The 109,329-nt window shown below is 43.9% G+C and overlaps 2 protein-coding genes across 4 annotated transcripts; one reads left to right on the forward strand and one right to left on the reverse strand.

Moving 5' to 3' along the window:
• The first annotated feature begins 24,467 nt into the window (after positions 1-24,467).
• Positions 24,468-100,529, forward strand: LOC139477900 (uncharacterized). 2 transcript variants are annotated; one of them, XM_071260334.1, is made up of 10 exons: positions 24,468-24,558; positions 38,652-38,701; positions 39,524-39,829; positions 42,730-42,763; positions 42,880-43,124; positions 48,645-48,732; positions 49,096-49,146; positions 49,563-49,576; positions 99,388-99,456; positions 99,841-100,529. In XM_071260334.1, the coding sequence occupies exons 2-10, from the start codon at positions 38,674-38,676 to the stop codon at positions 100,425-100,427; spliced, it is 1,422 nt and encodes a 473-aa protein (XP_071116435.1). In that variant the 5' UTR covers positions 24,468-24,558; positions 38,652-38,673; the 3' UTR covers positions 100,428-100,529. The 2 variants fall into 2 exon arrangements, with proteins under 2 accessions (XP_071116435.1, XP_071116434.1); XM_071260333.1 differs by lacking the exon at positions 42,730-42,763 and having other exon boundaries at positions 42,846-43,124.
• LOC139477906 (uncharacterized) lies at positions 29,860-31,219 on the reverse strand. Of its 2 annotated transcripts, XM_071260345.1 has the most exons (3): positions 30,650-31,219; positions 30,319-30,551; positions 29,860-29,970 (listed from the first exon to the last, which is right to left on the reverse strand). In XM_071260345.1, exons 1-3 carry the CDS (start codon positions 31,111-31,113, stop codon positions 29,960-29,962), a joined length of 708 nt encoding a protein of 235 aa, XP_071116446.1. In that variant the 5' UTR covers positions 31,114-31,219; the 3' UTR covers positions 29,860-29,959. The 2 variants fall into 2 exon arrangements, with proteins under 2 accessions (XP_071116446.1, XP_071116445.1); XM_071260344.1 differs by having other exon boundaries at positions 29,860-30,551.
• Positions 100,530-109,329: the final 8,800 nt, after the last annotated feature.

Consider the following 109,329-nt stretch of genomic DNA (forward strand, 5'->3'; position numbering starts at 1 on the left):
CCAAGACCACAAATAAAATAACACTCCTGAGTGATTGTACCAGACAGTTTATGAGCGGGATTCACAAGGTAAACATTGTCCAACTAATCCACAGTGATTTGCATAAATTACAAGTCATACCGAACGTGTTGGAAAACCTTAGACTGGCGGACATGTCCTGCATGCTGTTATTTCCTGGCGCAACGTCCGCCAATATGGTGAGGTGAGGTGAGGTGAGGTGAGGTGTGGTGAGGTGAGGTGAGGTGAGGTGAGGTGAGGTGAGGTGAGGTGAGGTGAGGTGAGGTGAGGTGATTTGAGTTGAGTTGATTTGATTTGATTTGAGGTGAGGTGATTTTGACTTGGGGTGAGTTGAGTTGAGGTGGGGTGAGGTGATTTAAGGTGTGGTGATTTGAGGTGAGGAGAGGTGAGGAGAGGTGATTTGAGGTGAGGAGAGGTGATTTGAGGTGAGGTGAGATGAGTTCAGGTAAGGTGAGTTGGGGTGAGGTTGAGGTTTTACGTCCCATCATAATCAAAATAGGGAACTGCAGACATCGTTCTAGTCATTGATGCGTCAAATTTGGAATGCCCTCCACAAATTTATCGCTGTTACATAGGTTGGGTGAGTGAGGAAATGCAGTTTAGATGAGTGAGTAAATGTAGTTTTGATGAGAGAGTAAATGTAGTTTGGATGAGTGAGTGAATATAGTTCAGATGGGTGAGTAAATGTAGTTTTAATGAGCGAGTGAATATTATTTAGATGAGTGAGTAAATTTAGTTTTGATGAGTGAGTGAATATAGTTAAGATTAGTGAGTAAATGTTGTTTAGATGAGTGAGTGAATGCAGGTTTGATGAGTGAGTGAATATAGTTCAGATGAGTGAGTGAATATATTTCAGATGAGTGAGTAAATGTAGTTGAGGTGACTCAGTAAATGTAGTTTAGATGAGTGAGTGAATATAGTTCAGCTGAGTGAGTAAATGTAGTTTAGATGAGGGAGTAAATGTAGTTTAGATGAGTGAGTAAATTTAGATTAAATGAGTGAGTGAATATATATCAGATGAGTGAGTAAATGTAGTTTAGATGAGTGAGTAAATATATTTCAGATGAGTGAGGAAATATAGTTTGATGAGTGAGTGAATATATCTCAGATGAGTGAGTAAATGTAGTTTAGATGAGTGAGTGAATATAGTTCAGGTGACTGAGTAAATGTAGTTTAGATGAGTGAGTAAATGTAGTTTAATGAGTGAGTGAATGTGGTTTAATAAGTGAGTGAATGAAGTTTAGATGAGGAAGTGAATATATCTCAGATGAGTGAGTAGATGTAGTTTAGATGAGTGAGTGAATATAGTTCAGGTGACTGAGTAAATGTAGTTTAGATGAGTGAGTAAATGTAGTTTAGATGAGTGAGTGAATATGGTTCAGCTGAGTGTGTGGATATTGTTCAGCTGAGTGAGTAATTGTTGTTGAGGTGACTGAGTAAATGTAGTTTAGATGAGTGAGTGAATATATTTCAGATGAGTGAGTGGATATAGTTCAGCTGAGCGAGTAAATGTAGTTTAGATGAGTGAGTAAATGTAGTTTAGATGAGTGAGTGAATATAGTTCAGCTGAGTGTGTTGATATTGTTCAGCTGAGTGAGTAATTGTTGTTGAGGTGACTGAGTAAATGTAGTTTAGATGAGCGAGTGAATATAGTTCAGATGATCGAGTGAATATAGTTCAGCTGAGTGAGTAAATGTAGTTTAGATGAGTGAGTGAATATAGTTCAGCTGAATGAGTAAATGTAGTTCAGCTGAATGAGTAAATGTAGTTCAGGTGACTCAGTAAATGTAGTTCAGCTGAGTGAGTAAATGTAGTTTAGATGAGTGAGTGAATGTAGTCGAGGTGACTCAGTAAATGTAGTTTAGATAATCGAGTGACTATAGTTCAGTTGATCGAGTGAATATAGTTCAGCTGTGTGAGTGGATATAGTTCAGCTGAGTGAGTAAATGTTGTTGAGGTGACTGAGTAAATGTAGTTTAGATGAGTGAGTGAATGTAGTTGAGGTGACTGAGTAAATGTAGTTTAGATGAGTGAGTAAATGTAGTTTAGATAATCGAGTGAATATAGTTCAGCTGACTGTGTGGATATTGTTCAGCTGAGTGAGTAATTGTTGTTGAGGTGACTGAGTAAATGTAGTTTAGCTGAGAGAGTAAATGTAGTTCAGGTGACTGAGTAAATGTAATTTAGATGAGCGAGTGAATATATTTCAGATGAGTGAGTGGATATAGTTCAGCTGAGCGAGTAAATGTAGTCTAGATGAGTGAGTAAATGTAGTTTAGATGAGTGAGTGAATATAGTTCAGCTGAGTTTGTTGATATTGTTCAGCTGAGTGAGTAATTGTTGTTGAGGTGACTGAGTAAATGTAGTTTAGATGAGCGAGTGAATATAGTTCAGATGATCGAGTGAATATAGTTCAGCTGAGTGAGTAAATGTAGTTCAGGTGACTCAGTAAATGTAGTTCAGCTGAGTGAGTAAATGTAGTTTAGATGAGTGTGTGAATGTAGTCGAGGTGACTCAGTAAATGTAGTTTAGATAATCGAATGAATATAGTTCAGTTGATCGAGTGAATATAGTTCAGCTGTGTGAGTGGATATAGTTCAGCTGAGTGAGTAAATGTTGTTGAGGTGACTGAGTAAATGTAGTTTAGATGAGCGAGTGAATGTAGTTGAGGTGACTGAGTGAATATAGTTCAGGTGACTGAGTTAATGTAGTTTAGATGAGTGAGTGAATATAGTTCAGCTGAGTGAGTGGATATAGTTCAGGTGACTCAGTAAATGTAGTTTAGATGATCGAGTGAATATAGTTCAGCTGAGTGAGTAAATGTAGTTTAGATGAGTGAGTAAATGTAGTTTAGATGAGTGAGTGAATATAGTTCAGCTGAGCGAGTAAATGTAATTTAGATGAGTGAGTAAATGTAGTTTAGATGAGTGAGTGAATATAGTTCAGCTGAGCGAGTAAATGTAGTTTAGATGAGTGAGTAAATGTAGTTTAGATGAGTGAGTGAATATAGTTCAGCTGAGTGTGTTGATATTGTTCAGCTGAGTGAGTAATTGTTGTTGAGGTGACTGAGTAAATGTAGTTTAGATGAGCGAGTGAATATAGTTCAGATGATCGAGTGAATATAGTTCAGCTGAGTGAGTAAATGTAGTTTAGATGAGTGAGTGAATATAGTTCAGCTGAATGAGTAAATGTAGTTCAGCTGAATGAGTAAATGTAGTTCAGGTGACTCAGTAAATGTAGTTCAGCTGAGTGAGTAAATGTAGTTTAGATGATCGAGTGAATATAGTTCAGCTGAGTGAGTAAATGCAGTTTAGATGAGTGAGTGAATGTAGTCGAGTTGACTCAGTAAATGTAGTTTAGATAATCGAATGAATATAGTTCAGTTGATCGAGTGAATATAGTTCAGCTGTATGAGTGGATATAGTTCAGCTGAGTGAGTAAATGTTGTTGAGGTGACTGAGTAAATGTAGTTTAGATGAGCGAGTGAATGTAGTTGAGGTGACTGAGTAAATGCAGTTTAGATGAGTGAGTAAATGTAGTTTAGATAATCCAGTGAATATGGTTCAGCTGAGTGTGTGGATATTGTTCAGCTGAGTGAGTAATTGTTGTTGAGGTGACTGAGTAAATGTAGTTTAGATGAGTGAGTGAATATATTTCAGATGAGTGAGTGGATATAGTTCAGCTGAGCGAGTAAATGTAGTTTAGATGAGTGAGTAAATGTAGTTTAGATGAGTGAGTGAATATAGTTCAGCTGAGTGTGTGGATATTGTTCAGCTGAGTGAGTAATTGTTGTTGAGGTGACTGAGTAAATGTAGTTTAGATGAGCGAGTGAATATAGTTCAGATGATCGAGTGAATATAGTTCAGGTGACTGAGTTAATGTAGTTTAGATGAGTGAGTGAATATAGTTCAGCTGAGTGAGTGGATATAGTTCAGGTGACTCAGGAAATGTAGTTTAGATGATCGAGTGAATATAGTTCAGCTGAGTGAGTAAATGTAGTTTAGATGAGTGAGTGAATGTAGTCGAGGTGACTCAGTAAATGTAGTTTAGATAACTGAGTGAATATAGTTCAGCTGATCGAGTGAAAATAGTTCAGCTGTGTGAGTGGATATAGTTCAGCTGAGTGAGTAAATGTTGTTGAGGTGACTGAGTAAATGTAGTTTAGATGAGCGAGTGAATATAGTTCAGATGAGTGAGTGGATATAGTTCAGCTGAGCGTATAAATGTAATTTAGATGAGTGAGTAAATGTAGTTTAGATGAGTGAGTGAATATAGTTCAGCTGAGTGTGTGGATATTGTTCAGCTGAGTGTGTAAATGTTGTTGAGGTGACTGAGTAAATGTAGTTTAGATGAGTGAGTGAATATATCTCAGATGAGTGAGTAAATGTAGTTTAGATGAGTGAGTAAATATATTTCAGATGAGTGAGGAAATGTAGTTTTGATGAGTGAGTGAACATATCTCAGATGAGTGAGTAAATGTAGTTTAGATGAGTGAGTGAATATAGTTCAGGTGACTGAGTAAATGTAGTTTAGATGAGTGAGTAAATGTAGTTTAGATGAGTGAGTGAATATGGTTCAGCTGAGTGTGTGGATATAGTTCAGCTGAGTGAGTAATTATTGTTGAGGTGACTGAGTAAATGTAGTTTAGATGAGCGAGTGAATACATTTCAGATGACTGAGTGGATATAGTTAAGCTGAGCGAGTAAATGTAGTTTAGATGAGTGAGTAAACGTAGTTTAGATGAGTGAGTGAATATAGTTCAGCTGAGTGTGTGGATATTGTTCAGCTGAGCGAGTAATTGTTGTTGAGGTGACTCAGTAAATGTAGTTTAGATGAGTGAGTGAATATAGTTCAGATGATCGAGTGGATATAGTTCAGCTGAGTGAGTAAATGTAGTTGAGATGAGTGAGTGAATATAGTTCAGCTGAATGAGTAAATGTAGTTCAGGTGACTCAGGAAATGTAGTTTAGATGATCGAGTGAATATAGTTCAGCTGAGTGAGTAAATGTAGTTTAGATGAGTGAGTGAATGTAGTCGAGGTGACTCAGTAAATGTAGTTTAGATAATCGAATGAATATAGTTCAGCTGATCGAGTTAATATAGTTCAGCTGAGTGAGTGGATATAGTTCAGCTGAGTGTGTAAATGTTGTTGAGGTGACTGAGTAAATGTAGTTTAGATGAGCGAGTGAATATAGTTCAGATGAGTGAGTGGATATAGTTCAGCTGAGCGAATAAATGTAGTTTAGATGAGTGAGTAAATGTAGTTTAGATGAGTGAGTGAATATAGTTCAGCTGAGTGTGTGTATATTGTTCAGCTGAGTTTGTAAATGTAGTTGAGGTGACTGAGTAAATGTAGTTTAGATGAGTGAGTGAATACAGTTGAGCAGAGTGAGTGAATATAGTTTAGCTTAATGAGTAAATGTAGTTTGGATGAGTGAGTGAATATAGTTCAGCTGAGTGAGTAAATGTAGTTCAGGTGAGTGAGTGAATATAGTTCAGCTGAGTGAGTAAATGTAGTTCAGCTGATTGAGTAAATGTAGTTCAGGTGACTGAGTAAATGTAGTTTAGATGAGCGAGTGAATATAGTTCAGATGAGTGAGTGAATATAGTTCAGCTGAGCGAGTAAATGTAGTTTAGATGAGTGAGTAAATGTAGTTTAGATGAGTGAGTGAATATAGTTCAGCTGAGTGTGTGGATATTGTTCAGCTGAGTGAGTAATTGTTGTTGAGGTGACTGAGTAAATGTAGTTTAGATGAGTGAGTGAATATAGTTCAGATGATCGAGTGGATATAGTTCAGCTGAGTGAGTAAATGTAGTTTAGATGAGTGAGTGAATATAGTTCAGCTGAATGAGTAAATGTAGTTCAGGTGACTCAGGAAATGTAGTTTAGATGATCGAGTGAATATAGTTCAGCTGAGTGAGTAAATGCAGTTTAGATGAGTGAGTGAATGTAGTCGAGGTGACTCAGTAAATGTAGTTTAGATAATCGAATGAATATAGTTCAGCTGATCGATTTAATATAGTTCAGCTGAGTGAGTGGATATAGTTCAGCTGAGTGTGTAAATGTTGTTGAGGTGACTGAGTAAATGTAGTTTAGATGAGCGAGTGAATATAGTTCAGATGAGTGAGTGGATATAGTTCAGCTGAGCGAATAAATGTAGTTTAGATGAGTGAGTAAATGTAGTTTAGATGAGTGAGTGAATATAGTTCAGCTGAGTGTGTGTATATTGTTCAGCTGAGTTTGTAAATGTAGTTGAGGTGACTGAGTAAATGTAGTTTAGATGAGTGAGTGAATACAGTTGAGCAGAGTGAGTGAATATAGTTTAGCTTAATGAGTAAATGTAGTTTGGATGAGTGAGTGAATATAGTTCAGCTGAGTGAGTAAATGTAGTTCAGGTGAGTGAGTGAATATAGTTCAGCTGAGTGAGTAAATGTAGTTCAGCTGAGTGAGTGAATATAGTTCAGCTGAGTGAGTAAATGTAGTTTAGATGAGCGAGTGAATATAGTTCAGATGAGTGAGTGGATATAGTTCAGCTGAGCGAGTAAATGTAGTTTAGATGAGTGAGTAAATGTAGTTTAGATGAGTGAGTGAATATAGTTCAGCTGAGTGTGTGGATATTGTTCAGCTGAGTGAGTAAATGTAGTTGAGGTGACTGAGTAAATGTAGTTTAGATGAGTGAGTGAATACAGTTCAGCAGAGTGAGTGAATATAGGTTTGCTTAGTGAGTAAATGTAGTTTGGATGAGTAAGTGAATATAGATCAGCTGAGTGAGTAAATGTAGTTCAGGTGAGCGAGTGAATATAGTTCAGCTGAGTGAGTAAATGTAGTTTACCTGAGAGAGTAAATGTAGTTCAGGTGACTGAGTAAATGTAGTTTAGATGAGCGAGTGAATATATTTCAGATGAGTGAGTGGATATAGTTCAGCTGAGCGAGTAAATGTAGTTTAGATGAGTGAGTAAATGTAGTTTAGATGAGTGAGTGAATATAGTTCAGCTGAGTGTGTGTATATTGTTCAGCTGAGTGAGTAAATGTAGTTGAGGTGACTGAGTAAATGTAGTTTAGATGAGTGAGTGAATACAGTTCAGCTGAGTGAGTGGATATAGTTCAGCTGAGTGAGTAAATGTAGTTTAGATGAGTGAGTGAATATAGTTCAGGTGACTGAGTAAATGTAGTTTAGATGAGCGAGTGAATATAGTTCAGCTGAGCGAGTGAATATAGTTCAGCTGAGCGAGTGAATATAGTTCAGCTGAGTGAGTAAATGTAGTTTAGACGACTGAGTGAATGTAGTTGAGGTGACTCAGTTAATGTAGTTTAGATGAGTGAATAAATGTAGTTCAGGTGAGTGAGTAAATATAGCTTTGATGAGTTGGTAAATGTAGCTTTGATGGGTGAGTGAATATAGTTTAGATGAGTGGTAAATGAAGTTTAGATGAGTGAGTGAATGAAGTTTTGATGACTGAGTAAATATAGTTTTGATGAGTGAGAGAATATAGTTCAGCTGATCGAGTGAGTAAATGTAGCTTTGATGAGTGAGTGAATATAGTTTAGTTGAGTGAGTAAATGTAGTTTAGATTAGTGAGTGAATATAGTTCAGCTGAGTGAGTAAATGTAGTTAAGATGAGCGAGTAAATGTAGTTTAGATGAGTGAGTAAATGTAGTTTAGATGAGTGAGTGAATATTGTTCAGCTGAGTGAGTGGATATAGTTCAGCTGAGTGAGTGGATATAGTTCAGCTGAGAGTGGATATAGTTCAGCTGAGCGAGAAAATGTAGTTTAGATGAGCGAGTAAATGTAGTTTAGATAAGTGAGTGAATGTATTTGAGGTGACTGAGTAAATGTAGTTTAGATGAGTGAGTGAATATAGTTCAGCTGAGTGAGTAAATGTTGTTGAGGTGACTGAGTAAATGTAGTTTAGATGAGTGAGTAAATGTAGTTTAGATGAGTGAGTGAATATAGTTTAGCTGAGTGAGTGGATATAGTTCAGCTGAGCGAGTAAATGTAGTTTAGATGAGCGAGTAAATGTAGTTTAGATGAGTGAGTGAATGTATTTGAGGTGCCTGAGTAAATGTAGTTTAGATGAGTGAGTGAATATAGTTCAGCTGAGTGAGTAAATGTAGTTCAGCTGATTGAGTAAATGTAGTTCAGGTGACTGAGTAAATGTAGTTTAGATGAGCGAGTGAATATATTTCAGATGAGTGAGTGGATATAGTTCAGCTGAGCGAGTAAATGTAGTTTAGATGAGTGAGTAAATGTAGTTTAGATGAGTGAGTGAATATAGTTCAGCTGAGTGTGTGTATATTGTTCAGCTGAGTGAGTAAATGTAGTTGAGGTGACTGAGTAAATGTAGTTTAGATGAGTGAGTGAATACAGTTCAGCTGAGTGAGTGGATATAGTTCAGCTGAGTGAGTAAATGTAGTTTAGATGAGTGAGTGAATATAGTTCAGGTGACTGAGTAAATGTAGTTTAGATGAGCGAGTGAATATAGTTCAGCTGAGCGAGTGAATATAGTTCAGCTGAGCGAGTGAATATAGTTCAGCTGAGTGAGTAAATGTAGTTTAGACGACTGAGTGAATGTAGTTGAGGTGACTCAGTTAATGTAGTTTAGATGAGTGAATAAATGTAGTTCAGGTGAGTGAGTAAATATAGCTTTGATGAGTTGGTAAATGTAGCTTTGATGGGTGAGTGAATATAGTTTAGATGAGTGGTAAATGAAGTTTAGATGAGTGAGTGAATGAAGTTTTGATGACTGAGTAAATATAGTTTTGATGAGTGAGAGAATATAGTTCAGCTGATCGAGTGAGTAAATGTAGCTTTGATGAGTGAGTGAATATAGTTTAGTTGAGTGAGTAAATGTAGTTTAGATTAGTGAGTGAATATAGTTCAGCTGAGTGAGTAAATGTAGTTAAGATGAGCGAGTAAATGTAGTTTAGATGAGTGAGTAAATGTAGTTTAGTTGAGTGAGTGAATACAGTTCAGCTGAGTGAGTGGATATAGTTCAGCTGAGTGAGTGGATATAGTTCAGCTGAGTGAGTGGATATAGTTCAGCTGAGCGAGAAAATGTAGTTTAGATGAGCGAGTAAATGTAGTTTAGATGAGTGAGTGAATGTATTTGAGGTGACTGAGTAAATGTAGTTTAGATGAGTGAGTGAATATAGTTCAGCTGAGTGAGTAAATGTTGTTGAGGTGACTGAGTAAATGTAGTTTAGATGAGTGAGTAAATGTAGTTTAGATGAGTGAGTGAATATAGTTTAGCTGAGTGAGTGGATATAGTTCAGCTGAGCGAGTAAATGTAGTTTAGATGAGCGAGTAAATGTAGTTTAGATGAGTGAGTGAATGTATTTGAGGTGCCTGAGTAAATGTAGTTTAGATGAGTGAGTGAATATAGTTCAGCTGAGTGAGTAAATGTAGTTCAGCTGATTGAGTAAATGTAGTTCAGGTGACTGAGTAAATGTAGTTTAGATGAGCGAGTGAATATAGTTCAGATGAGTGAGTGGATATAGTTCAGCTGAGCGAGTAAATGTAGTTTAGATGAGTGAGTAAATGTAGTTTAGATGAGTGAGTGAATATAGTTCAGCTGAGTGTGTGGATATTGTTCAGCTGAGTGAGTAATTGTTGTTGAGGTGACTGAGTAAATGTAGTTTAGATGAGTGAGTGAATATAGTTCAGATGATCGAGTGGATATAGTTCAGCTGAGTGAGTAAATGTAGTTTAGATGAGTGAGTGAATATAGTTCAGCTGAATGAGTAAATGTAGTTCAGGTGACTCAGGAAATGTAGTTTAGATGATCGAGTGAATATAGTTCAGCTGAGTGAGTAAATGCAGTTTAGATGAGTGAGTGAATGTAGTCGAGGTGACTCAGTAAATGTAGTTTAGATAATCGAATGAATATAGTTCAGCTGATCGAGTTAATATAGTTCAGCTGAGTGAGTGGATATAGTTCAGCTGAGTGTGTAAATGTTGTTGAGGTGACTGAGTAAATGTAGTTTAGATGAGCGAGAGAATATAGTTCAGATGAGTGAGTGGATATAGTTCAGCTGAGCGAATAAATGTAGTTTAGATGAGTGAGTAAATGTAGTTTAGATGAGTGAGTGAATATAGTTCAGCTGAGTGTGTGTATATTGTTCAGCTGAGTTTGTAAATGTAGTTGAGGTGACTGAGTAAATGTAGTTTAGATGAGTGAGTGAATACAGTTGAGCAGAGTGAGTGAATATAGTTTAGCTTAGTGAGTAAATGTAGTTTGGATGAGTGAGTGAATATAGTTCAGCTGAGAGAGTAAATGTAGTTCAGGTGAGTGAGTGAATATAGTTCAGCTGAGTGAGTAAATGTAGTTCAGCTGAGTGAGTGAATATAGTTCAGCTGAGTGAGTAAATGTAGTTTAGATGAGCGAGTGAATATAGTTCAGATGAGTGAGTGGATATAGTTCAGCTGAGCGAGTAAATGTAGTTTAGATGAGTGAGTAAATGTAGTTTAGATGAGTGAGTGAATATAGTTCAGCTGAGTGTGTGGATATTGTTCAGCTGAGTGAGTAAATGTAGTTGAGGTGACTGAGTAAATGTAGTTTAGATGAGTGAGTGAATACAGTTCAGCAGAGTGAGTGAATATAGGTTTGCTTAGTGAGTAAATGTAGTTTGGATGAGTAAGTGAATATAGATCAGCTCAGTGAGTAAATGTAGTTCAGGTGAGCGAGTGAATATAGTTCAGCTGAGTGAGTAAATGTAGTTTAGCTGAGAGAGTAAATGTAGTTCAGGTGACTGAGTAAATGTAGTTTAGATGAGCGAGTGAATATATTTCAGATGAGTGAGTGGATATAGTTCAGCTGAGCGAGTAAATGTAGTTTAGATGAGTGAGTAAATGTAGTTTAGATGAGTGAGTGAATATAGTTCAGCTGAGTGTGTGTATATTGTTCAGCTGAGTGAGTAGATGTAGTTGAGGTGATTGAGTAAATGTAGTTTAGATGAGTGAGTGAATACAGTTCAGGTGACTGAGTAAATGTAGTTTAGATGAGCGAGTGAATATAGTTCAGCTGAGCGAGTGAATATAGTTCAGCTGAGCGAGTGAATATAGTTCAGCTGAGTGAGTAAATGTAGTTTAGACGACTGAGTGAATGTAGTTGAGGTGACTCAGTTAATGTAGTTTAGATGAGTGAATAAATGTAGTTCAGGTGAGTGAGTAAATATAGCTTTGATGAGTTGATAAATGTAGCTTTGATGGGTGAGTGAATATAGTTTAGATGAGTGGTAAATGAAGTTTAGATGAGTGAGTGAATGAAGTTTTGATGACTGAGTAAATATAGTTTTGATGAGTGAGAGAATATAGTTCAGCTGATCGAGTGAGTAAATGTAGCTTTGATGAGTGAGTGAATATAGTTTAGTTGAGTGAGTAAATGTAGTTTAGATTAGTGAGTGAATATAGTTCAGCTGAGTGAGTAAATGTAGTTAAGATGAGCGAGTAAATGTAGTTTAGATGAGTGAGTAAATGTAGTTTAGATGAGTGAGTGAATGTATTTGAGGTGACTGAGTAAATGTAGTTTAGATGAGTGAGTGAATATAGTTTAGATGAGTGAGTAAATGTTGTTGAGGTGACTGAGTAAATGTAGTTTAGATGAGTGAGTAAATGTAGTTTAGATGAGTGAGTGAATATAGTTTAGCTGAGTGAGTGGATATAGTTCAGCTGAGCGAGTAAATGTAGTTTAGATGAGCGAGTAAATGTAGTTTAGATGAGTGAGTGAATGTATTTGAGGTGCCTGAGTAAATGTAGTTTAGATGAGTGAGTGAATATAGTTCAGCTGAGTGAGTAAATGTTGTTGAGGTGACTGAGTAAATGTAGTTTAGATGAGTGAGTAAATGTAGTTTATATGAGTGAGTGAATATAGTTCAGCTGAGTGAGTGGATATAGTTCAGCTGAGCGAGTAGATGTAGTTTAGATGAGCGAGTAAATGTAGTTTAGATGAGTGAGTGAATATAGTTCAGCTGAGTGAGTGGATATAGTTCAGCTGAGTGAGTAAATGTAGTTGAGGTGACTGAGTAAATGTAGTTTAGATGAGTGAGTGAATACAGTTCAGCAGAGTGAGTGAATATAGTTCAGCTGAGTGAGTAAATGTAGTTTAGATGAGTGAGTGAATATAGTTCAGCTGATCGAGTGAATATAGTTCAGCTGAGTTAGTAAATGTAGTTTAGATGAGTGAGTGAATGTAGTCGAGGTGACTCAGTAAATGTATTTTAGATAATCGAGAGAATATAGTTCAGCTGATCGAGTGAATATAGTTCAGGTGACTGAGTAAATGTAGTTTAGATGAGCGAGTGAATATAGTTCAGCTGAGTGAGTAAATGTAGTTTAGATGAGTGAGTGAATGTATTTGAGGTGACCCAGTTAATGTAGTTTAGATGAGTGAATAAATGTAGTTCAGCTGATTGAGTAAATGTAGTTCAGGTGACTGATTAAATGTAGTTTAGATGAGCGAGTGAATATAGTTCAGATGAGTGAGTGGATATAGTTCAGCTGAGCGAGTAAATGTAGTTTAGATGAGTGAGTAAATGTAGTTTAGATGAGTGAGTGAATATAGTTCAGCTGAGTGTGTGGATATTGTTCAGCTGAGTGAGTAAATGTAGTTGAGGTGACTGAGTAAATGTAGTTTAGATGAGTGAGTGAATACAGTTCAGCAGAGTGAGTGAATATAGGTTTGCTTAGTGAGTAAATGTAGTTTGGATGAGTAAGTGAATATAGATCAGCTGAGTGAGTAAATGTAGTTCAGGTGAGCGAGTGAATATAGTTCAGCTGAGTGAGTAAATGTAGTTTAGCTGAGAGAGTAAATGTAGTTCAGGTGACTGAGTAAATGTAGTTTAGATGAGCGAGTGAATATATTTCAGATGAGTGAGTGGATATAGTTCAGCTGAGCGAGTAAATGTAGTTTAGATGAGTGAGTAAATGTAGTTTAGATGAGTGAGTGAATATAGTTCAGCTGAGTGTGTGGATATTGTTCAGCTGAGTGAGTAATTGTTGTTGAGGTGACTGAGTAAATGTAGTTTAGATGAGTGAGTGAATATAGTTCAGATGATCGAGTGGATATAGTTCAGCTGAGTGAGTAAATGTAGTTTAGATGAGTGAGTGAATATAGTTCAGCTGAATGAGTAAATGTAGTTCAGGTGACTCAGGAAATGTAGTTTAGATGATCGAGTGAATATAGTTCAGCTGAGTGAGTAAATGCAGTTTAGATGAGTGAGTGAATGTAGTCGAGGTGACTCAGTAAATGTAGTTTAGATAATCGAATGAATATAGTTCAGCTGATCGAGTTAATATAGTTCAGCTGAGTGAGTGGATATAGTTCAGCTGAGTGTGTAAATGTTGTTGAGGTGACTGAGTAAATGTAGTTTAGATGAGCGAGTGAATATAGTTCAGATGAGTGAGTGGATATAGTTCAGCTGAGCGAATAAATGTAGTTTAGATGAGTGAGTAAATGTAGTTTAGATGAGTGAGTGAATATAGTTCAGCTGAGTGTGTGTATATTGTTCAGCTGAGTTTGTAAATGTAGTTGAGGTGACTGAGTAAATGTAGTTTAGATGAGTGAGTGAATACAGTTGAGCAGAGTGAGTGAATATAGTTTAGCTTAATGAGTAAATGTAGTTTGGATGAGTGAGTGAATATAGTTCAGCTGAGTGAGTAAATGTAGTTCAGGTGAGTGAGTGAATATAGTTCAGCTGAGTGAGTAAATGTAGTTCAGCTGAGTGAGTGAATATAGTTCAGCTGAGTGAGTAAATGTAGTTTAGATGAGCGAGTGAATATAGTTCAGATGAGTGAGTGGATATAGTTCAGCTGAGCGAGTAAATGTAGTTTAGATGAGTGAGTAAATGTAGTTTAGATGAGTGAGTGAATATAGTTCAGCTGAGTGTGTGGATATTGTTCAGCTGAGTGAGTAAATGTAGTTGAGGTGACTGAGTAAATGTAGTTTAGATGAGTGAGTGAATACAGTTCAGCAGAGTGAGTGAATATAGGTTTGCTTAGTGAGTAAATGTAGTTTGGATGAGTAAGTGAATATAGATCAGCTGAGTGAGTAAATGTAGTTCAGGTGAGCGAGTGAATATAGTTCAGCTGAGTGAGTAAATGTAGTTTAGCTGAGAGAGTAAATGTAGTTCAGGTGACTGAGTAAATGTAGTTAAGATGAGCGAGTGAATATATTTCAGATGAGTGAGTGGATATAGTTCAGCTGAGCGAGTAAATGTAGTTTAGATGAGTGAGTAAATGTAGTTTAGATGAGTGAGTGAATATAGTTCAGCTGAGTGTGTGTATATTGTTCAGCTGAGTGAGTAAATGTAGTTGAGGTGACTGAGTAAATGTAGTTTAGATGAGTGAGTGAATACAGTTCAGCTGAGTGAGTGGATATAGTTCAGCTGAGTGAGTAAATGTAGTTTAGATGAGTGAGTGAATATAGTTCAGGTGACTGAGTAAATGTAGTTTAGATGAGCGAGTGAATATAGTTCAGCTGAGCGAGTGAATATAGTTCAGCTGAGCGAGTGAATATAGTTCAGCTGAGTGAGTAAATGTAGTTTAGACGACTGAGTGAATGTAGTTGAGGTGACTCAGTTAATGTAGTTTAGATGAGTGAATAAATGTAGTTCAGGTGAGTGAGTAAATATAGCTTTGATGAGTTGGTAAATGTAGCTTTGATGGGTGAGTGAATATAGTTTAGATGAGTGGTAAATGAAGTTTAGATGAGTGAGTGAATGAAATTTTGATGACTGAGTAAATATAGTTTTGATGAGTGAGAGAATATAGTTCAGCTGATCGAGTGAGTAAATGTAGCTTTGATGAGTGAGTGAATATAGTTTAGTTGAGTGAGTAAATGTAGTTTAGATTAGTGAGTGAATATAGTTCAGCTGAGTGAGTAAATGTAGTTAAGATGAGCGAGTAAATGTAGTTTAGATGAGTGAGTAAATGTAGTTTAAATGAGTGAGTGAATATAGTTCAGCTGAGTGAGTGGATAAAGTTCAGCTGAGTGAGTGGATATAGTTCAGCTGAGTGAGTGGATATAGTTCAGCTGAGAGAGAAAATGTAGTTTAGATGAGCGAGTAAATGTAGTTTAGATGAGTGAGTGAATGTATTTGAGGTGACTGAGTAAATGTAGTTTAGATGAGTGAGTGAATATAGTTCAGCTGAGTGAGTAAATGTTGTTGAGGTGACTGAGTAAATGTAGTTTAGATGAGTGAGTAAATGTAGTTTAGATGAGTGAGTGAATATAGTTTAGCTGAGTGAGTGGATATAGTTCAGCTGAGCGAGTAAATGTAGTTTAGATGAGCGAGTAAATGTAGTTTAGATGAGTGAGTGAATGTATTTGAGGTGCCTGAGTAAATGTAGTTTAGATGAGTGAGTGAATATAGTTCAGCTGAGTGAGTAAATGTAGTTCAGCTGATTGAGTAAATGTAGTTCAGGTGACTGAGTAAATGTAGTTTAGATGAGCGAGTGAATATAGTTCAGATGAGTGAGTGGATATAGTTCAGCTGAGCGAGTAAATGTAGTTTAGATGAGTGAGTAAATGTAGTTTAGATGAGTGAGTGAATATAGTTCAGCTGAGTGTGTGGATATTGTTCAGCTGAGTGAGTAATTGTTGTTGAGGTGACTGAGTAAATGTAGTTTAGATGAGTGAGTGAATATAGTTCAGATGATCGAGTGGATATAGTTCAGCTGAGTGAGTAAATGTAGTTTAGATGAGTGAGTGAATATAGTTCAGCTGAATGAGTAAATGTAGTTCAGGTGACTCAGGAAATGTAGTTTAGATGATCGAGTGAATATAGTTCAGCTGAGTGAGTAAATGCAGTTTAGATGAGTGAGTGAATGTAGTCGAGGTGACTCAGTAAATGTAGTTTAGATAATCGAATGAATATAGTTCAGCTGATCGAGTTAATATAGTTCAGCTGAGTGAGTGGATATAGTTCAGCTGAGTGTGTAAATGTTGTTGAGGTGACTGAGTAAATGTAGTTTAGATGAGCGAGTGAATATAGTTCAGATGAGTGAGTGGATATAGTTCAGCTGAGCGAATAAATGTAGTTTAGATGAGTGAGTAAATGTAGTTTAGATGAGTGAGTGAATATAGTTCAGCTGAGTGTGTGTATATTGTTCAGCTGAGTTTGTAAATGTAGTTGAGGTGACTGAGTAAATGTAGTTTAGATGAGTGAGTGAATACAGTTCAGCAGAGTGAGTGAATATAGTTTAGCTTAATGAGTAAATGTAGTTTGGATGAGTGAGTGAATATAGTTCAGCTGAGTGAGTAAATGTAGTTCAGGTGAGTGAGTGAATATAGTTCAGCTGAGTGAGTAAATGTAGTTCAGCTGAGTGAGTGAATATAGTTCAGCTGAGTGAGTAAATGTAGTTTAGATGAGCGAGTGAATATAGTTCAGATGAGTGAGTGGATATAGTTCAGCTGAGCGAGTAAATGTAGTTTAGATGAGTGAGTAAATGTAGTTTAGATGAGTGAGTGAATATAGTTCAGCTGAGTGTGTGGATATTGTTCAGCTGAGTGAGTAAATGTAGTTGAGGTGACTGAGTAAATGTAGTTTAGATGAGTGAGTGAATACAGTTCAGCAGAGTGAGTGAATATAGGTTTGCTTAGTGAGTAAATGTAGTTTGGATGAGTAAGTGAATATAGATCAGCTGAGTGAGTAAATGTAGTTCAGGTGAGCGAGTGAATATAGTTCAGCTGAGTGAGTAAATGTAGTTTAGCTGAGAGAGTAAATGTAGTTCAGGTGACTGAGTAAATGTAGTTAAGATGAGCGAGTGAATATATTTCAGATGAGTGAGTGGATATAGTTCAGCTGAGCGAGTAAATGTAGTTTAGATGAGTGAGTAAATGTAGTTTAGATGAGTGAGTGAATATAGTTCAGCTGAGTGTGTGTATATTGTTCAGCTGAGTGAGTAAATGTAGTTGAGGTGACTGAGTAAATGTAGTTTAGATGAGTGAGTGAATACAGTTCAGCTGAGTGAGTGGATATAGTTCAGCTGAGTGAGTAAATGTAGTTTAGATGAGTGAGTGAATATAGTTCAGGTGACTGAGTAAATGTAGTTTAGATGAGCGAGTGAATATAGTTCAGCTGAGCGAGTGAATATAGTTCAGCTGAGCGAGTGAATATAGTTCAGCTGAGTGAGTAAATGTAGTTTAGACGACTGAGTGAATGTAGTTGAGGTGACTCAGTTAATGTAGTTTAGATGAGTGAATAAATGTAGTTCAGGTGAGTGAGTAAATATAGCTTTGATGAGTTGGTAAATGTAGCTTTGATGGGTGAGTGAATATAGTTTAGATGAGTGGTAAATGAAGTTTAGATGAGTGAGTGAATGAAATTTTGATGACTGAGTAAATATAGTTTTGATGAGTGAGAGAATATAGTTCAGCTGATCGAGTGAGTAAATGTAGCTTTGATGAGTGAGTGAATATAGTTTAGTTGAGTGAGTAAATGTAGTTTAGATTAGTGAGTGAATATAGTTCAGCTGAGTGAGTAAATGTAGTTAAGATGAGCGAGTAAATGTAGTTTAGATGAGTGAGTAAATGTAGTTTAGATGAGTGAGTGAATATAGTTCAGCTGAGTGAGTGGATATAGTTCAGCTGAGTGAGTGGATATAGTTCAGCTGAGTGAGTGGATATAGTTCAGCTGAGAGAGAAAATGTAGTTTAGATGAGCGAGTAAATGTAGTTTAGATGAGTGAGTGAATGTATTTGAGGTGACTGAGTAAATGTAGTTTAGATGAGTGAGTGAATATAGTTCAGCTGAGTGAGTAAATGTTGTTGAGGTGACTGAGTAAATGTAGTTTAGATGAGTGAGTAAATGTAGTTTAGATGAGTGAGTGAATATAGTTTAGCTGAGTGAGTGGATATAGTTCAGCTGAGCGAGTAAATGTAGTTTAGATGAGCGAGTAAATGTAGTTTAGATGAGTGAGTGAATGTATTTGAGGTGCCTGAGTAAATGTAGTTTAGATGAGTGAGTGAATATAGTTCAGCTGAGTGAGTAAATGTAGTTCAGCTGATTGAGTAAATGTAGTTCAGGTGACTGAGTAAATGTAGTTTAGATGAGCGAGTGAATATAGTTCAGATGAGTGAGTGGATATAGTTCAGCTGAGCGAGTAAATGTAGTTTAGATGAGTGAGTAAATGTAGTTTAGATGAGTGAGTGAATATAGTTCAGCTGAGTGTGTGGATATTGTTCAGCTGAGTGAGTAATTGTTGTTGAGGTGACTGAGTAAATGTAGTTTAGATGAGTGAGTGAATATAGTTCAGATGATCGAGTGGATATAGTTCAGCTGAGTGAGTAAATGTAGTTTAGATGAGTGAGTGAATATAGTTCAGCTGAATGAGTAAATGTAGTTCAGGTGACTCAGGAAATGTAGTTTAGATGATCGAGTGAATATAGTTCAGCTGAGTGAGTAAATGCAGTTTAGATGAGTGAGTGAATGTAGTCGAGGTGACTCAGTAAATGTAGTTTAGATAATCGAATGAATATAGTTCAGCTGATCGAGTTAATATAGTTCAGCTGAGTGAGTGGATATAGTTCAGCTGAGTGTGTAAATGTTGTTGAGGTGACTGAGTAAATGTAGTTTAGATGAGCGAGAGAATATAGTTCAGATGAGTGAGTGGATATAGTTCAGCTGAGCGAATAAATGTAGTTTAGATGAGTGAGTAAATGTAGTTTAGATGAGTGAGTGAATATAGTTCAGCTGAGTGTGTGTATATTGTTCAGCTGAGTTTGTAAATGTAGTTGAGGTGACTGAGTAAATGTAGTTTAGATGAGTGAGTGAATACAGTTGAGCAGAGTGAGTGAATATAGTTTAGTTTAGTGAGTAAATGTAGTTTGGATGAGTGAGTGAATATAGTTCAGCTGAGTGAGTAAATGTAGTTCAGGTGAGTGAGTGAATATAGTTCAGCTGAGTGAGTAAATGTAGTTCAGCTGAGTGAGTGAATATAGTTCAGCTGAGTGAGTAAATGTAGTTTAGATGAGCGAGTGAATATAGTTCAGATGAGTGAGTGGATATAGTTCAGCTGAGCGAGTAAATGTAGTTTAGATGAGTGAGTAAATGTATTTTAGATGAGTGAGTGAATATAGTTCAGCTGAGTGTGTGGATATTGTTCAGCTGAGTGAGTAAATGTAGTTGAGGTGACTGAGTAAATGTAGTTTAGATGAGTGAGTGAATACAGTTCAGCAGAGTGAGTGAATATAGGTTTGCTTAGTGAGTAAATGTAGTTTGGATGAGTAAGTGAATATAGATCAGCTCAGTGAATAAATGTAGTTCAGGTGAGCGAGTGAATATAGTTCAGCTGAGTGAGTAAATGTAGTTTAGCTGAGAGAGTAAATGTAGTTCAGGTGACTGAGTAAATGTAGTTTAGATGAGCGAGTGAATATATTTCAGATGAGTGAGTGGATATAGTTCAGCTGAGCGAGTAAATGTAGTTTAGATGAGTGAGTAAATGTAGTTTAGATGAGTGAGTGAATATAGTTCAGCTGAGTGTGTGTATATTGTTCAGCTGAGTGAGTAAATGTAGTTGAGGTGATTGAGTAAATGTAGTTTAGATGAGTGAGTGAATACAGTTCAGGTGACTGAGTAAATGTAGTTTAGATGAGCGAGTGAATATAGTTCAGCTGAGCGAGTGAATATAGTTCAGCTGAGCGAGTGAATATAGTTCAGCTGAGTGAGTAAATGTAGTTTAGATGACTGAGTGAATGTAGTTGAGGTGACTCAGTTAATGTAGTTTAGATGAGTGAATAAATGTAGTTCAGGTGAGTGAGTAAATATAGCTTTGATGAGTTGATAAATGTAGCTTTGATGGGTGAGTGAATATAGTTTAGATGAGTGGTAAATGAAGTTTAGATGAGTGAGTGAATGAAGTTTTGATGACTGAGTAAATATAGTTTTGATGAGTGAGAGAATATAGTTCAGCTGATCGAGTGAGTAAATGTAGCTTTGATGAGTGAGTGAATATAGTTTAGTTGAGTGAGTAAATGTAGTTTAGATTAGTGAGTGAATATAGTTCAGCTGAGTGAGTAAATGTAGTTAAGATGAGCGAGTAAATGTAGTTTAGATGAGTGAGTAAATGTAGTTTAGATGAGTGAGTGAATATAGTTCAGCTGAGTGAGTGGATATAGTTCAGCTGAGTGAGTGGATATAGTTCAGCTGAGAGAGAAAATGTAGTTTAGATGAGCGAGTAAATGTAGTTTAGATGAGTGAGTGAATGTATTTGAGGTGACTGAGTAAATGTAGTTTAGATGAGTGAGTGAATATAGTTCAGCTGAGTGAGTAAATGTTGTTGAGGTGACTGAGTAAATGTAGTTTAGATGAGTGAGTAAATGTAGTTTAGATGAGTGAGTGAATATAGTTTAGCTGAGTGAGTGGATATAGTTCAGCTGAGCGAGTAAATGTAGTTTAGATGAGCGAGTAAATGTAGTTTAGATGAGTGAGTGAATGTATTTGAGGTGCCTGAGTAAATGTAGTTTAGATGAGTGAGTGAATATAGTTCAGCTGAGTGAGTAAATGTTGTTGAGGTGACTGAGTAAATGTAGTTTAGATGAGTGAGTAAATGTAGTTTAGATGAGTGAGTGAATATAGTTCAGCTGAGTGAGTGGATATAGTTCAGCTGAGCGAGTAAATGTAGTTTAGATGAGCGAGTAAATGTAGTTTAGATGAGTGAGTGAATATAGTTCAGCTGAGTGAGTGGATATAGTTCAGCTGAGTGAGTAAATGTAGTTGAGGTGACTGAGTAAATGTAGTTTAGATGAGTGAGTGAATACAGTTCAGCAGAGTGAGTGAATATAGTTCAGCTGAGTGAGTAAATGTAGTTTAGATGAGTGAGTGAATATAGTTCAGCTGATCGAGTGAATATAGTTCAGCTGAGTTAGTAAATGTAGTTTAGATGAGTGAGTGAATGTAGTCGAGGTGACTCAGTAAATGTATTTTAGATAATCGAGAGAATATAGTTCAGCTGATCGAGTGAATATAGTTCAGGTGACTGAGTAAATGTAGTTTAGATGAGCGAGTGAATATAGTTCAGCTGAGTGAGTAAATGCAGTTTAGATGAGTGAGTGAATGTATTTGAGGTGACCCAGTTAATGTAGTTTAGATGAGTGAATAAATGTAGTTCAGCTGATTGAGTAAATGTAGTTCAGGTGCCTGATTAAATGTAGTTTAGATGAGCGAGTGAATATAGTTCAGATGAGTGAGTGGATATAGTTCAGCTGAGCGAGTAAATGTAGTTTAGATGAGTGAGTAAATGTAGTTTAGATGAGTGAGTGAATATAGTTCAGCTGAGTGTGTGGATATTGTTCAGCTGAGTGAGTAAATGTAGTTGAGGTGACTGAGTAAATGTAGTTTAGATGAGTGAGTGAATACAGTTCAGCAGAGTGAGTGAATATAGGTTTGCTTAGTGAGTAAATGTAGTTTGGATGAGTAAGTGAATATAGATCAGCTGAGTGAGTAAATGTAGTTCAGGTGAGCGAGTGAATATAGTTCAGCTGAGTGAGTAAATGTAGTTTAGCTGAGAGAGTAAATGTAGTTCAGGTGACTGAGTAAATGTAGTTTAGATGAGCGAGTGAATATATTTCAGATGAGTGAGTGGATATAGTTCAGCTGAGCGAGTAAATGTAGTTTAGATGAGTGAGTAAAAGTAGTTTAGATGAGTGAGTGAATATAGTTCAGCTGAGTGTGTGTATATTGTTCAGCTGAGTGAGTAAATGTAGTTGAGGTGACTGAGTAAATGTAGTTTAGATGAGTGAGTGAATACAGTTCAGCTGAGTGAGTGGATATAGTTCAGCTGAGTGAGTAAATGTAGTTTAGATGAGTGAGTGAATATAGTTCAGGTGACTGAGTAAATGTAGTTTAGATGAGCGAGTGAATATAGTTCAGCTGAGCGAGTGAATATAGTTCAGCTGAGCGAGTGAATATAGTTCAGCTGAGTGAGTAAATGTATTTTATACGACTGAGTGAATGTAGTTGAGGTGACTCAGTTAATGTAGTTTAGATGAGTGAATAAATGTAGTTCAGGTGAGTGAGTAAATATAGCTTTGATGAGTTGGTAAATGTAGCTTTGATGGGTGAGTGAATATAGTTTAGATGAGTGGTAAATGAAGTTTAGATGAGTGAGTGAATGAAGTTTTGATGACTGAGTAAATATAGTTTTGATGAGTGAGAGAATATAGTTCAGCTGATCGAGTGAGTAAATGTAGCTTTGATGAGTGAGTGAATATAGTTTAGTTGAGTGAGTAAATGTAGTTTAGATTAGTGAGTGAATATAGTTCAGCTGAGTGAGTAAATGTAGTTAAGATGAGCGAGTAAATGTAGTTTAGATGAGTGAGTAAATGTAGTTTAGATGAGTGAGTGAATATAGTTCAGCTGAGTGAGTGGATATAGTTCAGCTGAGTGAGTGGATATAGTTCAGCTGAGCGAGAAAATGTAGTTTAGATGAGCGAGTAAATGTAGTTTAGATGAGTGAGTGAATGTATTTGAGGTGACTGAGTAAATGTAGTTTAGATGAGTGAGTGAATATAGTTCAGCTGAGTGAGTAAATGTTGTTGAGGTGACTGAGTAAATGTAGTTTAGATGAGTGAGTAAATGTAGTTTAGATGAGTGAGTGAATATAGTTTAGCTGAGTGAGTGGATATAGTTCAGCTGAGCGAGTAAATGTAGTTTAGATGAGCGAGTAAATGTAGTTTAGATGAGTGAGTGAATGTATTTGAGGTGCCTGAGTAAATGTAGTTTAGATGAGTGAGTGAATATAGTTCAGCTGAGTGAGTAAATGTTGTTGAGGTGACTGAGTAAATGTAGTTTAGATGAGTGAGTAAATGTAGTTTAGATGAGTGAGTGAATATAGTTCAGCTGAGTGAGTGGATATAGTTCAGCTGAGCGAGTAAATGTAGTTTAGATGAGCGAGTAAATGTAGTTTAGATGAGTGAGTGAATATAGTTCAGCTGAGTGAGTGGATATAGTTCAGCTGAGTGAGTAAATGTAGTTGAGGTGACTGAGTAAATGTAGTTTAGATGAGTGAGTGAATACAGTTCAGCAGAGTGAGTGAATATAGTTCAGCTGAGTGAGTAAATGTAGTTTAGATGAGTGAGTGAATATAGTTCAGCTGATCGAGTGAATATAGTTCAGCTGAGTTAGTAAATGTAGTTTAGATGAGTGAGTGAATGTAGTCGAGGTGACTCAGTAAATGTATTTTAGATAATCGAGAGAATATAGTTCAGCTGATCGAGTGAATATAGTTCAGGTGACTGAGTAAATGTAGTTTAGATGAGCGAGTGAATATAGTTCAGCTGAGTGAGTGAATATAGTTCAGCTGAGTGAGTAAATGTAGTTTAGATGAGTGAGTGAATGTATTTGAGGTGACCCAGTTAATGTAGTTTAGATGAGTGAATAAATGTAGTTCAGGTGGGGGAGTAAATATAGCTTTGATGAGTGAGTAAATGTAGCTTTGATGAGTGAGTGAATATAGTTTAGATGAGTAGTAAATGTAGTTTAGATGAGTGAGTGAATGAAATTTTGATGAGTGAGTAAATATAGTTTTGATGAGTGAGTGAATATAGTTTAGATGAGTGAGTAAATGTATTTCAGGTGAGTGAGTAAATGTAGTTTAGATGAGTAGTAAATGTAGTTTAGATGAGTGAGTAAATGTAGTTTTGATGAGTGAGTAAATGTAGCTTTGATGAGTGAGTGAATATAGTTTAGTTGAGTGAGTAAATGTAGTTTTGATGAGTGAGTGAATATAGTTTAGATGAGTGAGTAAATGTCGTTTAGATGAGTGAGTGATTTTTTTGCAGATGAGGGAGTAAATGTTGTTTTGATAAGTGTATGAATATAGTTTAGATGAGTGAGTAAATGTAGTTTAGATGAGTGAGTAAATGTAGTTTAGATGAGTGAGTAAATGAAGTTTTGATGAGTGAGTAAATATAGTTTTGATGAGAAAGTGAATATAGTTTAGATGAGTGAGTGAATATAGTTTAGATGAGTGAGTGAATACAGTTCAGATGAATGAGTGAATATAGTTCAAATGAGTGAGCGATTACAGTTTGAATGAGTGAGTGAATATAGTTTTAGTGACTGAGCTAATATAGATCAGGTCTGTGAGTAACATGTTTGGATAAGTGAAAGAATTTTGGTGAGTAAGTTTTTGATGTGAGAGTGAATATAGTAACAGTGATTGAGTGAATATATTTTGAGTGAGTGAGTTTGGGTGAGTGAGTGTTTCAGCACATACTTACACTACAGTATTTCGATTATACCACTGGGGTAAATCGACTGGTTGCTGTAAAGGGAGGCACCTGTGCATAGCGTGTGAGCGTGCATTTAACGAGTAGTCTTTAAATCATGCGGTGTTTTTTCCCTCTACTAGCTGGATCACATGTCAGGCTGTGTGTGTGGGTCGGGGACTTTGATCTGTTCAGATTGCTTGCTTACCTAATGTTTACGTCAGCGTTATCTACTGGGTCGAGGTATGCCTTGCTACAGTGTAGTGCGCAGGACGTAGGAGGGGTGGACATATTGGTGAAGTGAAGGGAGTCAAAACGTGAGTGTATTATCAGGTAAGAACTATATTGCTTTCATTGGAGATGAAAAAGGCGAACACAGAAGCCACGTACGTGCAATAGCAATACAATACCAGAGTCGCGTGACAGTAAAACAGCATCTAACAGAGCAAAGTCACATACGTTCAACAGCAATACAATACTAGAATCGCGTGACAGTACAACAGCATCTAACACGACAAAGTCACATACGTTCAGTAGCAATACAATATCAGAGTCGCGTGACAGTACAACAGCATCTAACAGGACAAAGTCACATACGTTCAGTAGCAATACAATACTAGAATCGCGTGACAGTATAACAGCATCTAACAGAGCAAAGTCACATACGTTCAGTAGCAATACAATACTAGAGTCGCGTGACAGTATAACAGCATCTAACAGAGCAAAGTCACATACGTTCAGTAGCAATACAATACTAGAGTCGCGTGACAGTACAACAGCATCTAACACGACAAAGTCACATACGTTCAGTAGCAATACAATACTAGAATCGCGTGACAGTACAACAGCATCTAACACAGCAAAGTCACATACGTTCAGTAGCAATACAATACTAGAGTCGCGTGACAGTATTACAGCATCTAACACAGACGTCACATACGTTCATTAAGAAATAAACGACGAGTGGCTGTTGTTTATTGTACAATAACAAACTGCAGGGAGAATAAACAATGAGGTTTGCAGCCCCTAGTAGTTTATTCTCCCTGCAGTGTTTTGTTTGTAAGATAGAAATATTTCTTATATTAACATTACGTACAGCCTCTTTGAGGATGTTGATCAAGTGTGTTTAAAAATAGTTCCCTTAATTTTAATAACGATGACTCACTGAATAGCATTCGACAAGTCCATTTAATACAGGTGGGTTACAGGTTTGGTATTTCCCGCATACTCTCAAAATCCTCACGTCGACACTTCAATCTAGAACAATGGCACATAGAACAATGTTTTATCGTGAAATAACCAACGCTTCGTTCTTCCTTACTCTTTGTGATTTATCGCGTAGCTATCTTCCATATAGCAATCTAATACTAGAGCCGCATGTTAGTATTAAAGTATATTTAATGTGATTTTATAATCACATTGATGTCGGACTATGGTTATATGCATTTTAAGAGCGTCCATAAATGAAGTCAGGAAGCATGTATTGTAAAGGCAGTAGAACACAGGGATAGAAGGGGCGTACCTATTTCAGTAATTTGCACTTTCCTGTGATATGTATTGCGGCCTTCTAGTTTTTATCCACTTCGACTATGAAATTTTTCAAAGTTCTGAATAGTTGTGAGACAATGGTGTCATGTGGCACGTGGTCTAACTATGCGCTTAAACTGGTTTATGAAATAGTAAATGTCATATATATGGTGCAAAATGGATTATAAATTTCATTTCATTATTTTTTGCTGTATAGATTAACAAAAACCTAAGTAGTCGAAATATCAACATATATCAACATATAGAATATAAACAAATAGAATATAAACATATATGAAAACGGAAATTAATTAACAAGACAATTCGTCTTCAAACAACAGCCACCTTTCTCATTAGATTGCTCTGCCCATTAAACACTGCCTATGCCATATGCTACTTATGTGCCTCGTCAAGCTCAAGTAGATAAAGGGTCAATACCCAGTATGTATGGAGTCAATACCCAGTTGATAGATATTCAATACCCATTGCATTTGGATTCAACAGCCAATAGATGAAGAGAATTATGATATTGTGTTGACATCCGGTAGATTGGGAGCTGATACCACGGACATACGGTGACGATAACAAGGATATATGGAGCCAAAACCGAGATATGGAATAAATACGCAGTAGATAGGTAGTTGCTTACCAGCAAACAGAGAGTCAAACCAAACAGATAGAAAGCTTCTGGCATCAAATCTGGAAATGTTCTCCACATGTCTGCAATCACAGCTTTTTGAAAGCCATACAAAGGCCTTGAATGTTGTCACCTTGATCAAGCACCTTTTGGGTAGGAATCGTATGAAGCTCGTTGAAATCTTCGTAGAATGAACCTGCTCGATTGTACCTAAAATATTGTGAAATGTAGACACCAAATACTAGAGCTGCTAGAATATTGCTCTTGTGGATATCTGTTGTCTCTCTTAATCTCTATGCATGGATCGATAATGAGGCGGCCTCACTGGTCTCCTTTATTTCAATCAGTGGAATTAAACTGGCTGTAACGATGCCCTGTGTGAGAACAAATGATCCCAGACAATCATAAAACCAACACGATCTGATGAGGCGTGTTAAAATGTTTATTAATTGCACTTTGTCAAATAATCTTAATATGTGTTAAAAAATATATGAAACACAAACCACTTGGATGTGTGACAATGTAGAAACTGGGTGAGTGGAGAGGGTAGGTCCCACTATCTGATCAACAGCCAGGGAATAGGTACTGCACAATGGGTTGTCGGAGTATAATGTATAAGTAGTTAAGTACCTCGGTCTAGAACCCCTCAGGATTCTGGAACCACTCAGGATTCTGGAACCACTCCTGGCTTCTGATTGGTCGAGAGGATCACGTGACCTCTGTGACGTCACTTCCGGTCACGTGACCTGCGCAGTGCATGATGGGACTCTGCGCGTGCGCATCCAAGATGGCGTCGCTTCCGTTTCCGGTGGCGTGCGCCTCCAAGAGGGCGTCGCTTCCGTGTCCGGTGGCGTGCGCCTCCAAGAGGGCGTCGCTTCCGTGTCCGGAGGCGCGCGCCTCCAAGAGGGCGTCGCTTCCGTGTCCGGAGGCGCGCGCCTCCAAGAGGGTGGCGCTTCCGTGTCCGGTGGCGCGCGCCTCCAGGGGTGGCGGTGGTGGAGGGAGGGAGGGAGGGTGGTGGTGGTGAAGGGAGGGAGGGAGGAAGGAAAGGAGGAGGAGACGGGTTTATGGTGTGGGTGGGTGGGAGGGTCGTCAAAGCAAAGGAGGAAAGTTGTCTTTCGGGAGAGATGGGTGGCCCTGAAAAGGGCCGTTGGAAAACAAACTGGAAACTGGAAACTGGAAACGACAGGAAACGTCAGGAACACTGGAACACTGGAACACTGGAAAAACTGCAAACGATGGGACACTGGTAAAAAACAGTGGGGTAGCATGGCCCCATGCGTTAGTCACTTTGTTCAGATGATCTCTCTTCTTCATCATCTACTTCCATCTCATCCTCGGACTGAAGGTGTCGTCGGCGCTTTGAAGCGTGCTTTCTTGAGAGGCTTCTGGCCCGTTTTCTTTTCTCTACAAGAGGTGTGATGTCCGCCCGGAGTTGTGCGAGGCATTCTTTTAGGTCGAGGACATCGACGTGCACGTCTTCGATGAGATGAACCACTTGTGTCACGGGTGTCACGGGTGCCACGGGTGTCACGGGTGTCGACGTGGACGGTGTTGCTGACGTTTTCTTTCGACTGGGTTCTGGGCAATCTGCAGCGAAATGACCCAGGGCTTGACAGTTGTAACAGTGGTCCAGGCGATGGGAAGTCTTCTTTCGACTGGGTTCTGGGCAATCTGCAGCGAAATGACCCATGGCTTCACAGTTGTAACAGGGACCCAGGTTCCGATTCTCCTGCTTCTCTTGACTGTTCATCTTCGGACAGACATAGTGACGGTGACCTTGAGTGCCACACTCGAGGCATGTCACTTCAGGGCAGTACAGGTAACTGTGACTGTCGGTCTGGCACTTCATACAACTGTATCGAGCTGGCATGATGGGTTTCATAGAATGCAGTGTGTGTGTGTGTGTGAGTGGCTTCGCTCTTGTTTTGTTTTTTATAGGAGAGTCACTGACACCCACCCTCCTGATTGGTTCCCCAGGCCGCGCCCCCGATTGGTTCGTTTCGGGGCCTGGTCTGCACCTCGGTTTTCCAAAACGGACCGACCCCTGTGTTTCTTTTCCATAGGAAATGGATTTTACCATGGGAGAGAAAGCACAACCCCGGTTCGACCATTCAGAGTCCCGTATGACCCGAGCACGGTCTCTGATTGGTCGACAACCCAGGCTTCGGATTGGTCCAATTTCGATCCGGTTTTTTTTTATCGGGGTGTGCATTTCGATCCTGTTTTGTTTTTCTTCATCCTACAGACCACAGAACACCACTATGAGTTTTTAAAAAAAAATTAATCCCCTCGCTCACATGAACCAACACCACAAAACAAAAAGTCACAGGATGAGGGGGCCGTCCCTGTGACTTTTGTGAACACTGGGGGTATGAACGTCTGTACACTTTGAAAAAAGAAACGTTGTCACTTGGGGTGAACAAGACACTCGACTCTTCTCTTCCGTGCTTCTTGGGACACCAAACGTCTGTATTTTTCGTTCACTTCTCCATCAGGACAAAACACACACAAGTATTCGCAGGGCACTTTGGCGTGCTTCAGATGTTCTTTCCAGGGTTGGTCTGTGGCTTCCCATTGGCGGAGTGCCACACCGCAGCAATAACAGGTCACACAGTCACCTTGTCCTGGATAGAAATAGCCAGCCATGGCCATGTCATACGGGGTCTGGGTCATCTGTTTAGGCCACGTTTTAAAAGATCTCAGACGTTCTTGAAATGAATCATAGTGAGGATGAGAAGGATGACACAGGGTGTAAGAAGGAAAAGGTCCCTCCAGAATGTCACTGAGTCGCCACGTGTCGTCCCCAAAGAGGGAACGTTTTCTCGCTTCTTGTTCTCTCGCCTTTTCAGACACCCACTCGGAATCGGTGACGACATCTCGGGAGGATGACATGGCATTCATAGAACGTCTTTGCTCCATGATGACGGTGACTTCACTGAAAGAAGGTCTGAGGGTTCGCCTGCTTTTATGAAACTCTCCACCCTACTCCCTTCCACGGAAGGTCATGACCTTAGCTTCCACCTCCTCCACCTCATCACGTGACGTCATCCTGTGTTTGGGTTGACGGACACACGGCATGATTCGTGACACGATCCATGACATGACATGGTACACGGGGAGGGGGTGTGGGGATCGATGCGTACAGGAATGACCGACACCAGGCAGCTGATCTTTCAAGCATGGCCTTTCTCTTTTATCTATTTTTTATTTTAATTTTACACTTGGGTGTGCACTGACATGACAGATGCACAGACAGACGGACAGACAACGTCAACGACATCTCAACTCAACCTCTACCCTCGGTTCGGCACTCTATTGGAGTTGAGATCAATCAAGACACAAAGAGTCAGTTCAATCAATCACTGTTTAATCATGAAAAAACCAATCACAACCAGATACAATGGAAATACGAAAAGTCAATGGAGGAGGGAGTGCTTTGCATGTCCCTACAACAACCACAACAACAACAACAACAATAACGCGACAACGTTTTCCTCTTCCATCTTCAAGCCCATAAGAGGTGGTCCTCCCTCAACCCTGTGAGAGGTCCATCCGTTCAACACGTACAGTCTATGGTCTCCCTGAAACAGACATGACACATCACTTGATCACGGTTGCAGCTTACGTGTTGACAAGTTCTTCGAGTGAAGAGGAGGATCACCATAAGATGTGATCCTCAGCAGATGTGATAGGCATGTCATCATGTGTCATTATGCGGTCATAGGTCAACATACTACAAGTACAGTCTATGAGCTCCAGACCACAGGTATGACACATCACTTGCCCGCTGTTGCAACTGATGTATCTTAGCATGTTGTTGTGTCGGCAAATACGACATCCGCGTTGTAGGGGAGTGAGTTGAGCTTCTCCATAAGGATCCAGGTCAACGTCGTTGTCATCTTCATTATCATCGCAAACCAGGGGTGTACCTGAGGAGTAGACATGAACATCTTCCGGGGATGTTGGTGACCAAGAAGCCTCAAGCAGGGGGAGCGTGTCCAGATCCATGGAAGGGAGAGTGGCCAGCTTGAGCGCTTCATGATCCTCACGGTCACCCGTCGCCATCGTCACAGCAGGGGCATTCGGTGAATAGGTGGGCTCCCGAGGGGTTTGTTCCCACCACTGTTCTAGCACGCCCTGGGCTGAACTGACATCAGGGGTCCTGTCAATCATAGGACAGAGTCCATTTATCATAGGAATAGGTCATGAATATGAATCACATCAAGAATGACTGAGACAAAGAAGAGCAAGGGTACTTACAGCTGTTCTTGAGGAGAGATCTTCAGAGATAATTTCTTCCGTGATCGTCTTTTTGCAGGCGTTGCAGGTTTCAAAAAGGATGTCCCCATCGTTTCGATGTCTGTGGTCGCTGCAGCCGTTGTTGCTGTTGCTGCTGTGGTGGTGGTGGTGGGTGTTGCTGCTGATGTGGGGATCACAACGACTGTGGGCTTGCTTGTCTTTTTCTTCTGGATCTTCTTTATCGTCTTCTTCGATGTGCCTTTCTCGGGTTCAGTCAGCTTCCTCATCTTTGAACGTATCTGTTCGCACATCAGGTTGTCGCCCTTCGCACGTAACTTGGCGTACGCGTCGTCGGTCTTCATCTTTAAACACAGGAAGTCGTACACTTCACCCCACAGTTCAGCAGTCATGTCACCGTTCCCATCTCCACTGCTTCCTTGGCCACTCATGTCGCTTCGTGTCTTGTCATTCAATCGTTTCGACATGATGTTGTCCGGATGTTCTGTTCGTTGTTGTTTCTTTCCAAGTCTTCACGGAGGTGTGTCAACACTTGATGGTACTCTCTCCAAACACGTGTTTCTTCCAGATAAAACGCCAACAACCAACACAACGTGAGGAACATCAATCAGAGGGGGCGATGTGGTTGCTTGGTCCGTTCAGTGAAAAGTGATGACCGGAGAGCATCGGGCGTATTAAAAGCCACGGAGGTCCTGCTTTCTGATTGATCCGTTCCGGTGTCTGGTCTGAGTCTCCATTTTTCCAAACTGGACCGACCCTTGTGTTTCTTTTCCATAGGGTTAGGCTTGTAGCGTGAGAGAGAAAGCACAACCTCGGTTCGACCAATCAGAGCCCACCATGGCTCGAGCACGGTCTCTGATTGGTCGACAACCCAGGCTTCGGATTGGTCCGATTTCGATCCGTTTTTTTTTTTCTGTAAGGGGTTCATGTCGATTCAGTTTCGATCCCCTTGTCATGCAAAAAATTATAGAAAGTCGTCTCTGTACCCAAAGGGGAGCGTGTCTACAGGTAGGCCTGTGGTTTCGTCGTAGACGACACGTCGCTTGTCGTACACGGTACGATAGTCTTTTCGGGTGGGACGGGTCACGAGTGCGTTTTCGTGCCGAGGTCCTTTTCGAATGATCTGATGAGGGTAATCCAAACTGATTTTCTCTTCCTCCTCTTTCCCAGACCGTTGTCCCAGTATCAGTCCTTTCATGGTGTCAAAGTTGAGATGGCGTTGGTTTCGGTAATTCAAAGTGAACCCTCGCACTTTGCAGGTCGTGCGCGTTCCATCGGGTCTGGGGTTCATTAACTCATAGCCATAGTTTTTGGGACCTCCTGACACAAACGTCTTGATGGTGTTTCCGTCCAGTTCATCCGTAAACTCACCCAACGAATGACCCAGCTCTGGATTCGCGTCGTGGGGTCGATGAATGTAAATGACGCTGTCCGTGTCAAAGTACAAGACCCTGCGGCCCACCAGGGCAAGGGTCTCGTACAGCTTGAGACGTGCTTGGGCGGTGACCCAAGCAGCGATGGCGACATTGAAATGAGAATGAGGGGTTTGGAATTCTTTCTGCTGGGTATAGGTCACTTCCACCATGTGTTCGTTGACAACGGTCACATCCTCGATGGTATTGCGGTCATCCCTCCACAAAGCAAAGTACTGTGCAGGATCGTTCATATAGACGTTCTGACTGTAGTCTACCCGTTGCCCAAACTTGCCCCAGAGCGAATTCAGTTGCATCTTGGCAATCGTGGGGCGTCCTGGATTTTTTTCGATGCGGTCCTTGTCCAACCGAATGCCTTCTTTGTCGTAGATCTCCTGGATGTAAGCGTCGTGATCCGTACATCCTTCGGGGTATCCGCTGGCTTCGAGCTTCTCCTTGAAATGTCGATCGATGTAAGTGTCAAAGAGTCCCACTTGCTGGGTGTCGGGGTCATGCTGTGCAAAGGTGTCAAAATGCCAAACGTCGTAGATCTGAAGCACCCGGTAGTCATACTTCTTCACGGCTTCCTGGAGTTCTACGGTGGCGTACGTCCCCACCCATGACCTCTCTTCGTCCGTGTGCTCGCAGGGGGAGTCTGACCGGGTATCGGCACACGTACGGCACAAAGGACAGAGCAGTTTGCCACCCGATCTGTAAGGCAGTAGCGGATGGTAGAGTCGTTTCGGGGGTAGGACACGGCATTGGATCAGGCCTTTCAGTTCAAACAACGTGTCCACAGGGGGTTGATGGAGAAGGGTCGGGTGTCCCGTGGGAAACGCTCCGGTCTTACAAATGTAGGGATAAAGGGAACAAATATCGATGTACTTGATGGTTTCACCTTCTTGGGCTTCGTAGCATAATCGCGTGGCATTGGTGCGTCCTCCATAGAAGGCGTCGCGAGGGTTGAGCGGCCCGGGGACGTGACGACAGTGGGGTCCCTGCAAGAAAGCACGTAGAGCGGAGTCCTCCCGTTGCATTTTCGTAAATTTGTGCTCCCACAGGGCGACGACCCGTTTCACCTCAGGGTGTTGACTCAAGAGACTCAAGTGGTAGTGGGTGTCGGTGTAACGGGCTCCCAACGACCTGCCCAGGACGGGATGCGGTTCTCCACGTCGGGTCTTGTGACAGGTCTTGCACCCATGCCAGAAACAGCCCAGGAATTCGTAGACGGTGCCTGTCGCTGGATCGTACCCATCCACGCTGTACCGATGTTGGCCCTCTCCACAGGTGAACTCTTTTTCACCGCCATTCCTGGCGTGCTGGAGGTGCAGATGGGGGTCCCTTTCCATCAGAGAGTGGAGCCAGTGCATACAGGCCTGGGAATAGTTTCTCTTGGGTTGGTAGCCTTGAGGTGGAAGAATGGCGATGGTATTGGGTTTCAGGTCGTGTTTTCGGAAGGATTTCATGGTGAACGCAGCAGCTGTCATCACTTCCACAAAGGGATCCATGCCCACCGAGTGGATGGCGTTCTGTCGGAATTCGGCGCATCCCCGTCTCAAAATGTCCACATCGCTCTGGCAGTAAGCTAAAAGTTCTTCTTGTAAGTCGAACAAGGCTCCTTCTTGCACTTTTTGGGTATGCCACTGGAGGAAGGCTGAGCGTTCCGCGGGAGACATGCCATCGGGATCGTACGTGACGGCTGGTGGATAGGGACCTCTGTAGGTCTGATTGACTCTCGTATTGAAAAAGTGTGGAAAGTACCCTTTCTTCATTTCTTTCAGCCCAAAGCTCTTGGGAAAGGCTTTCAGGGGGTAAGGGATGAAATTTAAGCTGTCTTCGAAACACAGCCGTCCCAGGGTCATCTGCAAAATTTGTTGGCCATGTCGAATCTTGGTGGGGAGTGTCACCAGGAGGGGGGACAGGCCCTTCAGGATTAAGTGTAAATCATAGGATCGTGCATTGTGGGCCATCACATAAATGCGATCCTCCTTCGGGACTGTATGGCAGGAGGTGTTCTTGTTCTTTGGCTTCTTTGTTTTCTCCACTTCCATGACCTCTTCCACCTCCTCCACCTCTTCCGTCTCCTCCGCCTCCTGCTGGGGTGATGCATGCCGTTGACGTTTGGTAGCGTCCTTTCTTGAGGGGGTGCCATCCCGTTTTCTTTTTTTCCCCAGGGGGGCTGTTGTCCCCTTGCGTGTGCTGACCTCCTCTTCCTCCGGGTTGGGCTTCTTCTTGGGTATTTCACACAACGTGGTCAACCACACACACACATCATGTCGCGTGGTGGGCCCTCGAAACACGATCTCACGGCTGGGACCATACCCTTCTTCTCTCCATGGGCAGTGTTCGCACAAGTTCTTGCTCACTTCACTGATGCATCGTCCACATCCTAGTTGCACCACGCACAAATTTGGAATGTGTTCCCCCGTGTCTTGCATGCATTCAAAATCGTAGAAGACGTATTGGACGTCGTCTTGTACGTGATGTTGTTCCTCTTCCCCCTCCTTCTCCGTTTCCTCTCCCCCCTCCCCCTCCCCCTCCTCCCCCTCCTCCTCCTCCACCTCGTTTTCTTCACGGAGAGGCGTCATGTAACAGCGATGGTCTGGGGTCATGGGTTCTTGGCACACCAAGCAGGGATGTTCTTCGTCGAAGCACTCGTGGTGAACCATGGGGGTCTCCAAGACGCGGACCAGCTGAAAACAGTTCGGGCACCTGTGAATCGATTGACAGGCGCTGGGTTTTCCCTCTGACGGTGACTGGAGATGTCGGGTGTAACACGTTGGATTGGGGAACCAACCTTGACATGTCAAGCAAGGGATCCCGAGCTCTTCCTGGGGTCCGCAATAGCTAGAGTAGAAGCAGCGGTGACAGCGGTATTCCTTGGTGCAGGGATGGGTTTCGGGATGGTCGTAACGTTTGTCGCAGCGTTCGCAGTAATGGACAGACCCGTAAAAAGCGGACATGGAAGTGATGACATCGTAGTGCTGATCATGATGGTATAGATGCAGCACCGTGGCGTGAGGTGGAGCCTCATCACACTTGTACAACAGTCTCTGACCCACCTCTTGACTGTAGACTTTCAGTTGATAATGCAGGAGGGTCAAGGCCCGTCCCACGCGTGCGAGGTCGTCCAGCCCCCGACAGGGACCTTCAGGCAGGCCAAGGCGTCGAAACAAGGCCCGTGCCCGTAGGCCTTGAACGTCGACGCGATTCGTTCTCGTCAGTCTCACTAACTGGGCTTTCCATGCTGGGGTCAGAGGATGGGGTTTGTGGGCATAATGCTGTGCCACCACCAGGGCCCGTGCCAAACAGGATTGATCTTCGTTCTTGATCTGTACGATGCACTTTTTGCGTGTTAAAAAAGCTTCGAGTCCAATCACGTTTTTCAGCCGGGGAGCACCACTGCCCGATCCTAACCTGTCGGGATCTGCGACATGTACTAAAGTCACATCCATGGTGGCATCGATGTTCAGGTCTTTGTTGGACTGTTGGACTTTTTCCACGGCCTGCAAAATATCTGGCCCATGGAGATCTTCAAAACGTCGAAAGGGAATCCGTATGGGGGTGTTCAAAGCGGGATGATCGATACCTAGACCAATACGATCTCCCTTCTGACCTGACATCTGTTCATAAAAGTCATCGATCACCCTGTCAAATAAAGCTGGCAGTTCCAGGGGGACGCGTTCCGGTGGTACGGTGTCCAAGTAGTCTGGGTTGAAAGTCAAACGATAGGTATGATTAGCAGTTCTTAACCGTCTGGAGCGGGTGGTATCTTTCCTCTCCAAACGATAGGGCGTACTTTGGTTGCTCGTCATGATAGCGATGTGTGTCTGATGAACGCCTGTACTCTAAGAGGGTCTGAACGTCTGATGGATGGACAACCCTTCCCCAAAACAGGATCGAAATCGGACCAATCCGAAGCCTGGATTGTCGACCAATCAGAAGACAGCCTCGACCAATCAGAACACAGCAGCCGACCCGAGTTGTGCTTTCTCTCCCATGGTAAAATCCATTTCCTATGGAAAAGAAACACAGGGGTCGGGTCGTTTTGGAAAACCGAGGTGCAGGCCAGGCCCCGAAACGAACCAATCGGTGCGTTGCGTTTTGGACCAACCAGGAAGCAGCCCATTTCGATCCGGTTCTTCCCCCATAAAACAAGAGTGGATTCGAATGGGTCAGTGTCACTTGTAAAATTGATGTGATAAAATCAAGAATGGCTGAAACAAAGAAGAGTGGTACGACGACGACGACGCGTGGCGAAGATGTGGGAATGGATGGTACAGATACTCGTGGATGTTGGAGTAAGAGTCATGCCGAGGAGGCGGTGTCACTGCTCAGTCAAACACCATCGCACTATTATCTGCGCTTTGAAAGAAGGCTCGCTTCGTTTGAGACGTGGCCCACGCAAATGTATCAGACTGCTGAAGAGATGGCTCATGCGGGCTTTGTCTACACTCAGGGTGCCGATGGTGTGTGCTGTTTCCAATGTGGTGTGCGGCTGAGACAATGGGCACCCCACGACAATCCTTGGGCGGCACATCACAAGTGGTCCCCAGACTGCGATTACCTCAAGCTAACCGGGCTGGTGAAACACCAGAAGCAACTACAACTACACTATCTCTGCGAAGAGAAACAGAGGTACACGAATGACGTAGCAGAGCCGGCTGCCTAGGAGGACGACGTTTCCCGTGTCCTGCGTTCCCGTTCAAGTTCCCGTTCAAGTTCCTGTTAATACGGCCCTTTTCAGGGCCACCCATCTCACCCAAAAGACAACTTTCCACCTTTGCTTTACCAACCCAAACAACAATCCAAAACAAAGAACCCACATGACATTCCGATTGACATTCCGATTGGCATGGGAGTGACACACACGTACATCACGTAGGCATTCCCACGTTCATGTCTACCTATGAAGGTCCACCTTCCTTTAGCATTCAGACGACCGTCTACCTCAAAAAAAAATACCAAGGCTACCCAAGAAGAAAAAAAACCGGATCGAAATCGGACCAATCCGAAGCCTGGGTTATCGACCAATCAGAAGCCGCGCTCGGGCCATGGCGGGCTCTGATTGGCCGAACCGGGGTTGTGCTTTCTCTCCCATGGTAAAATCCATTTCCTATGGAAAAGAAACACAGGGGTCGGTCCGTTTTGGAAAACCGAGGTGCTGGCCAGGCCCCGGAACGAACCAATCGGAGCTGCGGCCTGGCGAACCAACCAGGAGGGTGGGTGTCAGTACCTCTCCTATAAAACAAGAGTGGATTCGAGTGGGTCAGTGTCACTTGTAAAATTGATTCATCATGATGAGCAGCAGCAACAGCAACAGCAACAACATCAAGTCTGAAAACTGGGATTTAGAAATCGCCACAGTGAAACAACCTTTGCCCGGGTGGAAAGAAGCATCACCACCACCACCATGGTCTCCAGCATGGCAATGCGACAGATGCCAAGGGGGCCTGCCTGTGTACGCCCTTGGCACAAGGGCACGGGATGGGACTTTCGAATGTGTGTACTGCGGCACTGTGCTGAAGGACACCTACGTGCGTCGGTTAACGCACACCAGTAGGTGTCCTGTCAGACGTCAAATGAAAGTCCACCCGTGCCTTTGCACCATGGCGTGCACATGCATGTAAACATCAAAACGGCCCTTTTCAGGGCCACCCATCTCTCCCGAAAGACAACTTTCCTCCTTTGCTTTGACGACCCTCCCACCCACCCACCCACACCATGAACCCGTCTCCTCCTCCTTTCCTTCCTCCCTCCCTCCCTTCACCACCACCACCCTCCCTCCCTCCCTCCACCACCGCCACCCCTGGAGGCGCGCGCCACCGGACACGGAAGCGCCACCCTCTTGGAGGCGCGCGCCTCCGGACACGGAAGCGACGCCCTCTTGGAGGCGCACGCCACCGGACACGGAAGCGACGCCCTCTTGGAGGCGCACGCCACCGGAAACGGAAGCGACGCCATCTTGGATGCGCACGCGCAGAGTCCCATCATGCACTGCGCAGGTCACGTGACCGGAAGTGACGTCACAGAGGTCACGTGATCCTCTCGACCAATCAGAAGCCAGGAGTGGTTCCAGAATCCTGAGTGGTTCCAGAATCCTGAGGGGTTCTAGACCGAAGTACTTAACTACTTGTATATTGTAAAAAGTGTCCAAGCACCCAACCTTACACTATTTACTTACACCTTGTTTCCTTGTATGACAAAATAGAGACCTACAGACAAAGTGCATATATAACCAAGCTATACATATGGCCGTTCGATTGACCCATGGCAATATGAAAGTCTTACTGCTGTCTACCCGATATGAACTTATGTCTGTCCCACACATATCTAGAGCCTCGATTACGTAATGGAGAAATCATGGAAATATGTTGATTCTGGAATCAACAGATTCGAGTGGTTTCTCTTATCGAAATCATGACATGGTTGATATACAATCTCTTAATAAGTTTTCACAATGACCTAGAGTTCCTTCAGCCTCACTTGTACAACATACTGTTCAGAATGGCCAGTGAATTCCTGGCTCAAAATCAACCACAACAATAATTATGTGACGTCGTCATAATTGTTTAATGTTATTTATTTTACAGAAGGGATTGGCTATATGCTGTGATGTTTGGATCGTTGCTGATAATAGTATGTAAGTGACTTTTGTATATCGACATGGTACAGATACAAAAATGTTTACCCGTGTCACTGACTAAATATAGATTATATAAAACAGTGATTCCTCTTGACGAGGTCAATATGCAGAAACACGGACCTCAGGCCCGACCCCTTCCGTGGTATGACCGAATCTCCGCCTGTCCAAGGTTCTTGTTTTTGTATATTGACCTCGTCAAGCGTACTCACTTGTATAATATATACAGTGGCAGTAAGAAGTAACAATGAGAACAGAGTTTACATAGATTTCAGCTTCATTAACGCTAAAATACAACGCTTTGATACAGGTATATTTATCAAGCAAGTGAACAACAGCTGGTAGAACAAAATCATATAGCTCATACATGCATATTTACAAGTTAACCAATTGCAGCTTCAACTGTGACCATTGTTATGTTTAACTAGACTGAAGTCGACCTGTCTTAGATCTATGTCCCGACAGTGGAATTTGGTAACCCTCAGTAACCAAGGTTCATACTCATAGTCATATGATCTTAAATGTGAGTGACTTGAGTTTAACACCGTTTTGAATGACGTGTCAGCTAAATGTGGGGGAAAATTCCTACGTGAAGCTGGTCTTTGACGTTTCCTACTTCGGTGAAAGCCACGAGCAGGATATGGTGCTGACAAACCTGGACACATCATCAGTGCGAATCTGGGGTACCCGTGTTACTTGTGTTTACTCCTTAGATGGCTTGGGCCGCCATGACCACGATCTATGATCACTAGCCTTGTCATGCAAGCTTCAAGCACGTCGGATATCAGGTAGACATGTATCTCATTTCACTTCTGTTTTCAGTTTCTGTGCTACAGGGTGTCCCGGTGTGTGAGTGGGGCAAGTATGGACACAACTGTGACCGACTATGTTCAGATCACTGTGGACTTCTTCCTGGCAGAAACCTCCGACCCTGTGACAAAGACACTGGGGAGTGTTTACATGGGTGTGTTCGTGGTCGGCATGGTGACCACTGTGATCAACTTTGTAGTCAGAACTGCATCAGCACCATCTGCAACCAAGGCAATGGGGGATGTACCCTCGGATGTATAGATGGATACATTGGATATTTCTGTAACATAACAACAGGTGCACAGATACAGACAGCAGGTACATAGACACATTTATTAATCATATAATGGGCAGGTTTGTCGGCAGGATAAAGCCAATGAATAAAAACGATTCCATTGGGGTCATATGTGGATAGAGATGCAAATATCAAAGGTCAAATGGGGACTACTTTCAGTGTTTACAAACAAACATGGCGTTGCCCTTGTAACTCGGCGATCGAGTCAAAATTAACCATCGGGAATCTGGAGAAACTAAAGGGATAATTGCTATCATCATCAAAAGAATATATTGGTCTGATATACTGAAAATTATTGTCTAACTGTGAGGTAGTTAAGGCATTTTACATGTTGTGGCAACTTTTTGCGATATAAATGCAAAACTATTTTGCAAGGTTACCAGCCAAGCGGAATGAGTTTCCATTTGTGCTTGAAGACCTCTGCGGATTGGAACTTTTTCCTCAAATTACAACAGTTAGATTTGGCCGCAATATTTTCGAATTGTTTATTTGTCTCGTTTTGTCGCTGTGTGTACATCTGACTGCACTTCGTAATGTTATGACTGGACAGACTGTTAACAACGTCTGACTGTGACCGTGACGTTTCATAGACTAGAGGAAGAGTAGTTTCCCTTGATAAAGGGCAGTTACTCTATCGGACAGAAGGATTGCCGGGAAAGTCAAGTAAAAGAATCTGTGTTGGCAATTGTTGTTTCGCACATATGTTGTTACTCCACTGTATCAGAAAGAGGTTTCAGTGGGAACTGTGTTAGCTACTTTCACTGTCGGACTGACACATCACTTACCCTCTGACGTTGTATATATTATTGGGCACATTCCAGGAAATGTTTAGGTAATGTTTGTGAGAGATGGAAAGAGATTTTTGAGCGCAGAACTGTATGACATTATATGATAAAGAGGTTTTCACGCTTGTGTGTTTGGCGATGGTAAATATCCTGTATTAGGAATAGACATTATGTAAATCTTGAAATTAACGCAAGCGTGAATGAAATGCGTGAAATGCGAGAGATCTTTGTTCGCCTTAATGAAACTTCGCATTGATGTCTCCAAAATGACTATAAGCAATAAGATGGCCTCATTGCACACTTTGAATAGCGGAAATACCAACTTGAATATATACACAAACACGGTTTATTGAGCAGCAGTTGTGACAAGTACATAAGAATACCATTTAAAGAATAGGAGTTACACAATGGTCTTCCTGTGAGTTATCACTGCTGGGGTCAAGAGTTCTACCCACTTGTGTCACACTAGGCATCATTGACCAGTCCAATCAGTGAACTGTTGTTGATTCAATTATTTTATTGCATTTGAATTTCCTTAAGGCCAGTCAACAGAATAAACATATGAACTGTGTGTTTAATTTTAGGAAAACACCGTTTATAGTTAATACGGAAGTTCTTTATGAAGTGCTAATAAGCGATGACATTTGCTGTTTGATTGGGGATCGGGGGAGTCGCATTTTTAGCCAGGGGTCAGCAGTCGTATTTATTGGAGACGCATAAATTTCAAGATTTACAGTATTTAGCTCGTCAAGGCTCGCAAAACGCAATGTTTATTCTTCATACTGGATATTTACCATCCCAAAACACACACGCGTGATAACCTCTATAAACACAGAATCTGATAAGTTATGTGTAAGAGTTGAGTCAGATCATAGACACTTAGTATAGATGTTGATAAGATGGAACAAATTAGATTGGCAGGTGCTAGTGTCATAGGACTATTCAACTATTACAGATTTTTACAGTTTTAAAAATGCTTTGTTAAATATTTAGGTTTACCAATTTTCCCATTGTTGAATGCATTGTCTATTGAAGGTTGTGTGTTGCAACGTGATTAGCTGTGTATAAATCCACAACTGTATCAGATTTATTTTCTGTAACAGTAACAAAAGTGTATCATTCAAAGGCAATACAATAAATGAATCAACAATAGTTCACTTATAGGACTGGTCTAGTTTGACACAAGTGGGTAGAACTCTTGACCCTAGCAGTGATAACTCACCGGAAGGCCATTGTGTAACTCCTGTTCTTTAAATGGCATTCTTATGTACTTGTTACAACTGCTGCTCAATAAACCGTGTTTGTGTATATGTTCAAGTGGGTATTTCCGCTATTCAAAGTCTTTTGTATATGTTGTCTACTTTTCGTAAAATCATGATTTGTCATGTAAAAGCTAAATTTCAATCCAAAAGAATAGGGCATTATTCTGTGTCCAACAAGTACGATGGATACTTGCAATTGAATAAGTTTCTGAGATGAAGTGGAGGATTGAAGTGGACGTGACCAATATGATGTCCGATGCAATTCCCGACTTTATCATATGTCCCATGAACAATTGACTTGCCTTTGCATTTGTGTCTGACAGGATAAGCTCACCTTTTCCCGATTATCTGGTGTCATCAATATTAGATAGTGATTCATCAACAGATGCTCATTATATAGTCGGAATCGGATAATTGACTTATACTGCAGGATTGCATTAAATGAGATGTGTGCAAGGGATATACAATTACATGTATATACGAACGGGTCATTATATAGTGTTCTCACAAGCTGTGTCTGTGTTGCAGTGACCACTACCTACAGACCATGTGACTTGGGCAGGATGTGTGCGGGGACATGTACTTACGTGTATATACAGACGTTTTGTCTGATAGTGTTCTCACAAGCTGTGTCTGTGTTGCAGTGACCACTACCTACAGACCATGTGACTGGGGCAGGTTGTGTGCAGGGATATGTACTTACATGTATATACGGACGTTTTGTCTGATAGTGTTCTCACAAGCTGTGTCTGTGTTGCAGTGTCCACTACCTACAGACCATGTGACTGGGGCAGGTTGTGTGCAGGGATATGTACTTACATGTATATACGGACGTTTTGTCTGATAGTGTTCTCACAAGCTGTGTCTGTGTTGCAGTGACCACTACCTACAGACCATGTGACTGGGGCAGGTTGTGTGAAGGGATATGTACTTACATGTATATACGGACGTTTTGTCTGATAGTGTTCTCACTAGCTAAGTCTGTGTTGCAGTGTCCACTGCCTACAGGCCATGTGACTGGGGCAGATTTGGGGAAACATGCGATCAAGCCTGTCCTCCAGGTTGTGCCCTGGGTTCCGACAGAAACACCAACTTCTGTCAGACTGACACTGGAACGTGCACTCGGGGATGTCGGCGTGGTTGGCATGGCGACCGATGTGAGAAGCTGTGTGGCGGGAACTGTATTGTGGACATCTGTCATCAAGGAAGTGGACATTGTACCCATGGCTGCAGAGGGAGATATACAGGAGAGTCCTGTGAAGCAGAAACAGGTAAATAGGTTGAATCCAATCAAGGACCCAGGCTATTGACTCACCACAGATTGAACAACTTCAAATAGTGTCAGGCTCTCGAGGCCAGTGAATGAATACTAGAAAACTAATACTTGTAAAGTTGGACAAACGAAGATTGGAATTTCAACGTAGCAATAAACAGTATTACGTTGAATACTAAATCTGTTGAATGTAAACAAATGAAAATAAACCTTAAGTGGCTAATATCTATAATTTTAACAAGACTTCATCACTAAAGTAGGCCATTTTTTATATTTCTCATCTAAGAGGAAGGAAAATCTTATTCTACGTACATAATTACACTGTTTTTGACCATAACCGCATGTAACTGTCGGGTTGATAAGGTACACAGTATATATAATCAAAGCTGATCAGGAAAATTTCGAAAGGCCTGTTTAAAGGAACGACGTATAGTGATAAAGGGAAACAAGACTTATTAGTCATATTATGTTTGTTTGTTGCAGGTGAGGGGCACATATGACAAACTATCTAGTCATATTGTGTTTGTTACAGGTGAGGGGCACATTAGACAGACTAATTAGTCATGTTGTGTTTGTGTGTTGCAGGTGAGGGGCACATTAGACAGACAAATTAGTCATGTTGTGTTAGTTTGTTCCAGGTGAGGGGCACATTAGACAGACTAATTAGTCATGTTGTGTTAGTTTGTTCCAGGTGAGGGGCACATTAGACAGACTAATTAGTCATGTTGTGTTTGTGTGTTACAGGTGAGGGGCACATTAGACAGACTAATTAGTCATGTTGTGTTAGTTTGTTGCAGGTGAGGGGCACATTAGACAAACTAATTAGTCATGTTGTGTTTGTGTGTTACAGGTGATGGACACATTAGACACACTAATTAGTCATATTGTGGTTGTTTGTTGCAGGTGAGGGGCACATTAGACAAACTAATTAGTCATATTGTGTTTGTTTGTTACAGGTGAGGGGCACATTAGACAAACTAATTAGTCATGTTGTGTTAGTTTGTTCCAGGTGAGGGGCACATTAGACAGACTAATTAGTCATATTTTGTTTGTTTGTTGCAGGTGAGGGGCACATTAGACAAACTCATTAGTCATATTGTGTTTGTGTGTTGCAGGTGAGGGGCACATTAGACAAACTCATTAGTCATATTGTGTTTGTTTGTTACAGGTGAGGGGCACATTAGACAAACTAATTAGTCATATTGTGTTTGTTTGTTACAGGTGAGGGGCACATTAGACACACTAATTAGTCATATTGTGTTTGTGTGTTGCAGGTGAGGGACACATTAGACAAACTCATTAGTCAAATTGTGTTTGTTTGTTCCAGGTGAGGGGCACATTAGACAAACTAATTAGTCATATTGTGTTTGTTTGTTGCAGGTGAGGGGTACATTAGACAGACTAATTAGTCATATTGTGTTTGTGTGTTGCAGGTGAGGGGCACATTAGACAAACTCATTAGTCATATTGTGTTTGTTTGTTACAGGTGAGGGGCACATAAGACAGACTAATTAGTCATATTGTGTTTGTTTGTTGCAGGTGAGGGGCACATTAGACACACTAATTAGTCATATTGTGTTTGTGTGTTGCAGGTGAGGGGCACATTAGACAAACTCATTAGTCATATTGTGTTTGTTTGTTCCAGGTGAGGGGCACATTAGACAAACTAATTAGTCATATTGTGTTTGTTTGTTGCAGGTGAGGGGTACATTAGACAGACTAATTAGTCATATTGTGTTTGTGTGTTGCAGGTGAGGGGCACATTAGACAAACTCATTAGTCATATTGTGTTTGTTTGTTACAGGTGAGGGGCACATAAGACAGACTAATTAGTCATATTGTGTTTGTTTGTTACAGGTGAGGGGCACATTAGACAGACTTATTAGTCATATTGTGTGTGTTTGTTGCAGGTGGGGGACACATTAGACAGACTAATTAGTCATATTGTGTTTGTTTGTTCCAGGTGAGGGGCACATAAGACACACTAATTAGTCATATTGTGTTTGTTACAGGTGAGGGACACATTAGACAGACTAATTAGTCATATTGTGTTTGTTTGTTGCAGGTGAGGGGCACATTAGACACACTAATTAGTCATATTGTGTTTGTTTGTTGCAGGTGAGGGGCACATAAGACACACTAATTAGTCATATTGTTGTTGTCTGTGACAGGTGAGGGACACATTAGACAGACTAATTAGTCATATTGTGGTTGTTTGTTACAGGTGAGGGGCACATAAGACACACTAATTAGTCATATTGTGGTTGTCTGTGACAGGTGAGGGACACATTAGACACACTAATTAGTCATATTGTGGTTGTCTGTTACAGGTGAGGGGCACATTAGACAGACTAATTAGTCATATTGTGTTTGTGTGTTACAGGTGAGGGGCACATTAGACAGACTAATTAGTCATATTGTGGTTGTTTGTTACAGGTGAGGGGCACATAAGACAGACTAATTAGTCATATTATGTTTGTTTGTTAGAGGTGAGGGGCACATTAGACAGACTAATTAGTCATATTGTGTTTGTGTGTTACAGGTGAGGGACACATTAGACAGACTAATTAGTCATATTGTGTTTGTTTGTTACAGGTGGGGGACACATTAGACAGACTAATTAGTCATATTGTGTTTGTTTGTTACAGGTGAGGGGCACATTAGACACACTAATTAGTCATATTGTGTTTGTTTGTTACAGGTGAGGGACACATTAGACAGACTAATTAGTCATATTGTGTTTGTGTGTTACAGGTGAGGGACACATGAGACAGACTAATTAGTCATATTGTGTTGTGTTTGTTACAGGTGAGGGGCACATGAGACAGACTGATAAGTCATATTGTGTTTGTGTGTTACAGGTGAGGGACACATTAGACAGACTAATTAGTCATATTGTGTTTGTTTGTTACAGGTGATGGACACATTAGACACACTAATTAGTCATATTGTGTTTGTGTGTTACAGGTGAGGGGCACATGAGACAGACTGATAAGTCATATTGTGTTTGTTTATTACAGGTGAGGGGCACATGAGACAGACTAATTAGTCATATTGTGGTTGTCTGTGACAGGAGAGGGACACATTAGACAGACTAATTGGTCATATTGTGGTTGTCTGTGACAGGTGAGGGACACATTAGACAGACTAATTAGTCATATTGTGTTTGTTTGTTGCAGGTGAGGGGCACATAAGGCAGACTCATTAGTCATATTGTGTTTGTTTGTTACAGGTGAGGGGCACATAAGACAGACTAATTAGTCATATTGTGTTTGTTTGTTACAGGTGGGGGACACATTAGACAGACTAATTAGTCATATTGTGTTTGTGTGTTACAGGTGAGGGACACATTAGACTGACTAATTAGTCATATTGTGTTTGTTTGTTACAGGTGGTGGACACATTAGACACACTAATTAGTCATATTGTGTTTGTTTGTTACAGGTGAGGGACACATTAGACAGACTAATTAGTCATATTGTGGTTGTCTGTGACAGGAGAGGGACACATTAGACAGACTAATTAGTCATATTGTGGTTGTCTGTGACAGGTGAGGGACACATTAGACAGACTAATTAGTCATATTGTGTTTGTGTGTTACAGGTGAGGGACACATTAGACAGACTAATTAGTCATATTGTGTTTGTCTGTGACAGGTGAGGGACACATTAGACACACTAATTAGTAATATTGTGGTTGTCTGTGACAGGTGAGGGACACATTAGACACACTAATTAGTCATATTGTGTTTGTGTGTTACAGGTGAGGGACACATTAGACAGACTAATTAGTCATATTGTGTTTGTGTGTTACAGGTGAGGGACACATTAGATACACTAATTAGTCATATTGTGGTTGTCTGTGACAGGTGAGGGACACCATAGACACACTAATTAGTCATATTGTGTTTGTTTGTTACAGGTGGGGGACACATTAGACAGACTAATTAGTCATATTGTGTTTGTTTGTTACAGGTGAGGGACACATTAGACAGACTAATTAGTCATATTGTGTTTGTGTGTTACAGGTGAGGGACACATGAGACAGACTAATTAGTCATATTGTGTTTATTTGTTACAGGTGAGGGACACATGAGACAGACTAATAAGTCATATTGTGTTTGTTTGTTACAGGTGGGGGACACATTAGACAGACTGATAAGTCATATTGTGTTTGTTTGTTACAGGTGAGGGGCACATTAGACAGACTAATTAGTCATATTGTGTTAGTTTGTTACAGGTGAGGGACACATTAGACAGACTAATTAGTCATATTGTGTTTGTTTGTTACAGGTGGGGGACACATTAGACACACTAATTAGTCATATTGTGTTTGTTTGTTACAGGTGAGGGGCACATTAGACAGACTAATTAGTCATATTGTGTTTGTTTGTTACAGGTGGGGGACACATTAGACAGACTAATTAGTCATATTGTGTTTGTTTGTTACAGGTGAGGGACACATTAGACAGACTAATTAGTCATATTGTGTTTGTTTGTTACAGGTGGGGGACACATTAGACAGACTAATTAGTCATATTGTGTTTGTTTGTTACAGGTGAGGGACACATTAGACTGACTAATTAGTCATATTGTGTTTGTTTGTTACAGGTGGGGGGCACATTAGACACACTAATTAGTCATATTGTGGTTGTCTGTGACAGGTGAGGGACACATTAGACAGACTAATTAGTCATATTGTGTTTGTTTGTTACAGGTGGGGGGCACATTAGACACACTAATTAGTCATATTGTGGTTGTCTGTGACAGGTGAGGGACACATAAGACACACTAATTAGTCATATTGTGTTTGTTTGTTACAGGTGGGGGACACATTAGACAGACTAATTAGTCATATTGTGTTTGTTTGTTACAGGTGGGGGGCACATTAGACAGACTAATTAGTCATATTGTGTTTGTGTGTTACAGGTGAGGGACACATTAGACAGACTAATTAGTCATATTGTGTTTGTGTGTTACAGGTGAGGGACACATTAGACAGACTAATTAGTCATATTGTGGTTGTCTGTGACAGGTGAGGGACACATTAGACACACTAATTAGTCATATTGTGTTGTGTTTGTTACAGGTGGGGGACACATTAGACAGAATTATTAGTCATATTGTGTTTGTTTGTTACAGGTGAAGGGACACATTAGACAGACTAATTAGTCATATTGTGTTGTGTTTGTTACAGGTGGGGGACACATTAGACAGACTAATTAGTCATATTGTGGTTGTCTGTGACAGGTGAGGGACACATTAGACACACTAATTAGTCATATTGTGTTGTGTTTGTTACAGGTGAAGGGCACATTAGACACACTAATTAGTCATATTGTGTTTGTGTTTGTTACAGGTGAGGGACACATTAGACAGACAAATTAGTCATATTGTGTTGTGTTTGTTACAGGTGAGGGGCCCATCAGACAGACTAATTAGTCATATTGTGTGTGTTTGTTGCAGGTAAGGGGCACATTAGACAGATTAATTAGTCATATTGTGTTTGTTTGTTACAGATTGGGGGCACAGTACACAGAGTATGCAGTGGAAGTGGATGTTACCTGTTGTGATTTTTATCTTTTTGACAATTTGTTGCTGGAAGAGGTAAGTTTTCTTATTGTGGGTCGGGAACTAACTCACACTACTTCAGCATCTACTTTATAATCAACTCACTTTGTTCATCGTACCTACATATTCCATGCGTATAATGTAGTACTACAATCTATAGGATTCCAGTTTTACGAATACACGAATATTATTTTATATTTACCATGTTACCAGTGAAAACCATTTGTGTTTGAGTTGGTATTGTATCCGGTTGTTCATTTTAATTTAACACAAGGCACGGTTTAACTGACAAATGTTAACATGTATTTATGTGGGGTCACCACAAGGGGTTGGTGCATACGAGGAAATATCAAGCAGCTACCCTGTGTATTATTAATAATCTTATTAATATCTTTGCAGTCCACGATGTAGAAGAACGTTTGACAAAGGGTTTACGTGGCTGACAAAAAGGTAATTTTCAAGATGAATTGTTCTTTAAAACATGCGGTAGTATCTTCTCTAAATGATTGTTGGTAGTGTTACGGAAGAGGTTGGTGAGTAAGTTTGTTGTAACACCGCCTTGGGCAGTAGTTCAGTTATATCACGGCGTGTCAGCTTGATCTGGGAGGAAAGCCGGAGGTGATGCAGGTCTCAGACGCTTACCACTTCAGTGACACCCACGAGCACGGGTATGGTGCTGACAAACCTAGACACATAATCAGGGTGATCTGGGATTCATACGATCATAGGTCTTTGCCATGCCATGGCATGCGCAAGTTGCAGCTTCTACGACGACTGAGCCAACCCTGCCCCCATTTTTACTATTAAACACATTATTACTTTATGTAAATATTGCAGTTTATTTACTGCCTTTTTTTCTTTTTCAGGGATCCAAGGCCTTGTAAGTGATTTATTACTTTTTCATATTTTACTTGAAGCATACTTTGACATATACAGAATACAATATGCATCTAATCATGTTGAATGCAACCCTTTAGTGACCTATTTCCACATTTCATGAGTGCCAGAATATTTAAGTTGATATTTTTGATAATTCACACTGCTTTCTCTGACAGCCATCTTATCCACCATATACTCAAGCCATCCTCTAGGATGATAGTATGTCAAACTATGAGACTGCAAGACGCTGTTTCATAACATTTGTCAAGAGGTGGATTATCAATCTATCACTAATGCGTTGTCAGCAACTATTCATCCAGGGAAACTAGTTATGGATAACCCTGTATCATGATATTTGATTTCACGGAGAAAGCGAGATGTCTTCAACATTTGACTTTTTGCTTTGAATTAAACTATATGCCGTAGGTGCTACCTCACTGCCTTCATGACATTAGACAGCATAATATCATACCTTCATACACCGCACTGCTGCCAAAAACGGCATATGACTGACACCCGAAAAAAAGCGATAGGACCCTGGGTATGATACAGATGGGAGCCACTCATGCACACAACGCTAGAAGTTTACGTTGCTCCCGTGTTGCTGTAACAAACCTGATGCAACGTTACAGACAGACCGGGCAGACATCAGACAGGCCAAGAACAGGCAGACCCATGGTAATCACGCCCAATAGAGACCGGTTATTGATACTTTGCCTCTTCCGAATTGCTTCTGACACTGACGTCATCAGCGACGAATTCCTAAGGGCACATGGTTAGTCGACAGACAGTGGCCAGGCGACTCAGAGCTGAAGGTATTAGGGCTTCCAGAGCTTCCAGAGGACAGTTATTGACAGCGCAACATCGTCGTCAGATATTGAGATGGGCCCTGACTGTACGTCTTTGGCAGTGACGTGAGTGGCAGACGGTCGTCTTCACTGATGAAATCCGGCTGTGTCTGTTCAGAGTTGATGAAAACCAGCGTGTTTACCGCCTCAGGGGACAAAACGGCGAGATGTTGCATGGTGGAGGGTGTGTGTGTTATGATCTGGGGAGGAATTTGTGGGCAGAAGAGAAAAACACTGGTCATCGTTTATCTCAGCGTTAGATGGATGACATTCTTCGTCCGATTGTCCTGCCGTTTCTACAACAACTGCCACGTAGCGTTCTTCATCAGCATGACAACGCCAGACCCATACGGCCTGACTTGTACAGCCAACAACGTCAACGTGATGCCTTGGCCTTTATCTTACCCAAACATATCAAACACTACTTGGATGTCATGGATCATCGTGTTTGACAGCGACCACATCCCCCAACTAACAAACACGAACTGATCCTGGTCCCAAACAAGAATGGCGACGTATCACACGTGACGTCATAAGAGGACTGAAATTGTGTGTGCGCTGGAGAGTTTTTGTGTATCTTCAACCAGCTATTACTGTGACGTGCCATTAAACTTGGTCAATTCTAGATGTGTGTGCCTTTTTCCTATCACGTTCAAAACTTGTTTTTGCTACCCCACCTCAATTCAGGCACATGTCGTGCCAATATCGGATGCTGTATGACTGTAATTTTAAGTGTTGATTTCGTTGATTTCGTTGATTTCGATCTTGTCAAAACTTAATGCATCTATATTTTGTGTTTTTTTAACTTGAGTGATTTAAAACTATTGTGAAGTTTCTTTCGGTCGTCAGTTTAGATGTTTTATATATTTACACATGCCACATGAATGTGGTGATTTTGGACCGAATTCTTACAGTTGTAAGGTATTTGCACTTAGTATCTGGCTACACAAAACACTTTACTCTCATGTAACTACGTACATACACACCAGACAGTATGACCAAAAGAGGCACCCCGAGGTCCCTATTGCAGCCACACTTACATCAGACACTATGACCAGGACAGGCAACCCAAGCCCCTGTTGCAGCAACACTTTCATCAGACACTATGACCAGAACAGGCAACCCGAGCTCCCTAATGCAGCAAAATTTACATAAGACACTATGACTAGGACAGGCACCCCAAGGTACCTATTGCAGCCACACTTTTATCAGACACTATGACCAGGACAGGCAACCCAAGCCCCCTGTTGCAGCCACACTTTCATCAGACACTATGACCAGGACAGGCAACCCAAGCCCCTGTTGCAGCAACACTTTCATCAGACATTATGACCAGAACAGGCAACCCGAGCTCCCCATTGCAGCCAAACCTACATCAGACATTATGACCAGAACAGGCAACCCAAACCCCCTGTTGCAGCCACACTTTCATCAGACACTTTGACCTGGACAGGCACCCCAAGGTACCTATTGCAGCCACACTTTTATCAGACACAATGACCAGGACAGGCACCCCGAGCTCCCTGTTGCAGCCACACTTTCATCAGATATTATGACCAGAACAGGCACCCGAGCTCCCCATGTCAGCCAAACTTACATCAGACACAATGACCAGGACAGGCACCCCATCTCCCCTGTTGCAGCCAAACTTACATCAGACACTATGACCAGGACAGGCAACCCAAGCCCCTGTTGCAGCAACACTTTCATCAGACATTATGACCAGAACAGGCAACCCGAGGTCCCCATTGCAGCCAAACCTACATCAGACATTATGACCAGAACAGGCAACCCAAGCCCCCTGTTGCAGCCACACTTTCATCAGACACTTTGACCTGGACAGGTACCCCAAGGTACCTATTGCAGCCACACTTTTATCAGACACAATGACTAGGACAGGCACCCCGAGCTCCCTAATGCAGCCACACATACATCAGACACAATGACCAGGACAGGCACCCCAAGGTACCTATTGCAGCCACACTTTCATCAGATATTATGACCAGAACAGGCACCCGAGCTCCCCATTGCAGCCAAACTTACATCAGACACAATGACCAGGACAGGCACCCCATGTCCCCTGTTGCAGCCAAACTTACATCAGACATTATGACCAGAACAGGCAACCCAAGCCCCCTGTTGCAGCCACACTTTCATCAGACATTATGACCAGAACAGGCAACCCAAGCCCCCTGTTGCAGCCACACTTACATCAGACACTATGACCAGAACAGGCAACCCAAGCCCCCTGTTGCAGCCACACTTTCATCAGACATTATGACCAGAACAGGCAACCCAAGGCCCCTGTTGCAGCCAACTTTCATCAGACATTATGACCAGAACAGGCAACCCAAGGCCCCTGTTGCAGCCAACTTTCATCAGACAATATGACCAGAACAGGCAACCCAAGCCCCCTGTTGCAGCCACACTTTCATCAGACATTATGACCAGAACAGGCAACCCAAGCCCCCTGTTGCAGCCAAACTTACATCAGACACTATGACCAGACCAGGCAACCCAAACCCCCTGCTGCAGACACACTTTCATCAGACATTATGACCAGAACAGGCACCCGAGCGCCCCATTGCAGCCAAACTTACATCAGACATTATGACCAGAACAGGCAACCCGAGCTCCCCTTTACAGCCAAACTTTCATCAGACACTTTGACCAGTACAGGTACCCCAAGGTACCTATTGCAGCCACACTTTTATCAGACACAATGACCAGGACAGGCACCCCGAGCTCCCTATTGCAGCCACACATACATCAGACACTATGACCAGAACAGGCACCCCAAGGTACCTATTGCAGCCACACTTTTATCAGACACAATGACCAGGACAGGCACCCCGAGCTCCCTAATGCAGCCACACATACATCAGACACTATGACCTGGACAGGCACCCCAAGGTACCTATTGCAGCCACACTTTTATCAGACACAATGACCAGGACAGGCACCCCGAGCTCCCTAATGCAGCCACACATACATCAGACACTATGACCTGGACAGGCACCCCAAGGTACCTATTGCAGCCACACTTTTATCAGATACAATGACCAGGACAGGCACCCAAGCTCCCTATTGCAGCCACACATACATCAGACACTATGACCAGAACAGGCACCCCAAGGTACCCATTGCAGCAAAACTTACATCAGACACAATGAACAGGACAGGCAACCCAAGGTACCTATTGCAGCCACACTTTTATCAGACACAATGACCAGGACAGGCACCCCGAGCTCCCTAATGCAGCCACACATACATCAGACACTATAACCAGAACAGGCACCCCAAGCCTCCTGTTGCAGCCACACTTTCATCAGACACTTTGACCAGGACAGGTACCCCAAGGTACCTATTGCAGCCACACTTTTATCAGACACAATGACCAGGACAGGCACCCCGAGCTCCCTAATGCAGCCACACATACATCAGACACTATGACCAGAACAGGCACCCCAAGCCCCCTGTTGCAGCCACACTTTCATCAGACACTTTGACCAGGACAGGTACCCCAAGGTACCTATTGCAGCCACACTTTTATCAGACACTATGACCAGGACAGGCACCCCGAGCTCCCTAACGCAGCCACACATACATCAGACATTATGACCAGGACAGGCACCCCAAGCCCCCAGTTGCAGCCACACTTTCATCAGACACTTTGACCAGGACAGGTACCCCAAGGTACCTATTGCAGCCACACTTTTATCAGACACAATGACCAGGACAGGCACCCCGAGCTCCCTGTTGCAGCCACACTTTCTTCAGATATTATGACCAGAACAGGCACCCGAGCACCCCATTGCAGCCAAACTTACATCAGACACTATGACCAGGACAGGCACCCCATGTCCCCTGTTGCAGCCAAACTTACATCAGACATTATGACCAGAACAGGCAACCCAAGCTCCCTGTTGCAACCACACTTTCATCAGACATTATGACCAGAACAGGCAACCCAAGGCCCCTGTTGCAGCCACACTTACATCAGACACTATGACCAGAACAGGCAACCCAAGCCCCCTGTTGCAGCCACACTTTCATCAGACAATATGACCAGAACAGGCAACCCAAGCCCCCTGTTGCAGCCAAACTTACATCAGACATTATGACCAGAACAGGCAACCCAAGCCCCCTGTTGCAGCCACACTTTCATCAGACATTATGACCAGAACAGGCAACCCAAGCCCCCTGTTGCAGCCACACTTTCATCAGACAATATGACCAGAACAGGCAACCCAAGCCCCCTGTTGCAGCCACACTTACATCAGACACTATGACCAGAACAGGCAACCCAAGCCCCCTGTTGCAGCCACACTTTCATCAGACATTATGACCAGAACAGGCAACCCAAGGCCCCTGTTGCAGCCAACTTTCATCAGACATTATGACCAGAACAGGCAACCCAAGGCCCCTGTTGCAGCCAACTTTCATCAGACAATATGACCAGAACAGGCAACCCAAGCCCCCTGTTGCAGCCACACTTTCATCAGACATTATGACCAGAACAGGCAACCCAAGCCCCCTGTTGCAGCCAAACTTACATCAGACACTATGACCAGACCAGGCAACCCAAACCCCCTGCTGCAGACACACTTTCATCAGACATTATGACCAGAACAGGCACCCGAGCGCCCCATTGCAGCCAAACTTACATCAGACATTATGACCAGAACAGGCAACCCGAGCTCCCCTTTACAGCCAAACTTTCATCAGACACTTTGACCAGTACAGGTACCCCAAGGTACCTATTGCAGCCACACTTTTATCAGACACAATGACCAGGACAGGCACCCCGAGCTCCCTATTGCAGCCACACATACATCAGACACTATGACCAGAACAGGCACCCCAAGGTACCTATTGCAGCCACACTTTTATCAGACACAATGACCAGGACAGGCACCCCGAGCTCCCTAATGCAGCCACACATACATCAGACACTATGACCTGGACAGGCACCCCAAGGTACCTATTGCAGCCACACTTTTATCAGATACAATGACCAGGACAGGCACCCAAGCTCCCTAATGCAGCCACACATACATCAGACACTATGACCAGAACAGGCACCCCAAGGTACCCATTGCAGCAAAACTTACATCAGACACAATGAACAGGACAGGCACCCCAAGGTACCTATTGCAGCCACACTTTTATCAGACACAATGACCAGGACAGGCACCCCGAGCTCCCTAATGCAGCCACACATACATCAGACACTATAACCAGAACAGGCACCCCAAGCCTCCTGTTGCAGCCACACTTTCATCAGACACTTTGACCAGGACAGGTACCCCAAGGTACCTATTGCAGCCACACTTTTATCAGACACAATGACCAGGACAGGCACCCCGAGCTCCCTAATGCAGCCACACATACATCAGACACTATGACCAGAACAGGCACCCCAAGCCCCCTGTTGCAGCCACACTTTCATCAGACACTTTGACCAGGACAGGTACCCCAAGGTACCTATTGCAGCCACACTTTTATCAGACATTATGACCAGGACAGGCACCCCGAGCTCCCTAACGCAGCCACACATACATCAGACATTATGACCAGGACAGGCACCCCAAGCCCCCAGTTGCAGCCACACTTTCATCAGACACTTTGACCAGGACAGGTACCCCAAGGTACCTATTGCAGCCACACTTTTATCAGACACAATGACCAGGACAGGCACCCCGAGCTCCCTGTTGCAGCCACACTTTCTTCAGATATTATGACCAGAACAGGCACCCGAGCACCCCATTGCAGCCAAACTTACATCAGACACTATGACCAGGACAGGCACCCCATGTCCCCTGTTGCAGCCAAACTTACATCAGACATTATGACCAGAACAGGCAACCCAAGCTCCCTGTTGCAACCACACTTTCATCAGACATTATGACCAGAACAGGCAACCCAAGGCCCCTGTTGCAGCCACACTTACATCAGACACTATGACCAGAACAGGCAACCCAAGCCCCCTGTTGCAGCCACACTTTCATCAGACAATATGACCAGAACAGGCAACCCAAGCCCCCTGTTGCAGCCAAACTTACATCAGACATTATGACCAGAACAGGCAACCCAAGCCCCCTGTTGCAGCCACACTTTCATCAGACATTATGACCAGAACAGGCAACCCAAGCCCCCTGTTGCAGCCACACTTTCATCAGACAATATGACCAGAACAGGCAACCCAAGCCCCCTGTTGCAGCCAAACTTACATCAGACATTATGACCAGAACAGGCAACCCAAGCCCCCTGTTGAAGCCACACTTTCATCAGACATTATGACCAGAACAGGCAACCCAAGCCCCCTGTTGCAGCCAAACTTACATCAGACATTATGACCAGAACAGGCAACCCAAGCCCCCTGCTGCAGCCACACTTTCATCAGACATTATGACCAGAACAGGCACCCGAGCTCCCCATTGCAGCCAAACTTACATCAGACACTTTGACCAGTACAGGTACCCCACGGTACCTTTTGCAGCCACACTTTTATCAGACACAATGACCAGGACAGGCACCCCGAGCTCCCTAATGCAGCCACACATACATCAGACACTATGACCAGGACAGGCACCCCAAGGTACCTATTGCAGCAAAACTTACATCAGACACAATGAACAGGACAGGCACCCCAAGGTACCTATTGCAGCCACACTTTTATCAGACACAATGACCAGGACAGGCACCCCAAGCTCCCTAATGCAGCCACATATACATCAAACACTATGACCAGGACAGGCACCCCAAGGTACCTATTGCAGCCACACTTTTGTCAGACACAATGACCAGGACAGGCACCCCGAGCTCCCTAATGCAGCCACACATACATCAGACACTATGACCAGAACAGGCACCCCATGGTACCTATTGCAGCCACACTTTTGTCAGACACAATGACCAGGACAGGCACCCCGAGCTCCCTATTGCAGCCACACATACATCAGACACTATGACCAGGACAGGTACCCCGAGGTACCTATTGCAGCCACAATTACATCAGACTTTATGACCAGGACAGGCACCACGAGGTACCTATTGCAGCCACACATTCATCAGACACTATGACCAGGACAGGCACCCCAAGGTACCTATTGCAGCCACACATACATCAGACATTATGACCAGGACAGGCACCCCAAGCTCCCTATTGCAGCCACACTTACATCAGACACTATGACCAGGAAAGGCAACCCAAGGTACCTATTGCAGCCAAACTTACATCAGACACCATGACCAGGACAGGCAACCCAAGGTACCTATTGCAGCCATACTTTCATCAGACACTATTACCAGAACAGGCATCCCAAGGTACCTTTTGGAGCCAAACTTTCACTAGACACTATGACCAGGACAGGGAACCCAAGGTACCAATTGCAGCCAAACTTACATCATACACCATGACCAGGACAGGCACCCCAAGGTACCTATTGCAGCCATACTTTCATCAGACACTATTACCAGAACAGGCGCCCAAAGGTACCTATTGAAGCCACACTTTCATCAGACACTATGACCAGGACAGGCACCCCAAGGTACCTATTGCAGCCACACTTACATCAGACACTATGACCAGGACAGGCACCCTAAGGTACCTATGGCAGCCAAACTTACATCAGACACTATGAACAGGACAGGCACCCCAAGGTACCTATTGCAGCCACACTTTCATCAGACACTATGACCAGAACAGGCACCCCAAGGTACCTATTGCAGCCAAACTTTCATCAGACACTATGAACAGGACAGGCACCCCAAGGTACCTATTGAAGCCAAACTTTTATTAGACACTATGACCAGGACAGGCACCCCAAGATACCTATTGCAGCCACACATTCATCAGACACTATAACCAGGACAGGCACCAGAAGGTACCTATTGTAACCACACTTTCATCAGACACTATGAACAGGACAGGCGCCCCAAGGTACCTATTGAAGCCACACTTACATCAGACACTAAGACCAGGACAGGAACCCAAAGGTACCTATTGCAGCAACACTTTCATCAGACACAATGACCAGGACAGGCACCCCGAGCTGCCTAATGCAGCCACATATACATCAGACACTATGACCAGGACAGGCACCCCAAGGTACCTATTGCAGCCACACATACATCAGACACTATGACCAGGACAGGCATCCCAAGGTACCTATTGCAGCCACACTTTTATCAGGCACAATGAGCAGGACAGGCACCCCGAGGTCCCTAATGCAGCCACACATACATCAGACACTATGACCATGACAGGCACCCCAAGGTACCTATTGCAGCCACACTTTTATCAGACACTATGACCAGGAGAGGCACCCCAAGGTACCTATGGCAGTCAAACTTATATCAGACACTAAGACCAGGACAGGCACCCCAAGGTACCTATTGCAGCCATACTTACATCAGACACTATGACCAGGACAGGCACCCCAAGGTATCTATGGCAGCCAAACTTACATCAGACACTATGACCAGGACAGGCACCTCAAGGTACCTATTGCAGCCACACTTTCATCAGACACTATGACCAGAACAGGCACCCCAAGGTACCTATTGCAGCCAAACTTTCATCAGACACAATGACCAGGACAGGCACCCCGAGCTCCCTATTGCAGCCACACATACATCAGACACTATGACCAGGACAGGTACCCCGAGGTACCTATTGCAGCCACAATTACATCAGACTTTATGACCAGGACAGGCACCACGAGGTACCTATTGCAGCCACACATTCATCAGACACTATGACCAGGACAGGCACCCCAAGGTACCTATTGCAGCCACACATACATCAGACATTATGACCAGGACAGGCACCCCAAGCTCCCTATTGCAGCCACACTTACATCAGACACTATGACCAGGAAAGGCAACCCAAGGTACCTATTGCAGCCAAACTTACATCAGACACCATGACCAGGACAGGCAACCCAAGGTACCTATTGCAGCCATACTTTCATCAGACACTATTACCAGAACAGGCATCCCAAGGTACCTTTTGGAGCCAAACTTTCACTAGACACTATGACCAGGACAGGGAACCCAAGGTACCAATTGCAGCCAAACTTACATCATACACCATGACCAGGACAGGCACCCCAAGGTACCTATTGCAGCCATACTTTCATCAGACACTATTACCAGAACAGGCGCCCAAAGGTACCTATTGAAGCCACACTTTCATCAGACACTATGACCAGGACAGGCACCCCAAGGTACCTATTGCAGCCACACTTACATCAGACACTATGACCAGGACAGGCACCCTAAGGTACCTATGGCAGCCAAACTTACATCAGACACTATGAACAGGACAGGCACCCCAAGGTACCTATTGCAGCCACACTTTCATCAGACACTATGACCAGAACAGGCACCCCAAGGTACCTATTGCAGCCAAACTTTCATCAGACACTATGAACAGGACAGGCACCCCAAGGTACCTATTGAAGCCAAACTTTTATTAGACACTATGACCAGGACAGGCACCCCAAGATACCTATTGCAGCCACACATTCATCAGACACTATAACCAGGACAGGCACCAGAAGGTACCTATTGTAACCACACTTTCATCAGACACTATGAACAGGACAGGCGCCCCAAGGTACCTATTGAAGCCACACTTACATCAGACACTAAGACCAGGACAGGAACCCAAAGGTACCTATTGCAGCAACACTTTCATCAGACACAATGACCAGGACAGGCACCCCGAGCTGCCTAATGCAGCCACATATACATCAGACACTATGACCAGGACAGGCACCCCAAGGTACCTATTGCAGCCACACATACATCAGACACTATGACCAGGACAGGCATCCCAAGGTACCTATTGCAGCCACACTTTTATCAGGCACAATGAGCAGGACAGGCACCCCGAGGTCCCTAATGCAGCCACACATACATCAGACACTATGACCATGACAGGCACCCCAAGGTACCTATTGCAGCCACACATACATCAGACACTATGACCAGGAGAGGCACCCCAAGGTACCTATGGCAGTCAAACTTATATCAGACACTACGACCAGGACAGGCACCCCAAGGTACCTATTGCAGCCATACTTACATCAGACACTATGACCAGGACAGGCACCCCAAGGTATCTATGGCAGCCAAACTTACATCAGACACTATGACCAGGACAGGCACCTCAAGGTACCTATTGCAGCCACACTTTCATCAGACACTATGACCAGAACAGGCACCCCAAGGTACCTATTGCAGCCAAACTTTCATCAGACACTATGAACAGGACAGGCACCCCAAGGTACCTATTGCAGCCACACTTTTATCAGACACAATGACCAGGACAGGCACCCCGAGCTCCCTAATGCAGCCACAGATACATCAGACAGTATGACAAGAACAGGCACCCCAAGGTACCTTTTGCAGCCACACATACATCAGACACTATGACCAGGACAGGCACCCCAAGGTACCTATGGCAGTCAAACTTACATCAGACACTATGACCAGGAGAGGCACCCCAAGGTACCTATTGCAGCCACACATACATCAGACACTATGACCAGGACAGGCACCCCAAGGTACCTATAGCAGCCAAACTTACATCAGACACTATGACCAGGACAGGCACCCCAAGGCACCTAATGCAGCCACACATACATCATACACTATCACCAGGACAGGCACCCCAAGGTACCTATTGCAGCCACACATACATCAGACACTATGATCGGGACAGGCACCCCAAGGTACCTATTGCAGCCACACATACATCAGACACAATGACCAGGACAGGCACCCCAAGCTCCCTATTGCAGGCACACATACATCAGACACTATGACCAGGACAGGCACCCCAAGGTACCTATTGCAGCCACACTTTTATCAGACACAATGACCAGGACAGGCACCCCGAGCTCCCTAATGCAGCCACACATACATCATACACTATGACCAGGACAGGCACCCTGAGCTCCCTAATGCAGCCACACATACATCAGACACTATGAACAGGACAGGCACCCCGAGCTCCCTAATGCAGCCACATATACATCAGACACTATGACCAGGACAGGCACCCCAAGGTACCTATTGCAGCCACACATACATCAGACACTATGACCGGGACAGGCACCCCAAGGTACCTATTGCAGCCAAACTTACATCAGACACTATGACCAGGAAAGGCACCCGAAGGTACCTATTGCAGCCACACATACATCAGACACTATGACCAGGACAGGCACCGAAAGGTGCCTATTGCAGCCACACTTACATCAGACACTATGACCAGGACAGGCACCCCAAGGTACCTATGGCAGCCAAACTTACATCAGACAATATGACCAGGACAGGCACCCCAAGGTACCTATTGCAGCCACACTTTCATCAGACACTATGACCAAAACAGGCACCCCAAGGTACTTATTGCAGCGAAACTTTCATCAGACACTATGAACAGGACAGGCGCCCCAAGGTACCTATTGAAGCCACACTGTCATCAGACACTATGACCAGAACAGGCACCCCAAGATACCTATTGCAGCCACACATTCATCAAACAGTATGACCAGGACAGGCACCCCAATATCCCTATTGCAGCCAAACTTACATCAGACACTATGACCAGAACAGGCACCCCAAGGTACCTATTACAGCCACACTTTCATCAGACATTATGACCAGAACAGGCACCCCAAAGTACCTATTGCAGCGACACTTTCATCAGACATTATGACCAGAACAGGCACCCCGAGCTCCCAATTGCAGCCAAACTTACATCAGACATTATGAACAGAACAGGCAACCCGAGCTCCCTAATGCAGCCACACATCCATGAAACAGTATGACCAGGACAGGCACCCCAATATCCCTATTGCAGCCAAACTTACATCAGACATAATGACCAGGACAGGCACCCAAAGGTACCTATTGCAGCCACACTTTTATCAGACACAATGACCAGGACAGGCACCCCGAGCTCCCTAATGCAGCCACACATACATCAGACACTATGACCAGGACAGGCACCCCAAGGTACCTATTGCAGCCACACTTTTATCAGATACAATGACCAGGACAGGCACCCAAGCTCCCTATTGCAGCCACACATACATCAGACACTATGACCAGAACAGGCACCCCAAGGTACCTATTGCAGCCACACTTTTATCAGACACAATGACCAGGACAGGCACCCCGAGCTCCCTAATGCAGCCACACATACATCAGACACTATGGCCAGAACAGGCATCCCAAGCCCCCTGTTGCAGCCACACTTTCATCAGACACTTTGACCAGGACAGGTACCCCAAGGTACCTATTGCAGCCACACTTTTATCAGACACAATGACTAGGACAGGCACCCCGAGCTCCCTGTTGCAGCCACACTTTCTTCAGATATTATGATCAGAACAGGCACCCGAGCTCCCCATTGCAGCCAAACTTACATCAGACACTATGACCAGGACAGGCACCCCATGTCCCCTGTTGCAGCCAAACTTACATCAGACATTATGACCAGAACAGGCAACCCAAGCTCCCTGTTGCAGCCACACTTTCATCAGACATTATGACCAGAACAGGCAACCCAAGCCCCCTGTTGCAGCCACACTTAGATCAGACATTATGACCAGAACAGGCAACCCAAGCCCCCTGTTGCAGCCACACTTTCATCAGACAATATGACCAGAACAGGCAACCCAAGCCCCCTGTTGCAGCCAAACTTACATCAGACATTATGACCAGAACAGGCAACCCAAGCCCCTGTTGCAGCCACACTTTCATCAGACATTATGACCAGAACAGGCACCCGAGCTCCCCATTGCAGCCAAACTTACATCAGACACTTTGACCAGTACAGGTACCCCACGGTACCTATTGCAGCCACACTTTTATCAGACACAATGACCAGGACAGGCACCCCAAGGTACCTATGGCAGTGAAACTTATATCAGACACTATGACCAGGACAGGCACCCCAAGGTACCTATTGCAGCCACACTTACATCAGACACTATGACCAGGACAGGCACCCCAAGGTATCTATGGCAGCCAAACTTACATCAGACACTATGACCATGACAGGCACCTCAAGGTACCTATTGCAGCCACACTTTCATCAGACACTATGACCAGAACAGGCACCCCAAGGTACCTATTGCAGCCAAACTTTCATCAGACACTATGAACAGGACAGGCGCCCCAAGGTACCTATTGAAGCCACACTTTCATCAGACACTATGACCAGGACAGGCACCCCAAGCTCCCTATTGCAGCAACACTGTCATCAGACACTATGACCAGAACAGGCACCCCAAGGTACCTATTGCAGCCACTGTTTTATCAGACACAATGACCAGGACAGGCACCCCGAGCTCCCTAATGCAGCCACACATACATCAGACACTATGACCAGGACAGGCACCCCAAGGTACCTATTGCAGCCACACATACATCAGACACTATGACCAGGACAGGAACCCCAAGGTACCTATGGCAGTCAAACTTATATCAGACACTATGACCAGGACAGGCACCCCAAGGTACCTATTGCAGCCACACTTACATCAGACACTATGACCAGGACAGGCACCCCGAGCTCCCTAATGCAGCCACACATACATCAGACACAATGACCAGGACAGGTACCCCGAGCTCCCAAATGCAGCCACACATACATGAGACACTATGACCAGGACAGGCACCCCAAGGTACCTATTGCAGCCACACATACATCAGACACAATGACCAGGACAGGCACCCCGAGCTCCCTAATGCAGCCACACATACATCAGACACTATGACCAGGACAGGCACCCCGAGCTCCCTATTGCAGCCACACTTTTATCAGACACTATGACCAGGACAGGCACCCCAAGGTACCTATTGCAGCCACACTTTTATCAGACACAATGACCAGGACAGGCACTCCGAGCTTCCTAATGCAGCCACACGTACATCAGACACTATGACCAGGACAGGCACCCCAAGGTACCTATTGCAGCCACACATACATCAGACACTATGACCAGGACAGGCACCCCAAGGTACCTATGGCAGCCACACTTTCATCAGACACTATGACCAGAACAGGCACCCCAAGGTACCTATGGCAGCCACACATTCATCAGACACTATGACCAGAACAGGCACCCCAAGGTACCTATTGCAGCAACACTTTCATCAGACATTATGACCAGAACAGGCACCCCGAGCTCCCCATTGCAGCCAAACTTACATCAGACATTATGACCAGAACAGGCAGCCCGAGCTCCCTAATGCAGCGACACATACATCAGACACTATGACCAGGACAGGCACCCCGAGCTCCCTATTGCAGCCACAATTACATCAGACTTCATGACCAGGACAGGCAGCACGAGGTACCTATTGCAGCCACACATTCATCAGACACTATGACCAGGACAGGTACCACGAGGTACCTATTGCAGCCACAATTACATAAGACTTTATGACCAGGACAGGCACCACGAGGTACCTATTGCAGCCACACATTCATCAGACACTATGACCAGTACAGGCACCCCAAGGTACTTATTGCAGCCACACATTCATCAGACACTATGACCAGGACAGGCGCCCAAAGTTACCTATTGTAACCACACTTTCATCAGACACTATGAACAGGAGAGGCGCCCCAAGGTACCTATTGAAGCCACACTTACATCATACACTAAGACCAGGACAGGCACCCAAAGGTACCTATTGCAGCAACACTTTCATCAGACACAATGACCAGGACGGGCACCCCAAGCTCCCTATTGCAGCCACACATACATCAGACACTATGACCAGAACAGGCACCCAAGGGTACCTATTGCAGCCAAACTTGCATCAGACACTATGACCAGGACAGGCACCCCCAGGTCCCTATTGTAGCCACACTTTCATAAGACATTATCACCAGGACAGGCACCCCAAGCTCCCTATTGCAGCCAAACTTTCATCAGACACTATGACCAGCTCTGGCACCCCAAGTCACCTATTGGAGCCACACTTTCATCACACATAATGACCAGGACAGGCACCCCAAGGTCCCTATTGTAGCCACACTTTCATTAGACACTATGACCAGGACAGGCACCCCAAGGTACCTATTGAAGCCACACTTTCATCAGACACTATGACCAGGACAGGCACCCCAAGGTACCTATTGCAGCCACACTTTCATCAAACACTATGACCAGGATAGTCACCCCAAGCTCCCTATTGCAGCCACACTTACATCAGACACTTTGACCAGGACAGGCACCCCAAGCTCCCTATTGCAGCCACACTTTCATCAGACACTATGACCAGAACAGGCACCCCAAGGTACCTATTGCAGCCACACATTCATCAGACACTATGACCAGAACAGGCACCACAAGGTACCTATTGCACGCACACTTTCATCAGACACTAAGACCAGGACAGGCACCCCAAGGTACCTATTGCAGCCAAACTTTCATCAGACAGTATTACCAGGACAGGCACCCCAATATCCCTATTGCAGCCAAACTTACATGAGACACTATGACCAGGACAGGCACCCGAAGGTACCTATTGCAGCCACACTTTCATCAGACATTATAACTAGAACAGGCACCCCGAGCTCCCCATTGCAGCCAAACTTACATCAGACATTATGACCAGAACAGGCAACCCGAGCTCCCTAATGCAGCCACACATACATCAGACACTATGACCAGGACAGGCACCCGAGCTCCCTATTGCAGCCACACTTTTATCAGACACAATGACCAGGACAGGCACCCCGAGCTCCCTATTGCAGCCACACATACATCAGACACTATGACCAGGACAGGCACCCGAAGGTACCTATTGCAGCCACACTTTTATCAGACACAATGACCAGGACAGGCACCCCGAGCTCCCTAATGCAGCCACAGATACATCAGACATTATGACCAGAACAGGCACCCCAAGGTACCTATTGCAGCCACACATACATCAGACACTATGAACAGGACAGGCACCCCAAGGTACCTATGGCAGCCAAACTTACATCAGACACTATGACCAGGAGAGGCACCCCAAGGTACCTATTGCAGCTACACATACATCAGACACTATGACGAGGACAGGGACCCCAAGGTACCTATAGCAGCCAAACTTACATCAGACACTATGACCAGGACAGGCACCCCAAGGTACCTAATGCAGCCACACATACATCAGACACTATCACCAGGACAGGCACCCCAAGGTACCTATTGCAGCCACACATACATCAGACACTATGATCGGGACAGGCACCCCGAGCTCCCTATTGCAGGCACACATACATCAGACACTATGACCAGGACAGGCATCCCTAGGTACCTATTGCAGCCACACTTTTATCAGACACAATGACCAGGACAGGCACCCCTAGGTACATATTGCAGCCACACTTTTATCAGACACAATGACCAGGACAGGCACCCTGAGCTCCCTAATGCAGCCACACATACATTAGACACTATGACCAGGACAGGAACCCCAAGGTACCTATTGCAGCCACACATACATCAGACACTATGACCGGGACAGGCACCCCAAGGTACCTATGGCAGCCAAACTTACATCAGACACTATGACCAGGACAGGCACCCGAAGGTACCTATTGCAGCCACACATACATCAGACACTATGACCAGGACAGGCACCCGAAGGTACCTATTGCAGCCACACTTACATCAGACACTATGACCAGGACAGGCACCCCAAGGTACCTATGGCAGCCAAACTTACATCAGACACTATGACCAGGACAGGCACCCGAAGGTACCTATTGCAGCCACACTTACATCAGACACTATGACCAGGACAGGCACCCCAAGGTACCTATGGCAGCCAAACTTACATCAGACATTATGACCAGGACAGGCACCTCAAGGTACCTATTGCAGCCACACTTTCATCAGACACTATGACCAAAACAGGCACCCCAACGTACCTATTGCAGCCAAACTTTCATCAGACACTATGAACAGGACAGGCAACCCAAGGTACCTATTGAAGCCACACTTTCATCAGACACTATGACCATGGACAGGCACCCCAAGCTCTCTATTGCAGCAACACTGTCATCAGACACTATGACCAGAACAGGCACCCCAAGGTACCTATTGCAGCCACACATTCATCAAACAGTATGACCAGGACAGGCACCCTAATATCCCTATTGCAGCCAAACTTACATCAGACACTATGACCAGAACAGGCACCCCAAGGTACCTATTACAGCCACACTTTCATCAGACATTATGACCAGAACAGGCACCCCAAGGTACCTATTGCAGCGACACTTTCATCAGACATTATGACCAGAACAGGCACCCCGCGCTCCCAATTGCAGCCAAACTTACATCAGACATTATGACCAGAACAGGCAACCCGAGCTCCCTAATGCAGCCACACATCCATCAAACAGTATGACCAGGACAGGCACCCCAATATCCCTATTGCAGCCGAACTTACATCAGACACTTTGACCAGGACAGGCACCCCAAGGTACCTATTGCAGCCACACTTTTATCAGACACAATGACCAGGACAGGCACCCCGAGCTCCCTATTGCAGCCACACATACATCAGACACTATGACCAGGACAGGCACCCCAAGGTACCTATTGCAGCCACACTTTTATGAGACACAATAACGAGGACAGGCAGCCCGAGCTCCCTATTGCAGCCACACATACATCAGTCACTATGACCAGGACAGGTACCCCAAAGTACCTATTGCAGCCACACATACATCAGACACAATGACCAGGACAGGCACCCCGAGCTCCCTAATGCAGCCACATATACATCAGACACTGTGACCAGGACAGGCACCCCAAGGTACCTATTGGAGCCACACATACATCAGACACTATGACCAGGACAGGCACCCCAAGGTACCTATGGCAGCCAAACTTACATCAGACACTATGACCAGGACAGGCACCCCAAGGTACCTATTGCAGCCACACATACATCAGACACTATGACCAGGACAGGCACCCCAAGGTACCTATTGCAGCCACACTTTTATCAGACACTATGACCAGGACAGGCACCCCAAGGTACCTATTGCAGCCACACATACATCAGACACAATGACCAGGACAGGCACCCCGAACTCCCTAATGCAGCCACACATACATCAGACACAATGACCAGGAGAGGTACCCCGAGCTCCCTAATGCAGCCACACATACATCAGACACTATGACCAGGACAGGCACCCCAAGGTACCTATTGCAGCCACACATACATCAGACACAATGACCAGGACAGGCTCCCCGAGCTCCCTAATGCAGCCACATATACATCAGACACTCTGACCAGGACAGGCACCCCAAGGTACCTATTGCAGCCACACTTTTATCAGACACTATGACCAGGACAGGCACCCCAAGGTACCTATTGCAGCCACACTTTTATCAGACACAATGACCAGGACAGGCACCCCGAGCTCCCTAATGCAGCCACACATACATCAGACACTATGACCAGGACAGGCACCCGAAGGTACCTATTGCAGCCACACATACATCAGACACTATGACCAGGAGAGGCACCCCAAGGTACCTATGGCAGTGAAACTTATATCAGACACTATGACCAGGACAGGCACCCCAAGGTACCTATTGCAGCCACACTTACATCAGACACTATGACAACGACAGGCACCCCAAGGTATCTATTGCAGCCAAACTTACATCAGACACTATGACCAGGACAGGCACCTCAAGGTACCTATTGCAGCCATACTTTCATCAGACACTATGACCAGAACAGGCACCCCAAGGTACCTATTGCAGCCAAACTTTCATCAGACACTATGACCAGGACAGGCGCCCCAAGGTACCTATTGAAGCCACACTTTCATCAGACACTATGACCAGGACAGGCACCCCAAGCTCCCTATTGAAGCAACACTGTCATCAGACACTATGACCAGAACAGGCACCCCAAGGTACCTATTGCAGCCACACATTCATCAGACACTATGACCAGAACAGGCACAACAAGGTACCTATTGCAGGCACACTTACATCAGACACTATGACCAGGACAGGCACCCCAAGGTACCTATTGCAGCAACACTTTTATCAGACATTATGACCAGAACAGGCACCCTAAGCTCCCCATTGCAGCCAAACTTACATCAGACATTATGACCAGAACAGGCAACCAGAGCTCCCTAATGCAGCCACACATACATCAGACACTATGACCAGGACAGGCAACCCAAGGTACATATTGCAGCCACACTTTTATCAGACACAATGACCAGGACAGGCACACCGAGCTCCCTATTGTAGCCATATATACATCAGACACTATGACCAGGACAGGCACCAAAGGTACATATTGCAGCCACACTTTTATCAGACACTATGAACAGGACAGGCACCCCAAGGTACATATGGCAGCCGAACTTACATCATACACTATGACCAGGACAGGCACCCCAAGGTACCTATTGCAGCCACACTTTCATCAGACATTATGACCAGAACAGGTACCCCGAGCTCCCCATTGCAGCCAAACTTACATCAGACATTATGACCAGAACAGGTAACCCGAGCTCCCTAATGCAGCCACACATACATCAGTCACTAGTACCAGGACAGGGACCCCAAGGCAGATATTGCAGCCACACTTTTATCAGACACAATGACCAGGACAGGCACCCTGAGCTCCCTATTGTAGCCACACATACATCAGACACTATGACCAGGACAGGCACCCCAAGGTACCTATTGCAGACACACATACATCAGACACAATGACCAGGACAGGCACCCCGAGCTCCCTAATGCAGCCACACATACATCAGACACAATGACCAGGACAGGTACCCCGAGCTCCCTAATGCAGCCACACATACATGAGACACTATGACCAGGACAGGCACCCCAAGGTACCTATTGCAGCCATACATACATCAGACACAATGACCAGGACAGGCACCCCGAGCTCCCTAATGCAGCCACATATACATCAGACACTATGACCAGGACAGGCACCCCGAGCTCCCTATAGCAGCCACACTTTTATCAGACACTATGACCAGGACAGGCACCCCAAGGTACCTATTGCAGCCACACTTTTTATCAGACACAATGACCAGGACAGGCACCCCGAGCTCCCTAATGCAGCCACACATACATCAGACACTATGACCAGGACAGGCACCCCAAGGTACCTATTGCAGCCACACATACATCAGACACTATGACCAGGACAGGCACCCCAAGGTACCTATGGCAGTCAAACTTATATCAGACACTATGACCAGGACAGGCACCCCAAGGTATCTATTGCAGCCACACTTACATCAGACACTATGACCAGGACAGGCACCCCGAGCTCCCTAATGCAGCCACACATACATCAGACACAATGACCAGGACAGGTACCCCGAGCTCCCTAATGCAGCCACACATACATGACACACTATGACCAGGCCAGGCACCCCAAGGTACCTATGGCAGTCAAACTTATATCAGACAGTATGACCAGGACAGGCACCCCAAGGTACCCATTGCAGCCACACTTACATCAGACACTATGACCAGGACAGGCACCCCAAGGTATCTATGGCAGCCAAACTTACATCAGACACTATGACCAGGACAGGCACCTCAAGGTACCTATTGGAGCCACACTTTCATCAGACACTATGACCAGAACAGGCACCCCAAGGTACGTATTGCAGCCACACATTCATCAGACACTATGACCAGAACAGGCACCACAAGGTACCTATTGCAGGCACACTTACATCAGACACTATGACCAGGACAGGCACCCCAAGGTAACTATTGCAGCAACACTTTCATCAGACATTATGACCAGAACAGGCACCCCGAGCTCCCTATTGCAGCCACAATTACATCAGACTTCATGACCAGGACAGGCAGCACGAGGTACCTATTTCAGCCACACATTCATCAGACACTATGACCAGGACAGGTACCCCGAGGTACCTATTGCAGCCACAATTACATCAGACTTTATGACCAGGACAGGCACCACAAGGTACCTATTGCAGCCACACATTCATCAGACACTTTGACCAGGACAGGCACCCCAAGGTACCTATTGAAACCACACTTTCATCAGACACTATGACCAGGACAGGTGCCCCAAGGTACCTATTGAAGCCACAAATTCATCAGGCACTATGACCAGGACATGCACCCCAAGGTACCTATTGCAGCCACACATTCATCAGACACTATGACCAGGAGAGGCAACCCAAGGTATCTATTGCAGCCAAACTTTCATCAGACACCGTTAACAGGACAGGCGCCCCAAGGTACCTATTGAAGCCACACTTTTATCAGACACTATGACCAGGACAGGCACCCCAAGCTCCCTATTGCAGCCACACATACATCAGACACTATGACCAGAACAGGCACCCCAAGGTACCTATTGCAGCCACACTTTTATCAGCCACAATGAGCAGGACAGGCACCCCGAGCTCCCTAATGCAGCCACACATACATCAGACACTATGACCAGGACAGGCACCCCGAGCTCCCTATTGCAGCCACAATTACATCAGACTTCATGACCAGGACAGGCAGCACGAGGTACCTATTGCAGCCACACATTCATCAGACACTATGACCAGGACAGGTACCCCGAGGTACCTATTGCAGCCACAATTACATCAGACTTTATGACCAGGACAGGCACCACGATGTACCTATTGCAGCCACATATTCATCAGACACTATGACCAGGACAGGCACCCCAAGGTACATATTGAAGCCACACTTTCATCAGACACTATGAACAGGACAGGCGCCCAAAGGTACCTATTGAAGCTACACTTTCATCAGACACTATGACCAGGACAGGTACACCGAGCTCCCTATTGCAGCCACACATACATCAGACACTATGACCAGGACAGGCACCCCGAGCTCCCTATTGTAGCCACACATACATCAGACACTATGGCCAGGACAGGAACCCCAAGGTACCTATTGCAGCCACACTTTTATCAGACACAATGACCAGGACAGGCACCAGGGCTACCTATTGCAGCCACACATATATCAGACACTATGACCAGAACAGGCACCCCAAGGTACCTATTGCAGCCACACTTTTATCAGCCACAATGAGCAGGACAGGCACCCCGAGCTCCCTAATGCAGCCACACATACATCAGACACTATGACCAGGACAGGCACCCCGAGCTCCCTATTGTAGCCACAATTACATCAGACTTTATGACCAGGACAGGCAGCACGAGGTACCTATTGCAGCCACACTTTTATCAGACACTATGACCAGGACAGGCACCCCAAGCTCCCTATTGCAGCCACACATACATCAGACACTATGACCAGAACAGGCACCCCAAGGTACCTATTGCAGCCACACTTTTATCAGCCACAATGAGCAGGACAGGCACCCCGAGCTCCCTAATGCAGCCACACATACATCAGACACTATGACCAGGACAGGCACCCCGAGCTCCCTATTGCAGCCACAATTACATCAGACTTCATGACCAGGACAGGCAGCACGAGGTACCTATTGCAGCCACACATTCATCAGACACTATGACCAGGACAGGTACCCCGAGGTACCTATTGCAGCCACAATTACATCAGACTTTATGACCAGAACAGGCACCACGATGTACCTATTGCAGCCACATATTCATCAGACACTATGACCAGGACAGGCACCGCAAGGTACATAGTGAAGCCACACTTTCATCAGACACTATGAACAGGACAGGCGCCCCAAGGTACCTATTGAAGCTACACTTTCATCAGACACTATGACCAGGACAGGTACACCGAGCTCCCTATTGCAGCCACACATACATCAGACACTATGACCAGGACAGGCACCCCGAGCTCCCTATTGTAGCCACACATACATCAGACACTATGACCAGGACAGGAACCCCAAGGTACCTATTGCAGCCACACTTTTATCAGACACAATGACCAGGACAGGCACCAGGGCTACCTATTGCAGCCACACATATATCAGACACTATGACCAGAACAGGCACCCCAAGGTACCTATTGCAGCCACACTTTTATCAGCCACAATGAGCAGGACAGGCACCCCGAGCTCCCTAATGCAGCCACACATACATCAGACACTATGACCAGGACAGGCACCCCAAGCTCCCTATTGTAGCCACAATTACATCAGACTTTATGACCAGGACAGGCAGCACGAGGTACCTATTGCAGCCACACATTCATCAGACACTATGACCAGGACAGGTACCCCGAGGTACCTATTGCAGCCACAATTACATCAGACTTTATGACCAGGACAGGCACCACGAGGTACCTATTGCAGCCACATATTCATCAGACACTATGACCAGGACAGGCACCCCAAGGTACCTATTGAAGCCACACTTTCATCAGACACTATGAACAGGACAGGCGCCCCAAGGTACCTATTGAAGCCACAAATTCATCAGGCACTATGACCAGGACAGGCACCCCAAAGTACCTATTGCAGCCACACATTCATCAGACACTATGACCAGGACAGGCAACCCAAGGTATCTCTTGCAGCTAAACTTTCATCAGACACCGTTAACAGGACAGGCGCCCCAAGGTACCTATTGAAGCCACACATACATCAGACACTATGACCAGGACAGGCACCCCAAGCTCCCTATTGTAGCAACACTGTCATCAGACACTATGACCAGAACAGGCACCCCAAGGTACCTATTGCAGCCACACATTCATCAGACACTATGACCAGAACAGGCACCCCAAGGTACCTATTGCAGGCACACTTACATCAGACACTATGACCAGGACAGGCACCCCAAGATACCTATTGCAGCCACACTTTCATCAGACACTATGACGAGGACAGCACCCCGAGCTCCCTATTGCAGCCACACATACATCAGACACTATGACCAGGACAGGTACCCCGAGGTACCTATTGCAGCCACAATTACATCAGACTTTATGACCAGGACAGGCAGCACAAGGTACCTATTGCAGCCACACATTCATCGGACACTATGACCAGGACAGGTACTCCGAGGTACCTATTGCAGCCACAATTACATCAGACATTATGACCAGGACAGGCACCACGAGGTACCTATTGCAGCCACACATTCATCAGACACTATGACCAGGACAGGCACCCCAAGGTACATATTGAAGCCACACTTTCATCAGACACTATGACCAGGACAGGCACCCCAAGGTACCTATTGCAGCCACACATTCATCAGACACTATGACCAGGACAGGCAACCCAAGGTATCTATTGTAACCACACTCTCATCAGACACTATGACCAGGACAGTCGCCCCAAGGTACCTATTGAAGCCAAACTTACATCAGACACTAACACCAGGACAGGCACCCGAAGGTACCTATTGCAGCAACACTTTCATCAGACATAATGACCAGGACAGGCAACCCAAGGTCCCTATTGTAGTCACACTTTTATTAGACACTATGACCAGGACAGGCACCTCAAGGTACCTATTGCAGGAACACTTTCATCAGACATATTGACCAGGACAGGCAACCCAAGGTCCCTATTGAAGCCACACTTTCATCAGACACTATAACCAGAACAGGCACCCCAAGGTACCTATTATGGCCACACATACAACAGACTTTACCACGAAGACAGGCATCCAATGCTTCTATTGCAGTCACACAGTCGACAGACTTTAGCCCCACGACTGACTTCACATAGTCCACGGGCTGTAACTCACTGTAGCTACACAAACAAGATAATTTATCACCAAAACAGGCACTCTATAGGTCTCCACTGCCGTAACACAGAGAACAGGCTTAAACACCAAGACAGGCACCCCTATGTCTCCACTGCAGTAACACAGACAACAGGCTTAAACACCAAGACAGGCACCCCTATGTCTCCACTGCAGTAACACAGACAACAGACATTAACACCAAGACAGGCACACCTATGTCTCCACTGCAGTAACACAGACAACAGACATTAACACCAAGACATGCACCCCTATGTCTCCACTGCAGTAACACAGGCAACAGACTTTAACACCAAGACATGCACACCTATGTCGCCACTGCAGTAACACAGACAACAGACTGTAACACCAAGACACGCACCCCTATGTCTCCACTGCAGTAACACAGACAACAGGCTATAACACCAAGACAGGCACCCCTATGTCTCCACTGCAGTAACACAGACAACAGACATTAACACCAAGACATGCACCCCTATGTCTCCACTGCAGTAACACAGGCAACAGACTTTAACGCAAAGACAGGCACCCCTATGTCTCCACTGCAGTAACACAGACAACAGACTGTAACACCAAGACAGGCACCCCTATGTCTCCAATGCAGTAACACAGACAACAGGCTATAACACCAAGACACACACACCTATGTCTCCACTGCAGTAACACAGACAACCCACTTTAAAACCAAGACACGCACCCCTATGTCTCCACTGCAGTAACACAGACAACAGACATTAACACCAAGATAGGCACCCCTATGTCTCCACTGCCGTAACACAGACAACAGACTATAACACCAAGACAGGCACCCCAATGTCTCCACTGCAGTAACACAGACAACAGACGTTAACACCAAGACAGGTACCCCTATATCTCCACTGCAATAACACAGACAGCGGATATTTACACCAAGACACGCACCCCTATGTCTCCACTGCAGTAACCAAACAACGGATATTTACACCAAGACAGGCACCCCTATGTCTCCACTACAGTAACACAGACAACAGGCTTTAACGCCAAGACATATACCCCTATGTGTCCACTACAGTAACACAGACAACAGGCTTTAACACCAAGAGAGGCACCCCTATGTCTCCACTGCAGTAACACACACAACAGACTGTAACACCAAGACAGGCACCCCTATGTCTCCACTGCAGTAACACACACAACAGGCTATAACACCAAGACACACACACCTATGTCTCCACTGCAGTAACACAGACAACCCACTTTAACACAAAGACATGCACCCATATGTCTCCACTGCAGTAAAACAGACAACAGACTGTAACACCAAGATAGGCACCCCTATGTCTCCACTGTTGTAACACAGAGAGCAGACTGTAACACCAAGACATGAACCCCTATGTCTCCACTGCAGTAACACAGACAACAGACTATGAGACCAAGACAGGAACCCCAATGTCTCCACTGCAGTTAAACAGACAACTGACTGTAATACCAAGAGAGGCACCCCTATGTCTCCACTGCAGTAACACAGACAACGGATATTTACACAAAGACACGCACCCCTATGTCTCAACTGTAGTAACCAAACAACGGATATCTACACCAAGACAGGCACCCCTATGTCTACACTACAGTAACACAGACAACAGACATTAACACCAAGACATGCACCCCTATGTCTCCACTGCAGTAACACAGGCAACAGACTTTAACGCAAAGACAGGCACCCCTATGTCTCCACTGCAGTAACACAGACAACAGACTGTAACACCAAGACATACACCCCTATGTCTCCAATGCAGTAACACAGACAACAGGCTATAACACCAAGACACACACACCTATGTCTCCACTGCAGTAACACAGACAACCCACTTTAAAACCAAGACACGCACCCCTATGTCTCCACTGCAGTAACACAGACAACCCACTTTAAAACCAAGACAGGCACCCCAAAGTCTCCACTGCAGTAACACAGACAACAGACGTTAACACCAAGACAGGTACCACTATATCTCCACTGCAATAACACAGACAGCGGATATTTACACCAAGACACGCACCCCTATGTCTCCACTGCAGTAACCAAACAACGGATATTTACACCAAGATTGGCACCCCTATGTCTCCACTACAGTAACACAGACAACAGGCTTTAACACCAAGACAGGCACCCCTATGTCTCCACTGCAGTAACACAGACAACAGACTTTAACACCAAGACAGGCACCCCTATGTCTCCACTGCAGTAACACAGACAACAGGCTATAACACCAAGACACAAACATCTATGTCTCCACTGCAGTAACACAGACAACCCACTTTAACACAAAGACATGCACCCATATGTCTCCACTGCAGTAAAACAGGCAACAGACTGTAACACCAAGATAGGCACCCCTATGTCTCCACTGTAGTAACACAGACAGCAGACTGTAACACCAAGACATGAACCCCTATGTCTCCACTGCCGTAACACAGACAACAGACTATAACACCAAGACAGGCACCCCAATGTCTCCAATGCAGTTAAACAGACAACAGACTGTAATACCAAGACAGGCACCCCTATGTCTCCACTGCAGTAACACAGACAACGGATATTTACACCAAGACAGGCACCCCTATGTCTCAACTGCAGTAACCAAACAACGGATATTTACACCAAGACAGGCACCCCTATGTCTCCACTCCAGTAACACACACAACAGGCTTTAACACCAGCTAACACCCCTATGTCTCCACTACAGTAACACAGACAACAGGCTTTAACACCAAGACAGGCACCCCTATGTCTCCACTGCCGTAACACAGACAACAGACTATAACACCAAGACAGGCACGCCAATGTCTCCACTGCAGTTAAACAGACAACAGACGGTTACACAAGAGAGGCACCCCTATGTCTCCACTGCAGTAACACAGACAACAGACAATAACACCAAGACAGGTACACCTATGTCTCCACTGCAGTAACACAGACAACGGATATTTACACCAAGACAGGCACCCCTATATCTCCACTGCAGTAACCAAACAACGGATATTTACACCAAGACACGCACCCCTATGTCTCCACTGCCGTAACACAGACAACAGACTATAACACCAAGACAGGCACCCCAATGTCTCCACTGCAGTTAAACAGACAACAGACGGTTACACAAGAGAGGCACCCCTATGTGTCCACTACAGTAACACAGACAACAGGCTTTAACACCAAGACATACACCCCTATGTCTCCACTACAGTAACACAGACAACAGGCTTTAACACCAAGACAGGCACCCCTGTGTCTCCACTGCAGTAACACAGACAACAGGCTTTAACACCAAGACAGGCACCCCTATGTTTCCACTGCAGTAACACAGACAACCGGCTTGAACACCAAGAGATACACCCCTATGTCTCCACTACAGTAACACAGACAACAGGCTTTAACAGCAAGACAGGCACCCATATGTCTCCACTGCAGTAACACAGACAACAGGCTTTAACACCAAGACATACACCCCTATGTCTCCACTACAGTAACACAAACAACAGGCTTTAACACCAAGACACGCACCCCTATATCTCCACTGCAGTAACACAGACAACAGACGTTAACACCAAGACAGGTACACCTATGTCTCCACTGCAGTAACAAAGACAACGGATATTTACACGGAGACAGGCACCCCTATGTCTCCACCACAGTAACACAGACAACAGACATTAACACCAAGACAGGCAACCCTATGTCTCCAATGCAGTAACAGAGAGAACAGATATTAACACCAAGACAGGCACCCCTATGTCTCCACTGCAGTAACACAGACAATAGACATTAACAACAAGACAGGCACCCCTATGTCTCCACTGCAGTAACACAGACAACAGACATTAACACCAAGACAGGCAACCCTATGTCTCCACTGCAGTAACACAGACAACAGACATTAACACCAAGACATACACCCCTATGTCTCCACTGCAGTAACACAGACAACAGACGTTAACACCAAGACATACACCCCTATGTCCCCACTGCAGTAACACAGAAAACAGACTGTAACACCAAGACATACACCCCTATGTCTCCACTACAGTAACACAGACAACAGGCTTTAACACCAAGACAGGCACCCCTATGTCTCCACTGCAGTAACACAGAAAACAGACTGTAACACCACGAAAGGCACCCCTATGTCTCCACTGCAGTAACATAGACAACAGACATTAACACCAAGACAGGCACCCCTATGTCTCCACTGCAGTAACACAGACAACAGACGTTAACACCAAGACAGGTACCCCTATGTCTCCACTGCAGTAACAAAGACAACGGATATTTACACCAAGACACGCACCCCTATGTCTCCACTGCAGTAACCAAACAACGGATATTTACACCAAGACAGGCACCCCTATGTCTCCACTGCAGTAACCAAACAACGGATATTTACACCAAGACAGGCACCCCTATGTCTCCACTGCAGTAACCAAACAACGGATATTTACACCAAGACAGGCACCCCTATGTCTCCACTGCAGTAACCAAACAACGGATATTTACACCAAGACAGGCACCCCTATGTCTCCAGTACAGTTACACAGACAACAGGCTTTAACACCAAGACAGGCACCCCTATGTCCCCACTGCAGTAACACAGAAAACAGACTGTAACACCAAGACATACACCCCTATGTCTCCACTACAGTAACACAGACAACAGGCTTTAACACCAAGACAGGCACCCCTATGTCTCCACTGCAGTAACACAGACAACAGACTGTAACACCAAGAAAGGCACCCCTATGTCTCCACTGCAGTAACATAGACAACAGACATTAACACCAAGACAGGCACCCCTATGTCTCCACTGCAGTAACACAGACAACAGACGTTAACACCAAGACAGGTACCCCTATGTCTCCACTGCAGTAACAAAGACAACGGATATTTACACCAAGACACGCACCCCTATGTCTCCACTGCAGTAACACAGACAACAGGCTTAAACACCAAGACATGAACCCCTATGTCTCCACTACAGTAACACAGACAACAAGCTTAAACACCAAGACATGAACCCCTAAGTCTCCACTGCAGTAACACAGACAACAGACATTAACACGAAGACAGGCACCCCTATGTCTCCACTGCAGTAACACAGACAACAGGCTTTAACACCAAGACATGAACCCCTATGTCTCCACTGCAGTAACACAGACAACAGACATTAACACCAAGACAGGCACCCCTATGTCTCTACTGCAGTAACACAGACAGCAGGCTTTAACACCGAGACAGGCACCCCTATGTTTCCACTGCAGTAAAAAAGACAACAGGCTTTAACACCAAGACATACACCCCTATGTCTCCACTGCAGTAACACAGACAACAGGCTTTAACACCAAGACATACACCCCTATGTCTCCAGTACAGTAACACAAACAACAGGCTTTAACACCAAGACAGGCACCCCTATATCTCCACTGCAGTAACACAGACAACAGACGTTAACATCAAGATAGGTACACCTATGTCTCCACTGCAGTAACACAGACAACGGATATTTACACGAAGACAGGCACCCCTATGTCTCAACCACAGTAACACAGACAACAGACATTAACACCAAGACATACACCCCTATGTCTCCACTGCAGTAACACAGACAACAGACATTAACACCAAGACATGAAACCCTATGTCTCCATTGCAGTAACACAGACAAGAGACATTAACACCAAGACAGGCACCCCTATGTCTCCACTGCAGTAACACAGACAACAGGCTTAAACACCAAGACATGAAACCCTATGTCTCCACTGCAGTAACACAGACAACAGACATTAACACCAAGACAGGCACCCCTATGTTTCCACTGCAGTAACACAGACAACAGACGTTAACACCAAGACAGGTACACCTATGTCTCCACTGCAGTAACACAGACAACGGATATTTACACCAAGACAGGCACCCCTATGTCTCCACTACGGTAACACAGACAACAGGCTTTAACACCAAGACAGGCACCCCTATGTCTCCACTGCAGTAACACAGACAACGGATATTTACACCAAGACAGGCACCCCTATGTCTCCACTACAGTAACATAGACAACCGGCTATAACACCAAGACATACACCCCTATGTCTCCACTACAGTAACACAGACAACAGACGTTAACACCAAGACATGGACCCCTATGTCTCCACTGCCGTAACACAGACAACAGACTATAACACCAAGACAGGCACCCCAATGTCTCCACTGCAGTTAAACAGACAACAGACTATAACACAAGAGAGGCACCCCTATGTCTCCACTGCAGTAACACAGACAACAGACGTTAACACGAAGACAGGTACACCTATGTCTCCACTGCAGTAACACAGACAACAGGCTTTAACACCAAGACAGGCACCCCTATGTGTCCACTGCCGTAACACAGACAACAGACGTTAACACCAAGACAGGCACCCCTATGTCTCCATTGCAGTGACACAGACATTAGACATTAACACCAAGACAGGCACCCCTATGTCTCCACTGCCGTAACACAGACAACAGGTTTAAACACCAAGACAGGCACCCCTATGTCTCCACTGCAGTAACACATATAACGCATATTTAAACCAAGACAGGCACCCCTATGTCTCCACTGCAGTAACCAAACAACGGATATTTACACTGAGACATACACCCCTATGTCTCCACTACAGTAACACAGACAACAGGCTTTAACACCAAGACAGGCACCCCTATGTTTCCACTGCAGTAACACAGACAACGGATATTTACACCAAGACAGGCACCCCTATGTCTCCACTACAGTGACACAGACATTAGACATTAACACCAAGACAGGCACCCCTATGTCTCCACTGCCGTAAAACAGACAACAGGCTTAAACACCAAGACAGGCACCCCTATGTCTCCACTGCAGTAACACAGACAACAGACATTAACACCAAGACAGGCACCCCTATGTCTCCACTGCAGTAACACAGACAACAGACGTTAACACCAAGACATGCACCCCTATGTCTCCACTGCCGTAACACAGACAACAGACTATAACACCAAGACAGGCACCCCAATGTCTCCACTGCAGTTAAACAGACAACAGACTGTAACACAAGAGAGGCACCCCCTATGTCTCCACTGCAGTAACACAGACAACAGACGTTAACACTAAGACAGGCACCCCTATGTCTCCACTGCAGTAACACAGACAACAGACGTTAACACCAAGACAGGTACCCCTATGTCTCCACTGCAGTAACACAGATAACGGATATTTACACCAAGACAGGCACCCCTATGTCTCCACTGCAGTAACCAAACAACGGATATTTACACTAAGACATACACCCCTATGTCTCCACTACAGTAACACAGACAACAGGCTTTAACACCAAGACAGGCACCCCTATGTCTCCACTGCAGTAACACAGACAACAGACGTTAACACCAAGACAGGTACCCCTATGTCTCCACTGCAGTAACACAGATAACGGATATTTACACCAAGACAGGCACCCCTATGTCTCCACTGCAGTAACCAAACAACGGATATTTACACTAAGACATACACCCCTATGTCTCCACTACAGTAACACAGACAACAGGCTTTAACACCAAGACAGGCACCCCTATGTTTCCACTGCAGTAACACAGACAACGGATATTTACACCAAGACAGGCACCCCTATGTCTCCACTACAGTAACACAGACAACAGGCTTTAACACCAAGACAGGCACCCCTATATCTCCACTGCAGTAACACAGACAACAGGCTTTAACACCAAGAGATACACCCCTATGTCTCCACTACAGTAACACAGAGAACAGGCTTTAACACCAAAACAGGCACCCCTATGTCTCCACTGCAGTAACACAGACAACAGGCTTTAACACCAAGACATAAACCCCTATGTCTCCACTACAGTAACACAGACAACAGATTTAAACACCAAGACATACACCCCTATGTCTCCACTGCAGTAACACAGACAACAGACGTTAACACGAAGACAGGTACACCTATGTCTCCACTGCAGTAACACAGACAACGGATATTTACACGCAGACAGGCACCCCTATGTCTCCACCACAGTAACACAGACAACAGACATTAACACCAAGACAGGCAACCCTATGTCTCCAATGCAGTAACACAGCCAACAGACATTAACACCAAGACAGGCACCCCTATGTCTCCACTGCAGTGACACAGACATTTGACATTAACACCAAGACAGGCACCCCAATGTCTCCACTGCAGAAACAAAGACAACAGGCTTGAACACCAAGACATGAACCCCTATGTCTCCACTGCAGTAACACAGACAACAAACATTAACACCAAGACAGGCACCCCTATGTCTCCACTGCAGTAACACAGACAACAGACGTTAACACCAAGACAGGCACCCCTATGTCTCCACTGCAGTAACACAGACAACAGACGTTAACACCAAGACAAGTACCCCTATGTCTCCACTGAGGTAACAAAGACAACGGATATTTACACCAAGACACGCACCCCTATGTCTCCACTGCAGTAACCAAACAACGGACATTTAAACCAAGACAGGCACCCCTATGTCTCCAGTACAGTTACACAGACAACAGGCTTTAACACCAAGACAGGCACCCCTATGTCTCCACTGCAGTAACACAGAAAACAGACTGTAACACCAAGACATACACCCCTATGTCTCCACTACAGTAACACAAACAACAGGCTTTAACACCAAGACATGGACCCCTATGTCTCCACGGCAGTAACACAGAAAACAGACTGTAACACCAAGATAGGCACCCCTATGTCTCCACTGCAGTAACACAGACAACAGACTGTAACACCAAGACATGGACCCCTATGTCTCCACTGCCGTAACACAGACAACAGACTATAACACCGAGACAGGCACCCCAATGTCTCCACTGCAGTTAAACAGACAACAGACTATAACACAAGAGAGGCACCCCTATGTCTCCACTGCAGTAACACAGACAACAGACGTTAACACGAAGACAGGTACACCTACGTCTCCACTGCAGTAACACAGACAACGGATATTTACACGAAGACAGGCACACCTATGTCTCCACCAGAGTAACACAGACAACAGACATTAACACCAAGACAGGCAACCCTATGTCTCCAATGCAGTAACACGGCCAACAGACATTAACACCAAGACAGGCACCCCTATATCTCCACCGCAATGACACAGACATTAGACATTAACACCAAGACAGGCACCCCTATGTCTCCACTGCAGTAACACAGACAACAGTCTTAAACACTAAGACATGAACCCCTATATCTCCACTGCAGTAATACAGACAACAGACATTAACACCAAGACAGGCACCCCTATGTCTCCACTGCAGTAACACAGACAACAGACGTTAACACCAAGACAAGTACCCCTATGTCTCCACTGCAGTAACAAAGACAACGGATATTTACACCAAGACACGCACCCCTATGTCTCCACTGCAGTAACACAGACAACAGAGTTAAACACCAAGACATGAACCCCTATGTCTCCACTACAGTAACACAGACAAGAAGCTTAAACACGAAGACATGAACCCCTATGTCTCCACTGCAGTAACACAGACAACAGACATTAACACCAAGACAGGAACCCCTAGTCCTAAACTGCAGTAACACAGATAACAGGCTTTAACACCGAGACATGAACCCCTATGTCTCCACTGCAGTAACATAGACAACAGACATTAACACCAAGACAGGCACCCCTATGTCTCCACTGCAGTAACACAGACAACAGGCTTTAACACCGAGACAGGCACCCCTATATCTCCACTGCAGTAACACAGACAACAGACGTTAAGATCAAGACAGGTACACCTATGTCTCCACTGCAGTAACACATACAACGGATATTTACACGAAGACAGGCACCCCTATGTCTCAACCACAGTAACTCAGACAACAGACATTAACACCAAGACATACACCCCTATGTCTCCACTGCAGTAACACAGAAAACAGACATTAACACCAAGACAGGCACACCTATGTCTCCATTGGAGTAACACAGACAATAGACATTAACACCAAGACAGGCACCCCTATGTCTCCACTGCAGTAACCAAACAACGGATATTTACTCCAAGACAGGCACCCCTATGTCTCCACTACAGTAACACAGACAACAGGCTTTAACACCAAGACAGGCACCCCTATGTCTCCACTGCAGTAACATAGACAACGGATATTTACACCAAGACAGGCACCCCTATGTCTCCACTACAGTAACATAGACAACCGGCTATAACACCAAGACATACACCCCTATGTCTCCACTGCAGTAACACAGACAACAGGCTTTAACACGAAGACATACACCCCTATGTCTCCACTACAGTAACACAAACAACAGGCTTTAACACCAAGACAGGCACCCCTATGTCTCCACTGCAGTAACACAGACAACAGACGTTAACACCAAGACAGGCACCCCTATGTCTCCATTGCAGTGACACAGACAATAGACATTAACACCAAGACAGGCACCCCTATGTCTCCACTGCCGTAACACAGACAACAGGCTTAAACACCAAGACAGGCACCCCTATGTCTCCACTGCAGTAACACAGATAACACATATTTACACCAAGACAGGCACCCCTATGTCTCCACTGCAGTAACCAAACAACGGATATTTACACTGAGACATACACCCCTATGTCTCCACTACAGTAACACAGACAACAGGCTTTAACACCAAGACAGGCACCCCTATGTTTCCACTGCAGTAACACAGACAACGGATATTTACACCAAGACAGGCACCCCTATGTCTCCACTACAGTGACACAGACATTAGACATTATCACCAAGACAGGCACCCCTATGTCTCCACTGCCGTAACACAGACAACAGGCTGAAACACCAAGACAGGCACCCCTATTTCTCCACTGCAGTAACCAAACAACGGATATTTACACTAAGACATACACCCCTATGTCTCCACTACAGTAACACAGACAACAGGCTTTAACACCAAGACAGGCACCCCTATGTTTCCACTCCAGTAACACAGTCAACAGATATTTACACCAAGACATTAACACCAAGACAGGCACCCCTATATCTCCACTGCAGTAACACAGACAACAGGCTTTAACACCAAGACATACACCCCTATGTCTCCACTACAGTAACACAGAGAACAAGCTTTAACACCAAAACAGGAACCCCTATGTCTCCACTGCAGTAACACAGACAACAGGCTTTAACACCAAGACATGCACCCCTATGTCTGCACTGCAGTAACCAAACAACGGATATTTACACCAAGACATACACCCCTATGTCTCCACTACAGTAACACAGACAACAGGCTTTAACACCAAGACATGCACCCCTATGTCTCCACTACAGTAACACAAACAACAGGCTTTAACACCAAGACAGGCACCCCTATACCTCCACTGCAGTAACACAGACAACAGACGTTAACACGAAGACAGGTACACCTATGTCTCCACTGCAGTAACACAGACAACGGATATTTACACGAAGACAGGCACCCCTATGTCTCCACCACAGTAACACAGACAACAGACATTAACACCAAGACAGGAAACCATATGTCTCCAATGCAGTAACACAGCCAACAGACATTAACACCAAGACAGGCACCCCTATGTCTCAACTGCAGTGACACAGACATTAGACATTAACACCAAGACAGGCACCTCAATGTCTCTACTGCAGTAACACAGACAACAGGCTTAAACACCAAGACATGAACCCCTATGTCTCCACTGCAGTAACACAGACAACAGACATTAACACCAAGACAGGCACCCCTATGTCTCCACTGCAGTAACATAGACAACAGACGTTAACACCAAGACAGGCACCCCTATGTCTCCACTGCAGTGACACAGACATTAGACCTTAACACCAAGACAGGCACCCCAATGTCTCCACTGCAGTAACACAGACATTAGACATTAACACCAAGACAGGCACCCCAATGTCTCTACTGCAGTAACACAGACAACAGGCTTAAACACCAAGACATGAACCCCTATGTCTCCAATGCAGTAACACAGACAACAGACATTAACACCAAGACAGGCACCCCTATGTCTCCACTGCAGTAACACAGACAACAGACGTTAACACCAAGACAGGCACCCCTATGTCTCCACTGCAGTAACACAGACATTAGACATTAACACCAAGACAGGCATCCCTATGTCTCCAATGCAGTAACCAAACAACGGATATTTATACCAAGACATACACCCCTATGTCTCCACTACAGTAACACAGACAACAGACGTTAACACCAAGACAGGCACCCCTATGTCTCCACTGCAGTGACACAGACATTAGACATTAACACCAAGACAGGCACCCCAATGTCTCCACTGCAGTAACACAGACATTAGACATTAACACCAAGACAGGCACCCCAATGTCTCCACTGCAGTAACACAGACAACAGGCTGAAACACCAAGACATGAACCCCGATGTCTCCACTGCAGTAACACAGACAACAGACATTAACACCAAGACAGGAACCTCTGTGTCTCCACTGCAGTAACACAGACAACAGGCTTTAACACCAAGACAGGCACCCCTATGTCTGCACTGCAGTAACCAAACAACGGATATTTACACCAAGACATACACCCCTATGTCTCCACTACAGTAACACAGACAACAGGCTTTAACACCAAGACAGGCACCCCTATGTTTCCACTGCAGTAACACAGACAACGGATATTTACACCAAGACAGGCAACCCTATGTCTCCAATGCAGTAACACAGCCAACAGACATTAACACCAAGACAGGCACCCCTATGTCTTCACTGCAGTGACACAGACATTAGACATTAACACCAAGACAGGCACCCCTATGTCTCCACTGCAGTAAACAGACAACAGGCTTAAACACCAAGACATGAACCCCTATGTCTCCACTCCAGTAACACAGACAACAGACATTAACACCAAGACAGGCACCCCAATGTCTCCACTGCAGTAACACAGACAACAGACGTTAACACCAAGACAGGTACCCCTATGTCTCCACTGCAGTAACAAAGACAACGGATATTTACACCAAGACACGCACCCCTATGTCTCCACTGCAGTAACTAAACAACGGATATTTACACCAAGACAGGCACCCCTATGTCTCCACTACAGTAACACAGACAACAGGCTTAAACACCAAGACATGAACCCCTATATCTCCACTGCAGTAACACAGACAACAGGCTTTAACACCAAGACAGGCACCCCTATGTCTCCACTGCAGTAACAAAGACAACAGGCTTTAACACCAAGACATACACCCCTATGTCTCCACTACAGTAACACAAACAACAGGCTTTAACACCAAGACAGGCACCCCTATACCTCCACTGAAGTAACACAGACAACAGACGTTAACACCAAGACAGGTACACCTATGTCTCAACTGCAGTAACACAGACAACGGATATTTACACGAAGACAGGCACCCCTAGGTTTCCACCACAGTAACACAGACAACAGACATTAACACCAAGACAGGCAACCCTATGTCTCCAATGCAGTAACACAGCCAACAGACATTAACACCAAGACAGGCACCCCTATGTCTCCACTGCAGTAACACAGACATTAGACATTAACACCAAGACAGGCACCCCTATGTCTCCAATGCAGTAACCAAACAACGGATATTTATACCAAGACATACACCCCTATGTCTCCACTACAGTAACACAGACAACAGGCTTTAACACCAAGACAGGCACCCCTATGTTTCCACTGCAGTAACATAGACAACGGATATTTACACCAAGACAGGCACCCCTATGTCTCCACTGCAGTAAAACAGACAACAGGCTTTAACACCAAGACATACACCCCTATGTCTCCAACACAGTAACACAGACAACAGACGTTAACACCAAGACAGGTACCCCTATGTCTCCAATGCAGTAACACAGACAACGGATATATACACCAAGACAGGCACACCTATGTCTCCACTACAGTAACACAGACAACCGGCTTTAACACCAAGACATACACCCCTATGTCTCCACTACAGTAACACGGACAACAGGCTTTAACACCAAGAGAGGCACCCATATGTCTCCACTGCAGTAACACATACAACAGCCTGTAAGAACAAGACATACACCCCTATGTCTCCACTGCAGTAACACAGACAACAGACTTTAACACCAAGACAGGTACCCCTAAGTTTCCACTGCAGTAACACAGACAACGGATATTTACACCAAGACAGGCACCCCTATGTCACCATTGCAGTAACCAAAGAACGGATATTTACACCAAACAGGCACCGCTATGACTCCACTTCAGAAACAGAGACAACGGATATTTACACCAAGACAGGCACCCCTATGTCTCCACTACAGTAACATAGACAACCGGCTTTAACACCAAGACATACACCCCTATCTCTCCACTACAGTAACACAGACAACAGGCTTTAACACCAGGACAGGCACCCCTATGTCTCCACTGCAGTAACACAGACAACAGGCTTTAACACCAAGACATACACCCCTATGTCTCCAGTACAGTAACACAAACAACAGGCTTTAACACCAAGACAGGCACCCCTATGTCTCCACTGCAGTAACACAGACAACAGGCTTTAACACCAAGACATACACCCCTATGTCTCCACTACAGTAACACAAACAACAGGCTATAACACCAAGACAGGCACCCCTATGTCTCCACTACAGTAACACAGACAACAGAAGTTAACATCAAGACAGGTACACCTATGCCTCCACTGCAGTAACACAGACAACAGAAGTTAACATCAAGACAGGTACACCTATGCCTCCACTGCAGTAACACAGACAACGGATATTTACACCAAGACAGGCACCCCTATGTCTCCACTGCAGTAACACAGACAACAGACATTAACACCAAGACATACACCCCTATGTCTCCACTGCAGTAACACAGACAACAGACATTAACACCAAGACAGGCACCCCTATGTTTCCACTGCAGTAACACAGACAACAGAAGTTAACATCAAGACAGGTACACCTATGCCTCCACTGCAGTAACACAGACAACGGATATTTACACCAAGACAGGCACCCCTATGTCTCCACTGCAGTAACACAGACAACAGACATTAACACCAAGACATACACCCCTATGTCTCCACTGCAGTAACACAGACAACAGACATTAACACCAAGACAGGCACCCCTATGTCTCCACTGCAGTAACACAGACAACAGGCTTTAACACCAAGACATGAACCCCTATGTCTCCACTGCAGTAACACAGACAACAGACATTAACACCAAGACAGGCAACCCTATGTCTCCACTGCAGTAACACAGACAACAGACGTTAACACCAAGACAGGTACCCCTATGTATCCACTGCAGTAACACAGACAACGGATATTTACACCAAGACAGGCACCCCTATGTCTCCACTGCAGTAACCAAACAACGGATATTTACACCAAGACAGGCACCCCTATTTCTCCACTGCAGTAACACAGACAATAGACATTAACACCATGACAGGCACCCCTATGTCTCCACTGCAGTAACACAGACAACCGGCTTAAACACCAAGACATGAACCACTATGTCTCCACTGCAGTAACACAGACAAGAGACATTAACACCAAGACAGGCACCCCTATGTGTCCACTGCAGTAACACAGACAACGGATATTTACACCAAGACAGGCACCCCTATGTCTCCACTACAGTAACACAGACAACAGGCTTTAACACCAAGACATACACCCCTATGTCTCCACTACAGTAACACAGACAACAGATTTAAACACCAAGAGAGGCACCCCTATGTCTCCACTGCAGTAACACAGACAACAGGCTTTAACACCAGGACATACACCCCTATGTCTACACTGCAGTAACACATACAACAGCCTGTAACAACAAGACATACACCCCTATGTCTCCACTGCAGTAACACAGACAACAGACTTTAACACCAAGACAGGTACCCCTATGTCTCCACTGCAGTAACACAGACAGACAACAGGCTTTAACACCAAGACAAGTACACCTATGTCTCCACTGCAGTAACACAGACAACGGATATTTACACCAAGACAGGCACCCCTATGTCTCCATTGCAGTAACCAAAGAACGGATATTTACACCAAACAGGCACCGCTATGTCTCCACTTCAGTAACACAGACAACGGATATTTACACCAAGACAGGCACCCCTATGTCTCCACTACAGTAACATAGACAACCGGCTTTAACACCAAGACATACACCCCTATGTCTCCACTACAGTAACACAGACAACAGGCTTTAACACCAAGACAGGCACCCCTATGTCTCCACTGCAGTAACACAGACAACAGGCTTTAACACCAAGACATACACCCCTATGTCTCCACTACAGTAACACAAACAACAGGCTTTAACACCAAGACAGGTAGACCTATGTCTCCACTGCAGTAACACAGACAACAGAAGTTAACATCAAGACAGGTACACTTATGTCTCAACTGCAGTAACACAGACAACGGATATTTACACGAAGACAGGCACCCCTATGTCTCCACTGCAGTAACACAGACAACAGACATTAACACCAAGACAGGCAACCCTATGTCTCCACTGCAGTAACACAGACAACAGACATTAACACCAAGACAGGCACCCCTATGTCTCCACTGCAGTAACACAGACAACAGGCTTAAACACCAAGACAGGAACCCCTATGTCTCCACTGCAGTAACACAGACAACAGACATTAACACCAAGACAGGCACCCCTATGTCTCCACTGCAGTAACACAGACATTAGACATTAACACCAAGGCAGGCACCCCTATGTCTCCAATGCAGTAACCAAACAACGGATATTTATACCAAGACATACACCCCTATGTCTCCACTACAGTAACACAGACAACAGGCTTTAACACCAAGACAGGCACCCCTATGTTTCCACTGCAGTAACATAGACAACGGATATTTACACCAAGACAGGCACCCCTATGTCTCCACTACAGTAACACAGACAACAGGCTTTAACACCAAGACAGGCACCCCTATGTCTCCACTGCAGTAAAACAGACAACAGGCTTTAACACCAAGACATACACCCCTATGTCTCCACTACAGTAACACAGACAACAGGCTTTAACACCAAGACAGGCACCCCTATGTCTCCACTGCAGTAAAACAGACAACAGGCTTTAACACCAAGACATACACCCCTATGTCTCCACTACAGTAACACAGACAACAGGCTTTAACACCAAGACAGGCACCCCTATGTCTCCACTGCAGTAAAACAGACAACAGGCTTTAACACCAAGACATACACCCCTATGTCTCCACTACAGTAACACAGACAACAGGCTTTAACACCAAGACAGGTACCCCTATGTCTCCACTGCAGTAACACAGACAACGGATATTTTTCACGAAGACAGGCACCCCTATGTCTCCAACACAGTAACACAGACAACAGACGTTAACACCAAGACAGGCACCCCTATGTCTCCACTGCAGTAACACAGACAACGGATATATACACCAAGACAGGCACCCCTATGTCTCCACTACAGTAACACAGACAACCGGCTTTAACACCAAGACATACACCCCTATGTCTCCACTACAGTAACAGAGACAACAGGCTTTCAAACCAAGAGAGGCACCCCTATGTCTCCACTGCAGTAACACAGACAACAGGCTTTAACACCAGGACATACACCCCTATGTCTCCACTTCAGTAACACATACAACAGCCTGTAACAACAAGACATACACCCCTATGTCTCCACTGCAGTAACACAGACAACAGCCTGTAACACCAAGACAGGTACCCCTATGTCTCCACTGCAGTAACACAGACAGACAACAGGCTTTAACACCAAGACAAGTACACCTATGTCTCCACTGCAGTAACACAGACAACGGATATTTACACCAAGACAGGCACCCCTATGTCTCCATTGCAGTAACCAAAGAACGGATATTTACACCAAACAGGCACCGCTATGTCTCCACTTCAGTAACACAGACAACGGATATTTACACCAAGACAGGCACCCCTATGTCTCCACTACAGTAACATAGACAACCGGCTTTAACACCAAGAGATACACCCCTATGTCTCCACTACAGTAACACAGACAACAGGCTTTAACACCAAGACAGGCACCCCTATGTCTCCACTGCAGTAAAACAGACAACAGGCTTTAACACCAAGACATACACCCCTATGTCTCCACTACAGTAACACAGACAACAGGCTTTAACACCAAGACAGGCACCCCTATGTCTCCACTGCAGTAAAACAGACAACAGGCTTTAACACCAAGACATACACCCCTATGTCTCCACTACAGTAACACAGACAACAGGCTTTAACACCAAGACAGGTACCCCTATGTCTCCACTGCAGTAACACAGACAACGGATATTTTTCACGAAGACAGGCACCCCTATGTCTCCAACACAGTAACACAGACAACAGACGCTAACACCAAGACAGGTACCCCTATGTCTCCACTGCAGTAACACAGACAACGGATATATACACCAAGACAGGCACCCCTATGTCTCCACTACAGTAACACAGACAACCGGCTTTAACACCAAGACATACACCCCTATGTCTCCACTACAGTAACAGAGACAACAGGCTTTCACACCAAGAGAGGCACCCCTATGTCTCCACTGCAGTAACACAGACAACAGGCTTTAACACCAGGACATACACCCCTATGTCTCCACTTCAGTAACACATACAACAGCCTGTAACAACAAGACATACACCCCTATGTCTCCACTGCAGTAACACAGACAACAGCCTGTAACACCAAGACAGGTACCCCTATGTCTCCACTGCAGTAACACAGACAGACAACAGGCTTTAACACCAAGACAAGTACACCTATGTCTCCACTGCAGTAACACAGACAACGGATATTTACACCAAGACAGGCACCCCTATGTCTCCATTGCAGTAACCAAAGAACGGATATTTACACCAAACAGGCACCGCTATGTCTCCACTTCAGTAACACAGACAACGGATATTTACACCAAGACAGGCACCCCTATGTCTCCACTACAGTAACATAGACAACCGGCTTTAACACCAAGAGATACACCCCTATCTCTCCACTACAGTAACACAGACAACAGGCTTTAACACCAGGACAGGCACCCCTATGTCTCCACTGCAGTAACACAGACAACAGGCTTTAACACCAAGACATACACCCCTATGTCTCCAGTACAGTAACACAAACAACAGGCTTTAACACCAAGACAGGCACCCCTATATCTCCACTGCAGTAACACAGACAACAGAAGTTAACATCAAGACAGGTACACCTATGTCTCCACTGCAGTAACACAGACAACGGATATTTACACCAAGACAGGCACCCCTATGTCTCCACTGCAGTAACACAGACAACAGACATTAACACCAAGACATACACCCCTATGTCTCCACTGCAGTAACACAGACAACAGACATTAACACCAAGACAGGCACCCCTATGTCTCCACTGCAGTAACACAGACAACAGGCTTAAACACCAAGACATGAACCCCTATGTGTCCACTGCAGTAACACAGACAACAGACATTAACACCAAGACAGGCAACCCTATGTCTCCACTGCAGTAACACAGACAACAGACGTTAACACCAAGACAGGTACACCTATGTCTCCACTGCAGTAACACAGACAACGGATATTTACACCAAGACAGGCACCCCTATGTCTCCACTGCAGTAACCAAACAACGGATATTTACACCAAGACAGGCACCCCTATTTCTCCACTGCAGTAACACAGACAATAGACATTAACACCATGACAGGCACCCCTATGTGTCCACTGCAGTAACACAGACAACAGGCTTAAACACCAAGACATGAACCACTATGTCTCCACTGCAGTAACACAGACAACAGACATTAACACCAAGACAGGCACCCCTATGTCTCCATTGCAGTAACACAGACAACAGACGTTAACACCAAGACAGGTACCCCTATGTCTCCACTGCAGTAACACAGACAACGGATATTTACACCAAGACAGGCACCCCTATGTCTCCACTGCAGTAACACAGACAACAGGCTTTAACACCAAGACATACACCCCTATGTCTCCACTACAGTAACACAGACAACAGGCTTTAACACCAAGAGAGGCACCCCTATGTCTCCACTGCAGTAACACAGACAACAGGCTTTAACACCAGGACATACACCCCTATGTCTCCACTGCAGTAACACATACAACAGCCTGTAACAACAAGACATACACCCCTATGTCTCCACTGCAGTAACACAGACAACAGACTTTAACACCAAGACAGGTACCCCTATGTCTCCACTGCAGTAACACAGACAGACAACAGGCTTTAACACCAAGACAAGTACACCTATGTCTCCACTGCAGTAACAGAGACAACGGATATTTACACCAAGACAGGCACCCCTATGTCTCCATTGCAGTAACCAAAGAACGGATATTTACACCAAACAGGCACCGCTATGTCTCCACTTCAGTAACACAGACAACGGATATTTACACCAAGACAGGCACCCCTATGTCTCCACTACAGTAACATAGAGAACCGGCTTTAACACCAAGACATACACCCCTATGTCTCCACTACAGTAACACAGACAACAGGCTTTAACACCAAGACAGGCACATCTATGTCTCCACTGCAGTAACACAGACAACAGGCTTTAACACCAAGACATACACCCCTATGTCTCCACTACAGTAACACAAACAACAGGCTTTAACACCAAGACAGGTAGACCTATGTCTCCACTGCAGTAACACAGACAACGGATATTTACACGAAGACAGGCACCCCTATGTCTCCTCCACAGGAACACAGACAACAGGCTTAAACACCAAGACATGAACCCCTATGTCTCCACTGCAGTAACACAGATAACAGACATGAAGACCAAGACAGGCACCCCTATGTCTCCACTGCAGTAACACAGACAACAGATATTTACACCAAGACACGCACCCCTATGTCTCCACTGCAGTAACCAAACTACGGATATTTACACCAAGACATACACCCCTATGTCTCCACTACAGTAACACAGAAACAGGCTTTAACACCAAGACAGGCACCCCTATGTCTCCACTGCAGTAACACAGACAACGGTTATTTACACCAAGACAGGCACCCCTATGTCTCCACTGCAGTAACACAGACAACAGGCTTTTCCACCAAGACATACACCCCTATGTCTCCACTACAGTAACACAGACAACAGACGTTAACACCAAGACAGGTACACCTATGTCTCCACTGCGGTAACACAGACAACGGATATTTACACGAAGACAGGCACCCCTATGTCTCCACCACAGTTACACAGACAACAGACATTAACACCAAGACATACACCCCTATGTCTCCACTGCAGTAACACAGACAACAGGCTTTAACACCAAGACATGAACCCCTATGTCTCCACTGCAGTAACACAGACAACAGACATTAACACCAAGACAGGCACCCCTATGTCTCCACTGCAGGAACACAGACAACAGGCTTAAACACCAAGACATGAAACCCTATGTCTCCACTGCAGTAACACAGACAACGGTTATTTACACCAAGACAGGCACCCCTATGTCTCCACTACAGTAACACAGACAACCGGCTTTAACACCAAGACATACACCCCTATGTCTCCACTACAGTAACACAGACAACAGGCTTTAACACCAAGACAGGCACCCCTATGTCTCCACTGCAGTAACACAGACAACAGGCTTTAACACCAAGACATACACCCCTATGTCTCCACTACAGTAACACAGACAACAGGCTTTAACACCAAGAGAGGCACCCCTATGTCTCCACTGCAGTAACACAGACAACAGGCTTTAACACCAGGACATACACCCCTATGTCTCCACTGCAGTAACACATACAACAGCCTGTAACAACAAGACATACACCCCTATGTCTCCACTGCAGTAACACAGACAACAGACTTTTACACCAAGACAGGTACCCCTATGTCTCCACTGCAGTAACACAGACAGACAACAGGCTTTAACACCAAGACAAGTACACCTATGTCTCCACTGCAGTAACAGAGACAACGGATATTTACACCAAGACAGGCACCCCTATGTCTCCATTGCAGTAACCAAAGAACGGATATTTACACCAAACAGGCACCGCTATGTCTCCACTTCAGTAACACAGACAACGGATATTTACACCAAGACAGGCACCCCTATGTCTCCACTACAGTAACATAGAGAACCGGCTTTAACACCAAGACATACACCCCTATGTCTCCACTACAGTAACACAGACAACAGGCTTTAACACCAAGACAGGCACCCCTATGTCTCCACTGCAGTAACACAGACAACAGGCTTTAACACCAAGACATACACCCCTATGTCTCCACTACAGTAACACAGACAACAGGCTTTAACACCAAGACAGGCACCCCTATGTCTCCACTGCAGTAACACAGACAACAGGCTTTAACACCAAGACATACACCCCTATGTCTCCACTACAGTAACACAGACAACAGACGTCAACACCAAGACAGGTACACCTATGTCTCCACTTCAGTAACACAGACAACGGATATTTACACGAAGACAGGCACCCCTATGTCTCCACCACAGTTACACAGACAACAGACATTAACACCAAGACATACACCCCTATGTCTCCACTGCAGTAACACAGACAACAGGCTTTAACACCAAGACATGAACCCCTATGTCTCCACTGCAGTAACACAGACAACAGACATTAACACCAAGAAAGGCACCCCTATGTCTCCACTGCAGTAACACAGACAACAGGCTTAAACACCAAGACATGAAACCCTATGTCTCCACTGCAGTAACACAGACAACAGACATTAACACCAAGACAGGCACCCCTATGTCTCCACTACAGTAACACAGACAACAGGCTTTAACATCAAGACAGGCACCCCTATGTCTCCACCACAGTAACACAAACAACAGACATTAACACCAAGACAGGCACCCCTATGTCTCCACTGTAGTAACACAGACAACAGGCTTACACACCAAGACATGTCTCCACTGGGGTAACACAGACAACAGGCTTAAACACCAAGAGAGGCACCACTATGTCTCCACTGCAGTAACACAGACAACAGGCTGAAACACCAAGACAGGCACCACTATGTCTCCACTGCAGTAACACAGACAACAGACTTTAACACCAAGACATGCACACCAAGACAGGCGCTCCTCATGTGAGAACAACTATAGTTGGGAAAATGAAAATGATCAGGTCATGAGCCAAACGTTTCCGACCATGTGTTAATTTAAAAAAATAAATAAATCCAGAATTAAAAATGAATGTGTTGCAAAACGTATGTGTAAATGGCACGTGTTCCTGGTAGGGCAGGACGTCCGTACCCTTGTCGCGAACACCTGGTGTCATCACTGATTTATCAGTAGTCCATTGCTATTTTCAGAGCTATTCTGCCTTTATCTGTTTCGGCAGATCATAAATACTGGTTATTCTCAATTTATATTATCTTGAAATTTAATGTTGGCATGCTAGACCGTGTTTTTTTCATAATTTCATAAAATATCAGGCATGCTCGAAGTCTTTTACGGTATATTCACAAGAAAATCTCTGTCACATGTGTTTGCTCTGACTTGGCCCGGACTGTCAAAATTAATTTAAACTTACATATACATCACCAATTGTGTTTACATCTATAGACAAGTATTTTAGCGCACCCGGCCAAAGGGTTACTTACCTTTGACCATGGAAATTGTCACTATTTCACCTTCTTACACCAGCATTTCGTAGACTGTGTCATTGTCCAACTTTGTTTGATATCTGGCCTGATCACCATGTATACATATCAGCCAGGAAGCCTAGATTCTACTCCGCAACTTTCCTTTTAACAGTCTCTACAATTAACAAGTTGATAATGTATTCTCTTTTTTAACTATTAATTTCAAACATGTCATCAAGCTCAATCCAAAAAGCAGATGTGTAGACACGCGGGTAGATAGCATTTATATTTGTGTTGCATATTTATGAGAGTCATTTAGTTTACTTGACAATCACTACGCTACTATATATTTATAGTTTCTAATTCAGCCATGAGTGACCTGAGTGAGGATCACAGCCAGACCGAGAGGGTGCCACTGCTCTCCACTGCTTCACACGGTAGGTGGGAGAACCCAGCAGGCACAAAGCTCACTCCTAACCCTTCATTGAAACAGTGTATTCAATGAACAAGCTTATGTAAAGCACTGTAATTATACATATTATATTATCTTAATAATTTCAAACAGCAATTGTACTGACAGTGTCTGACTTCATCTTATAAAGCTCAGCCCACAAACGTTAACACTCCCCAGCCATACACAGCATACAGCTACAGCTATTGGATGTAGAAGAAAGCATTTTAATAAATGTCGCATAAATCGATTATTCTTAGTTTAATACTTAAACCTTGTCCTTAGTATGTTGTTGTCATATAGGGAGTGGTTAATGATGTATCGAAGTTCATGCCACGTATCAGCACTTTGAGTTTACTCTGTGTTACAGTGACTCCATCACAAGCAGACCGCGACCTCTACTACGCCAGCGCGGACGGGGACCTGGAGGAGGTGAAGCGGATCCTGTCTGCGGGTGATGTCAACGTCAACTGTAGAGTGTGGAGCATGACACCGGTGATGGATGCAGCACGGGGCGGACACAGAGAGGTGGTTAAATTCCTTGTGAGTAAAGACGCTGATGTGTCACTGGTGGACGATGGCGGTAACAACACCCTTCACTGGGCCTGTGTGAGTGGAAACTTGGTGACGGTGAAGTTTGTCCTGTCTCTAAACGTGTTGGACATCAACAGTAGAGGAGTGGGGCGCAGGACACCGGTGATGTGGGCAGCAGTGATGGGACACAGTGAAGTGGTGAAGCTCCTTATGAATGAAGGGGCTGATGTGTCACGGGTGGACAATGTCGGTGAGAACGTCCTTCACTGGGCCTGTGTGAAAGGAGACGTGGGGATTGTTCAGTCTCTGAACGTGAAGGACATCGATGTCAATAACAACAACGGGCGGACAGCGACCGACATGGTGAGATCCGTGGGAAATCAGAGACTGTTGAATCACCTGGTGTCCCGCGGCGCTCAGTGACGTCAGTGTCGTGTTTGTGTAGACGTGGAGGGGGACATGTGGTGTGCCGTTCATGTCGTCGTGTTACATATTTCCGGATTAGGTGAGAATGTTGGTTGTGTTTTTGTAGAAATAAAACTTGTTAAAATATGTCCATAGATTTTGTCATTTGTTGTGTTTGGTATGAAAATTAACTGAGTTTAAATATAGATGATGTGTGATTATTGTGTAAACACCTGTCTCGTAATATAATAAGTCTGTGTTAATTGTGTGTCATGAGTTTGGAATTAATCGTGAAACAGCCAAAAACTGTTTGTTTACATCTCGCTGCACTCTCTGACCTCAGATTGAGCCGAGGTTGTCCAGTTGACGTGGCGGCAAACGTACAATGGCGGTGATGTCACAGTGCTGATGACATCACACCATTGCGGCCAAGGCCTTGCACTAAAGTGACCGGTGGCTTTCTCTGCCATACTTTACTCAACAACAAAAGTTCCTGTGACACCAATATTTTAGTGTATTTTTCAAACAAGTAAAGTTCGGTTTTCAATATTTTAGGTGAGATGAGGTGAAATGGGGTTTAACGTCGCGTCCAAGATTATTGCACTTACATAGCGACGTGCATGTACGTGTGTGTGTTTGTGTGGCTGCTTGTACTAGTCCGGACTGATGCCGATTTATAGTGCTAGCTCACTGAGATACCATGCCGCAGTTTAACATGAATACCACACTCAGACGCAGTATACTGACTCCGAACCGACCAGTCCTCGTTTTAGCCCCTTAATGTCATAGCCAGACAGGGAAACAACAAGTACCATCTTTTAACGTCTTTTGGTATGACGCGGCCGGGGATCGAACCCTGGACCTTCCGCCACTGCAAAAAAAATCCATATATACAAGCTTGTATATCCTTTGGAAAGATGATATTTCCAAAGGATATACAAGATTGGAAAGATGATATATACAAAATATACAAGTTTGTATATATGACATATACAAAATATACAAATTTGTATATATGGTGTATCCAAATTTGTTTTGTTTGTATATATTGGTAAAGGGAGATAATTATTATGTATTTGTGTATAATTATGATATATGTGCAAATTGAAGTGTTTTAAGTTGAGCACTGTGTTTCTTTGTATATGTTGGTACAGGAGGATAATTGCTATGTATTGCTCTATAAATGTTTTGTATGTGCAAAATAGTATCAGCAAGTTACAAAAAACTGATTTAGTGGCGGGTAACATTACTGGAAGGTTTAATTAGTACTCCACACTTTTAGCGGGAGTACATACTGTCCTTGCAATGATATTGACGGGTGGGCGGTTGAGGCGTCTGGTACTTTTCCTGGCGCGGTGCTTGGTATGTGAGTAGACTTTATGGTCAAATGCACAGAGGGGATTAGCTGTCGGGGGCGATTGCTTTGGCGGTAACTTCTGTATTGAAAGTGTTTGAGCTTGGATTTGTTTTACGGGGAGGCCGCGATGTGTTTTGTAACATGCTCTCGTGCACATATGCCAACAGAGTGGATTGCACAGAGGATGAAAACTATTTTATCACTACTTAAAAGTGTTGAATTTGGTTTGTTCTGAGCTGTCGGTTTCATTGTAGATATACATTGTTATAATGTGAAATCTCGGCGGAAACGCGGAAAATCGCGTTTTGTAAAACGGTAGTCCTTGGGGAAAATTGTATTATGAGCAACCGGATGCGTAAATAATGTGTAATATATTCCCGTATTATATTTTATAATACTTGTTCTTTGGGTCAAATAAAATCAAAGTAACATAAATGTTACGTCATTCGAATTAAAAAAGAGACTGAAAAAATGTAACATGAATATAATTGCCCTTTTGAGGGTAATATAATTTTGGGAAAATATACGTTTTCTTGTATTTATGGACGACTTCACACAAGCTGAAAAATTAAACATATGTTTATATAGCTATATTTACATACATGGCATTAACATGTAATAATAATATTGATCATGTTTGTTAATTTGTACATTTCGTTGTTATAGGTATCCTGAGTATGTTGTAATAATGCATGTGTTCTGATCTTATTTGACGTAGATTACATGAACTAGTAGAGTGACTTTCTTTCATCAGCGTGGAAGGATTACCAACACATATACCCTTAATCCTTTGTCAAACAGAAAGAAGTCATATAGATATCATATCTAACTGGTACTAAAAGTTCACTATCAATCTCCTCTGATAACAAACTTACATTTAATATCCCCAAGCTACAATACCAAGCATGGTCATGGAGTAATTATGAGAAACCCGAATGATATCCTGTCTACGTGGTCACACCCGGTGATTGTTAAGACATTCAGACAATATGGCAGTCTGTATTCATTTCTTATATCCCAAAAGTCCCCACCAAGCTTCCTTTTATTAACATTGGGATGAGGGGAGATATACATATTGTATTAAATAATACATCAATACATCAAAACAGAACAAAAAAGATAGGTCAACAGTGCGGTTGATGGAAAGGGGTTTCCTAAGAAAAGTTATTTAACTCTTTAATACTTAATACGTGTCTCAAAGTATGTATTAAGTCTTACTACTAGTTATTATATATGTGCAAATCCACCCGAACGTCGGATGTACATGGCCGATTTCAAAATAGCTAAATTAGGCACTGTTCAAATTGTTTCCGATAAACCACTGATTAGAAACTCACTTAACCTTAAGAATAGAATCGTTTCTAAATATATTGTAGTTGGGGCATGTGTAAAAATAAATGCAGTGTACCATTGTGACAGCCACAAGAGCATGCATGATGTGTTATCTGAGATGTGTTTTTTAAGCCGATGGAAGTTTAAAGTGACAAAATCTGGTATCATGGCTTAACTGAATATAACATTGTCTAAGTTTAATAATCCTCTTTTTCCGGTGACTATTCCAATTATTAATGGTATCAGGTAGGAATGACTTGCATTCAGTTCTACAACGTATAGCCTGTGAATTGGTTAGATTTCTTTATATGTAATCACTAACAGCAAAGATGTTTTCCATCTTGTAAAAAGGTGTAATGGCTACGTTGGTCTCACTCTACATTTTCACGTGGCTTGTACCTCTTATTGGCCCACAAATAGTCCGTAATCAGTGAGTGGGCGAGGTAAAAATTAACGTCTCATCGGCATTATTTCAGCGTCCGTAATGAATTAATGTGTAGACATTCTAGGATTAATTCTTTTTCTTTGGTACAATTATCCAAAACATGGGAGCAAAATATTGGCAATATATATATGCTTGTTCATGACTTATGTAAAAGGGGTTATTTATCTGAGTGATTGAGTATGGTTCACGGCGGTGGACACCAGAAAGGTATTTAAGACAATTAATCATAGGGCTTACCTCGTTAACTCGCCAATATCATAATCTGACTGAAATATTAATACCAAAGTCCTTTCATTTTAAGATTAGGTTTTGCACTTGGGCACACTTTGACGTGATATTGAACAGTTTTCTTTTTCCCTGGATTAAGTTTTACTTGCATTCATTCATTTGGTAATTTTCTCCAAATTGGCATTAATATTTTATGCAGTAGTATTTGGAACTGTCCATTTTGGGAATAGGGTTGACCCCACCGCAAGCACAGTAAACAGAAATTCCAAGGTGAATAATATGTACTATAGTTTGTTGGCTCGACATGCAAGACTCCATAATTTTAGCTATAAATTCATAGTAATATTAAATTAATTTTTTTATAAAGAATTCATTGATGTATTTGACATGAGACGTAGCGACACTCATGTATTTTATAATAATGTACAATTTCAATGCCTTAAATCTGTTGCATTAAACAAATTCTTTGATTTGATGTTGTCATATTGTGACTCAATTTGTGTCTAGTCTTCCAAATGTTCTATTGCGAATACATATAGTGTCAGCGCTCATGATCGCCATATCTATGAATGGATGAAAATATCATCATTAATAAACTTACCTGAGCTCAATATGTGTTCTGAAGACAAATCGCTGTAAAGCATCTTGCACGGCTTCGTTCACGTTCACCCTCAAATGTACGAAAGGAAAATCTGCAACTGTGCGTGTTCAATGTTCGTTTGCATTTTTGTGACAGGCGGTCGTTATTTTCATTAAGATTCCACAAATTCATAAATCACAACTGATGTAGCTGCCTTGGTTAACTGGAGTCAGGATATAACTAATTACAAACTCTGTTCTAATTATGCTAATCGAGGAAGTGCATTATACTGGATGACAAACTTAGTAATCCTTTCACACTAATCCTTGTTTACAATGAACGCATGTCAAATGACTAAATAAACATCCTTTTTTATTTTCTTAAGTAGAAGTATCACAATGGGCGGTGAACACAACTGTTTGTAGAATGATAGTTTCAGAAAGGAATACAAATACAAATATACAGAAAGGGGTTTAAAATGGTTTCTTTCTTTGCATCCACGCATTGTTGTTGTGGATGCAGTTATTTGCTGTCGGAATTGTTTTTGCAATTCAATTAGTTAATTACATGTCACATGACAACTGCATGTCACGGGGGCCTGGACATAAATCACGTGGTGCACTATTAGGCCTATAATAACCCCCAACCTTGAGGTCGGCGCGAGATAGGCGTGTTAGTAGCTGACAAAGTGACACCGACTACAAATGACTGGCATGCACCTGTGCAATATCATTGATGACAGCAGTTATCTGTTCCCATCGCTTACGTGTATAAAAATGACAAAGTGACGCGACCTACAAAAAATAATAATTAGCATGCACCTGTGCAATAACGATGATGCTGGCAGCACTTTTCGGTTCCTATCGCTTACATTTATATAAATGAACGACATGAATGTAATTAGTAATGCGTGTAAACTTGGGATATTGAGTTGGAGTGTCACTGCTCCCAAACAATATGAAATTGACCTTTTACATATGTAACCTATTTCAGATTAAAATATCGGTCGGCAAACACGAAATGTCTTGTACACTCCTTGTTGAGGTAATTGATTTAAATTATGGATTTTGTATTTTGCCTCCTTTGATATACGGTAATCTTCGGATATCGCAAAATTTCGGCAAAAGCTAGTAATGTCAAACAGAGCGAAATATCCTTATCCCTGGGCAGGATTTGCGAAAGTTATATTTTGAACAAAATAATGCTCATTTCAATCACTGGCGGCAAAATACAGTAAGCAACTTTTCTCCCACTTTTCAATTCAGATGTAGACAAAAACAACACGTTTAGTAATGATTTAAAAAATTGTACGAGTTACTTAGTGTCAATAATTAGTAGAACAGACGTAAAACAGACATACGAATGGACACGTTATAGACAACAATCCTATATATTTTAGTAACAATGATTAGTTGGAGTGACTAGTATATATTTGCAAAAAATAGATTTATAAAAGTTCAGCTTAGTAAGTACAATACACCCATCAAATAGAGCTGCATGTGTCAGGGACCCAATCTAGATAGCGCCAACATCTTGAACCGCTGCGCCGGAAGTAGGTAACGTTTCTAGCTCTTACGTCGAGTAAAATCAGAAATGATTCGCGTGATACATATATGATGTACATATATGTGAACAGCCTCTCGTTATTAATGCCCTTTAATTGTAGTCATCTTACTATTTGATCGTTTGTGCCACACAAAGCTATAAGTTCCGTAATAAAAATACGGAAAAATGAACAGATTAATCCCCATGGACATATATTCAAAAATGGTAGCATAACGAATGAAGTAATGTTTTAATTTCCGTTCCCATAATACTGTTTAGATGAAACACCGTTAGCAACTTGAATGGGAATAAACAGTGGTAGCTGTCACTAGCCAAAGGATACTAGACTATACAAGAACAGTTTTAGCATCTCACACCGTCCCGACAGGCGCCAACCTCTCAAATATTGCACAACATATATTGATGGCGTAGTATGATATTAATATTACATTGTTTCTTGAATACTGTGCGAAGAATATTTTGTACGATGGCAAGACTCAAAACAAGTATCATTATCTTCTTTGCGAGGAATTTAGAAGTTGGAGTATTGAGAGAGGATAAGATCTGTGGATGAACAACATCACTTGCTTGATAATGGTGTTACAACATACACCTAAGCGTCGCTCCTTACTGTAATAAAGACGTTGTTCATCAATATATCTTATCTCTACTCAGTTTTCATTATCGCTAAAATTAGACAAAACTGTAAAAATGGTTTAACATTCAATGTTATCAATATTAATTAACACAAGTATTGTGGTAGCACAGCTAGTCCCTGTAAAATTTTCATTTAAAAAAAATAAATAAAAAATCACAGCGCACAGGGAAATTGAGCGAGGCTCAATTCGAACGGTATTCCCATGTTATGTTATGTTTTTCTGAAAATGTACATGAAGCGGATTGGTCAAGAAGTTTATATGAAGACCACTCCGGAATACAATGATTCAAAAATGCATACATGATATTGTAAATATATCTAGATTTTTAGACAGGATAATGCATAGATAATATTCCAACAGTCAGATTAACCAGATTAAACAGATTCCTCTACGCTGGGCAAACACTGGTCTATGTAGAATCATATCGTTATCTGGGACTACGGGTTGACGAGCATCTAGATATGTGAAACTGTGAAAGAGTTGTACAATTCTGCCAGCCATGCTTTGTCTTATTCTGTTGGGTGTATGTCTTATGATGTTTTTTATGAAACTGTATGAAAGTCTTGTTGAGCCGGTAATGATCTATGGCTCTGGTATATGAGGATAAAACATTAATCTAATCCACAATAGAGCCGGTAAATATTTCTTGGTGTTAGTAACGGTACCTCCATGTATAGCCACTAATGGAGACATGGGTCTCTCCTCCCCGTTTGTTACATTACATGCTAATGTTTTTAGACTACCCCAAGATTTAATAACAGTACTTGTAACGCTTTGATGAAGAAAATGGTTACTATGTAAAAGTTCATGGAGTACTAAAGTTGTTAAAATTGCCTGTAATCTTAATATTTATGATGTTATGAATATTATGACTGCTCCAATGTCCCGAAAGAAGAAAATTGCCCATATTAAAAACGTTCTCGTAAACAAAGATGAACTGAGCTGGAGAACAGAGCTTTGGAACGATAAACATAACGTTAAGGGCAATACATTAAGAACTTTCATGATCGTAACGTTGTTGCTCCTTATGTTTTAAATACAGGAAACACCGTCGCATTTTAGCTAGTTTTAGATCTGGATCGAAACAGGACGATTTACAACCCCCCAAACCTTTTAGAAAATAGAATTTGCCCGCACTGTTTTAAAATTGTTCATTAAAGTTTGTCGAAAATGAATTTCACTTTATTAAATTTTATGTCCTTTATGATCTTAGAAGTATTTTACTTAGATAATGGTCATCTCTTTTGAAACACGTGACGCATTCATAAAATAACTTCCTCTGTAAGGTTCACACCCAATTGTCAGACATCCCATTTGGCAGGTGACCGAATCATCAGACAGACCAGTCAAGTGTGACCAGTGTATTCGCCTGGTCTAAACTACTAATTACTGTGCTGCTCTCGACTGTGGGCAGAGTAAGCTATTCACCACTCGTTAAGTGATACAGATTAACCAGATTCCTCTTCGCTGGGCAAACACTGGTCTATGTAGAATCATATCGTTATCTGGGACTACGGGTTGACGAGCATCTAGATATGTGAAACTGTGAAAGAGTTGTACAATTCTGCCAGCCATGCTTTGTCTTATTCTGTTGGGTGTATGTCTTATGATGTTTTTTATGAAACTGTATGAAAGTCTTGTTGAGCCGGTAATGATCTATGGCTCTGGTATATGAGGATAAAACCTTAATCTAATCCACAATAGAGCCGGTAAATTATTTCTTGGTGTTAGTAACGGTACCTCCATGTATAGCCACTAATGGAGACATGGGTCTCTCCTCCCCGTTTGTTACATTACATGCTAATGTTTTTAGACTACCCCAAGATTTAATAACAGTACTTGTAACGCTTTGATGAAGAAAATGGTTACTATGTAAAAGTTCATGGAGTACTAAAGTTGTTAAAATTGCCTGTAATCTTAATATTTATGATGTTATGAATATTATGACTGCTCCAATGTCCCGAAAGAAGAAGATTGCCCATATTAAAAACGTTCTCGTAAACAAAGATGAACTGAGCTGGAGAACAAAGCTTTGGAACGATAAACATAACGTTAAGGGCAATACATTAAGAACTTTCATGATCGTAACGTTGTTGCTCCTTATGTTTTAAATACAGGGACCACCGTCGCATTTTAGCTAGTTTTAGATCTGGATCGAAACAGGACGATTTACAACCCCCCAAACCTTTTAGAAAATAGAATCTGCCCGCACTGTTTTAAAATTGTTCATAAAAGTTTGTCGAAAATGTATTTCACTTTATTAAATGTTATGTCCTTTATGATCTTAGAAGTATTTTACTTAGATAATGGTCATCTCTTTTGAAACACGTGACGCATTCATAAAATAACTTCCTCTGTAAGGTTCACACCCAATTGTCAGACATCCCATTTGGCAGGTGACCGAATCATCAGACAGACCAGTCAAGTGTGACCAGTGTATTCGCCTGGTCTAAACTACTAATTACTGTGCTGCTCTCGACTGTGGGCAGAGTAAGCTATTCACCACTCGTTAAGTGATACAGATTAACCAGATTCCTCTTCGCTGGGCAAACACTGGTCTATGTAGAATCATATCGTTATCTGGGACTACGGGTTGACGAGCATCTAGATATGTGAAACTGTGAAAGAGTTGTACAATTCTGCCAGCCATGCTTTGTCTTATTCTGTTGGGTGTATGTCTTATGATGTTTTTTATGAAACTGTATGAAAGTCTTGTTGAGCCGGTAATGATCTATGGCTCTGGTATATGAGGATAAAACCTTAATCTAATCCAA

This window comes from Haliotis cracherodii, unplaced genomic scaffold (genome assembly GCF_022045235.1).
Source record: "Haliotis cracherodii isolate W230 unplaced genomic scaffold, xgHalCrac1.p SCAF_37, whole genome shotgun sequence".
Classification (NCBI taxonomy): domain Eukaryota; kingdom Metazoa; phylum Mollusca; class Gastropoda; order Lepetellida; family Haliotidae; genus Haliotis; species Haliotis cracherodii.

Coding starts and splice junctions, on each gene's coding strand:
- LOC139477906 (XM_071260344.1), bottom strand. CDS start 31,113: ATGTCGAAACGATTGAATGACAAGACACGAAGCGACATGAGTGGCCAA. Junction 30,552..30,649: donor ATCTCTCCTCAAGAACAGCT/GTAAGTACCCTT, acceptor TATGATTGACAG/GACCCCTGATGTCAGTTCAG.
- LOC139477900 (XM_071260334.1), top strand. CDS start 38,674: ATGTTTGGATCGTTGCTGATAATAGTAT. Junction 43,125..48,644: donor GTCCTGTGAAGCAGAAACAG/GTAAATAGGTTG, acceptor TGTTTGTTACAG/ATTGGGGGCACAGTACACAG. Junction 48,733..49,095: donor ACAATTTGTTGCTGGAAGAG/GTAAGTTTTCTT, acceptor ATATCTTTGCAG/TCCACGATGTAGAAGAACGT.